Source organism: Adiantum capillus-veneris, chromosome 11 (assembly GCF_014529385.1).
Source record: "Adiantum capillus-veneris isolate H3 chromosome 11, ASM1452938v2, whole genome shotgun sequence".
In the NCBI taxonomy this organism is placed as follows: domain Eukaryota; kingdom Viridiplantae; phylum Streptophyta; class Polypodiopsida; order Polypodiales; family Pteridaceae; genus Adiantum; species Adiantum capillus-veneris.
In genome coordinates this window covers 7,078,000-7,222,178 of record NC_140941.1, presented here as the reverse complement: position 1 = coordinate 7,222,178, position 144,179 = coordinate 7,078,000, and the positions used below count along the sequence as shown (strand labels likewise).

Genomic DNA, 144,179 nt, shown 5'->3' with positions numbered 1-144,179 from the left:
TCTCCTCCTCTTGGATTTCAACCAAGGAAGCTCTAGGAGGATCTTGGTGGTTTTTCTTTTGGGGACAAGCGCGGTACGCATGCCCTTGTTCGCCGCACTTGAAACACCGGTTATCCTTACGATAACGCTCAAGCTCTTCAGGAGAGAGTTTATTCTTACCTTTGTAAACTCCCTTCTCTTTAGCTTTGTTGGAGTTGCCCTTAGGAGACTTTTGGACATTGTCCTTCCCCTTAGGCTCATTGGAACCCTTGTTTTCCGGGGACTTATTATTTCTTTTTGCCCCCGTTTGGAAATTGATTCGAGAGGCGACCATAGTGTGGTGTATTACCGCCGATATGGTACGTGGTCTTTGGGAGTTGACATACTCCGCCATTTCTTCGGTTAAGCCCGCACAAAATTGTTGCTTTTGCTCTCCAAAATCCAACTTTTTGAAGACAGTGGCTTTGAGTTGTAGGTCCCAAAACTTGTCTACATATTTGTGGATAGATTCATTGGGAGAGAGCTTTAAGCTTCGCCATTCGGTGAGTACTTTGTCTTTGGCATCGGTGGCCAAAAACTGCTTCATAATGGAAGCTCTTAAAGCTTTCCATGTTCGTGGAGCTTCACCGTTGGCTCGTAGGCTAGACCACCATTGTCTGGCGGACTTTTGAAAGTGCATAGCTACATGGCGTAGCTTAGAGGACTCCGTGAAGCCCTCATCTCCAAACGCCGCATCGAATTGTTGGATAAAGGCCAAGACTTTGTCCGTAGCACCAAAGGTACCATCATAGGTAAGGAAAGAGATGCTCTTCCCTCCCTCTTTGAATTTCTTCAACTTGGACAACCTCTTCCATGCGGCATAGGATTTCCTATGGCCTCTTCTTTTTGATGGTTCAAAGGTTGCACCATCACTTTCTTCAGAAGGTGAAGAATTTGAAGAAGGTGGAGAAGAGGGTGACCTCTTTCTCGCCTTTTCCTTGTCTTGATCTTTATCGTCTTCACCATAGCTTTCATAAGAGGAAGAGGATGAAGAAGATGGAGAAGAGGGTGTCCTCTTTCTCGCCTTTTTCTTCTCTTGCTTTTTATCATCCCTCTTTGAATTATGGCGTGTAGAAGAGTGTGATGTGATTCGGAATTAAACAAGGAATGTTTATGTTGAACAACCTTTGTGGTAGTAATTAGGTCACGCATGAAAGTGTGAGTGTGGGGGTGGAAAGTGGGGGCTTGGCTCGGGTTGCCAATGCCTACGAGATGGGTGTTCCCAATTGGTCGGGAACTCTCTCTCCCCATAGTGCTTACTCGATATTAGTAATTACTCATTGCCCCTAGAGCGGTGAAATCTCGAGGGTATGTGCCTCTGAAACATGGGGAAAAAGGCACTCGGGGATTCTCTCCTCTTGGAAAGTGGGTCTTAAGATCGCTAGATAGTTCAAGTACGCTTCCCCTGCGAGGTGGAGCTAGATCTCCCTGCTAGTAGGCTCGAACTCGACTCACTTTGTGATGAGAGATCGTCCGCTAGTCGAACCCTGAACCATTTTGTTTGCTTCCGCAATAGATCTAGTGGCCATCGGGTTCACCATCAGATCCGCCATTGGAGACGGCGGGGTGGGGACCTCACAGTAGCAGGGGACTTTTTGATCTTCCCTCAATTACCTCAAAAGGTGATTTTCTCGTGGAAGTATGTTTAGTGTTATTGTAGGCATACTCCACTAAGGGTAAGTACTTCTCCCATTGGGATCTTTGATCTACTTCCGTTACATAAACTTTTAGTAGATCGAGGATTGTTAGGTTAGCTATTTCACTTTGGCCATCCGTTTGCGGGTGATAGGTCGAAGAGAAATTTAGCTTTGTTCCTAAATTCTCGAAGAGACCCTTCCAGAAATTATTGGTCATTCTAGGATCTCTATCCGACACTATAGACATTGGCAATCCATGGTACTTGAAGATTTGTGAAATGAAGACGGTTGCCATTTGATGGGCTTTGATAGTCTTTTTGACAGGTATAAAATGATCTTGTTCACTGAACCTGTCTACTATCGTCCATATTCCCGTATTCCCATGGATAGACTTAGGCAATCCAAAGATAAAATCCATGGATATGCTCTCCCATGGTGAATTAGGGATTGGCAAAGGATGAAGCAATCCAGGTTTCTTCCCTCTATCAAACTTCGTCTTTTGGCATACCACACATTTAGAAACATACTCTTGTATGCTTTTTTTCCTGGTAGGCCAATAGAAATATGTTTCAATCCCCTTTAGGGAAGACTGAATCCCTCTATGCCCCACATAAGGAGGAGCATGAGATTCATACATTACTTTCTCATGAAGTGAGTTAGTAACGCATAGTCTATTTCCATAGAGAAGATAACCATCTTGTAAAGTAAATGGTTCCTCTTTCTTCCCTAGTGCAAGGGCTGAAATCACATCTCTAAAATCGGGATGAATAGCATACTTTTCTATCATAGAAGATAGATCATTGTGAGTTGCTATGGAAACCTCATTCACTCTTGGCCGTCTTGAGAGTGCATCGGCTACTTGATTATGCTTGCCAGCAATGTGAGCAATATGAAAATGAAATTGCAAAAGGAAATTTTCCCACCTCATTTTTTTGTCGAAGAGCTTGGTCTGCGTCATGAAGTACTTAGGACTTTGGTGATCCTCTTGCAGAATAAAAGGAGTCCCCAATAAATAGTGCTTCCATGAGTCTAAGGCATGTAGAACTGCGAGGAGTTCCTTTTCATATATGCCTAGAGCTTGCTCAATTGGGTCGAGCCTTCAACGTTCATAGCCTATGGCGTGCCCTTCTTGGAGCAAAACAGCTCCAAGGCAATCACCACAAGCATCACCGCTTGCAGAATGAAAGGAGTCCCCAATAAATAGTGCTTCCATGAGTCTAAGGCATGTAGAAGTGCGAGGAGTTCCTTTTCATATATGCCTAGAGCTTGCTCAACTGGGTCGAGCCTTCAACTTTTATAGCATATGGTGTTCCCTTTATGGAGCAAAACAGCTCCAAGGCAATCACCACAAGCATCACATTGGATCTCAAATGGGTTTGAGAGATCCGGTAGTATAAGCACATATTGAGAGATAAGCTTTTTGAAAGCATTGTTCTCCTTGGCAGACCATGTGTACCTAACATTTTCCTTTGTTAGGTCATGTAATGGTCTTGCTATTAGTGAGAACTTTTCTATGAAGCGTCTATAGTATGCACACATACCTATAAAGCTTCTTAGTTCATGAAGATTCCTTGGTTTAGGCCATCCTTTTATGACCTCTAACTTTGATGGATCCATTTGGATGCCATCTTGAGAGATAACGTGACCTAAATATTGAATCTCTTGTAAGAAAACTTCACTTTTCTTTCAATTAACATAAATTTTATTCTCTCTTAGAACTTGCAATATTACCTGGAGGTGTTTGTTAACCCTCACGGCACACGGACACCTGATCACCTACGATGGACGTGTATTATGTATTTGGTAGAGTCAGGTACCGGGCTTGTCGGACCAATAGGGAAAGGTAGAGTGATCGCCGATGAGAGGCGCACTTTAACTTGGACATTCAAGGGATTAGTTGGTTAAGCATGGGCGCCCAAGTGTGAATGGGGTGAGCTCCTATAAAAGCCAACTAAACCTAATTTTTACTCATTCTCTCATTTGTGCAATTGAAGAGTGCTCTTGCTCCATCTCCATCTTCTTCTTCTTCTTCACCTCCTTGTGTGTGTGTGTGTGAGAGAGAGAGAGAGAGGGAGAGTGTGTGTGCGATCGAGCATTACGAAGGCACGACGGCGGCGAAGCGGTTGAGCGCGGCACGACTGCAGCTTCTTCTTCATCGCGGCGAGGAATCCACCACGAAGGCGAGCGTAGAGCGGTGAGTGACACACCCTTTGTTTTCTTGAGCTTGCTAGTTTAGGCTTGTTGTGTGCTTGGAGCCGTTTGTGGCTCGCATACGGTGTATTGGCAAGTCCCTTGCTTCGACAGTGCGGCAAGGAGCGCACATTTTTGGCGCCGCTGCCGGGGATATGCCTTACACTAAGCTCGGTTAGCACTTTACGCTTCCTTGTGGTGCAATTTCTATCATAGGAAAGGCAGGGAAGGGGTGTGTGGAGATTTCTGTTTTTTGCGTTTTCTGCATTTGCTGTCAAGTTTCAATTTCTGCTATTGTCTGCGTTTTTCAATTTCTGCAATTTCAAGTTCGGCGTTTTCAATTTCTGTCAAGTTCTGCAAGTTCTGCGATTTTTCTGCATTTTCTGCGTTTTTTTGCATTTTCTGCATTGTCAGCAATTTCTGTGCATTTTCTGCATTTTTTTGCGGTTTTTCTGCATTTTCTGCTTTTTCTGCGTTTTTCTGCAATTTCTGTTTTTTTGCATTTTTCTGCATTTTTTTAATTGCTGCGTTTTTTCGAAATAAATAAATAAATAAATTAATTCGAAAATAAAAAACGCGAGTGAGTGGGCGGCGAAATTTTTCGAAAATAAAAAACGTGACTCTTAAAACGGACGGGTTGGTTTGTATAAAAGATAGATCGGGATCGGGATCATTTGCCCAAGCCCAAGCCCAAGCCCAAGCCCAAGCCCAAGCCCAAGCCCAAGCCTCAGTCCTCAGTCTTATGATATATACTAGACTCACTCTTATATATATACCCTACTCCCTCAAGAGAGAATGAGAGCATGTGGGACAAGTCCTCCACTCTCCTCCTTTCTCTTCCCACTTGCACCCTTAGACTTTCTAGTTTGGGCCTAGTTCCCTACTGGAAATTGACAGTTTTAGGGATTCCGAGAGCATAGAGTGACCAAACGGAGGGCTGTAAAGCACGGCACGACCCTCTGACCGATACGCTCGTTTTGAGCTATCACACGGCCCATTCCACGACACGCTCAAAAAAATCTAGCAAAAAAACAAACAAAAGACACGCTAAAAACTAGTCACAAGGCCTCCTAGAGCAGCTTTTTGACACCTTAGGGTATCAAAAGCACATGCACTTACGCTCTGGGCGAGTGCTAGAACACGAGCATATTGAGGGTGCCTCTGTTCATACGGACACCCATTACCCATCCACGATAAGCTCTAGACCCTCAGCGGGGACACAAGGTAGCACCACCCAAGACCCTAAAATAGCCGCTAGTGATTCCTCCTCCGACTCAGAAATCATGGAAGCATACCCTAATCAAAACACTGAGAGAGAAGGCCATGCACCTCCCGAAGCTCCACAGCCTAGTACTAGTATGTTTAGCCGTTTCATGGAAACATTAGGTAGAGCTACTCGCTCGGAACCTGATGCAAATGAAGCACACGAAGGGGGTGGGGAAGTGGAATCTCCTTTCACATCGCATGTGGACCCCACACCCCCAAAGAGTGTCCATGTGGATATCCTACCAACTTCTTACCAAGAAGGCCCTGTTGAGCTGCCTCCTTCAGAAGTTCCCTCTAGAGTACCGTTGGTGACAAGTAAAACCACGGGAAGCAACATTGCTTCTACCTCACAAGAAACCGTTAACACGTCGACTCTAGAAGGATTGTTCATTAATGATCATTGGACATACGACCTCCACACTGAGGTGTTGACGGATCTACACTCTGGCCACGCCTACCATGTAGGATGGATAGAGATTGTACAATCCACCTCTAGTGCCACGAGCATCGAAGATCAACAGAAAATGATCTGTAATGTTATCCATGGCATTATTCAATCAGAAAGGCAAAACCGAGGGGTAAATATACTCTCAATTGGCCCCATGAGATTTCTGGATACGAGCAAGGCTCAACAGCCTACTCTATCTCAAATGGAGACTCCTCTAATGAGCCCCATGGACCCATCTTACATCATTTCACCTGGGGTCTCTATGCAATCTGAGCCTCCGAGCGACAACTTTAGCTTCCCTAACTTGGCTCAACCCTCTATTAAGGAAAACACAGTGCTCACTCCAGGGATAAGCCTGACAGAGAATGTACCGATGACATCTACGGTTAGCGCAGTGCCACTACCTAGTGTCATAGTACCTAATATGGGGCCTCGACCATATGTGCCTCTAGCCCCTTATGCACACATGGCCCCCACACCTCCAATTGTACCACTTGCTTATGCTCCTCGAGTGCCGCTCCCTAGCTCTTATCCGAGTGGACCTATGCCCGGTTATGTTCCATATCCTGCATCATCTACACATATGCCAAGACCGATACCCGTTCCTCTCCCACATATGATTCCAAGAGTACCTCCACCGGCCCTGCCTCCTCACATAGGTGACTTGGCAGCGTTTGCTCAAACCATAGGTCGATCTATCGCGGAAAATATGCGTCATGCTTCTGATAGAGAGCCTAGAAGTAAGGCAGTACAAATTGCCAAACTCACGCAAAAATTCAATGGGGACGAAGATGCAAGGAAACACATTGAAGTGTTTGAACAAGTATGTGATTCCTTAGGGGAACGCAACGAACTACATAAGTGCAATGCCTTAAGCTTGACATTAAGTGGGAAGGCTGGAGATTGGTATAGGACCCTAAGGGTGGACGAGAAAACAATCTACCCTACCCTTCGAAGGTTGTTTCTAAAGGAGTACATACGAGAAGGTGTGCTTTGGGGTGTAGCATCTCAGCTACAGAAGGCCGAACGTAAGGAAGGAGAGTCAGTAAGGGACTTCATTAGTCGTCTAAAGCACTTAAACTCTCGCTGCCCTGTAAATGAGCGCTTCAACAATAACCAACTGCTTGATCGATTCATTCGAGGGTTGAGGAATGAAGGAATCTATAATGGACTAGTGATTAGAGGTATCACAACCTGGGAAGATGTCACTGCCAATGCAATCCAATTAGAGGACAACTTGATGATAGCAGGCATGAGGGTGTCTACTAACACGAGATCCACTAGCTCACAAGCCATTGAGTATGAACCCATGACTGCAAAGCCCATTTCCAATGAGCCAAAGGTATTTGAGACATTCTTGACAGACCTCACCAAGGCAATCCAAGAGTCTCTTAAGGATAATCGACCCCCTCAAAATAGTCACATGTATCCAAGAAGGGAGCAACAATGGTGTTCCGTTTGCTTAGGTCCACATAGCACTAGTGAGTGCCCTACGTTTAGAGTAAAATTTAATGGAACTTGCAACGCATGTGGTAGGTATGGTCACCAAGCTAAGGATTGTTTAATGATCAAACGTATGATGGCAAATAGACCACCTGTAGCCTGGACGGATGCGCCTCGAGCTCCTGTATTGATGCCTACTCCACCTGTTGAGCAACTACCGCAACACATGGTCCCTAGATCTCAAAATGTTGTACAAGCTACACCGTTACCACCTCCTGTGCTAGGACCGCAGCCCCCGCATCCAAGAGTCGCCCCTATGAACCAAGTGGGTTGCGAGCCATCAAACGCTTATGCAGATGGTTGTGAGGAGGAAATAGACACTAGTATTGCCTACGGACTTGATACATTGGAAGAGTGTCCTATATACTACATGGAAGATTGTTGGGGACAAGTCAAGCCGGTTTATCAAGCTGCTGCTCTCGCATCCAGAGGTCAAAATATCAACACCCAGGCTAGGAGGCCACCTCTTCAATGCTACGAGTGTGGTGGACCACATCGAGTAGCGGAATGCCCTATTAGGCTGCAAAAGAATGCTGCACAGATGCAAGTGAATCAAGGGAGCACGTCTGCAATGCCAATACTCACATGTAATCGTTGTGGCATAGATCACTTGATTGCCCAATGCCCCTATAACCCAAATGCGCCTAAAATCACACCCCTGAATTTGGTCGAAATTGCTAGTGTGACGTCGCCAATACCACCCGTCGCACCCGCTTATGCGATTACACGGTCCATGCTTCAAGGGCCAAGACATATCCTCGAAGAGAGAGATACCGCGTCAATTATCCAAGCAAAGAAAAAGAAGACACGAAGGAAGAAGTCGCAGAATACGGAAAATTCAAAGCCAAGTTCCAAAACAAACATAGGAACAGGAGATGACCCCGTGTATATGAATGACCTCGAAGATGATTCAGATTCAGTCGAGACAATGGAGACTAGAACCAATACCACAAAGGGAAAGACCGACAAAGAAAACCGTAACATGGAACCAAATGAAAACCGAATGAGAGAAAACCATAAAGAGCCTCTGAAAACACCACAAGTGTTTCCAAATCCAATCCAAGACCCCCAAGATAAACCGCAGGCGCAAAAAGGGAAGAATTGTAAAAAGAAGATTGGGACGTACCCAAACCCAGTAGATGAGATTAAGCAGGTGAAACATCTAAGAGGTTTAGTGGAGGAGACTCAAAGGAAACTAGAACCAGAACCCATGCATATCAAAATTCATGACACAGTGTTTCCCACGCAAGTTCATCCACCCCACATGAACCATAGACCGTTAGCCATATCTAGTATCATCCAAGAAGGGAGTAAGGACGGGACATCAGAAAGTGAGCATACACCCTTCTTATTGGAAAGGATGTTTAACGAAGGAATACCTGATCCCATTGAGGAATATGAGATTCCATCCTCACCAGTTCCTAGTCAAGGACCTACACCCTGCAAAACGCCAATGAATGTTGCCAAACTAGTGGACTTCATGTCTTCTGAGGTCCGAACCACGATCATAGCAAAGCTGTATGGAGATCCTGAGTTATTCCTTGCACTTCGAGCATTCCTTAACGGAGAGCTACGAACGGGATTACCGCAGTTTGCGCAACCAAATAGGCCTGACTCGATTATGATTGATGAGGAAAATCATGTGCAATCACTTGACTTAGATGGACACGAGTCTGTGATCGAGGTACCCATTAACGAATTAGGGCAGTATTTTGAAGGCGACGAGTCTAATGCGACCCTACCCATCACTACCAAGGGATTAACTATAAAGGGAATTCTTGATGGTGGTGCGGGAGTTAGCATCGTTACAAAAGATTGTTGGGAATCCATGGGAAAACCCCGCCTCAGTGTTACTAACATTGTGGTAAAGATGGCAAATGGTACCATAGCCAAACCTATGGGGATGCTCAAGGATCTTAAGATCAAAGTTCTAGGATACAAGGTGAGACATACGTTCATTGTAATGGATTTCTCTAAACACCTTATGTCATATGAAATGATTTTAGGACGACCATTCATGAGGGAAGCACAAATGGTTCACGATTGGTCTAAAAATCATGTCTATTTGCAATTCCAAGACTCTGTCCTTAGAGTGGATTTGGTGACTGGTAAGGTACACCCCATAGGGAGTAAAACCATTATTGATCATCGCTCTGACACCACAGTTCACTCGGCCCCACTACAATATTGTTACACTTGTAAGAAGGATACAGACATTGGCCAAGATTCTCCTTACATGGATGTGTTACCGGGTATGACGGAATCAGACAATGTAGATTGGGTCCACCTAGCATCAACCATAGACACTTGGGGAAATAGGGGGACGACCTGGGTAACACCTGAGGGGGATGAAATGCCTATACCCTTAAATATGCTACAAGCAATGCATATCGCTTCCGACAAGACTCATCCTAAGGTAACAAAGAAAACATACAAGTGGGTCCCTAAAACCTCTGTAGCGACCATAGCTAGTGCTAAAAAACAGAAGCCTTGTAAGAAACGTACCACTCGCTCCAAGAAATGTAAAGACACGCTGCGTTGGATTCCTAAACGACTATTGGAAGCCCAAGGCTACTATCAAGGAAATGATCAAATCTGGGTGCCAAAACGTAGATTGTGCTCTTACCTGTCACCTGGCCCATGTAAACCCAATCCTGTGGCTCCAAAACAAATTGAAAATCGCGGAAAGGAAAAAATCATGGAATGTTACACACCCGCTCCCGAGCTAGTTTGGGTACCAAAGAAAGAACGATTTGTTCCACCTAGCTCAGGAAGGGGGGAGTCCCATGAAGATTCTAGCTCATCATGTAATACATCCATGGAGGTAAAAGCTTCTACACAGCCTCCATCTATAGTAGTGGACCTCCATGAAGCTAAAAAAGAATCCACACCTCCCAGTGTTCAAGAATCACCTAATGAACCACTTCAAGTTCAATCCTGGGAGAGTACCTTACCACCCTTGCAGCTTGACAAGGCACCTAGGGTAATAGCAAACTACTGGCAAAAATCCTCACCTATTACCAACTGGAACAATTGGTTTCAAAGGGTGACAAGCTCATTTCAAACGGTATGATCTACCCAAGGAAGGGGGGAGTGTTTGCTGACAGTCATCATTCATTTGTTTCCCTCTCAACCTTTTTCCCTGACCTCTCAATCTCCAATCTTAGGGAATGTACATATAAAGCTTTATACTCAAAAAAAAAAAAAAAAGAGCAAGAGCAATTAGCAAACGAGTATGCACAATTAAAGTCAAAACATTGACTCAGACCTACACATGTCACATCTCGTACAGTGAAACAGAAACCTATGCCATAAAACACCTTTGATCCTCATCACTTGAGTGATGGAGGGTAGGTAAGATTAGTACGATAGGAGTGTTTCTGTTTTAGAGTTGAGAGATTAGCGAAGTTCTCTTTTCCCACTGATGTGCCTCCTAGAGGTATTGTTTGTGTTTCATAGTGTGTACAGGAGCGTGTTGCTATTGATAGGAATTGGATCTTCATGGAACCTTCAAATCAAGCGCGACCATCAACACAAACAGGTGTTTTTTGTCCATTAGCATTGCCCTTATCTTTTTTGCATCCATGTTTGTCTGCTTTGATTGTGATTGGTAGCATACTATTCAGCGCATTTGCTTAGTATCCAACATTTAATTCAATGCAATCTTTTGTCATGGTCACTTGTCTAGGTTTAAAAATCAAGCAGTCCGACTAAGCTAGTTTGACCAAGCTAGGTATTAGAAATCTTCTCTTAATACCATGGGGAATGCCTTCCTAATAAGCAATGGTTACTTAGGTTCTTAATCCGATTTAGGCAGCATTGTGTGAAATGTACTAGGGCTTTCTAGTGGGCTTAACCCTAGTGACCTTTAGCTTAAGTATTATAAAGGGAGTTTACTAATGTGATGAGCCTGGGGAGTGTAACAGTGTTATATGACCCCCCAAAGTTACAAAATTAAAATGCTGAAAATGAACAAACAAAAAATCAAAGTGCCACAATGTAAAATTTTAAGCTGGAAGAGAAATCTCAGCTTGATTTGGTACTTCACTCACATGTATCGCCTATGGTACTAGAGCCCTAGAGGTTCCCAGCGTGGGCGCTTTTCCTTGAAAAGCAAAAAACCCAAGGCATACAAAATAAGCACACACATCAAAATTGAATCAATGTGAAAAGACTTTGGGGGGTCAAAGAAAAAGTAATCAGTCAGGCGATGATTTCATGAGAAATTCCTTTTATGGTAGCTTAACTACAAGGTTTTCTAGATATAGCCTCTAGTCAGCCCTTGAACATGAATACTTGGCTCTCGCGATTAAACAACTTAATTGACCACAGAAAGTTAAGGAGCTTACCCATGGTATTAATATTCGATCTCTAGTGCTTTTCGACCGTCGAATTAGCGACCCCAGACTTGTTTAATTTTTTACCTTTACATCTGTTTATGCATTTGATTACATTGCAATTTAATGTTCATTGCTAACAAATTGTTTGAAATTCTTTGACCAATCAATGTGTCTACCTAAAACTGCATATGCTTTTTAAGAGAATGCAATTACTGTGCCAATGTTGTTTGATTTTGCAGTGACTGAAGAAGGCTAAGGACATTCATCTCAAATGCTCTTCCACCTCGACGACCCAGCTTCAACTCAATAGCTTCCGAGGACGGAATCTACATCAGGAAGGGGGGCATGTTAACCCTCACGGCACACGGACACCTGATCACCTACGATGGACGTGTATTATGTATTTGGTAGAGTCAGGTACCGGGCTTGTCGGACCAATAGGGAAAGGTAGAGTGATCGCCGATGAGAGGCGCACTTTAACTTGGACATTCAAGGGATTAGTTGGTTAAGCATGGGCGCCCAAGTGTGAATGGGGTGAGCTCCTATAAAAGCCAACTAAACCTAATTTTTACTCATTCTCTCATTTGTGCAATTGAAGAGTGCTCTTGCTCCATCTCCATCTTCTTCTTCTTCTTCACCTCCTTGTGTGTGTGTGTGTGAGAGAGAGAGAGAGAGGGAGAGTGTGTGTGCGATCGAGCATTACGAAGGCACGACGGCGGCGAAGCGGTTGAGCGCGGCACGACTGCAGCTTCTTCTTCATCGCGGCGAGGAATCCACCACGAAGGCGAGCGTAGAGCGGTGAGTGACACACCCTTTGTTTTCTTGATCTTGCTAGTTTAGGCTTGTTGTGTGCTTGGAGCCGTTTGTGGCTCGCATACGGTGTATTGGCAAGTCCCTTGCTTCGACAGTGCGGCAAGGAGCGCACAGTGTTGCTTGTGTTCATCTAATGAATTAGATTAGATTATGAACACTCAAGTAAAGGTTCCGTGAGGCCTGAATAGCATCTCCATCAAGTGGTTGAATGTGTCTTGTGCCTTAGTCAATCCAAAAGGCATGACAATGTATTCGTAAAGACCAAACGTAGTGTGAAATGTGGTCTTTACAATGTCTTGATCAACTATCCTTATATCACAAAGGCATGTCCTCTCAAGAGAACTCGACCCACACCATAGACTCTGCCTACCAAGCTTGGCGTGACACAACAGATAAAGACTCAAGGTGCATAGGTTGGCACCTTTTTAGAGATGCACACCCAATCAAGTGATGGCTAGCAAATAGGTGCATGGTCACTGCTATCAGAGATAGGTTTTCCATAGAGGTCTCCCTAGTGGCCATCGACCTATGATAGGCCAGAAACATTTGGTTCCTATAGGTAGTTCTTTTGAGCTTCTAGAGGAAGGTGTTCCCTAGGAGACTCCTTGTAATTCAACCTGGCCACCACCAACTCCCTTGTCAGCAGACTCCCCACCACCTGTCTCCACCTCCCCCCCCCCCCACCCCCATGCCATCTCACTCATTAGACCCTCAACCTTGTCTCCTAGCCCGTCTCAAACTCCACCACCGGCTCAAGGGGTAATGACTGATATAGATTGAAACTAATTTGATCTATAATTTTGATAAATAGTTTTGTTGATGTTGAGAGATCCCTTTACAATATGGTGAAAGTATATGAGTGGAGCTACATAGATGAGTTGATAGTAGAAAGACCTCATCAAAGTTGATGTGTAAATCTGGCCATACATTTAGTGGGAATGCACACAGGATAAAAGACCACGTGTTCAAAATTCCTGGAAATGTGATAGATTGCAAAAATCCTCCCAAAGGTATTCAAGAGGAATTTCTTGAATGGGCTCTCAAGGCAAACATAATACTTGCTAAAGGGAAAAAAAAAAGGCAGATCCAAAAGTGATGAATTCACTGATTGAGAGAGATGTGGAGATGAATTCTGAAGATGAAGTAAGACAGCTCGCATGTGCATAAGGATGTGAATAATGCTCCCCCTCTATTACTGCATACAATCAAGGGTCTGAGTAGCTAAACCCCACACCTTCCACTTATCATTTAAAAGGATGCGGTGTAGTGTCAGTTGGTGGTCAACAGATGCATAGTGCTTCTGCTTTTCAATGAGAATTTGACAAGCAATGCTTGCTTGATCTACATCTTAAGTGGACCCAAGATTTTGTTGCATGCGGAATCCCCTTTAATTTTATCCGTAATCCTACCTTCAAGGATGCTTTGATGATCATAGCGAAGAACAAAATTCTGGAAATTGATTACAAGATGCATACAAAATATCTAGATAAAGTGAAAGATTCATCAAGTAGTATTTTGAAGTGTACATTTGTTTACGTGCCACAATATGGATGTAGAATTTCTCTTGATGGATGGAATAATTGTCAAAAAACAAACTTGATAAATGTGATGCTCATTTGTTTGAGAGGGTCCATCTTTATTAAAGCAATTGATACATATTTGAAAGAAAAAAAAAGTAAATTTCTAGCAAGCATATAGCATCCAATTCAAAAAGAAATGTAACTGGTATGGTTGCATACAATGCATCTAACTGCAAAGGTACATAGCGTGCAATCAAAATCAAGTCTCATGAGCTTACCTACATTCCATGTGTTGTCCACACTTTGAATTTGGCTTACAGACTTTGGGAAAGTGTCTTCAGAATGTAATGTACAGGAGTGTACAAGATCAGCATGAGTGAGTGATATATTATGTAAAAGTTTGTTATTCAATTGATCCCTATGTAAGGTCTGGTACACAATGTTTCTTCGCTGATTGTGTCCTACTTTAGCATGGTTGATGAATGCATATATCATCTATTTTTTGGTAGCATGAGTTCCTCCAACTTTTGTTGGAATCCGGCATAAACTTGCTGGAGTTGTTCACTATAAATTAATAAATGCAGAACCATTCAAAATTTGTTTGAGAACAATTGTGTCGATTGGAATTACAATACTAGTTTTGCCCAAAACTAAATGTCTATTGATACTAGGAAGACTCAAAGTATAAGCTAACTACGCAGATGAGTTCTGTTGTTGATCCTATTAAGAGGGCACATATCAGGGCTTGACTTAAAGCAACAAGGGCTAACTATGTGGACTTCATTGCGGCTAAGAATCTGGCGATTACTAGGCAAAGAACCTATCTAAAAAGAATCTGCAAGAATAAGGAGATTATAGTCTGGCGATTATAAAGAACTTCATCACAGGGATATCTCTCGTGATGATCTGGGTCGATTAATATGTAGCTAATCAGCAATAAGTGTCAACTGAGCTTTTGGTTAGTTTTGGTTGAAATGTTCGCCATTTTCTCATGTAATTTGTCTTTTAATGACTATTTACTTTCACCAAAAAGTTGTAGCTTTGTGACATGGATAATAACTAGGATGCCCATGCATCACCTGCATAAAGAGCCAATGCTAACTGAATGTTGTGTTGTTTCTATGGATGCAGGTGATGGCTACTTTCTTTAGTTCAACTTTTTGATTACTATACTTATTGGAAGATTAGCTGCAAGTTTGAGATTTGAGAAGAAATTTGTTTTTTTTTAGGATGGTGACTTTTACCAACTTGATAATATTCATTTGTACAAAATTTGCAATCTAAGTGTATTTTGTACAAGAAACCTCGTTTTTAGCTGGGTTCCTTGGTCTTTGAACATATAAATGTTTGTTTGTGAGTAGTATATGTAGATAACAAAAACACACACAATAGCACTTAGAACTAGTCTTACAATTGGTTCAAGACTAGGATCCTAGGATTTCTCTAGGTCAGGTTTGCTTTGCTGGAGTAGTTAGAGTAAATCTGAGCTAGAAGGGGCTAGCTTTGCACGATCCTTATGATAGATTTATGATCGATTGAAGGATGAGGCGGCCACCAAAATACTGCATCGTTACACTGCTACTACCCCTTGGGTTTTTTTAGCATGCATTCCTCACCTAGGAAAAATCTTAGACATCAGCCTTTTGTAAACTATCTCTTCTAGAATTTTAATTTTGGAGACTATCTAACTATGTCTCTGTCAGGCTGTTTCCTTGTACAAGGGTTTGGATTTACCAATGGAGCCTCTTTTAAGGGCATCTCTTTTGGTGCTAAGATGCATACAAGATTCTAAAGCATCAAATCTTATTGTGGCCTCCTCTAATAACCCTAATGCCTCCCTAATTCACACAATTTCATTTGACAAATGGGTCAAAACATTGGCTATTATGGTTAAAAGCAATAAGGAAGGTATCTCGGTTATTACGACATTATTGCTAATATCCCGACTATCTTAAAAGCTCATAAATAAGATTTGGCCAAGTTCTCTTCGGATGGTGCTGAACTTTCTAATCTCCTTAGGAACCAATGTGGGCTCAGCCCGAGATTTGTCACGACCTTGACTGTTCCAATTCTCCCTTCTACCAACAATCTATCTAGTAGAGATGTTTCTGCTGCTGAAGCCATTTTCAAAAATATTTATGCTCTTTTAGTGAGACATCACTCTTGGAATTGGTACTTAAGGTGTCTAGAATATTTCCCTTTCTAGCCGTACAACAGATGGAGGTTGAATCTTTGGGGGTGAAATGCTAGGAAAGGCCTCCTTTTATAGGCCAAAAGGGCTGACCTCTCTCATGAGGCATCCATGTGTAGCCACCCTTGTGTGCTTCATTTTCCATGGTTGCAGGCTTCTTTGCAAGACTGCCTAGTGGCAAATAGAGATCCTTCTGGTAGAGATAGTCTTCAATCTGCATCTTCCAATGTTGATAGTTCTTGCCGTTGAACTTATCGATCTTGAGCTTCTCTTCCTTCGCCATTACTACCACTCAATTCAAGGAATCCTTTCCTCGAGATACTTTAACTACGAGCAAACCTTGCTTTGATACCAGTTGTTGGGAAATATGATGTAGCTAAGTAGATACTTGAGTAGTTTACTTAATGGAGAGAGATAATTTTCACACATGAGAGATAATAGAGTAGAGAGAGAGAGAGAGAGCACAATATACGTGGTTCACCCAATGTGGGCTATGTCCATGGGAAACAACCACTCAATGGCTTTAGTACTTCAAAACAAGAAGTAGATTACAAAGCGATTATACCCTTTTGGAGCTCCCACCTTGCTTCACTCTCACCACCTGACATGAACTTCACAATGCACTACAATGCTTCATGAGATTCTGTTTTTGTGTGTAGAAATGGCCTCTTTTTATAGGCCAAAAGGGCTACCCTCTCTCATGAGAGGCAATCGTGTGTAGCGGTCCTTGTGTAGACAAGTCCAATTTGAATTCTCTCATGCACCCATGTGCGGCCGCTCTTGAGAAGACAAGTCCAATTTGACATTGGACACTGGCCATTGAATTCGGCCATCGGCCAACCAACCAACCAATTGGCCGTTTTTCGACCACTTTTCGACCGTCATCCGGTCATAATATTCCAGCAAAAAGAAATATTTTGGGTGAAAATTTTGGTTTTCTGCGAGTGATTTTTCTTCATGTAGGATAGCTTCTCCTCATAATGGGGGCTTTACAAATGTGCATTTTTATTACAAAAAAAATAGAAGGGGTAAATCAGGCTCCATACTTAACAATCTCCTACTTGGAGACTAATCTTCACACCAAACTTGTAACTGCTTTCCATCCTAGATTCTTATCCTTGAATGCCAATTGAAGATGAGAAAAATCACAACTTCTCCTTGTTGACCACTTTCGTAAACATGTTTACAGGATTTTCACTTGTATGCACCTATCCTAACTTTAGCTGTCCCTCTTCCAAAAGTGTGCGTATGAAGTGATTCTCACCTCAATGTGCTTTGTCCTTGAGTGAAAGCTTGAGTTCTTTGCAAGATGGATAGCACTTTGGCTATCACTGTACAAGACAAAATTGTCTTGTTTGAATCTAAGCTCTTCTAAGAATCTGTAAGCCAAAGAATTTATTTGCTTGCCTCTGTCATTGCTACATACTCTGCTTCCGTGGTATAAAGTGAAACCACTTTTTGCAACTTTGAAGAGCCTAGCTTATTGTTGTGCCTCTAGATGTGAAGACATAGCCAGTAGTGCTCCTTCGAGTATCTTTGTCACCTGCCATATCTGCATCAGCATACCCTTGAAGAAAAATATAATTTCCTCCAAAATATAAAGCATTTGTTGTTGTCCCTTTCAGATACCTAAGTATCCACTTCACAACTTGCTAGTGCTCTTTACCTAGGTTGTCCATGAACCTACTTACAACTCCCATTGCATGCGCAATGTCTGGCCTTGTCTAGACCATAGCGTACATAAGGGAATCTACCACTACAGCATACAAAACTTTATACATATAGGTTATCACCTCTTGTGTCTTTGGACACATATCCTTGGTTAATTTGAAGTGGCGAGTCAAAGGTGTAGAAACTATTTTTCCATTTTGCATTGCAACCTTTCTAGTACCTTCATTAGGAAGAGGATGGGGTCTAGGAGGGTCTCTTTTTTTGCCATGAGCTTATGGAAGTGATGAACATTTTGATGAATAGGTGTATGCCATGTGTGCAAGAATGGTGTGTGTGTAAGAGATGTGTAAGAGTGGTCAAAGGATGCACTTTTCTCTTCAGAAAGAAGGTGCACAATTTATCATTTTTGGTATTCCATAACTCCTAAATATGATTTTCAATGTAAGCAAAGATTATAGATCTGCAATCTATGCGTCGAGATCTTTCCATAGATATGCTACATGATAGGGTTTTACCCGTTAGAGTATAAATCCCATTTTGGGGGGAGAATTTGAATTCAAATAAACTAGTTGTTTTGCCTGTTTGAATTCAAGATCTATCCTTTGATTACTTTCTTAATACTAAAGGTTTGACTTCCTTAAACTGCCAAATAAAGAGGCCCTGTTAGACCCCATTCTGTTCCTAATGTCTTGATGTAATCCTCTTGAGATAGCTTTATTGTCTTCTTCATCTTGTCCCTTACTATCTTCATACCAAGTATCCTCTTTGCAGCACCTAAATCTTTCATTGAAGAAAATTTAGATAGCTCCTCTTTTAGATATTTGATGTCCTGCATGTTAGCACTTGCACTCAGCATGTCATCAACATACAACATTAAAATGATGAACTTTCTGTCTCCCAAATTGTTCATGTAGACGTAATGATTTGAGTTGCATATTCTAAATCCTTGATCCATCTTGCTATAAACCATACAGGATCTTCTTTAATCTACAAACCATTTTCTCCTTACCCTTTACTTCATACCCCTTTGGTTGAAGCATGTAAACTTTCTCCTTTAAGTCACCGTGAGGGAATGTTGTATTTACATCCATTTTCTCGAGATTTAAATCATGCGCAGCCACACAAGGCTTAAGACAAGCCTATTTTAGTTCAGTTTTACAGTATAAGAAAATATTACATTGAAGTCAATACCTTTCATTTGAGAAAACACTTTTACCACAAGCCTGGATTGTACCTTTTCTTCCTACCTTCTTCTTACTTCAGCTTATACATCCATTTGTTCTACAGTGCCTGTTTACCTTTAGGCAAATCAACCAACTCCCATGTCTGGTTGCAATGTAATGAGTCCATCTCCACTTGCATGCTCTTCATCCATTCTTCTTTGGATTTCTGATGCATAGCTTCTTTGTATGATTCCGACTCTCAAGAATCTGAGATTAAGAGATGGTTGAAGGAAGGAACAAACCTTTCTGGAGGTTTACTTGCTCTTGTAGATCTTTGGGGAATAGGTTGAGTCCCCTCATTTGGTTGACGTTATTGTACGTTGTTTGCACTCCTTGAGTCTTCACCGTCCTCAAGCTCCATGTACTCATTGCCTGTTTCTTTTGTTTGTTTTCTTTCCAAGTAATCTTTGTACATATTTTGTTTGTTGAAAATTACATCCCTACTTGTAAATAGTTTACCATCTTCAGGATTCCATAGGTGATACCCAAAGTCATCTTCTCATAGCCAAATAAAGAAACACTTTTTAGACTTTGCATCTAGCTTTGACCTTAGGATTCTATCTATGTGCATGAAAGACTCGAACCCAAACACTTTGAGTAATGCATAATCCACTGGTTTACCTGTCCATGCCTGTTTTGGAACTCCCCATCCAATGCCATTGAGGTTGATCGGTTGATTAAGTACACAAACGTACTTACTACTTCTACCCAAATCTCAAGCAGTAGGCTTGTATGTAGCCGCATGCTTTGTGATTGCTCCATGACCGTTTTGTTCATCCTTCAAAAATGCCATTTTGTTGAGGTGTCCTTGGGGTTGTTCTTTGCCTCCAAATACCATTGCTAGCACAAAATCTTTCAAAAGCTTGGCTGCAATATTTGCCTCCATTGTCGGATGTGAGGATTTAAGCTTGGTACCTGCTTCATTATTCACAAAGGCTTTCCACCTTTGAAATATGGAAAGCACATTGGACTTATTCTTCATTACATAAACCCATGTTTTTGTAGTCGCATTACATAATACAATAAGCCACCAAGTGATGGTGTACTTGCAGAACCCCAAACATCATAATGAACTAACTCAAGTTTTATATTTTTTCTTTATTTTCTTGTTTTTTGAAATTTTACCCTCTTTTGTTTACCATAAACACAATCTTCACAAAACTCTAAGTCCACTTCTTTCAAATCTGGTAGAAGCTTCTTTGATTGAAGTATTTGCATTCTTTTGGCACTCATATGCCCAAACCGGTAGTGCCACACCTCTCTATCGACTTCTATAGCCGTTGCACATGTTGAAGGTTGCATGCTAAGAGTGCAAAGCGTACCAACCTTTTCTCCTTTGGCAATCACCAAAGATCCCTTTGAGATCTTCCAACGTTTGTTTTCGAATGAAATGTTGTGAACTTCATCGTTTAATTGTCCTGTAGAGATCAAAATTCTTGCAAAGACAAGCAACATGCCTAACATCTTTAAGCTTCCATTCATTTTGGTCAGCAGATTTGATACAAATTGTACCTTTGCTGACAATTTCACAAGTTTCATCATCTCCCAAGTATACATACCCATAATTACCTTTGGTGTGATCCTGGAAATGCTGCTTGTGTGGTGTTGCATGGAATGAAGCCCCATAATCTACTATCTAGGAATTAGACACATTGTCTAATGAGAGAATTAGAGCATTTTGCTCTACTTTTCATGCCACATTGGCCTCCGATGTTGGGCTTGATGTCTTGAAATTCCAACTACTTCTTCTTCTTGTACCATCAATCCTTCTTGACGTGGCCCTTCTTATTGTAGTTCCAACATTTAAGAACTGACTATGTGCGTGACTTGCTCCGCCTTGACCGATTACGATCCTTTTAGTTTTTGAACCTCTCCTTAGGCCTTGCTCTTGTTTCCACTAACAATGCAACACTTGAAGATCACATGTACTTCTCCATTACATTTCCTCATTTAGAAGAACACCCACAATATCATCAAACTAACAAGTATGTGTGCCAGAGAGAGAGTTAATTACAACCATCACTACACTATCCCAACTATCTGGTAGAGATGATAGTATAAGGAGAGCTCGCACTTCGTCATTGAAATTGACTTTCATGGATGCAAGTTGACTTATGTTGGTGTTAACGTCATTTTGATACCAGTTGTTAGAAAATATTACGTAGCTAAGTAGATAATTGAGTAGTGTACTTAATGGAGAGAGATAATTTTCACACATGAGAGAGAGAGAGAGCAATATAGGTGGTTCACCCAATATTCCGACAAAAAGGAATATTTTGGGTGAAAATTTTGGTTTTTGATGAGTGATTTTTCTTCACGCACAATGGCTTCTCCTCATAACAAGGTCCTTACAAATGTGTGTTTTTAATACAAAAAATTACAAGGGGTAAATTAGGCTCCATACATAACAATCTTCTACTTGGAGACTGATCTCCACACCAAATCTGTGACCGCTTTCCATCCTTGCTTCTTATCCTTGAATGGAAATTGAGGATGAGCAAAAGCTCAGCTCCTCCTTGTTGACCACCTTTGTAAACACGTCTGCATGATTTTCACTTGTATGCACCTTACCTAGCTTTAGCTGTCCCTCTTCCAAAAGTGTGCATATAAAGTGATATCTCACATCAATGTGCTTTGTCCTTGAATGAAAGGTTGAGTTCTTTGCAAGATGGATAGCGCTTTGGCTATCACTGCACAAGACACAATTGTCTTGTCTGAATCCAATCTCTTCTAAGAATGTGTGAAGCCACAAAATTTCTTTGCTTGCCTCTGTCATTGCTACATACTCTGCTTTCGTGGTAGAAAGTGAGACCACTTTTTGCAGCTTTGAAGCCCAACTTATTGATGTGCCTCCAATCATGAAGACATAGCCCGTAGTCCTCCTTCGAGTAGCTTTGTCACCTGCCATATCTGCATCAGCATACCCTCAAAGAAAAATATCAGTTCCTCCAAAATACAAAGCATTTATTATTGTCCCTTTTAGATACCTAAGTATCCACTTCACAACTTGCCATTGCTCTTCACCTACGTTGTCCATGAACCTACTTACAACTCTTACTGCATGTGCAATGTAGGGCCTTGTCCAAACCATACATAAGAGAACCTATCGCTGCAACATATGGAACTTTAGAAATATAGGCTATCTCCTTTTATGTCTTTGGACACATATCCTTGGTTAGTTTAAAGTGAACATCCAAAGGTGTAGAAATCGTTTTTGCATTTTGCATTGCAAACCTTTCTAGTACCTTCTTGATGTAATCCTCTTGAGATAGCTTTATTGTCTTATTTGTCTTGACAATGTCCATTGATATCTTCATAGCAAGTATCCTCTTTGCAACACCTAAGTCTTTCATTGAAAAAGATTTAGATAGCTCCTCTTTTAGGTCTTCCATGTCCTGCATGTTAGCACTTGCAATCATCATGTCATCAATATACAACATTAGAATGATGAACTTCCCATGTCCCAAATTCTTTGTGGTAGACGCAGTGGTTTGAGTTGCATCTTTTGAATCCATGATCCAACATCAATTCTCCACAAAGGCTTTCCACCTTTGAAATATGGAAAACACATTGAACTTATTCTTCATTACATAAACCCATGTTTTCCTAGTGTCATTGTCATAATAATCAATATCTAATTCTCCTAAATGATTTTTTATGTTAAACTGATCATTTAATATGGGGAAGTGCCAGGGGAGAAAAAGCTAGAATATTGGTTAAGCTAGTAGACCGGCCAGAGTAGGGATCCAAAGGAGGGAAAATAGGGATCCAAAGGGGGGGCCATCTGCAAAAGATTAATGTGCAAAAACAGGGTTAAAAGACCCTAAGGTTCAGACCATTAAGACTTCCAAAATGCTAAGGTTCCAAAATTCATAGGTTGTGTCCTAAGGTCAAAAGCCTAGGGAAATTGGATGCTTTGTGTGTGTCTGAAAAGTCTTTCTCAAGGCCTACAAAGGAGGGGGCGAGCTCAAGAAGTAGGGGATGAGAGAGAAACTCACACACACATACACAAGCTTCCTTTGTACACAACGGGAAAGAGGGACACATGTCAACTCCCTAGCCCAAATGCCCACCAGGTGTACTCAAATCCTATTGGATGGCCTTGGAGGTGGACCAATGAGAATTAGGCTAGAGTAAGTCTAGTTTAATTAACTTAAAAACACTTAATAAAATAACCGATAGGAATTAAGCTCTCTAGAAGACTATTGGACAATCTCCCAAGGGGTCCAATGAGCATTCAACAGCCCAATGGCTTGCCTGATTACTATTGCCACGAGACAAAGGGGTCCAATGAGAGTTTAGTTGCATTAATTAATTAGAAAAAGCTCTCACAAAAAGGGAAAGGGGGACACATGTCAAAAGGCTATCACTTATGCTCTTGAAATCCTATTGGCTAAGCCTAGGGAGGTCCAATGGGGTGTCTGCATGAGCAAACAGCAAGAGGGGTCGACCAAGAGAGAGAGGGGGCTGATTTTTCAAAGGCATTATTGAATTACACACTCACACAATCTATGTGTGAAGAAAGAAGACTCTCTCTCTCCTTCTCAAGCTTTAATGGAAAGCTTATCACCTACTCCAAGCTTGTGAGAAGGGAGGCCTACACCAACAACTCTTGGCTTTGTGATGCAAATCCAACCAAGCACCAAGCTTCAATGCATGCTCTTCTCCTCTACCATGCTAATTACTAAGGTAAGATATGCTAGTATGAGTGATTATGTGAGGAGATGTACATCTTTCTCATAAGACTACTCCTTCTTCCTCTCAATCTGCTCTCATATCCCGCTAGCTCTCACCATCTTTGAAGGTGTGTGAGGTCTTGGGTTTGAGACCATGAGGGAATTCATGTTGTGTTTGATAAGTATTGTGCTTAGTACTTGAAGTTTCCATCTTCATTGCACTAGCTAGTATTGAAGGAACATAAAGAATTGTATTGTAAATTGTCTCTCTTGATGGAAGTGATCCGAGCCTATCACAAATTTTTTGGTTACTATATTTTGTTGGTTTTCCCTGCTTCTAGAGGTTTACAATAAAAGAAAGAGTGAGAAAAACCTTTTGGAAAAATTCAAAAAATGACTTGATGGGAATTTTTGCTTGACTAGTTCATAGGAGGTGAAAGGTAGAACCTAGTGGTAAAGGGAAGGGAAAATATGTAAATGTGAAAAGAAAAGATATGATGTGTTTGTGGAGCCATTCACCCATGATTTAAGGGTCATGAGGGGCTCATATCATCATGGCTTTGGACCCATATGATGATTCAAACAGATGGGACCCAGGTGGAAGACTTGGTGAAGGAAGGAAACAGACACATGATTTTGCTGGATTTTTTAAAAATATGTCCACTCCGATCCAAGAAAAGTTGTCTTCATCAAAGTTGTAGCTTATGAGCTGGAGATTCTGACCATATTTTTTTATAATTTTTGTAGCTACGGTCTAGGAGATACGGTAAAAATAGTGGATGCCAGTTTTTTCAACTGTGGTGGAGACCATCCCCTCTACCTTTACACACACACCCTTCCTTTTCCACATTGAGTCCTTCTCTAAAAATCAGCCATTAGTCTCCTCACCCTCCCCTCCTTCCTCCTCTCTCTCAAGCTCATAAAACCATCACAAATTCCTCTTCTAATCACCTCTCAAATCATGCTTTATCTTGTTGTAATTCATATTTTTTCATTCAACCCCCTTCTATTATTACTAGATATGCATTGATTTTATGTAGATTCTTTAAATTTTAAAATAAAGAAGCTCTTGGACTCAAGCTATGGAGGAAGGAGTGAAGACAGCACAAGTGATGATGGAGCCAAGTTAGTTGCAAATTGGTCAACAAATCACTTGGAAGGAGCTTCTTCATTGGTGGAATGTCCCTAATCAAGATTCATTTGTACAAATTGCACTTGGATCTTAACCTCACTCCTAATCACTCTCTTGCCTATATAAAGAGGCCCCCCCCTTTGTAATTTCAAGTCTCCCTCAGCCTCATTGAATCTTTGTATCACTCATCATGAGCCCATAAAGCTCATTCATTGACTCTATTCTTTGCACATTCTAGAGTGCAAATTGTTTTGTGCTAGTAACCTCCCCTCCTCTTACTTATGTTAATTAAGAGAGATCTTTTATGTGTGTGTGAGAGTGCTTGATGTGATTTTGGCTAAATCTTGAGTTGTTGTTTAGTAATCTACATGCTATTTGTGTTGGGAGTGCTTGAAGTTATCCATTCCTTGTACACACATTGAGGTTAATGGTTCATTCATAGTGATAGCTCTCTCTCTCTCTCTCTCTCTCTCTCTCTCTCTCTCTCTCTCTCTCTCTCTCTCTCTCTCTCTCTCTCTCTCTCTCTCTCTCTCTCTCTCTCTCTCTCTCTCTCTCTCTCTCTCTTTGCGTTGCGGTCCTAGTCCACGCTTCCAAGACTAGGTGGTGCCCTCATCTCATTTCCCTTGTGGCGCAATGGAGTTTGTTTTGGTGTAGAGGCCGCCATTCCAAATTTCCTTCGTCATAAATTGGTGCCCCCACGGAGGAGTTCTCAAGCAACGCTCTGCCAATCCTATGAAGGAAGGTCCATCAACTTCTCCAAGACTTCCACTATGGTCTTCCCAAGAAGCTCAAGAGAAGAAGCGTCTTTATCGACAAACGGCACGTATGCGGGTAAAGAGAGTTAACTACATACACCCTTATTTGCTTCAAGGAAAATCTTGTAGTCATGAAGTCCCTAGGTCAAAGCATTGTGTTGAGTGCTTTGTGGCTAGTGTGAAGACACTTCCTTTGAAGCCTCGACTTCAGGTGGTGAAAGCACTCTCAAACTTGGGTATTAACAAGTTTTTGGAGGGGGATCTACACATCAATGGTGTGCGGTATTGGCAAAAGGCTACATATGGTGATGCACTCCAACTACTACTAGCAAGAAGGCTCAGGTGATTGAGAAGGTAGCCATTGAACCCTATGAACTCTACAAAGCTGAAGATGGTCACACCAAAGCTAGGCTAATCACTGGTGAGCAAATTCTTCGCATCTCTCAAATGGTGGGATCCAAGAGAGCTGAACTTCAATGATGTGCTTCATGGAAGTTTTTAGTTAATGCACAAATGAATATTCCCATTTTCTACAACTTTCAATCAGTTCAGAATATTAGGGTGAATGTGCGCATTGATAGAAAGATTTTCTTCCAACAAAGATTGGTCTTCTATTTTGGAGCTGAGAGGTTGAGAGAGATATTGTTGTCCCCTCACCCTATAATATTTCCTATTTTGGAGTATAATGTATCTTTTGATGTTCACATCTTCATCTTGCTTTAAGCACACTCCATGAATCATAGGGATTTATATGGACCTATCCAACCTCTTGCTAGACAAACTGTGCATATAATAGCTAGCACAAAGCTTAGGTTCCAAAACATCATAAGGAACTTACTAGGCCCTCGTCGTCTAGCTGAGATTAATGCATCTATCAATCCATTTATTCTACCCTTAATAAGATATGATTTGGGCCTAGACGTTTTCATCTTTGTGCTGTATTGAGAGGAAGGCAACCCATCCTATCATGGCTTTCCCTAATTTTTTTGGGAGTAGTGGGGAAAATGCTGGGGATTTTTTGGATAACTTGGAGATGGCTTTTCTTGTCTCTGGGAGGGATGACGAAGGATTGAAATTGAGAGCTTTTCCTTTGGTGCTCAAAGAAGAAGCTAGGGTATGGTTCCAGGCTCTAGATCCAACCCAAAGAGCTGAATGGGAGGGATTGAAGGCGGCTTTCCTATGAAGATTTCATCTAGCCAATTCGGCAGAAGAACTATGGCAACTGCTTCTGGCCCTTCATCAAGTTGACCCTCATGGTTATGCAACCTATGAGGAAGGTTTTTTGAAACTTTGGGGGCAATGGTCAAACTCACTAAACCCTGGTGAGCGAGCTCCCAATTGCCTCCAAAAGGATCAATTTATCTCAGGTTTGTACCCCTTGCTAAGGGAGAAGGTAAAGAGCAAATTTCCAAATACTTTTGAAGATGCCTTAAGAATTGCTAGGGAAAAGAATCAAAAGATTCTCTATCAAGCCCAAGCTGGCCAGCTAGCTTTGGGAGGCAATATCACAACTATGGAAGCTTCTCATGTACCTCCAAATGTGCCTAATGCACCAGGCCTCAATAGAGGTCAACAAGAAGATATGCTCCAACAAATAAACAATCTCACAAACCAGCTAGAGGGTTTGAGAGTAAATCTTGTGCAGGGTGCAAGAAGGCCTATTGAGGGGAATGGTGGGAATCAGCCACCAATGCGACGTCAAGCAAGGGAAATTTTGTGTTACAATTGTGGGGAAAATGGCCACGGCATGTATAATTTCCCTCATCCCAGAAGATATGACTACCCTATCAAAGGTCCTCGACAACAAGTAAGTCCTCCCCGAGCTAGAGCTCAAGCACAAGAGCAACCGCAACCTCAAATTTTGCAGCCACCTCGTGCTCAAGCTCAAGCCCCTGCTACTCAACCAAATGTGAGCATCATAAGGATGGAGGAGGTCGTCAAGGGCAGAAGCAACCAGGAAGAAATAGCTAAAGGGAAGATGAAGATAGATGAAGTGGCTACAATGCCTATCAAGCGTGTGCGTGTCCAAGATGAAGTAAGTAAAGAAACAAGCAAGGATGCAAGCAATGAAGCAAGTACATCTCGGACAACTAAAGATGAAGCCAAGAAGAGAAATACCCGTAATAGGTCTCAAATTGACATCTCTGATTTCCCTATGGGATCTCGGACACAACCTTATGACTTGACAGCTGATGTGAGTTCTCAAGGACCAAAGATTACTTGGCCACAACTACTTCATATCTCCCCAAAGCTGCGACGACAGTGGTCAAAAATGGTGAGCATGAGGGCAAAGCGAAGTAAACTAGTAAGTGTAATCAAAGCCTATGGTCTCAAGGATATAGTGCCTTTGGTGGAGGCTCAAATCAAGGGAGAACGGATTCCAAAAACTTACATTGATAGTGGAGCAGAGGTTTGTGTCATGACAGAAAAGCTAATGCATCAATTGGGTTTAGAGGTAATGGAATCATCAGACTTTAGGGCAAAAATGGCCAATAATGTCTCTGTCACTTGTGTGGGTGTAGTGAAATCTTTGAGAGTTTATGTTTTTGGAATCACTACAGAGGTTGATGCTTATGTGATGCCAGTGAAGGGAGAAGGATACCTCCTTATTTTAGGACGACCTTGGCTCATGGGTATAGGAGCTAGGCAAGATTGGGCAACAGGAGACTTGGAGTTGAGGCCTCGTGTGGGTGGCCATAGTCGGAAGGTGGTTTATAACTTAAAGAATGGGCGACAAGAGAACCTTGAACTAGAGACGTCAGCTGATGAGTGGAGCTCAAGTGGATGCTCCTCATCCATGGACGAGGAAGAGAGTTCAAGTGAAGAGAGTGATAGCACTCTCGAAGTCATGGGCGTCACCATAAAGGAAACTACCTCATCAGAAGACGACCCAAGTGGATGCTCCTCATCCATGGACGAGGAAGAGAGTTCAAGTGAAGAGAGTGATAGCACTCTCGAAGTCATGGGCGTCACCATAAAGGAAACTACCTCATCAGAAGACAACCCAAGGATCCAAATGGAGAATGTGTGGGATGCCAGCCTAGAGAAGATGTTATCCAAGGATATAAAGGAAGAAGAAAGGGAGGGTTATGTAAATGTTCTCAAGAAGCATGCATCATTGTTTATTTCTGATTGAAGCAGGATTCATATACCCAGTAGAAGATTCAAAATGGGTCTCCCCAGTAGTGGTGAGGCCAAAGAAGAATGGTAAATGGCGAGTGTGCGTGGATTACAAGCCACTAAATGTTGCAACAAAGAGGGACCACTTCCCTCTCCCATTTCAAGATGAGATTCTAAATGAAGTAGCAGGCCACGAGCGATACACAGTGTGTGATTGCTACTTCGGCTACTTTCAAATACGCATTGCAGAGGAGGACCAGAAAAAGACTACTTTCATCACACCATGGGGTTGTTTTGCATTTCGAGTCATGCCTTTTGGTCTCACCAACACTCCAACCACCTTTCAACGATTCATGAATATGGTCTTCCAACCTTACTTTGGTAAGTCCATAAGGGTTTTCATAGATGACTTTTGTATTTACAGCTCCAAAAGTATGCATCTCGGCAATATTGATGAAGGATTTACTCGTTTAGCTAAGCTGGGTGGACAACTAAACAAGGACAAATGTCACATTGGGGAAAGCAAGGTTACACTATTGGGGCATGTAGTGTCCATTGATGGAATCGAGGTAGATCCTGAAAAGATAGAAACATTGCTAAATCTACCTTCCCCAACTTCCATCAAACAATTAATCTCTTTCTTGCAAAAGCTAAGATATTTGATTAGATTCATACACTTACTCTCCCAAGTGATATTTCCTCTACAACAACTGACTCGTCAAGAGACGCTTGTTTGGAGTGAAGAAATTGATGGGCATTTTAGAGAGATAAAAAAATGTTAGGGTCACTCCCTGTAATCCTCCAACCTTGTTGGGAAGAAACATTCTTTGTAAACCCTAGTGTGGGAGAAAAGGCCATTGGTGCTGCCCTCCTACAAAAAGATACAAAAACATCCTTTATGAGGCCTGTGTATTTTGCTAGCCGCCTCATGGAAAACACAGAGAAGGCCTACACCCTGATGGAACAGCTAGTGTTAGCCCTCATGGTTGCGGTAACCAAATTTCGGCCATACTTGCTTCCAAAGAGGTTTGTAATTATCATTGTGGAGGATATGTTTCCCTATGCACTACAACATATGGAAATCTCTGACAAAATAGCAAAGTGGGTGGTGCGACTTCAAGAGTTTGATTATACAATACAGGTTGAAAGAACAACTCGAGCATGCTTAGCCAACATTTTAACAAACAAGTGCTATGAAAAAGTTTTCCATTTGAAGAGAAAGGAACTTTCACCACCTCGAGCTCTAGAGGCTCTGGTCAATGCTTATAGCCTCTACTTTGATGGAGCATACAAGAGAACCAAGGATAAGGCAGTTGTCTGCAGGCATCGTGGTCTTATCTCCATTGGTAGAGAGGATCCATGGTGAAGGGATCGCTCGAGAAGATGTCCACTCCAACAATGAAGCAGAATATCAAGCTCTTATTCATGGCCTTTGTTGGTGTCTGGATAATTCAATTGAGAGATTGAATGCTTTCGGTGACTCCATGCTTTTGGGAAGGCAAATGCAAGGTACATGGGCTTGCAAAAATGCCAGTCACTCTACTAAAATGAGAGAAGCCAAAGCTCTTATGAGGAGATTTAGGGAGGCACAAGTACATCATGTGCCAAGAGACCAGAACAAGGATGCAGACCACCTAGCATCATCGCAGTTAAATGAGTCAATAGTGGGAGCAGTGGCCATCAAACTTCCACTTCAGCAAGGCAAGGAGGACTTAGAAGATATTATGCACATTTTGGAGCAAGGAGAGGCTCCTAAACACTTGAATGAAGGGGAAAGGCGATGGTTAGCTAGGAAGGCTACCAGGTATCGCATAGTAAATGATAATTTGTATTGTCTTGGTAAGGATGGTGTGCTTAGGAGAGTGCCTTTGAAGAGTGAAATTGAAGAGATTTTAAAAGCTTGTCACGATGATGTGTGCGGAGGACACTTTGCACACGACATCACTAGTAGAAAGGTTCTACAAGCTGGGTTTACTTGGCCAAGTCTTCATCGTGATGTCAAATACTGGTGTCAAACATGTGATGAATGTCAGAAAGTAGGACCACGACGGCTCATAGCTGAACCTAGAAACCCAATAAAGGTATATGGGCCCTTTGAGAAGTGGGGAATTGATGCCATAGGGCCTCTACCACGCACTCAGTCAGGTAAAGAGTACATCATTATGGGAGTAGACTACATGACTAGATGGGCTGAGGCTATGTCAACCAATAGAATTACTGTTAAGGATGTGAGTCAGTTCATCTTTGACCACATCTGTTGCCGGTTTGGCACCCTTCTTGAAATACTATCTGATAGAGGACCAGGGTTTAGAGCAGACTTGGTAGGAGAACTCATGCAGAAGCTAAATATTCAGCATCAACACTCTACTCCTTACTACCCTCAGTAAATGGAATCATTTGCAAAATTCTCACCAAACAGTATATGCCAGGCGCCAAGATTGGGACAAACACCTGAATGGAGCTCTATGGGCCTATAGAACCTCCTTCAAAACCGCATTAGGGTACACACCCTTTCATTTGGTTTATGGAAAGGAGGCGCTTTTGCCCATTGAAGTGAAGTTAACAAGTCTTCGAATATTGGGTAGCCAGGTAGGCTCTCAAAAGGAGAAAGTACATGTGCGCTCCTTGCCGCACTATCAAAGCAAGGGACTTGCCTAACACTGTGTGCGAGCCACAGACAGCTCCAAGCACACAACTAGCTTAACTAGTAAGCTCAAAGAAAGCGATGGTGTGTCACTCACCGCTCTACGCTTGCTTCGTGGAGGATCCCTCGCCGCGAAGAAGAAAAAGCCGCCGCTTTGCCGCCGCCGTGCCGTCGTCGCAATGCTCGATCGCACTCTCTCTCTCTCTCTCTCTCTCTCTCTCTCTCTCTCTCTCTCTCTCTCTCTCTCTCTCTCTCTCTCTCTCTCTCTCTCTCTCTCTCTCTCACATACACACACACACAAGGAGGTGAAGAAGAAGAAGATGAAGATGGAGATGGAGCAAGAGCACTCTTCTATTGCACAAATGAGAGAATGAATGAATTTTAGGTTTAGTTGGCTTTTATATGAGCTCACCCCATTCACACTTGGGCGCCCATGCTTAGCCAACTAATCCCTTGAATGTCCCAATTAGAGTGCGCCTCTCATCGACGATCACTCTTACCCTTTTCCTATTGGTCCGACAAGCCCGGTACCTGACTCTACCAAATACGTAATACACGTCCATCGTAGGTGATGGGGTGTCCGTGAGCCGCGAGGGTTAACATGCCCCCCTTCCTGATGTAGATTCCGTCCTCAGAAGCTATGAGTTGAAGCTCGTTCGTCGAGGTGGAAGAGCATTTGAGATGAATGTCCTTAGCCTTCTTCAGTCACTGCAAAATCAAACAACATTGGCACAGTAATTGCATTCTCTTAAGTGATTAAAAAGCATATGCAATTTCAGGTAGACAAATTGATTGGTAAAAGAATTTCAAACAATTTGTCAGCAATGAACATTAAATTGCAATGTAATCAAATGCATAAACAGATGTAAAGGTAAAAAATTAAACAAGTCTGGGGTCGCTAATTTGACGGTCGAAAGGCACTAGAGATTGAATATTAATACCATGGGTAAGCTTCTTAATTTTCTGTGGTCAATTAAGTTGTTTAATCGCGAGAGCCAAGTATTCATGTTCGAGGACTGACTAGAGGCTATATCTACAAGACCTTGTAGTTAAGCTACCATAAAAGGAATTTCTCATGAAATCATCGCCTGACTGATTACTTTTTCTTTGACCCCCCAAATTCTTTTCACAGTGATTCAATTTTGATGTGTGTGCTTATTTTGTATGCCTTGGGTTTTTTGCTTTTCAAGAAAAAGCGCCCATACTGGGAACCTCTAGGGCTCTAGTACCATAGGCGATACATGTGAGTGAAGTACCCAATCAAGCTGAGATTTCTCTTCCAGCTTAAGATTTTACAATGTGGCACTTTGATTTTTTGTTTTTTCATTTTCATCATTTTAATTTTGTAACTTTGGGGGGTCATATAACACTGATACACCTCCCCAAGCTCATCACACTAGTAAACTCCCTTTATAATACTTAAGCTAAAGGTCAATAGGGTCAAGCCCACTAGAAAGCCCTAGTACATTTCACACAATGCTGCCTAAATCGGATTAAGAACCTAAGTAACCATTAATTATTAGGAAGGCATTCCCCATGGTATTAAGAGAAGATCTCTAACACCTAACTTGGTCAAACTAGCTTAGTCGGACTTGCTTGATGTTTAAACCTAGACAAGGGATTATGACAAAAAAGACATTGAATTAAATGTTTGATACTAAGCAAATGTGCTGGATATTATGCTACCAATCACAATCAAAGAAGACAATCATAGATGCAAAAAAGATAAGGGACAATGCTAATGGACAAGAAACACCTGTTTGTGTTGATGGTGGCGCTTGATCTGAAGTGTGAACGAGAGAAAGGTTCCATGAAGGTCCAAATCCTATCAATAGCAACACGCTCCTGTACACACTAGGAAACAAAAGGAATACCTCCAGGAGGCACATTAGTGGGAAAAGGTACCAACACTTATTGAACACAACAAAAAACATAAGGAACCCTAACCTAATTAGTTGCACTCCTCCTAGAGAGTCAAGGGAATAGGATATTGTAGAGGTTGGGCGGAAACCCTAAGGCTAAACCCCTATCCTCGTCGTCGAGATAAACAAAGTCATCATCCATGAGACCATATGTGCCATCTGTGTAGTCCTGTAAATTTTCTTCTTCATCATAGGTGCCCATGTTTACTAAGAAGGTCACTAGACGCCTATAGTCATCTTGGTCAAAAGGGTAGTCTTGTGCAATGGGAGAAACGCTCTCTACTAAGTATGGATCAGACGTGGTCAAGAGACGTACCAGCCATTCTAACTCCTCAAAATTCCTCTCACATGCTAGCGTACCTATCAAATCCCATTCACATGCAAGCACTGGAAAGACCATGTGAATGGTGAAAAGTAACGAGGGTACCTCTCACCCAAGGCAGGAGTGGATGACTCTAGCGTACTAGCCATATCTGTACACGCAAATAGATGATGGTTAGAGTGCAAATATTACAAGGGTCGTGTTCTTGTGCATAATTTGTTTTTATGATTTTGTGTTATGGCTCTTGCTCTTTTACTTTTTTATCTTGTTTTTGTGAGTATAAGGCTTTATATATACATTCCTTAATATTGGAGATTAAGGGGTCAGGGGGAAAGGTTGAGAGGAAAGTGAGTGAGTGATGATTGTCAGCAAACACTCCCCCCTTCCTTGGGTAGATCATACCGTTTGAAATGAGCTCGTCACCCTTTGAAACCAATTGTTCCAGTTGGTAATAGGTGAGGATTTTTGCCAGTAGTTTTCTATTACCCTAGGTGCCTCGTCAAGTTGCAAGGGTGGTAAGGTACTCTCCCAGGATCGAACTTGAAGTGGTTCATCAGGTGATTCTTGAACACTAGGAGGTGTGGATTCTTTTGTAGCTTCATGGAGGTCCACTACTATAGATGGAGGCTGTGTAGAAGCTTTTACCTCTATGGATGTATTACATGAGGAGCTAGAAGCTTCATGAAACTCCCCCCTTCCTGAGCTAGGTGGAATAAATTGGTTTTGCCTTGGAGCCCAAACTAGCTCTGGACTAGGTGTGTAGCATTCTGTGATCTTTCCCTTCCCACGGTCTGCCATTGGCTTTAGCGTTACACTTTTTGACTCATATGGGTTTTTTTTCGATAGGGAAGGACACATTTTACGTTTAGGTACCCAAATTTGCTCATTTCCATCATAGTAGCCGTGGGCTTCTAATAGTCGTTTTGGAATCCATCGTGATTTGGTCTTGAATCTCCTAGAGCGCGCTCTTGGTTCTCCAGGGAATTTTTTCTTGAAATGGATGGGAGGGTTGAGGTAGTTGGGAGTAAGGCTTTGGGGACCCATTGATATGTACTCTTAGGTAGTGCAGGTTGAGTACTTGCAATATTACTGCTTGCTGCAACTACAAGTGTTGAAGTGCTAGGTTCATGGGTAGCCGGCAAAGACGAGTTAACCACCTTGGCTTGTGAATGTTGGCTATCCTTCAACTTTGCTAGAGTTTGCAACGTAGGTGACTTTGCTTGAATGATAGGGGTAAGAGTCTATGGTCGCGTCGTGACACTACCAGTTTCCCAATCAATAGTGCATTTGGTTGCCAACATCCACGTGCGTCCCAGGTTTACGTTGCCTTCCATAGCTCCCGCGGGCATGACTAGAAACCTCTGCACTATGCTTCCATTGTCATAGACAACAGGGGTCTGAAGGACTCCAAGAATAGCAGTTTTCTTTTTATTAATGACCTTGACTTGCATCGTACTCGGGGATAGGGTCGGTTTCCCTAATTGACACCAAACTCCATAGGATAACAAATTGTGTTTAGCTCCCGTATCTAATAAGGCATTGTATAGTACTTTCCCATAGGGGCTATTTAGCTCAATTGGGTATCGTAGCGGTGGCTCAGATTCTAATGAGTCGTCATCTGTGTCCTCAAAAAATGCTTGCGTGATTCCTAGACTAGCCTCTCGTTGGCGTCTAAGATGTTGTTGTCGTTCTCGAGCCTCAACTCTTGCTTGGATTTTTCTAAGCTCTGCTTGTTCCTTGGCAGCTTTCTTTTGATGGATAGCTTGCAACTCTTCTTGGCTTAGAGGATCATAATATCTTTTGAATTTACTCCCATTAAGGAATCCAATGGTTTCAACTCCATCTAGAGTCTCCATACGAATGGTACATTGCGGGGTAATTTCACACACTCGATATGGTCCCTTACCAACGTATTTTAATTTCTTCTTTTCATTACGTACCCCGTACATAAGAACTTTATCACCAACCTTGATGTCTTTATCCTTTAAATGGCTATCAAACCACTTCTTTCTCCTATCCTTCTCCACTAGAGCATTTCGCACAGCTAATTGCCTCTCTTCATCTAGCCTTTCCAGGATATATAATCGCTCAACTAAGGGTTTACCATCCCAACCTTCTTGAGAAGCTACTCGAAGACTAGGAATGACAAACTCCCATGGCATAACTGCTTCTTGGCCATACACCATCTTAAACGGTGTGCAATTAATAGCAACTTTATACGCAATACGATAAGCCCATAAAGCTGATGTAAGCTTTAGGTCCCAATCAGTGCGATTAGCCTCAACTGTCTTTGTCAAAATGGAGATGAGAGTTTTGTTGGTACTTTCAGCTTGGCCATTTGCTTGGGGATAATAGGGTGTAGACTTGTGGTGAGATATCATGAAGTTTGATGTGAGTTCTTTTATTCCTTCATTTATAAAATGAGTTCCATTGTCACTCACAAGTTCAAAGGGGCATCCAAAACGTGTGATAATGTTCTCAAAGAGGAACTTAGCTATTGTTTTTGCATCCGCCTTCCGTGTTGCTTTTGCTTCAGCCCATTTGGTTACATAGTCAGTAGCCACAATGATATATCGTGATTGTGTGTTACGTGCAACCGGACTAATCGCTCCTACAAAGTCTAAGCCCCACTTTTCAAATGGTTGGGTTACCTTGATGGGATGTAGAGGCATCCTATCACTTCTTTGTGGCTTCTTGAAGCGTTGGCACTCATCACATCCCTTTGCAAAAAGTGATGCATCCTTAAACAGAGTGGGCCACCAATAGCCTGACTGTAAGATCTTTCGGGCAGTCAACTTTCCTCAAAAGTGACCACCAGCTACGCCCATGTGTGCCTCTTGTAGAATATATAAATACTCATCCTCGCGGGGACAACGTCTAAGAACATCATCTTTTCCTCTCTTATAGGGAGTTCCCGCCAGTAAGCAATAGGGTTCGCATTCCTTGATTAATTTTCGAGCTATATCTTTTCGTAGCTCTTTGGGTGGAAAACCATTAACTAAGAAGTTCACAATCTTTTCACTCCATTCACGCATTGTCTCAACAATGAACAAAGGAGTATCAGGCAATTCATCATTAACCCCCGTAGGAGCTTCGCCATTAGGGATACGAGATAAATGATCCGCCATGACATGTTTTCTCCCAGGCCTCACAACAACGGTGAAGTCAAACTCAAGAAGAATTAACAACCATAGTGTAATTCGACCTGTGGAACACGGCTTGTTTACCAAATATAGCAATGCTTGATGATCAACATAAAACACAAACTTGGTAGCAAGAAGGTAATAGCGAAATTTCTTTACTGCATAAATCATAGCTAGACCTTCGCGCTTTGTAGTAGTGTAGTTCATCTCGGCATCATTTAATTGGCGACTTGCAAAGCTAATAGGGTAGTCCAATTTATGTTCTCCTGGTTGAGTTAGAACACACCCAATAGCAAATTTTGATGCATCAATATGCACATGAAAAGGTACATTCCAATCAGGTGTTTGCAGGATTGGAGCACTTGTTAGGGCCTTCTTTAATAACTCATAAGATTGATGACATTCTTCTGTCCAGTGAAACTCGATAAGAAGCTTGTACAATGGACACGCTATCTCGGTAAAGTTTAAAATAAACCTTCGATAATAACCAACATGGCCCATAAATCTTTGAACTCCTTTATAGTTCGTAGGTGGTGGCAAATCGGCAATGGCTTTAATCTTACTCTCATCTGTGGATATCCCGTTCTTGGACACTATATGCCCTAGAATGACTCCATGCTTAACCCAAAATTGGCATTTGAAAGGGTTCAATGAGATGCGATAAAATCTGCACCTTTCAAATATTTTTCGTAGATATAACAAATGCTTCTCCCAAGAAGAATAAACACAAAGGTCGTCTAGGAAAGCTTCACAAAACTCCCTTAGAAATTCTTTAAACGCAGTGTTTATTAATCGTTGGAATGTAGCAGGGGCATTTGTTAAGCCAAAATCCATAACACGAAATGCAAACACTCCAAACTCTGTGATAAAAGCAGTTTTAGCTTGGTCCTCTAATGCAATTGTGATTTGATTGTAACCAGAGTACCCATCTAAAAAGCTATAAGCTTCCTTGCCCGCAACTCTTTCAAGCACATGTTCTGAATATGGCAAGGGATAATGATCTCTCCTAGTGGCTGCATTAACTTTCTTGAGGTCCACGCACACTCTTAGTTTCCCATTCTTTTTTGGCACAATCACTATTGGAGAAACCCATTCTAAGTGCTCAATAGGGTATATGAATCCACATTGGATAAGTTTTTCAATCTCCTCTTGTACAATTTTGGCATACTTAGGATTCATTGGATAGGGTCGTTGCTGGACGGGTTTAGCAGTGTTGATCATGGGAATTGTATGTTGCACCACAGAAGGTGGAACGCCCTTCATGTCATGATATGTCCAAGCAAAGATATCCTTGTATTCCTTGAGGAGCTCCTTAAGTACAGCCTCTTCAGTTTCGGTAAGGTCTTGAGCAATAAAGACTGGTTTAGACTCCTCACCTGGTTCTGCTAATTCTATCTCTTTAACTACCGCCGGACCATCATAGACTCCCCTGCTTCCATTGATAGGTATTCGTTGGGCTTTGCCATACACAACCTTTCGCTCCCCCGTGGTATAAGATTTAAAATGTTCAGGAGCCGTATGTAAGTCAGTAGGCTCTTGTCCTGACAGAGACCTTTCTTTTAGTTCTGTCTCCTTTTGTTGTTGAGCTAACTCTCGGTTTTGACGTCTTCTTATAGTTCGACTCAATTTCGGCTCTGTAACCTCCAATTGAGCAAGGTCCATGGGTCGCGGGCTGCACCACATGACACTCTGGAGATGTTCACCCCAATTGTCTACTGGCTTTCGATGAGCATCACATGCCCCTAGATAGCTAAGCCATTCTGCAGTAGATCTTTCCTTGTTTATCCTAGCTCTCACATTTGCTCGATATCGTTGTCTCTTATATGACCTTTGTTTCTTGTTAAGGTTTTGATTTTGGTAAATGTTTGAACTCGACTCGCTTGATAGGTCTTCGCTTGTATCTTCTTCACTCTCATATAAATTACCATAGATGGTCGTACTAGGCCTTGAGTGTTCAGTTTCTATACTTGGCTCACTCGATATTTGCTCAGGTTCTGAATCCATTTCTTCCCGAGATTCCGTTTCCGATGTGTATTGGCCTGAAGCCTTTGAGGAATCATTAGTTTCACTCTCAGGTAGGTGTGCATATTTCTTATCATCGGATGTTACATGCGCTACACCTAACATGTTTACTGGTGCAATGTGTGGTATCTCTTCCCCATCTGGTGTTACCCAAGTTGTTCCTCTAGCTCCCCATGTATCTATAGTTGCCGCTAGGTGCACCCAATCAACATTGTCTGACTCAGCCATTCCGGGTAGGATATCCATATAAGAAGAGTTCTCCCCAATATCCGTGTCTTCGTTACATGTGTAACAATACTGTAATGGATCTGAGTGAATTGTTGTGTCTGATTGATTATCAATGATGAATTTATTTCCTAGAGGATGCGTTCGACCACTTAAAAGATCAACTCGAATGACAGAGTCTTGGAACTGTAAGTAGACGTGGTTTTTGGACCAGTCATGCACCATTTTTGCTTCCCTCATGAATGGACTCCCTAAGATCATCTCAAATGACATAGGATGCTTGGAAAAATCCATAACAATGAAATTCTGTCTTACCTTGTGTCCCAAGACCTTGATCCTGAGATCCTTTAGCATTCCAATAGGCGTAACAATAGATCCATTAGCCATTTTTACCACTACGCTTGTGGCTTCAAGGTGAGGTCGCCCCATAGACTCCCAACAACTCTTTGTCACCATGCTGACTCCCGCACCACCGTCAAGGACCCCCTTTATAGTTAATCCTTTAGTAGTGATTGGTAGAGTAGCATTAGATTCATCACCTTCAAAGTATTGCCCCAACTTGTTAACGGGTACTTCAATTACAGATTCATGTCCCGCTAGGTCAGATGGTGGTGCTAAATGTTCCTCATCATTCATTACCGAGTCAGGTTTGTTCATATGTGAAAACTGTGGTAATCCGGCCTGTAATTCTCCATTGAGGAAGGCTCGAAGAGCTGAGACTAGCTCGGGGTCTTTATATAGTTTGGACATGATGGTGGTTCTAACTTCCGAAGACATGAAATCCATCAATTTGGCAACATTTAATGGCATCTTGTGGGACATAGGACCCTGACAAGAGAATGGTGAAGATGGAATCTCCACTTCCTCAAGGGGGTCGGGCATTCTCTCACCAAACATTCTATCTAGTAGGAAAGGTGTGTGTCCACTTTTAGATGTCCTACTCTCACTCTCTTCCCGAATGATACTGGGTATAGCTAACAGCCTATAGTTCTTGTGAGGTTGAACTTGTGTGGGAAACACTGTGTCCGACATCTGGATATGTTTGGGTTCAAGTTCTAATGTTCGTTGAGTTTCTTCCACCAAACCCCTCAGTTGTTGGACTCGTTCAATTTCCATTGTTGGGTTTGGATAGGTTCCAATCTTTCTCTTGCAATCCTCATTTTTTGTCTCTCGTGGCTTATCTTGGGGGCTCGCAACTGGGTGGTTTAACTTTGAATACTCTTTTGGTGTTCGTCGTAATTCCCTCTCGTGATCCTCCTCATTGGCTTTTTCCTTTGTAGTAACAATTTTGGTCTCCGTGGTCTCTATTGAATCTGAGTCATCCTCAGGGTCATTCATATACACGGGATCCTCTCCTGTCCCTATGTTAGTCTTTGAACTAGGTTTTGAGCTAGAAGCATTAAGGGATTTCTTTCTTCGTGTTTTCTTCTTTCTCGCTCGGCCAATGGATGCAGCATCTCTCTCTTCGAGGATGTAATTTTTCTTTTGGAGCATCGACCGTGTGAGTGCATTCATTGGTGCTATGTTTATAGTTGGTGGTGTCCCATCAACAATCTCTATTAAGTTCAATGGTGTGATTTTCGGCACGTTTGGATTGTTAGGACACTGTGCGATCAAATGATCTATGCCACAACGATTACAAATGAGTATTGGCATTGCCAATGCACTCCCTTGACTTGTTTGCATTAGTGTAGCATTCTTATGCATTCTAATGGGGCACTCAGCTACTCGATGTGGTCCACCACATTTGTAGCACTGAAGAGGTGGTCTCCAGGAAAAACTATTAATGTTTTGGCCTCTTACTGCTAGCGCAGTAGCTTGATATACCGGTTTGATTTGTCCCCAATGATCTTCCATATAGTACATTGGACACTCCTCAAGCATGTCAACTCCATAGGTGATACTAGAGTCTATGTCCTCTTCGCAATCTACATAAGTACTAGATGACTCGCAACCTATTTGGTTCATAGGTGTAACTCTTGGATGAGGGGGTTGCGGTCCTAGCACTGGAGGTGGCAACGGTGTGGTTTGGACCACATTTTGGGTTCTAGGGACCATGTGATGTAATGGCAACTGTTGCTCCATGGGTGGGGTAGGCATCAATGCAGGAACTCGAGGTGAGTCTACCCAAGCTATAGGCGGTCTATTTTCCATGATGCGTTTAAGCATTAGGCAATCCTTCGCGTGATGGCCATACCTACCACACGCGTTACAAGTCCCGTTAAACTTTACTCTGAAAGTAGGGCATTCACTCGTAGTATGTGGGCCCAAGCAAATTGAGCACCATTGTTGCTCCCTTCTTGGATACATATGAGTGTTTTGTGGAGCACGATTACCCCTAAGGCTTTCTTGGATGGCCTTGGTGAGATCTGCCAAAGTCATCTCAGATATCATTTGCTCTGTCACGATTGGCTTTATCTTCATTGGCTCATGCCCTGACGCTTGCGAGCTACTAGACTTCGGCTCGGCAGACACTCTTTCTCCTGCAATCATTAAATTATCCTCCAATTGGATTGCATTCATGGTGACTGCTTCCCAAGTAGTGATACCTCTAATGACTAGGCCATTATAGATACTTTCATGTCGTAGTCCCCTAATGAATCTATCGAGCAATTGGTTGTTGTTGAATCGCTCGTTTGGATTGCATCGAGAATTCAAATTCTTTAGGCGACTAATGAAGTCTCTCACAGATTCACCTTCTTCTCGTTGGGCTTTCTGGAGCTGAGAGGCTACACCCCAAAGTACTCCCTCTCGTATGTGATCTTTCAAGAACAATCTCCTAAGAGTAGAGTAGATCGTTTTCTCTTCTACTCTTAAGGTTCTATACCAATCTCCAGCCTTTCTGCTTAGGGTCAAACTCAAAGCCTTACACTTATGTAGCTCATTGTGCTCTTCCAAGGAATCGCACACATGTTCAAAGACTTCCATATGCTTTCTAGCATCTCCGTCTCCACTGAATTTCTGTGTGAGCTTAGCTACTTGAACTGCCTTGCTCCTAGGCTCTCTATCAGGCGCACTACGCATGTTTTCTGCAATAGAGCGACCGATAGTTTGAGCAAATGTTGCCAAATCTCCTATTTGAGCGGGTATAATGGGTGTATGTGCTCCTGGAACCACATGTGAGATGGGAGTTGGCCTTGGCCTTGGCATCCGCGGCTCTTGGGTCCCATATTTCGTATGGTGGTGTACCAGACGGTGGTCCAAAGTTTACAGGCGTGGCCCTAGGCATAGGGGGTGCCTGATATGGCATGTTATTATTAAATGGCATGGCTTCACTTGTATAAGAGCTTGGATAATACCATTGTGGATTGTAAGCTCTTGGAATAATCGGAGGTGTAGGAGCTACATGAGGCTGAGGTACGACAGGTGCACATGATTGATACATACATGTAGGTATAGTTGGGGGCATTGTGCTACTAGGCATCGGCACAGTATTAACAAATGAACTCCATGGTGTACTTCTTGTCATGCTCACCATTGGGATATGCATGGTAGCCGTAGTGTCATTAAGAGAAAGATGAGCTAGATCTGGGAAGGTAAAGCTGCCACTTGTGGGCTCAGTTTGTAATGAGGCTCCTGGCAAAACAACATATGGAGGATCAATGGGGCTCACTGAGGGAGTCTCCATTTGTGATAGGGTTGGTTGGTTGGCCTTTCCCGTATCCAAGAATCTCATTAGGTCTGTTGAAGGCATGTTGATCCCTGTGTTCTGTCTTTCTAACTCGACAATCCTATGGAGGACATCACAGACTTTCTGTTGTTGCTCATCTATGCTAGCAGCACCCGATGTGGATTGTAGAACATCTAACCAACCCACATGATAGGTGTGTCCTGTGTACCGATCAGTTAAAGCTTCTACTTGTAGGTCATACTCCCAATTTTCGTTTAGGAATATCCCATCTAGGCCTAGCGTGCTGGAGGTTTCCCTCGAAGTGGAAGCATTATTGCTCCCCATCGCTTGCCCCTCCGTGACTGCTACCTTGGGAGCACTCGGTTGCTCGGCTGGCATGATTGTTGTCATAGGAGCCTTTGCTTTCAGGGCTCGACTTTGTTCTAGCCTTCGTAGGTTCTCAATTTCCCTCTCCCTTGTTGCTTGCATATAGCGTTTGATCTCTTGCACTTCGGCAAGACTCCTACCATCGAGTAGTAGAACCTCAGAGGGAGATAGTCCTAAAGGATCAGGAGGTGCAGTGGATGGAACATTCACATGCACACTCTCAAGAAGCATAGGGTCTATTTTAGGCATGAATGACGAATTTACTTCCCCACTCCCTTCATTTATTTCATTAACCGCATGTTCGGAGCGAGTAGCTCTACTAAGGGTCTCTTTTAAGCGGCTAAACACGCTGGACCCAGGCCGTGGGCCCATGGCATGCATGTCTTGACTTAAACTATCAGGTTTTGGTGTAGGATACCCCTCCATGACTTCGTAGTTAGAGGAAGAATCACTAGACGCGATATGAGGATCTTGGTTCGCGCTACCTTGAGTCCCGGCCGAAGGTCCAGGGTGGAGGAATAATGGGTGCCCGCGTAAATGGAGGCACTACCAATATGCTCGTGCTATAACACTCGTCCAGAGCGTAGGTACATGTGACCTCCACACTCTAAATGCGTTGGTGAGTGCCCGTGAAGGCCGCTCACTTAGTTTTTTTTTTTTTTGTTTATAACCCAATTTTTTCATTATTCTTGGTTATTTTTTGTAACCAAGCCACAAAATATAGCATGTAATAGCTCAAGACGAGCGTTTTGGCTAAAGGAACGTGCCGTGCTTTACAGCTCCCTATTCGGCTACGTGAAGCCCTCGAAATCCTAAAAATAGTCTTTATAGTCCTCGAAATCCTAAAAATAGTTTTTAAATATAAAAAGGTGTATAAACTATATTTTAAAACTGAGGACTGAGGTCTGGGTTTGAGCTTGGGCTTGGGGAATGATCCCCAGCCCGATCCTTCTTTTAAAAATATTTTTTTTTTTTAAGTTTTTTTTTCTAAAAAAGTCACCGCGGCCGCGCCACGCACGCACGCACACACACACACTTAACCTACACCTAACTTATCTACTTACAGCTAATAGAGATACTGCCACACACACTCTAACATTGTTTACACAGTACTACAGTAGCTAACATATCTACAAAACTAACCTTACAGAACTAACATTGAACCTTACAGAACTAACATTCCATAGCTAATACCTTAATTCTAACAATACATTGCAAAAAAATTGTAACTCCTTCTTTACAGAAAACAAAAAAGACAGTACAATGTAACAAAAATCTTCTCCACACAACCACACACCTTCCTTCTTCACAAATCCTTCAATTGAAATTGCATCACAAGAAAGCGTAAGGTGCTTAACCGAGCTTAGTGTAGGGCATTTCCCCGGCAACGGCGCCAAAAATGTGCGCTCCTTGCCGCACTGTCGAAGCAAGGGACTTGCCTAACACTGTGTGCGAGCCACAGACGGCTCCAAGCACACAACTAGCTTAACTAATAAGGTCAAAGAAAGCGATGGTGTGTCACTCACCGCTCTACGCATGCTTTGTGGAGGATTCCTCGCCGCGAAGAAGAAGGAGCCGCCGCTTCGCCGTGCTCAACCGCTTCGCCGCCGCCGTGCCGTCGTCGCAATGCTCGATCGCACTCTCTCTCTCTCTCACACACATACACACACACACACACACACACACACACACACACACACACACAAGGAGGTGAAGAAGAAGAAGATGGAGATGGAGATGGAGCAAGAGCACTCTTCTATTGCACAAATGAGAGAATGAATGAATTTTAGGTTTAGTTGGCTTTTATATGAGCTCACCCCATTCACACTTGGGCGCCCATGCTTAGCCAACTAATCCCTTGAATGTCCCAGTTAGAGTGCGTCTCTCATCGGCGATCACTCTTACCCTTTTCCTATTGGTCCGACAAGCCCGGTACCTGACTCTACCAAATACATAATACACATCCGTCGTAGGTGATGGGGTGTCCGTGAGCCGTGAGAGTTAACAGTACATCAAACGATCATGGATCTAGAGAGGCTGCAATTGGATCGTGAAGAAGCCATCAACCACTACTCTCAAGAAGCAGAGAAGCGCAGAGAAAAGTTCAATAAAAAGCTAGCATCTAAAGACATCAAAAAGGGATCTCTAGTGCTTCGATATGACAATCGCTTCAACACTCATAAGGATGGAAAGTTTCTTTTTCGATGGGAAGGCCCGTTCTTGGTCACCAAAAAGTTCAAAAATGGCTCTTACAGACTTCAAGACATTGATGGTAAAGTGCACAAGACCAGGACAAATGGATGGTGTCTAAAGCCTTATCACATCAGAATAAGGTCAGCCCAAGATCAAAGAAAGTAGGCTAGAGGCATAAATACCTCTAGCCAGGTTTGGGGGGGCTATGATCCGAGCCTATCACAAATTTTTTGGTTACTATATTTTGTTGGTTTTTCCTGCTTCTAGAGGTTTACAATAAAAGAAAGAGTGAGAACAACCTCTTGGAAAAATTCAAAAAATGACTTGATGGGAATTTTTCCTTGACTAGTTCACAGGAGGTGAAAGGTAGAACCTAGTGGTAAAAGGAAGGGAAAATATGTAAATGTGAAAAGAAAAGATATGATGTGTTTGTGGAGCCATGCACCCATGATTCAAGGGTCATGAGGGGCTCATATCATCATGGCTTTGGAGCCATATGATGATTCAAACAGATGGGACCCAGGTGGAAGACTTGGTGAAGGAAGGAAACAGACACATGATTTTGCTGGATTTTTTAAAAATATGTCCACTCCGATCCAAGAAAAGTTGTCTTCATCAAAGTTGTAGCTTATGAGCTGGAAATTCTGACCATATTTTTTTTATAATTTTTTCAGCTACGGTCTAGGAGAGATGGTAAACATAGTGGACGCCAATTTTTTCAACTGTGGTGGAGACCACCCCCTCTACCTTTACACACACACCCTTCCTTTTCCACATTGAGTCCTTCTCTAAAAATCAGCCATTAGTCTCCTCACCCTCCCCTCCTTCCTCCTCTCTCTAAAGCTCATAAAACCATCACAAATTCCTCTTCTAATCACCTCTCAAATCATGCTTAATCTTGTTGTAATTCATATTTTTTCATTCAACCCCTTTCTATTATTACTAGATATGCATTGATTTTATGTAGATTCTTTACATTTGAAAATAAGGAAGCTCTTGGACTCAAGCTATGGAGGAAGGAGTGAAGACAGCACAAGTGATGATGGAGCCAAGTTAGTTGCAAATTGGTCAAAAAATCACTTGGAAGGAGCTTCTTCATTGGTGGAATGTCCCTAATCAAGCTTCATTTGTACAAATTGCACTTGGATCTTAACCTCACTCCTAATCACTCTCTTGCCTATATAAAGAGGGCCCCCCCTTTGTAATTTCAAGTCTCCCTCAGCCTCATTGAGTCTTTGTATCACTCATCATGAGCCCATAAAGCTCATTCATTGACTCTATTCTTTGCACATTCTAGAGTGCAAATTGTTTTGTGCTAGTAACCTCCCCTCCTCTTACTTATGTTAATTAAGAGAGATCTTTTATCTGTGTGTGAGAGTGCTTGATGTGATTTTGGCTAAATCTTAAGTTGTTGTTTAGTAATCTACATGCTATTTGTGTTGGGAGTGCTTGAAGTTATCCATTCCTTGTACACACATTGAGGTTAATGCTTCATTCATAGTGATAGCTCTCTCTCTCTCTCTCTCTCTCTCTCTCTCTCTCTCTCTCTCTCTCTCTCTCTCTCTCTCTCTGTGTGTGCGTAGCGGTCCTAGTCCACACTTCCAAGACTAGGTGGTGCCCTCATCTCATTTCCCTTGTGGCGCAATGGAGTTTGTTTTGGTGTAGAGGCCGCCAATCCAAATTTCCTTCGTCAGAAGAAACGATAATACAAAGCCTTTTGGAGGGGGGACGGGCTCCATGCAAATCTGGTCCGCAATTGTTGTCAATTGCTTGATTTCTCTCTTTTGAAGTATTGTTCATGCTATCTAACTAGGTGTTATGTTTTTTGTTGCTCTCTCCACTCAAGCACTCCTGTTATTCTCATTAGGAATCTATTCAAATGAATTGCTCACTATGCTCATGCTATTTACCGCTACACAGAAGTTACTACGCCAATTTGGTATCAGAGCACTAGGTTTCTCTTTTCTTGCTCAAGAAGGGAGGTCCTCAAGCTCGCTATACATGGTTGGTATTATTAATTGCCGGTGAGTAAGTAGAATAGGGATTTTTCAGCCTTGCATTGTGCCTAACTTTGTATAGTTAACCGGGAATCACCGTTAAGAGCTATTAATAGTAGAGTCCTACGGGGCTTTCCTACGGCTTAACCACTATTGAGATATTAGAAGCTTGACAGGAGCCGATGCTGTTTTGTTTTTGAACGACCCTCTCTTCTATTCCTTGCAATTAATGGTATTTGAGCCACGGGTACTGTAGCTTGAGTGCTTTTTCTAAAGGGGTAAAGAGGAGTAGCAACTAGGGCTTGAACTGCCAAAGTACACCTAAAAAGTTTACACCTAAACGTTGTTAGAATGATTGAAAATAGTAAAGAGAGTGAAACTAATGTTGATAACTTTGATTTTGCTAATGAGCAGGCTACTAACGATGCCCTGATGCTTGTTAACTATCTTGTGTCTAGGCTTCAACAAGCCATGGGCAATCCATCCCTCCAAAGTGAAGTGCAACGGCAGCTTCATGCTCATGGGATTCTCTAAGCTTCCCACCATGACGAGAGAGCACCTAGGAAACCTCCTTGTGAGACTTCCAAAAGAGGTCTCTCTCCGATTTGGGAAGAAGAAGAGGATCCATATGAAGGGCTCAAAAATTTGCTCCTTGATGATGCATCTCCTTCTCAAAGGAGAATTCAAGAGCCCCCACCGAAGGAACGAGAAATAAGTGAGTCTTCTGCCACCTCGGTGGAGATGGCTCCACAAAGACGGCGGGCTAAACGCTCTCCATCACCTCCAAAACGGGAAAGACCATCACATACTTCTCCACACCCTACTTCAAAGAGGGATGACAAAAAGCAAGAGAAGAAAAAGACAAGAAAGAGGACACCCTCTTCTCCATCTTCTTCATCCTCTTCCTCTTATGAAATTGACGGTGAAGACAAAGAAGATCAAGGCAAGAAAGAGGTAACCCTCTTCTCCATCTTCCACAAATTATTCACCTTCTGAAGAAAGTGATGGTGCAACCTTTGAACCATCAAAAAGAAGAGGCCATAGGAAATCCTATGCCGCATGGAAGAGTTCGTCCAAGCTCAAGAAGTTCAAAGAGGGAGGGAAGAGAATCTCTTTCCTTACCTGCGATGACACCTTTGGTGCTATGGACAAAGTCTTGGCCTTTATCCAACAATTTGATGCGGCGTTTGGAGATGAGGGCTTCACGGAGTCCTCTAAGCTATACCATGTAGCTATGCACTTTCAAAAGTTCGCCAGACAATGATGGTCTAGCCTACGGGCCAACAATGAAGCTCCACAAACATGGAAAGCTTTAAGAGCTTCCATTATGAAGCAGTTTTTGGCCACCGATGCCAAAAACAAAGTACTCACCGAATGGCGAAGCTTGAAGCTCTCTCCCTACGAATCCATTCACAAATATGTAGACAAGTTTTGGGACTTACAACTCAAAGCCACTGTCTTTAAGAAGTTGGATTTTGGAGAGCAAAAGAAAAAAATTTGTGCGGGCTTAATTGAAGAAATGGTGGAGTATGTCAACTCCCAAAGGCCATGCACCATATCAGCGGTTATACACCATACTATGGTGGCTTCTTGAATCAATTTCCAAATGGAGGCTAAAAGAAATTTTAAGCCCACGGAAAACAAGGGTTCCAATGAGCCTAAGACGAAGGACAATGTCCAAAAGTCTCCTGAGGGCAATTCCAACAAAGCTAAAGAGAAGGGAGTTTACAAAGGCAAAAATAAACTCTCTCCTGAAGAGCTTGAGCGTTATCGCAAGGATAACCGTTATTTCAAGTGCGGCGAGCAAGGGCATGCGTACCGCGCTAGTCCCCAAAAGAACACCCGCCGAGATAGACCAATAATTTAAACCTAAACCCTCCTTGTAGTGTGACACAATGGTCTGCATAGCTAAAGATGAGGAATCTAACACTCCCTATACTCTCCCTACACTGCAACACAATGGTCTCCACAGCCAAGGACAAAGTGTTTAGTTTTCTAAACCCCATGTAGTGTGACATGAAGATCTACACAACTAGGAAAGAGTATCTAAGCTATAAACCGTCCCTGTAGTGTGACGTTGTGGTTTACATAATGAGGGACATGGTACTAACCTGCAAACTAGCCCCAAAGTGTAAGACTATGCTCTACAACAATAGGATTAGCAAAAGAAAAAGTTAATTGTAAACAATAAACAAATATAAAAAGTTTATTAATTACCTCAATTAGGAGACGAGGGGTCTAACAAGATGATAAGTGCTCTAGAAGTACTCTATCACGTTGAAAAATGAGGGCCTCTGATAGTTTGTTCAAACTGTCAGTGCCTTTTTTTATATAAAAATATGGTTTCAATCAAAATATAGTTTGATCAAAACATACTTTATACAGATATACATGTGTAATACGGGTATACAGTGTTTGATTGCGTTGTATACGTACAAAAAGGAATATACATGTGTATAAATGCAACTTAGGCCAGCGAAAGACAGTGGCTTTCAAGGTTGGTCATGCTCCCACATCTGATTGGTCTCTTGGAGAGGGCTTTAGGTTTCATCCTCCCAAGGACACCAATTCAATACTTGGGTTGTCAGGTTGGTTTGGATCTGTCACCAGAGCAAAGATTGCTCCTCTCCTCCTATCCATCACGAGAAAACTGCTCCATTGGAGTTCGACACGGATTTCTCTTGTTGTTAGCAAGGTGAGACCAAGCAGGTGCTTTTGGCTTCTATGTGGTACATCATGTCTTGCTCAATTTTCTCAAGTTCTTGCATCATCCACTTGGAGACGTTGATCAGGAACTTTTTGTGGTCGGGGCAAAATACACAATCTACTCGGACCAAAGTTTCTTGGCAGCCATTACTTTACCTTGCTCTTAGGGAGGGTTGGGGATCATCCACCCAACACACCAAAAGAGAGCCTTCCTTGAGAGGCTCATTTTCAAAGGTCTCCTTTCATAGGAGGAGCCCTAGAAGGAGTTACTGCTTCACTAGATTTGTGCTCGGATCTTACAAATGGGCGACCCTTGGAGCCCTTACACCGAATGGATTTGTTTAAAGATGCGCACAATGGGCCTGAAAGAGATGGAAGGGCCATTTTTCTTTGAGTCTACTTTGGTCTTAAGAGTAGTTGCAGTGTGGCCGTCAGCAACACACCAACCCACATACACTAGGGAGCGCTTGCAACATCCACTTTTATGACACCCCTTATTTAGTACACACATCAAAGTCACATGGTTGGTAGGTGACCTCATGTCTCTTGGGGTCCCATGGAAAGAGGGTTCAACCCAAACTTTTGGAGACTAGCTGCATTTTACAACACTTCTTGAAAAGATTTAGAGCCTTCCATTACGGGACATGAGGGGGTGCAAAGTATGTGTCAGGATATTGTAGAGACTATACGAATAGAGTGGCACACCTCTCTTGAGCCAAGGGATCCCTGCTAGATGGGAGCTTTCACTCAACTAGAGGTCCTCATTGCAATTAGGGCATGCTCAAACACAAGTTTCTACATGTCTTTGAGGTTCAGAGAGAGGGCTTCCTCCATAGAGTCACTATCGAGACACCATAGGTGATCGAGTGTTGGTTCCAATCGATCTGACTTGTGGGCATTAGTGGGAGTCGTCGTGTGATAGACTGTGAACCGTTAGCTCTTGAGTCAAGATAGCCACCCTCTCGTGCAAGTGTAGTGGGACCCATGGGAGTGGTTTCGGAGGGATTCCTTTACTCCACCCGATCACCGGAGGACCCCTTTTTCAGTACACATCACGGTTGGGACTGACATACTTATAATGTGGAGAGAGGCTCGTCTTGCTGTAGCGCTTCATTGACAGGGGGAGGGTCTCATGACCAAGCTCTTGGCAGATTTATGGGGGTGCTTGTGGGACATGAAGCAAGCTTAAATGCCTCAGATCTGACAATGGAGGCGAATATTGCAGCCAATCTTTTGAAAGATTTTGTCCTAGCAATGGCATTCGGAGGCAAAGAACAACCCCAAGGACACCTCAACAAAATGGTATTTTCGAAAGGATGAACAAAACGATCATGGAGCAAGCACAAATAATACGGCTACATGCAGACCTCGCTTGAGCTTTGGGTGGAAGCAGTAAGTACGTATGTGTACTTTATCAACCAGTCACCCTCAACGGCATTGGATGGGGGAATTCCAAAACATGCATGGACAGGTAAACCGGTGGATTATGCATTTCTCAAAGTGTTTGAGTGCAAAGCTTTCATGCACATAGATAGAAGCCTAAGGTCAAAGCTAGATGCAAATTCCAAAAAGTGTTTCTTCATTGGCTATGGAGAAACTGACTTTGGGTATCGCCTATGGAATCCTGAAAATGGTAAAATATTTAGAAGTAGGGATGTAAATTTCAACGAATAATATATGTACAGATATTACTTGGAAGAAAACAAACAAAAGAAATGGGCGATGATTACATGGAGCTTGAGGACGGTGAAGACTCAAGGAGTGCAAACGGTGACAATATACAACAACATCAACCAAATGAGGAGCTTCAAACTATTCCCCAAAGATCTACAAGAGCAAGAAAGGTTCGTTCCTTCCTTCAACCATATCTTGATCTCAGATTCTAGAGAGCCGGAATCACAATGGTCAATGTACGATCCCTCATTTCTCACTTGAGACCAAGAGATTTTTGTAGTTGGAGTTCTTAAAGGGCCACCTATATTTTAGTGTTGATCTTCTTCGTGATGCCATATGTTACCTTGTGAATTCTCCTTTGAACAGCTGTTGTGATAGACTCGGTGAGGGTGGCTTCAACCTCTCATGCTTTTGTGAGTAATGTTTGACTCTCTACTTCCTCGAGCTTGTGTAACCGTTGCTTGAGGGTTGCATCCTATGATCTCTTGGATTTGGGCCTCAAGAATTGAGATTATTGTTTCTTGGTGGGCGGAGGGGTGGGTCCTTTGGAGGACGGTTGCCACAACAAGGAAGCTCTGTGGGTGAGGTACATGTGTGTAGGGGGTTGGACATGTTGCCCTTGAGCGTATGGAAATATCGAGGCTTGTCACGGCTTTGTTGAGGCCATTGAATTGGGCTTACGAATGCTAGCCTAGTAAGGCAGGGTTGAGAGTGGTGGCGCGGGCTGAGCTGAAGAGATGGGATGATGACAATGGTGTAGACTACAGCGAGGGGAAGGCAAGGTTGTGGGCTATAACCCCCCAACCACGCACTTCCAGGTAGGGAGTAAGGGAGGAATTTGGCACAAATCGGGGGGGGGGGGGGGGGGGGGGGGGTTGCTTTCTTTCCACACCCTTCCTCCGGTGTGTTGTCACATGTAAGTGCTATTGGACAGGTCGTCGCCGACTCGCAGGCTGCTTCACCAATTCACATTCCTGCGACCATTAGGAGCCCCCTCTAGATGCTACAAATTATCCCTCAAGAAACCTGGTCAACCCATTGATATACGGGACCCATTTATATATGAGAAATCAGGTTTGGCAACAATGGAATAATGGGATAGTGTATGTACCTGAGCGATGGAATTGAACTGGTGCAAATCATCTTCTCTAGAAAACAAAGGTTCTTTGTTGAAGAGCTCCATGAGAATGCATCCAACCTACCACATGTCAATAGCAGCAATGTAGCCTCTGGCATTCAGAAGTAACTCAACAGATTTGTACCACTTTGTCACCACATGCTCGGTCATGAAGTCTTATTGTGAAAAAGTCCTCACAAGCCCCAAATCCCCTATCTTCAAATTACAGTCCTTGCTAGATAGCAACTCGCTTAACATCTCTGTAAAGCACATTTGTTGTGAGTGCATGTACTTAAATCCCTAAAGTAGTTGTTATAAAAAATAATGAAAATACCAATCAACATTAAGCCATCCATTGTGATTATAAAGTGGATAAACACTGCTAGCCAAATAAGGAGAAAAGGCTATCTAATGAAGACACAAGGAGTGAACAAACACTGCAAGCCAAATAAGGAGAACAAGGCTATCTTGAAAAGACACAAGGACTTCCTATTGTGGAGAAACGCTCTTTATTTAGATGAAATGTGCATTAATTCTACCTTCTAAATAGTGTGAAGCATGTATTTTGCATCAAATAGTAGTAGCGCAAATCAACTTCCCAATACCAAAGTAGCACTCTCCTTAAAAGCAAAAGTAGAAGCTATAAATATGACGGAAGGATTAACAGATGAGGAAGAAGCCGAATTCTTGCAAGCAAATGAAGACTTGATGGTTATTTGTACGATGGATGACGAAGCCATTCGAAGTCATTATGCAGAGAATGTCTCGACCAGACCATGGTGGGCTAAAGCGAAGTTAAGTTTTGATAGTGATGTTCCATGCTTGGCAGAGGAGAGTACATTCGAATCCAAAGTGATGGATTCGAAAGAGTTATTGCAATAGGAATGCAATTTGAGAAGCAGATGAATAAGGTCACAAGTCAAAGAAGATGCAATCCAAGAATTCAATTTGGAGACACCAGAAAACCCTTAACCTATCAAGATTTGTGCGAATCTGGATAAATCCTTCCAACCTCAAGCTTTTGACGGAGTTCATGGATGTGTTTGCATGGGATTATTTGGATATGAGGTGTGCACTTGGAGAAAAGAGTATCTCTATGCAATAACGTCTATTAGCATAAGTAAAAAACGACAACACTTGCAAGAGTGTCAGAGATAATCACAATAGAAGTTCTTAAGCTAAAACCCAAAATAGATCTTCTTCTTGCATTCTCTAGTACAGTATAGATCTGCAAAACAGATAAGATGTGATAAACGCACAACTTGTAGAATTGATATTACATAGCTGGATTAGCAAACAAAGTCAACACTTGTAAAACAAATTCTCTTCCTACATTCTCTAGCAGAATATCGATCTACAAAACAAACAAAATGTGATGAAGGAAAAACTTGCAAACCTAATATTCAATGGTTGATCAACAAACAAAGACAACGCAATCAACATTTGTTGCTAGACATTATAGAAAAAGAATAGCGACAAAAAGTCACATTTACGCATGTGGATCTCTTTTCTTTAAATTCCTAAAGTTTCAACCACATAATCTTCGGCTCTTTTGATCTTTTCTTACAAGAGTTTTACTTTTTTTTCTTTCTATTAGCCATGAGGAAACTTGGTAGCACTTTGTTTTACCTCCAAGAAAATAGGTTAGAGTCTACCACTTACTCCAAATCAACATGTTTGTGAAAGTGATGGAGGAAGGTGATTGTAGTCTTTGATACACCCCTCCCAAGAGCTCTATATACATTAGAGATGCTCTATCAATGTCCTTTAAATTCATTGGCTTTATAATAGGAGAGAGGACAAAAAGTGGAAACATGTGCAATAAACATCATGTGCACCCAATGATGCCTGATTTTTTCAAATCATTGAAGCTATTATATAAGTTTGTTTAGCTTGTGAGAGAGTTTTAATTGCAACGTGGAATGATAATTGTGGATGAAGATTGCATGAGAAGAGGGATAATCGACTCGCTTTCTTTTAAGAACATCGGCAACGTGCGCAGCTTGATCGACGTTCTGAACGAGTCAATTATCTCTCTTTTCATACAATCTCCATCCCCACAATAATATTTTTTACATTGCAATTGGGCATATGTCAAGATAAATAAATGTATATAATAGCCTCGATGATTATGAGAACTTGAGGTTGGTTGAGAGCACATAATGTCCATTGTACAAGCTCCCACTTCTTGTACCTAATCATGAGCAATACAAAACAAATTAGTGATGTGAAATTCATCAAAAGGGTAAATATTAGGCAACAAATTATAAGATAAGATGGGGGAACTTGCACCTTTCCTTACATGTGTTATCAAAGTCTTAGAATTGCACTAATAAATCCATGATGTTGTTGATGCACTAGTCAAAAAATAAAATTTTGACTATTACATGTTAAATTGTGAGACACTGCTAGATGCTTTCACAAAATCATGCATTATGGTGCAAAAAGGGTTATAATGGGTTGTGCAATAGCTGTAGGTAGCGCCTCAAAGAAATTCAACTGCATAAGCTACCTAAAGTACACAAAAGGTCTTTATTATAGGGGACTCTATTATCCTAATAGTACAGAAGTGCATGTGTAAAGGTTCATCATCCCAAGTAAAGCTTCACCGTCTCCACTAGACTTGCTAATTAGAATCTCACTTCTATGCTTGTAGTCCTCTCATATATATTGAATGACACAACTTACATCTTCTTACCTCCCATGAAAGCTCAAAGCACATCAAAGGGAAGACCATAAATAAACACGGGACTAACAATTAATTGCCAACTACACGAATCTTGAATTTTAAGCTCACATGACATTTTGCATTTGGTATGACATTGGACTTGATGGCTTTAGTGAGGATGAAATACATAATTTCTTATTTTTTATCAATGCTAGTAATCCATTGTTGCATTTGGTGGGGTTATGTAAGTACATCATATAAAATTGATATAGAGTTGAACTTGTTAAACTGATTTGCAAGCTATTACTGCACCCAAACATGTATTAACTATGACCACTAGAAGTTAAAGGAGAGGCTTCCTGTAGAGAGTGAAGGTGTGCTACCATGATTTGGCGGGGATGTGTTTGAGCACGCGTAGGACCATACAACACGTTGTTTCCTTTCAAGAAAGAGGTTTTACTCCCCCTCCATGTAGATATACCCATAGACCTAGCACATTTGTTATCTTTGTGAGAGCACACACCCTACTTCTCTTTCTTCTTCAACATGCTTTGTGTAAGATACTCCTTAAGAGATGACTGTGCAACATACTATGCAAATCCTTAATGCTCTTGTATAGGGTGGAACGCGAGACAATGACACCATGCGTGATTACATCAGATATGTTGCAAAGAAGGATAAAGGGAAGGGGGGGGGTTAGAGAAATAAAAAACGCCCTAGGTATTGCACACAAAACTCTTTTCAGCTCCTATTTGACTACCAAAATCTTTGTAAACCTTCCATTCCTACCTTTTGCACACTGTTTTATCAAGCCAAGTTTCAGAAGAATAATTTGTGAAGTTTCTTTCTCCTTGATTTCGAACCTTCGACTACCACATTTTGAGCCTGCAATGAACTGCAGGTCCCTCGTGCTGGCTGCGTCTGTGAGAAGGTAGCCTCCGTGTAGGCACCGAGCTCAGGCAAATGAGCCCACATTTTCAAAAAAACGCATGACCCTACTTCTGCATGGCTAAGAACACGAGTTATACCAAACAATTAGAGTTGAAGTAAACAAGTAGAAAAAGAACACGATTCAATATTGTGGACACCTTTTAAATATTGTGGATAATACTTCTTTTAAAAACACTGCTACACACGCCATGAGCGACACGAGAAAGGTTTGTTCTTTACAATTACAAATTCTTAGATACAACCCACATGTAGGAAGATCATACACAATTTTGGCTTGCACATACCTAGAGCCATTGCAAGTCTCTAGACTCCTTATTACAAGACCCAATGAATGTGGTAGGAAGATCTCACTCACAAAAGCTTCTAAGTGCAAACAAATGTGTGGCGAAACTTTCTGATTGCGCCTTTTCCCTCAGAGGAGAAAAGGTGTCTGGGTAGCATGTTGCCATGCGAATATATATGGGGAAACAATGCATGAATTGCCAAAATTGGTAGACAAGAAAATTGGATCTATTGATGATGTGAGGGTCTCCTGCTGTGAGCAAAGGCTTCCTGATATATTTGTTCCCTGACGTCATCCTCCGATAAGCATTGCTCATCCATGTTGAAGTTGAATGGTCTAGGGCATACTGCCTCATCAGTTTCATCATGCAAGCCTGACAGATACGGATGCGCCAGAGCTTCCTCCGCTGTTCAACAAAAGGCAGTTAAATCAAACCCATTATACAAACAAGTAAGCGCCCAAAGATTGCAAGTCTTCATACATGTTAAATACCTGTGATTCTTCCTGCTGGGTTATATGTGAGCATCCTCTCAATAAGATCAACAGCGAGAGGTGGTAAGTGAGGAAATCTCGCTGCCAATGGCTGCTTTGTATGCCTCGGTAGCTGGTGGAGATATCGAAGAGCGTTCTCACTCCTAACATAACCAAGATCAGCATCGCTTGGAGAACCCATCAACTACATCACACCAACACCAAGACCTCTGTAAGAACTTTGGGCTATAATGAACGCTAGAGATTCCAGAATGCTCAACAAAAGCTACCACAGTGCTAAAACCATAAATAACAAGCAGCTTTAATTATTAATTACTAATCAATTGCACCTGGTGAATCTAATACTTATCGACTGCACCAATGATCCACGCCCGCAGCCTCGCACATGCAGCACGCACACACACACACAAAGAAAGAGAGAGAGAGAGAGAGAGAGAGAGAGAGAGAGAGAGAGAGAGAGAGAGAGAGATGAAATGATATATTAACGTCTTCAAAAGGCCAAAATGACCTATGAGACCATCAGATACAAAGTGGTGAATCTAATACAATGTCTGAAGTACAAGTACAAAAAGTACTGAATGTAAAAAATGAAAACTGAAAATGAAGTGTGAAATGTGAAATGTGAAAATGTAGGATAGGCCCTCAATGACAATCTGGGTGTCATGCGAGAATGCCTCTGATCCTCTGCTGGAGTCTCCGTCGATGGAGTGTGCTCCTGTGTCTCGGTCATGGTCGTCTCGATCTCCCGAGCTCAGTCGCCCTGCCAATGAGGGTGCCTCTGGTATGAATGCGGGTACAACCCTGTGCTGGTGGTTGATCTCCTGGCTCCCTCGATTCAAAGAAGTCTGTGATCTGTCTCTGTGACTGTCGTACTCCATGTCTCCTCAGCAGACTATCTCTATGTCGGTGTAGCTCAAGTAGATATAAGCCAAGGCATCTCTGATCCTGATACCTCATGACTCTATCTAGGGGTCCAAAACCCTCCCTGAATAAGCAATGGAAGCGCCCTCGTATCTCATAATACACAGTGCAATGGCATATGTAGTGTAGCTCTGTCTCTGTCTCTCTACCACATAGTTGGCATATCCTAGACTCCGGTGGTATCCCTCTGAATCTACCCGTCTCAATCTCCAGCTGGTGTGAGAATGTGCGAATCTGACCAATAGCACATCGCAGACCATGAGACAAATGAGTGTCCATGTAGCTCGGACGAGTCACAAACCCATCTCCCGAAAGTTGGAGAAGATTCTCTTTGTAGAAAGCCATCTTCGTGCCCAACTCCTGCATCGGCTCTACCCATGTCCTCCTTGTGTCCAACTGTATAAGATCCTGACGAATGAGTCTAGTGATCTTCGTCCGTGTGACTGGCAAGGAGGGTGCATCCAGGGAATACTGAAAAGGAGGCAATCTATCCATGCTGAGACCATGCCTCTGAAACCATGAGGTCATCTGCGCATACCAACATGATGCGTCTCCCTGCATCGCTAACAGTCTAGAGGACTCAAGAGCCAATCTAGTATATCTGCCTCTATGTGTATCCTATAGACTGTGCATAAAGGACATTGATCTGGTAAGAGCCTCAATCTCTATAGGAGGGGTGGCTACCTCCGCTCGAATAATCGCATGTGGTACGGAGGCCTTGGCTCTAATCATCCGGGATATCATACATACCAAGGGTCTCTCCGTGTTCCTCCAACTGTCATGATTCACAGATGGTCCCCAAACCTCGACCCCATAAAGCATAGCTGAAGCAACCGAAGTATCAAAGAGCCATAGCTTTGTTCGTGGTTCTTGAAACTGAACCTGCGAACACATCCTCTCTAGCCCTCCCAATGCCGCATAGGCTCTGGACACTCTAGTCTCTACTGTTCTCCTCAGAGTAAACCTCGGTCCCGTGAATACCACCCCCAGATATGTATTTTCATCTATTTACTCCACAGTGTCCTGACCATATACGAGTGTAGGTGCCAATCTCTTGACCCACTGTGGTGTGGTGTTAAACACCATAACCTTGGTTTTACCAAGGTTCACAGACAGTCCACTATCCTCTGCAAAGTTGTGCAATGCATCCAACTGTCTCTGCATGCCCTCTGGCAACTCTGATATCAACACAATATCATCAGCATATAATAATAAAGGGATCCATGTCCCTGCTAGCTGAGCGCCTCTGTCACCCTCTCTGTCAATGTAGTCAGAGACCTCATCTACATACATACCAAAAAGTGTAGGGGACAAAGGACACCCCTGTTTCACTCCAATAGTGGAATGAACAATGTCAGAAATCCCCTCAAGAGTGCGTACCTGGCCAGTCACTGAGCCGTATAAAACCATGATCCCCCATATGATCTCTGTGGGTACTCCCAACTTCAATAGCCTGTGCATCAATCTAGCCCTCGGCACTGTGTCAAATGCTTTGCGGAAGTCCACAAAGCAACAATACATCCGTCTCCCATGTGCCCGACCCTCCTCAATAATGGCTCTGAGTGTAAGAATATAGTCCAAAGTGGAGAAACCCCTTCTGAAGCCTGTCCTGCTGCTCGTATACCCTCATTTTCTACCCATTTACTTGGTTGCTGTTCAAGAATGGATGCATACAACCGTGCCAATGTGTGCCAATGAGAGAGAGAGAGAGAGAGAGAGAGAGAGAGAGAGAGAGAGAGAGAGAGATCTTTTCACGTCTATTAGAGGACTCGGCCTATGAGACGAGTCAAATATACAGGACCCGCGCTGCCCACGCCTTGCCCATCCTGCCCCCGCCTCTCCCCTGCTCCAACAGGCATTTTTAGCCTTCTGCCCCGCCCACCAAGCCTGCCTCCTCTGCATGCTAGCCTCCACCTCGCTTGGCCTTTATCCCTTCAGCATTTTCCTTTTTTCTTCAAGCTTACAAGCCCAGTAACTCAACTGCCCCCACACATCCACACATTTAAGAGTGCATGTTGGGGCACACTCCCACACGCACACTCTCACACGGGGGCTGAGGAGGATACTCACAATGACACATTCACATGCATTTTGGTTAGGGAGGGGTGAAGTTGGGTTTGGGGAAGGCATTGGATCAATTTGTTTCTTGGAATTTCGTTCCCTCTCTTGAGTATTATGGGGTCATCTCTAATCATATCCGAGGATCTTCAGCAGTCTAAAGAAAATCGGGGATTGTGTTGAGGTTCTCTCTCTTAGAGGCGTTACGCGTCAACGACTAGTTGTGTCAACATTCGAAAGTGGCTGAATTGTACTCTAGCCGCTTCGGACAAAGGCACCGTGGAGGACATCATCCTACGGGGTAGAGACACTTTCATGGCTATTTTATCGTCACACAAGCTTGCCTCTTGGACCATCAGCCGCACTCCTCTCAGCTTTAGGGACATAATGGTTTTTCTGCATCCATGGCACAAGGATCTTACATTAGCTGCTTTTGAGGACAGATGTCAGGTTCCAAAGTATCCTATAAAAATAGCTTTTCCAGAGTTGCCTGCACAATTTTGGTGGCCAGACATGTTGAGGCAGATGGGTTCTATCTTTGGCATACCATTCATGTGTTCAATCAGATGTGCCATCTATAAAGGTGGCTACCATCCATTGCACAATCTTTCCACAACCATCATTTTTGAGTGTGGAAAGGGGTGTTACACTCGCGGAGGATTGTGGTTATGGGCAGACGGAAACAGTGCCTTATATGTCATAAGATGGATTTGGTGAGTGATTGCCCTAGAGGGCGATGGTAGAGACAAACTGGACATAGGAGGAGACATCCCTCACAACCACAGCACGTGCTGGCCCCAAAGATTGTACCCCTTTCAATATTTCTTTCTTGATTGATGATTGCGAAGTACAACTACCGGGAGGTGTGTCTGTGTTAGGCTTCCAAGCTGATCTATCAAGCACCCCCAAAAGTACCATATGTTAAAAAGAGGGATTCCAAAAGCTATAGGTCCAAACACTCAAACAAATCCGTGATACATATGTCATGTCATGAGTCCGCAGATCACTGCGCGCTTTACGAAAGGCCACGTCATCAGTTTTTGCCTCAAGATTCTAGTATGGCCTTTTGGTCCCTTCAGAGATCCACTTATTGGACCATCCACTCGTGAGTTATGCCGTGCCCAAAAGCAGAGTCCCAAAAGCAATCAATTTTAAAAGCTTAAAGGCTTTAAAAAAATAAAGCAATTCTTCCAAAAAGCTGCCACTTCAGCCTACGTAGGTTTCAGCCAGCGCAAAAGCAAGAGATTCCGTACTATTGTCTGTATGCCTGCCATGTCAGCATGTCAGCCGAATCTGCGCCGTGATTTTTGGGATTTCCGTACTAAGTGCCACGTCAGCCTGTCAGCAGGTTTTCCGGGATTGTCTACCACGTGTCATGCTAGCCATCAGGGCGTGTCCGTGCCCCACTCGGCGAGTGTGTCCAGGGCCATGCCACGTCACCCATTTGTGACATACCCCCCGGCTGAAATCTGCATTTTCCGGACTGAATCCGTAAACTTCGTGGGATCTGATTGTGCGACGAGGAGCTGCTGCGGGAAGGTGAGATCTGCGAGGTTCGAGACTTGTTCTGCTAGGTCTAAAGGCTGAAAACTGAAAATGCCGATCCTACGGCTGATTCTGTTGCGATGATATGCAAAAACGCTGAGTTGTCCTGCAGATCAAGAACGCTAGGGCTGTTTCCTGTCCTGCTGCAAAAACGCTAGGGAATCTGCAGAGTTTGAGGCCGCCAGGTTGGTCTGCAATGCAAAACGTTGGGGCTGATCTGCAATGGAGAAAAACGCTGGCTGTTCTTGGCTGAAAACGCTAAGTCATCCGCTCGGGGGGCTCTTGCTAAAAAGGTGCACTGTGGATGTCACGTCCCTGCTGCCTCTTCTGCCACAAAGTGCTAGCGCTAAGTTTCTATTTATACAAACTTAGCAAAATTGGCCCACCTACTTTCCAACAAAAGTCACTTAAAAATGATAAGTGAAAAATGTCAAAAATAGGGAAAATAGGTCTGATGCACTGAAAATTTCCCCTGATGGATTCTGATGGGAATGCTTATGATCATGTTGTGTGCAACCGGAGGATATGCATCTAATCTAAGTGACTGGTCATGCACGGTCTGCGAACAGACTCACAAAAGTGCCAGATCACTGCCTATTCTAGACTGACTTGACTGACTGAACCCTGGTCATGCTATAGCTTGTCCACGAACACATAGGGTTGGATGTGTCACGTGACATCCCCTCCTTTTCAAAGTGAGGTACTGGTACCGAACTGTATGGCGTCGAGGGAGATCGCCAATAGCATCCGGAATCCTGGAAGAGACTCTTCGCCGAACCAACCTGATGTGTGGGTCGTGCGATACTTGAACTTCATAAAGGTCTGCAACACTTGCTTCTTTGGGGCCACGCCAAAAGCGACACAAAGTCTTTTGTGGCTCCTTCAATGCTTCAACTTCGTCTAGAGTCATGCTTCTTTCTTCTTCAAGAATCTCCATGGTTGAAAATTCTTGAAACCACTTTCAACACAAAAACATGAACATACCTATTCCATGTAAAGTGATTGGAAAAAATCTTGTCTTCCTCAAAGACTGTGCATGCAATGTAGATGAACAAAGATACAGAGTGCCAAACCGTTCACCACACACATGCAAACAATGAGATCTAATCTTGTCTTGCTGATCTAAATTAATCAACTGTGGCAATTCACAACGGAAATGCCAACGCTGGGTGCTCATACTTTCATGTGCTCTTTCTATGAATGTGTCGTGCCAAGGAGGAGACATGGAATGTGACTTCCTTGAAAGCATACTTTTCAGCTTTTCATGAACAATCCGCATACATTTGTGCTCATTCATGAGTGAAACGTGCTCAACGTACAATATGTCAAGCTTGTGGAAAGGGATCACATAAGGACGGTGACTAAAATACAAGAAACGATCACGAATGAAACACTCGATCAATGCGTGCTGACTAATCATGCGAACACATAATACCTCCTGTGAGGGTTAGTTGGACCTAGGCTCGAGAGCCAAGATCGCTTCTTCCTGAGGGGGTGCTTGGGACCTAAGCTCGAGAGCCAAGATCGCTTCTTTCTGAGGGGGTTCTTTGGACCTTGACTCGAGAGCCAAGATCGGTTCTTCGTGGTGATCGAATCTGCAATGAGGTTAGCTTCACTAGAAACAGTATCAACTACCACATCATTCTTGTGAACAATCACCTAGTGGTCATGCAAATCATCATGCTCGTGAGAAATCACTTATTTATATAGACGATTATGAACAGAGGATCCGAGGAGACCTCTAGAGGAGCTCACTTACATATTGACAAAGACACTACAAGATGTAGCAACAAAGGCACACCCACACGCTGAGCCTCACTAGCGACAACGTTCTGGGAGCATACCCCAGAATAGCTGGTATGATGAGGAGTGCAGAGAGACAAGGACCCGACTTCAGAGGGAGGTACTTCTAGGAGTCAGCACTCAAAGACAATCACGGATTGCTTCTCGACGTTTGGCGCGACAGAAGTAGAGGGCGTTTCTAGCTCGATTAGAGCAGGATTTATACTAGCTGTTTTTGAGCCACCATTCAGGCAAGGCATGGCGACTCTTCCATGGACATTCACCCCCACCAATCATCACTTCTACGGAGGTATAAGGTTAGTATGCATCATCTCTCTACACAGTCTCGGGGCAACCACCTCTTCTAGATCCACACATATGTGCTTTCTTTACGGCCGAGATGGTCAAGAAGGATATTGAAAGGATGAGACCAAGAGAGCATATGATCACGATGGCCTAGAAGCAGAGCATTTTATACATGCCAGAGATTTGATTGCAGAGCTTCTAGCAGTAATGTTCAACCGTGCCATGTGCGAGGGCCTACCTAATACTTGGAGTTTGTCTACTATCGTACCTATCTTCAAATCAGGGAACCCTATGGAGCCTAGCAACTACCGCACTATCATGATTGGAAACACATTGGCAAGGTTGTACGCATCCATCCTTGAGCAGCAGTTGAGTAAATGGGCACAGAGAGAGAGAGAGTGTACGGGCAAAAGGACAAGCGGGTTTCAAGAGAGGTTTGTCTACTCTTGATCATATTCTGACACTCGGAGCCATTATTGCGGAGGGAAGATCACATGGGAGACGGCTCTATTGTTGCTTTGTGGATTTCCGCAAAGCCTTCAATACGGTGTCCAAAGCTAGATTGATGCGCAGACTGCAAGAGATGGGGGTACCCATAGCGTTGATTTGGGGGATCATGGCTCTATACAGGTCAGCAGTGGGGCATGTACGCACTTCAAAGGAGATTTCTAATTTGGTTCACTCCCCTATCAGGGTGAAACAGGGCTGCCCGCTATCTCCTACACTATTTGGCATGTATGTGGATGAGGTTTGTGACTTTATTGAGAGGGATGGTGTTAGAGGAGCACAGTTGGCAGGGACATGGATCCCACTATTGTCATATACTGATGATATTGTGTTGATTTATAACTCCCCATAGGGGATGCACCGTCACTTAGATGCTTTGTACACATTTGTTCATGATAGTGGATTGTATGTTAACCTAGGGAAAACCAAGGTTATGGTGTTTAACACCACACCGCAATGGGTCACGAGGTCAGCTGTAACAAACTTGGACACCCCAAGTCAAGATTCTACTGCGACACAACAGAAATTCACTTTAAAACATTTCACAAAAGGCGAGACTGCCTGGCGTAGTTCCGTGCCAAGAGGTATTGGCCCCAAAGACTGGCGCCCCTTTCGGTATTTCTTTTTGTTGTGTGCAAAGTACAAGAGAGTCCACCGGAACTCACACTCAGACTCTGCATCAAGATGCCCTTAGTAATGAGGCCCTTGGACTTATTTATTCTTACAAGGGATGCCCAAAAGCAGAGCCCCAAAAGTTTAAACTCAAAAGCAACTATAACCAAAAGCTGCCCCAAATTCAGCCAATGTAATTTGCGGAGATCCATGCGTACTGCCACGTCAGCAGCCCAATGCGTTTTACGGAAATCTGCCACATCAATAGGCAGCTCAGATTTCGAGCATCCGTACAATTTGCCACGTCAGCCTGTTGACGCATTTCACGGACCTGCGAGCAGTGGGTGTGTCCGGGGTCCTACCACGTCACCAGTTTGGGACATACCCCCCTCTTGAAAGAATTGTAATCGCCCTCAATTACGCCTGCAAAACAGACAGAGGCCATAAATTGTCTTAGTAGACACTGATTGTTAGTACCGACGCACTAGACACAACACATCTAGTACTTGTACAAGACGACAATCACATCACTAGACATCACAGGACATCACTTGACATCACAGAACATCACATGAAAAATCACAGACAAATTCATTCCAAATCTCAAACCATGACGGATCCCGCCTTCTAGTCATATACAGATCGGTGTCACCACTAGCTTCAGCCAGAGAGAGGCTTGTGAGTGGCAGAGGGGGGCACACAATGCTCCCTATGATTGATTTGGACCCTTGTGTAGGAGTTCAAGTTATTGGTGTTTGGACCCGTAGGTCGAAGTTCAAGGCACATGCATCTGGCAGGGAACCAATCAGGCGTATCAAAGACACTATGGATGGGAGCGCCAATTCATTGTTATTGGTCGGATCATGGACAGGATGTGTTCCAGAGTTCATTATCTTGGAGTGTTATATTTTGCACGTGATATGTTCACAGTTCACGAATGGGGATTATTGGATGTAGTCTTGTCTACAGTTCAGATTTTCTACAGAGGCACTTGATGCTCAAGATGGCATTTCTTGAGGTACAGAGTTGAGGAGAGCAACACCGAGTTGTATCCAGCTGTCTGCATCTGTTGGGGTGTCCATGGTAGCTTCTTCATCGACTTGGTTTCACTATTGATGTCCACTATGAGCTGCAAAGAGGGTGTTAAAGTTTAGGTACCTCTAGTGAACTGCCCAATGTGAACACAGTATTTATTTTGGCTTTTAGGGATTTATTTCACTTATTTATCAAAGTCTGGGTAGGGCAATTTACTGAGGTTTCTATATAAGAAACCCTCAACCCCCATTGTATTATCATATGTTATCTCATTGCCTTAGTTGATTGGTTCAGTGCACATCTCTCTCTCTCTCTCTCTCTCTCTCTCTCTCTCTCTCTCTCTCTCTCTCTCTCTCTCTCTCTCTCTCTCTCTCTCTCTCTCTTTTTTTGAAAAAGTCAAGGCTGTATATTACTGAGTACAATATAATCCCCAACGGATGCCAAAATAGCCTATCACGTGAGGTGTACAAGCTGAATGTAAGGAGTAGAGCCACTATAGTGACTACTCGACTAGAACAATCTCATGGTGGTCGGTGTGATGAGTGGAGGAGAAACCACCGAGGAGGGGCATAATGCCACGTAATCTGTCCACCTGTCAGTGTGAAGAAGAGTGGGGATCGAGCCCAACACCGAAGGAAGGCAAATCGGCGAGCCTCGGCTGCTCGAGATGTACCTGAGGAAGAATCCCACTGCCAAATCAGGGTGTGAATGATGTCCAGCCAAATGCCAATGAGGGTATCCTGAAGGAGCTGTGGAGCCGCACTTAGAATGTGAAGACAACGAGCTCTCCAAACATTCCATAGTGTAATACTAGTGATGACAGAAAAAACTTCATCACGTGTCTGAGAATCCCCCTGCCAAGCAATCTGTGGTATCATAGCCAAAGTCCCTCGCCGATAACCAGTCGAGGTAAGCATGAAGGCTGGATCTGTGTCTGAGCCCTCGTAGAAAAGATGCGGGTCGGGCATCGGCATCAACCATGAGACAGATCCCCAAGTGAGAAATCCATACTGAACACCTGCTCTGCTGAGTAGAAAGCAAACTGCAAGCCACACTACATGGGAAGCTGAGCATGACCAAAGACAGTGTGCAGGTGACTCAAGTAGTCGCAAAGGACAATGAGTACATAACGGATCATGACCCATGGTAGCTAGCCAAGTCCCAACTGGAAGTCCCGCATGTGCAATCATCCAATGAAAAAAGAAATACGACGAGCCGCATGTAAATCCCAGATGGTGGACCAAAACTACTGCAGATAGGCATGGGAGAGGCCTGAATGTAACCAGAAACGCATACGAGTGGGCTGCTCCGGTTGCTGTCTCATCAATGCTAACCTTCCAATCCTGACAGTGCACTCAAAGAATGATACAGGTGCACCAGTGGGGTCAGAGTGAGGCCAATGCCACTCTCCTGGGTCCTGATAAAAATGAGATAGGGCAGGACCCTCCCACACCCAAAGCCTCCAAAGTGCAGCATCAGCGGAAGCGAAACGGGGGTCAACACAAGGACGCTTCCCGCGTGAGCCAACTACTCGTATGGCCTCCCATCGAGCGCCGGGGGAGACAAGTTGTGGAGAGGTGACATCATATGTCAATCTAGCATGAATCCCCGGAGAGTAATCAGTATCAACTGTGAACAGCATGGTGTCTAAACGAACTAATAAGACAGTGCTCTGAGCAAAGAGGCCTTCCCAGCCACAATGGGGAGGCATCTGAACCGTGCCTCGCATGACTGCATCCCACTGTGAAGGAACGGCAGAATCAATCTCAAGCAGTCGGTCTGTCACCCCGCAACCAATGTCATAATGTTCTGCCACAAAATCTGCATCCAGCATACGTGTCTCATGAAACAACCGCATAGAGGCAGCAGGGCCAGTGTCCCAAGCAGCCCAATCAATGTGAGCCCTCTCTCCAAGCTGACGGGGTGGATTAACCGAAGAATCAAGAACTACAGCATTCCAAATGAGAGGTTGGCGCTCAATCTCCTCACGACATGAGGGAGGTGAGCGTATGATAGCCCGTCGCATGGAAACCCAAATCTGAAGGAGCGATCGGATGAAGGGTGAGAGGGTGGTGGTGGACAAGGGAGCATCCGTAAAGAGAAAACGATACCCTGTATGCCAAGTATGACCCTCTCTAGTGTCGAGTCGTGGAGTCACTGTGCAAAGAGCGGCCTGAAGAAGCATCTTCCAAGATTCTTGACCGGGAAAAAGACCCCGAACAATAAGCTTGGTAAGAAGGGCGCGGCTCTGTAACTCTGGATCAATAATGCCAAGGCCTCCCTCTGACCTAGGACGAATAATCGTGGACCAGCGAACTCGAGCACGAGTATCAATAGTCCCATCTGTGCCACTCCATAAAATGTTCCACACTAGTCGGCGGAGCTGAGCTATCACACCGGAATGTAACATCCAACAAGAGGCCGTATACCATACTGTAGCCAGAATCACCTAGTTGGCGACCAATGCACGGCCAGCCAACGACAGATGACATGAAGACCAATGGCATAGCTTCCTGCGAATAGACTGTAGTACGGGTGCAAACTGCTGTTGTGAGGAAACATCAAATCCAACCTGAAAGCCCAGATATCTGCATGTCTGACTCGGCTGCAGCCATGTGAAACCATCAGCTACCCCCCAAGTAGGTATGTCATCACTGCCAATCAGTAACCCATAGGATTTATGCCAGTTAATGCGTGCACCACTGGCAATGCAAAAAACCTGTAGGGCCTCCCGCATGGCGTCAAGAGCAGCTAGCAAATAGCGCAACATGAGCATAGTGTCATCAGCAAGCAAACTCCTGATCGATAAGGTCAGGAGTTGTAGGTACTGGCATGGTCAAGCCACGAAATGCATGACTCTGAGCACGAAGAAAGTCGAACATAGTCTCTCCCACAAACAGATACAGATATGCTGCTAGAGGACATCCCTAACAAACAGATCGAGAAAGCTCAAAACTGCGACTGACACGGCCACCAATAGTAATAGCACTGCTGGCAGTTCTGAAGAGAGCGGAAATGCCTGAGATCCATCTCAAAGGGAAACCCATCCAGGCTAAAGATCCTTTGAGAAAGTCCCACTCAACACGATCGTAGGCTTTCTCGAAGTCAAGGATGAAAAAAGCGAGAGGTTCAGAAGATGATATAGCCCACTCTACTGCCTCATAAAAAGTGAAGATATTATCCAGGATGCATCGATCCATGACAAAGCCTGTCTGAGAAGTATAAATAATATCTGGTAAGAACGGCCGCAAGCGATGGCTGATCAGTAACGCTAGTATCTTATAGCCGAAGGGAGTAGGGTAATAGGTCTCCACTGTCGGAGCTGAGTGGTGTCACCCCCCTTCGGAATAAGAGATATGAGACCTGAACAAAGATCCGGATGCATATATCCTGATGCAAAGATGTCCTGACAACCGCGAAGCAGTGGTATATGCAATACGTCCCAATATGTCAAAAAGAAAGCTCTAGTGAGGCCATCCTCCCCTGGACAGGAGGATGGATCAAGACTCTCTATAGCAGCATGGAGTTCTGCAAGTGTGAAGGGTGCCAACAAGATCTCTGCCATAGTGTCAGTACAACGGTGTCAAGTGTGCTGCCAGATCTGCTCACGGGCAAGTAAAACCTCAATAGTGCATACATCAGCAGTGAACAATGTCTCAAAATAATCTGCAGACATATCAAGAATAACATCAGGATGCATATGTAGTGTCCCCTGAGCATCGCACAAAGTCCGAAGGGTGGTGCCAGGAGGACGCTCTTTATGCGCAGCGAAGAAGTCTTTATTCATTCGATCAGCTTTAGCTATCCAATGAGATACTGAAGCATGATGAGTGAACTCAGACCTAGCCTCCTGTACGCGACGAATCTCTTCTGTGAGCTCTGTCTGTCTAGCAGCGAGATAAGCATCCTGAGGCCACTCCTCAAGCAAGCGCTGAGTGGAACCAAGAGGGATGTGAAGATCAGACTCACATACTCTCAACTGACGATGAATACTAGCAGTCTGGTCACGGCAGTAAATGCTAGATTGATTAATGCAATGAGCAAGAAACTCTCCAGGTGGTCCACAATAAGAAGCATCCGTGGACCATAAGTCACGAATCTGCTCCTGCAATACTTGAGTGGTGAGAACACTGTCAAGGATGCGACAGCCTCGTCTCTGTGCAGAGAATCTAGTGAAGGAGATAAACAATGAGATGGGTAAATGATCTGAGAGGCTGGTCCCTCTCCATATAGTAGTAAATCCGCCTAGAGCTGCTGCCCAAGGGCCAATGTAAAAACGATCAAGTCGCTCTAATAATCTCCCCTGCTGTCTCTGAAACCCCCAAGAGTAATGAAGTGTAGCAGGGTGGTGACCAAAAGAGGGTATGTGTCAGGCGTCAACACCTTGAATAGCTAGAAGAAATCGATCCCAAGCTGGCTTCTCATCGGGAGAAAGGGATGATAGAACTGGAGGTGTGATGACTCGTCAATCAGAGTCGCTCTCAACGTTGTTGAAGTCACCCCCAACAACCCAAGAGTCTACAGCAGGTAGAACAGCAGCCAAGGAGGACCAAAAAGTAGCCCTTTCCCAAGGGGTAGTGGGTGCATAGACTGACATAAAACCAATGATAGATTCCCGAATTTGAATAGAAACATAAACTGCTCTGCCAGCGACAAGTGTGCCATGTTGTTGAACTGAGGCCAAGTAGCATGGCCCCCCTGAGATGCATACACCGCAACTCTGTCCATGAAGGCCCAGAGCAGGCTCCCAAAAAGTGTGGGCGCCCGAGGGCATGAGATTGCCAAAAGGAGTGGCAATCTTATGCTCCTGTACTGGTAATATATCCACAGTGCCCACTACATGAGCGTGTAAATCTCTGCGAAATAAAAGCTTACGGGAACCTTTTACCCGAGAAGTCTGTAAACCATTAGCATTCCAAGAAACTACATGTAAATCCATAGACTGCATGAAAGAGTTTGTATAGCATCTGACTAATTGCGCATCTTCTTGGAGGCAGCTGGGCCATCCAAGGGGTGAGCTTCAAGCGGTAGGAAAGCAACCCGCAAGCCCTCTCTAAGATATGGTGTCTCATTGCACCAACTGCGGATCTCAACTTGTTTACATTGCATTACCGATGCTGCAGCTTTTGTTGGGGTATAAAGCCCAATGTGGTCGCCCAAGTAAGTGGGCAGGCCGCCAGGTATGTACACATATTCTTTTATAAAACCTAATAAGAACTCACTATGCTCTACACATTACAGTAGAGCGAGTTCACCATATCGTCGTGCTCTTCTTCTCGCACTCTCTCTCGCGTCGCACTTCTGCTCGTACTCCTTCAACTTGTATCAGAGCTCAGATCGAGGCTCGAGGCAGCATTTGTAGGTAGCCAGAGTCACCTGCTCAGATTGGAGTGAGATTCGACAGGCGAAGACACGGCCACCGTTCGGCTTCGACAAAGTTGTGCGCAGGCCATTTTCGACTACGTGGTCTCAGCGGGTGCAGATCCGACTTTGCAAATTTGGGGTTTCGGCCTACGACTGCAGGTGCTAAGGATATCGACACTCCCAAAGTGTTGATTTGTGGTTGTCTACACATCGAAGGACGGTTCACAGTTCTTGGAGGCGTGTCACATACGACACGGGCGCATCTACACACAGACTGTAGGCGACATTCACTAGTTCATCAGGTAGCTTGTATTTGCTGCTTGATATTCTAGATTTCATCCTGACATTGCAGGTACTTCCACATGGGATGTATTGTCAGAGATGATGTATGTCTGTTGAGGGTTGGTTGGCTGTGAGTCACGCAGCAAACAACCGCCGCAGCGGTTACAGCATATAGTGGGAAATTTGTGGATGTATGACTTTGTGGGAAGTCTATGTACTGTCAGATTTACTGCAGCCTTTGTTGAGGGTCCAATGAGGTTTTATTGAGCTAGGGGATTCTCGAATGTTGAGATCCTTTCGGTGATACAGGTCTTGGAGCGATCCCTCGAGCACCCTTAGATAGGCAGCTAGGATGTATTGACTGTGAGTTAGACAGTTGGGATTGCATCTTTGCTTTACTGCCGTTGAGGCATTGTCGCAGTCTATGCTTACAGAACAGTGACAGGACAGTGAGAGATAGTACAAGTGCAGGACAGGTTTACCCACAGCTTACAGTGTTAGAGAGACAGTGGTTTTTTTAGCTGTTTTTTGGTCTGTTTTTGAGTACACCAGAGCCATTTTACAAAGGAGACACTGCCAAAATTTATACAGAATCTGAAGCTTTCTTGGTTCCTTTGACAGGTTGATATTGGTTCAGAGGTCAGTTTACAGGGGAAACTCTGCCGAATTTTTCCTAGCAAAGTAAACTACTGTGAAGCGTAGCTATGGCTGGATCACAGGACACTGCTCTTTACAATATCAAGAAGCTGGATGGAGCCAATTTCCCATTGTGGAAGAAGCAGATTTGGCACGTGTTGGTACAAAAGAAGCAGATAAAACCTATAAAGCTCAAGGAGATAAAACCAGAAGATATGGACGAAGATAAATGGAGCGAAATGGATGAATTGGCACTTTCTACCATTATGCTGACTTTGGCAGAAAGCGTTTACTTCAATGTAGTAGACGAGATGTCGGCTTATCAAGCATGGTTAAAGCTGAGTGATCTTTATGAGAAGCAGAGTGCAGCTTCACAGGTATACTGGCTTAAGAAGCTTGTTGACTTGAAGATCAAAGAAGGGAGACCTATGTCCAATCATGAATGAATTCAACACAATCTGCAGTCAATTGTCAGCTCAAGGTGTCAAGTTTGACGAACCTGTTAGAGCTATGTTCCTGTTGATCACATTGCCGGAAAGTTGGGACACTTTTCGCACAGCTTTGAGTAATTTTGCACCTCCAGATGGTTTGAACATAGCAGGTGTAGAAGGAAGTCTGCTTACTGAAGAAACCAATAGAAAGACAATGGACAAAGGCAAAGGAACAGCCTTAGTTGTCAGGGGACGGACCAAAGAAAAGTACAAAGGTGGAAAGAGGAATCAGTCTCGTAGCAAGTCCCGCACTGCAAAAGGCAAGAGTAACATAGAATGCTACCATTGTGGCAAGAAGGGTCACATGAAAAGAGACTGCAGAGAATGGAAAGCAGAAAAAGGCAAAGAGAAAGCTGAAGACCATGGTGAGAAGAACAAGTCCTCAGTGAAGATTCAAGAAATAAATGTGACAAGCACTGTTGCAGAGGATGACAGTCTAGTGTCAGGAGACATCTACTTCTTGAAGAATACAATGGACTCAGCTCTTCTTACAGCATCTGATGGAAATGCACTGAGTGACTGGATTATAGACTCAGGGGCATCACTTCATGTGTCTCCAAACAAGGAGTGGTTTACCTCTTATGTGACCACTAAAGATCATGTTCGGCTAGGCAATGGGCAGACATGTGAGATCTTAGGTGTTGGAGATGTTCAATTGAAGTTTTAGAATCGCTCTTCTTTCACGCTGAAGAATGTGAGACATGTTCCCGCAATTACAAAGAGCTTGATCAGCACAGGTTTACTTGATGATGCTGGCTACGTCACCACTTTTGGACAGAACATGTGGAAGATATCCAAGGGTTCTATGACAGTAGCACATAGAGTAAAGTCTGGAGGACTTTACATGATTTATGTATCAAATGTCTCTAAAAATGTAATCAATGTAACCGAGCAGCCGAACCTTTCTTTGTGGCATAGCCGGTTAGGACATATGTCCAAGAAGGGAATGGAAATCTTGTCTCGTTCTGGTTATTTGCCTGGCTTTTCATTTAATGATTTTGAATTCTGTGAACATTCTCTGTATGGTAAGCAAACGCAGCAGCCACATAAGCATAGAAGCAGTAGAAGAGATACACAGTTGGCACTTGTTCATAGTGATTTGTGTGGACCTATGCCTAACCTATCTCTAGGGGGAGCTTCTTACTTTATGACATTTATAGATGATTACTCGAGGAAAGTATGGGTTTACTTTCTCAAGCACAAGGATGAAGCATTTAGTGTTTTCAAAACGTTTGTGACACTTGTGGAGAATCAGAGTGGCAAGAAGCTTAAATGCTTACGCACTGACAATGATGGAGAGTATGTTTCAAAGGCCTTTCAGGACTTTTGTGAGTCAAAAGGTATAAAACGTGAACTTACTGCTCCTTACAATCCTCCTCAAAATGGTGTTGCTGAGAGGATGAATAGGACCATACAAGCGAAGGTCAGAAGTATGTTGTCTAATGCACAGCTGCCAAAAGGGTTTTGGGCTGAAGCTGTATCAACACCTGTTCATCTTGTAAATAGATCTCCTAGCAAGGTTTTGCAGAAGGATTCAGTGCCAGAGATGGTATGGTCAAGCAAAATGCCCTCATACAAGCATCTCAGAGTCTTTGGCTGTGAGGCATATACTCACGTTCCAAAGGAATTTAGGAACAAACTTGAGCCAAAGAGTAGAAAGTGCATCTTTCTAGGCTATGGTAATTCTGGTGAGATGGGGTACAGACTTTGGGATCCCGAATCCAGAAAGGTTGTCCGCAGCAATGATGTTCACTTTAATGAATCCAAATATCATTCTAAACCAAAGAGGGTTGAGGAGATTCGAAGAGTTGTCTTCCAAGAAGATGGACCTGCACGTGCAAGACAAAATGTCAGGGCTCAAGAGGAGCAAGGACAGGATAGATTGGAACCACAGGTTGTGGTTGAGCCTGAGCCACCTATTGTGCGTAGATCTGGACGTATCACGCGACCTCCTGATAGGTTTGTTCCATCTATGAACTATCTTATGTTGACTGATTGCAATGAGCCTTCATGTTACAAGGAAGCAGTGCAAATGAAGGACTCCGGGAATTGGCAATTGGCCATGCAGTCAGAGATGACAGCTCTGCATAAAAACCAGACATGGAAGCTAGTTAAATTACCACAGGGCAAAAAGGCTCTACCTTGTAAATGGGTTTCACAGGTATAAGATCACCGCTCATGATAGTCAGCCAAAGTACAAAGCAAGGCTTGTTGCCAAGGGCTTTAAGCAAGAACAAGGCATTGACTTCGATGAAGTCTTCTCTCCGGTGGTCAAGATGACTACATTGAGATGCTTTCTTGCATTGGTTGCCATAATAGATTTGGTGTTGCACCAAATGGATGTGAAGACAGCGTTCTTGCATGGTGATTTAGATGTGGAAATTTACATGCAGCAGCCAGAAGGGTTTGTTGAGAAAGGCAAGGAAGATTTGGTATGCCAGTTATTAAAGAGTCTTTATGGCTTAAAACAATCATCGAGGGCATGGTACCATAAGTTCCACAAGTTTATGCTTTCTCAAGGCTACAAACGTAGTGAGTTCGATCACTGTCTATATACAAAGAAGGCTAAGGAGGGCAGTTGGCTGATCCTTATTTTGTATGTGGATAACATGTTGATTGCTGGCAAGCACTTGGAAGAAATTTCAGCTTTGAAGTCAAAGATGGCAAAATCGTTTGACATGAAAGACATGGGTGAGGCAAGTCATATACTTGGTATGCGCATTGAGAGAGACAGATCAAAGAAGTTGATTTGGTTATCTCAAACAGAGTATATTGACAAGGTTTTGCAACGTTTCAATATGGAGAAGGGAAAGGCATTGAGTGTTCCATTGCCACCATATGTGAAACTTAGCAAACAAGATTGTCCTGTGTCTGAGGAAGAACAGGCTGAAATGGATAAGATTCCATATGCGTCTGCAGTGGGTAATTTAATGTATGCAATGATTGCTACTCGCCCAAACATTGCATTTGCAGTGGGAGTAGTAAGCCGATACATGTCAAACCCAAGCAAGAAACATTGGGAGGCAGTGAAAGGAATATTGAGATACCTGAAAGCTACAAAGAGTATGCGCATATGCTATGGGAGTCAGGAGCTAAGTGTAAAGGGTTTTACAGACTCACATTATGCAGGTGACTTAGACAACCGAAGGTCTACGTCAGGGTATGTCTTTACATTGGCTGGTGGAGCAGTATCATGGCGTTCTAGATTACAAGATTGTGTTACTCAGTCTACTACAGAGGCTGAATATGTTGCAGCATCAGAGGCATGCAAAGAATCAATTTGGCTTAATCGACTAGTAACAGATTTGGGAATCAAAGAAGAGATGCCTGTGTTATATTGTGATAGTCAAAGTGCTATACAATTGGCTCGCAATCCAGTTTATCACTCGAAGACAAAGCATGTGGATGTGAAGTATCATTTCATCAGGGAAATGCTCGAGGATAAGCAACTTCAGCTTGTCAAAGTTCACACCACAGAAAATCCTGTTGATCTACTTACAAAAGGACTTCCCTCGGAGAGCTTTGCGCATTTTCGCAAGCTGTTAGGTGTAGGGTAGTACATCACTTCTCTACATCTCTTGTATATTAGCTTGTAAAGTAGCTTCTCTCACACTTAAAGTACCACATTGGACTTTAAGTGGGAGGTTGTTGGGGTATAAAGCCCAATGTGGTCGCCCAGGTAAGTGGGCAGGCCGCCAGGTATGTACACATATTCTTTTGTAAAACCTAATAAGAACTCACTATGCTCTACACATTACAGTAGAGCGAGTTCACCATATCGTCGTGCTCTTCTTCTCGCACTCTCTCTCGCGTCGCACTTCCGCTCGTACTCCTTCAGCTTTGACACCCCAAATGCGCATAGACATACAAAGCACCACATCTGAGGATACATGAATGACCATAGGCAATGAATAGCAAGCATAAACATCACTCCACTCCATAGCACCAATACATGAAGGGTAGTGAGGAGACAAAACATCAGGAGCGGAAGTAGACAACCATAAATGAAGCTGAGCCATAGTCTGTGCGTGCACAAAATGTAGAACTTGATCCTCGGACCATTCCTGAGCAGCGTGGAATGGAAGGAAAAAGGAATGGGTAGGCTGAGAGCGACAGCCTATTAAAGAGGGAACACAACCTGTCTTGTGATGCATAAGGTAGAGCTGCACCCACAATGGCCCTTCTGAGTCACCGCACATCTCAGCCCGGTGAGTGCCCCAGGAAAGAGGGCAAGAGCTAAGAAAACTGCGTGGGACGTAAGTATGAGCTGCTGAGGGAGGGGGAGGACCAGAAGGTGGAGGGGGGAGAGTAAGGGCGAGAGGAAGAGGAGGAGAAGGGAGAGGTAGTAGCGGTGAATGATCCATCTGCATGGGAACATGGACCTCGGGAAGAGGGGAAGGAGCGGGCGGGGGAACTGCAGGTGAAGGAGGAGCTGGTAGCAGAGGTAAGTGATCCTGTGGCGAAGAAGAAGAATGGCGAGGAGATGCAGGGGGTAAGGGGGTGGTGGAAACTTGAGAGGGAGCAGGAGAGGTAACACTGGGGGCTGGCTGCGTTGTCGGTTGCTTACGAGGACGGAAGGAATGATTACGGCCCACTGTCTGCCATGCTGCCTTAGTGGGAGCTGAAGCAGAGGGAGGAACATGGAGGGTCAGAGCTCGAGGAGCACCTGTAGGCTGCTGAGGTGCTTTACTAGTAGAAGGAGGAACCGGCTGTTGACGCTGACCACGTGGCTGAGCATGACTGCCACGAGCCGGCTGTTGTTACCGCCGATGACGTGGCAGGGTGGGGCAATCTCGCGCCAAGTGTCCCATCTCGTGATAGCGTAAGCACTGTCCTGGGCGGCCAGTGACTACCATTCGGAGAGAGTAGTCTCGATCGCGCACAGCCACAGTAACTGTATCTGGTAATGAAGTATCCCCAAACACCAAGACTTGAATGCGAGGTGGGCCAGATGAGATGATGCAGGATCCTGGAACTACCGTGCCAAAATGAGCAGCAATCATCTGAAGGAGATGTTCATCAATAAAATGGAGAGGCATATCCGGGAAGGAGAGCATCAGAGGGAATCTGGGAATAAGGTGTCGACTGTCAAACTCCTCAGTGGAAAACTCGGGATACCACCTCGTCAAGTATATCATCCTGCGATCAGAGAGTATCGGAGAGCGAGCCAGGAGAGTTGAAGCCTGAGGCAGTGGCGGGATCTGAAAGACGTACCATGAAGATGCCCCTGCCAAGGAATGTAAGCTCCGAGATCCGTCCCTGAGTAGTGCCAAATGCAGTCTGACACCAATCACGTATAGAAGATCGAGGTGGAGACTGTCCAATCATCCGGTCAACCAAGGCATGCTGAGCCAAGTGTTGTACTTTGGAGTCAATGCGTGTCAACACGTCGCCACTGCAGTCCACGCGATAGGCAAGTGGTGATGGAGCACCGTGTGTAGCACTCGAGACCGGCAAAGCCGCCGTGAAGAATGGGCGAGACTGGCAAACGGTAAAAGCAAGACTCGAAGTGAAGCTTGGACTCTCTCTCTCTCTCTCTCTCTCTCTCTCTCTCTCTCTCTCTCTCTCTCTCTCTCTCTCTCTCTCTCTCTCTCTCTCTCTCTCTCTCTCTCTCTCTCTCTCTCTCTCTCTCTCTCTCTCTCTCTCTCTCTCTCACTCTCTCTCTCTCTCTCTCTCTCTCTCTCTCTCTCTCTCTCTCTCTCTCTCTCTCTCTCTCTCTCTCTCTCGCGTGCAGACAGTAGATAGATGCGCGCAAAGCACAGTTGGGGTTTCGCACAGTTAGGGTTTCGGACAGTTAGGGTTCGGGCAGTTAGGGTTTCGGACTGTTAGGGTTTCGCTGTGTTCAGTTTTCGGGCTGTTAGGGTTTCGCGCAGGCAACAGCAGGCACGTGCACGCTGCAGGCGACATTTAGGATTCGCGCAGGCAGGCAGGCGCAGTGGCAGCAGGGCAGAATCGCGCAGCAGAGGGCAGAGGCTGTTTCGCGCGCAGGCAGGGCAGATGCAAGTCGCGGCAGGGCAGGGCTGTTTCGCGCGCAGGCAGGGCAGGTGCAAATCTCTCTCTCTCTCTCTCTCTCTCTCTCTCTCTCTCTCTCTCTCTCTCTCTCTCTCTCTCTCTCTCTCTCTCTCTCTTTTTTTGGAAAAATCAGGGCTGTATATTACTGAGTACAATAGAATCCCCAACGGATGCCAAAATAGCCTGTCACGTGGGGTGTACAAGCTGAATGTAAGGATGAGAGCCACTATAGTGACAACTCGACTAGTACAATCTCATGGTGGTCTGTGTGATGAGTGGAGGAGAAACCACTAAGGAGGCGCATAATGCCATGTAATCTGTCCACCTGTAAGTGTGAAGAAGAGTGGAGATCTTGCCCAACGCCGAAGGAAATCAAATCGACGAGCCTCGGCTGCTCTAGATGTGCCTGAGGAAGAATCCCACTGCCAATTGAGGGTGTGAATGATGTCCAGCCAAATGACAGTGAGGGTATCCTAAAGGAGCTGCGGTGCCGCACTGAGAATATGAAGACAACGGGCTCTCCAAACATTCCAGAGTGCAATGCTGGTGATTACTGAGAAGATTGCATCACGTGTTTGAGGATCTCCTTGCCAAGCAATCTGTGGTAACATAGCCAAAGTTCCTCGTCTGTAACCAATCGCGGTAAGCATAAGAGCTCGATCTGTGTCTGAGCCCTCGTAGAAAAGATGCGGTCCGGGCATCGGCATCAACCAGGAAACAGATCCCCAAGTGAGAAATCCATGCTGAACTCCAGCTCTGCTAAGTAAAAAACCAACTGCTAGCCAAAGTGCATGAGAAGACGAGCATGACCAAAGGCAATGCGCAGGTGACTCAGGTAGGCGCAAAGAACATCGAGTACATAACGGATCGTGACCCATAGAAGCTAACCAAGTCCCAACTGGAAGTCCTGCATGTGCAATCATCCAAAGGAAAAAGGAAATACGACGAGCCACATGTAAATCCCAGATGGCTGACCAAAATTGCCGTAGATAGGCGTGTGAGAGACCTGAATGTAACCAGAAACGCATACAAGTGGGCTGCTCTGGGTGCTGTCTCATCAATGCGAATCTTCCAATTCTGACTGTATACTCAAAGAATGATACATGTGCGCCGGTAGGGTGAGAGTGAGGCCAATGCCACTCTCCTGGGTCCCAATAAAGCTGAGATAGGGCACGACCCTCCCACACCCAAAGCCTCCAAAGTGCAGCATCAGCGGAAGCGAAACGGGGGTCAACACAACGACGCTTCCCGCGGGAGCCAACTACTCGTATGGACTCCCAGCGAGCATCGGGGTAGACAAGGTGCGGAGAGGTAGTAGCATAAGTCAGTCTAGCATGCATCCCCGAAGAGTAGTCAGTATCAACTGTGAACAGCTTAGTGTCGAAACGAACTAGTAAGAGAGTGCTCTGATAGAAGAGGCCTTCCCAGCCACAATGTGGAGGCATCTGAACTGTACCGCGCATGACTGTGTCCCAGTGTGAAGGAATGGCGGAGCCAATCTCAAGCAGTCTGTCTGTTACCCCGCGACCAATGTCATAATGTTCTGCCACAAAATCTGCATCCAGCATACGCGTCTCATGAAACAACCGCATAGAGGCAGCAGGTCCAGTGTCCCAAGCAACCCAGTCAATGTGAGTCCTCTCTCCAAGCTGACGAGGTGGATTAACCGAAGAATCAAGAACTGCATCATTCCAAATGAGAGGTTGGCGCTCAATCTCCTCACGGCATGAGGGAGGTGAGCGTTTGATAGCGCGTCGCATGGATACCCAAATCTGAAGGAGCGAACGAATGAAGGGTGAGAGACTGCTGGTGCACAAGGGGGCATCCGTGAAGAGAAAACGATACCCTGTTTGCCAAGTATGGCCATCTCTAGTTCCGAGGCGCGGAGTCGCTGTGGAAAGAGCGGCCTGAAGAAGCATCTTCCAAGGTTCTTGGCCGGGAAAAAGACGCAGAACAATAAGCTTGGTAAGAAGGGCGCGACTCTGTAATTCTGGATCAATAATGCCAAGGCCCCCCTATGATCTAGGACGAATAATCGTGGACCAGCGAACTCGAGCACGAGTATCAGTAGTCCCATCTGTGCCACTCCATAAAAAGTTCCGCACGAGTCTGCGTAGCTGAGCTATCACACCAGAATGTAGCATCCAACAGGAGGCCGTATACCATACTGTAGCCAGAATGACCTGGTTGGCGACCAATGCGCGGCCAGCCAACGACAGATGACGTGAAGACCAATGACAAAGCTTCCTGCGAATAGACTGTAGCACAGGTGCAAACTGCTGCTGAGAGGAAACGTCAAATCCAACCTGGAAGCCCAGATATCTCTCTCTCTCTCTCTCTCTCTCTCTCTCTCTCTCTCTCTCTCTCTCTCTCTCTCTCTCTCTCTCTCTCTCTCTCTCTCTCTCTCTCTCTCTCTCTCTCTCTCTCTCTCTCTCTCTCACCTTGGTCTACACCCTTCCGCATCGCCGACTTTTACATTAATCACTTTACCTTTTATCTTTCTGTCTTTGTGTGCCAATATCTGTTCTGGAACAAGTATCTCCTCGCTTTCCTCCACTTCGGGTTGCTCATCTGGCTCCCCATCATCGAGCACGTCTCCTTTAAAAGGCGTCAATAGACTCACATGAAATACATTGTGAATCTTCCAAGTATCGGGCACCTTCAGTCTAAAGGAGACATCATTTATCTCTTCTTTTATCTAGAAAGGGCCATAATACCTCATGCTAAGCTTTGGAAAAAGCCGCTCCTTTCCCTTTTTCTTTCTTAGGCGTGCCTTCTCAAAACGTAAGAGCACCCAATCGTCTTCCTTTAATTTCAAATCTCGTCGATGTCGATCTGCTGCCTTTTTGTGTCGTTCCTGAGATTTTGCTAAAGCCTCCTGAACCTTGGCAAATGAAGTGTCCAAGTCCTTCGCGTACTGGTCAGCTTCAAAAATCTTATCTTTCGTGCTAAGGAAGGGTGGAACCTTCAGAGTACCTTCAATGATCTCAAATGGCGCCTTCCCCGTCGAAGAGTGAACCGCGTTGTTGTCGGCAAATTCCACCAAAGGCAAATATTTTTCCCATTGAGTCTTTTGATCAGAGATGTAAGACTTCAATAAATCCAGAACAACTGAATTTGCAATCTCACATTGCCAATATGTCTGCGGGTAGAAAGATGATGAGAACTGCAACCGTTTGCCAACGTTCTCCCAAATAGCCTTCCAAAACAAACTCATGTCTCTCTCTCTCTCTCTCTCTCTCTCTCTCTCTCTCTCTCTCTCTCTCTCTCTCTCTCTCTCTCTCTCTCTCTCTCTCTCTCTCTCTCTCTCTCTCTCTCTCTCTCTCTCTCTCTCTCTCTCTCTCTCTCTCTCTCTCTCTCTCTCTCTCTCTCTCTCTCTCTCTCTCTCTCTCTCTCTCTCTCTCTCTCTCTCTCTCTCTCTCTCTCTCTCTCAGACACAGAGAGAGCCTGATGAATGGCGAGGCTAACCAGTCTCAAAGACGGATTACAGACTTCTTCAGAGCAGACACGGGACAGCCACAAGAGCCACTCCCACAGCAGAGCTCCCCCCCCGTCTCGCACCAGAGGCACACTGATTGACCAAGCGATTGAACTAGGGAAATCCAGGCGTCCACGACTGCGCAGAACTACACAGCATCGACGGAGGCTACGTCAAAAGATTCAGAACACGCTGGCCAGGCATGCACGACGCCCGGTCAGACTACTAACCATGGAGAGAATTGATGAGATTCGCCAACGACCGATGCTAGATCTTTTGTGATTCAGCTATCCCAACTAGCCGCCCATTTTTGCTTAGTTTTCGGCTTTAGCTCACATCGACCAATCTAGAATCCCATAATATATATCTTTGTTTTGTACTGTTGATTAGGTTATTTTGTTACTCTGACGTTGTATCAGATCCACCACCTTGTAACTTTCTGGTCTCATAGGTCACTATGGCCTTTTGAAGACGTTAATATAACATTTCATTTCATTTCATCTCTCTCTCTCTCTCTCTCTCTCTCTCTCTCTCTCTCTCTCTCTCTCTCTCTCTCTCTCTCTCTCTCTCTCTCTCTCTCTCTCTCTCTCTCAACTTGCACGGTCATGGATCCCTTTGTTGTTGTATGCAGATGATATTGTATTGATAGCAGAATCACCAGATGGAATACAGAGGCAGTTAGATGCATTACATAAATTCGCGGAAGACAGCGGACTGTCGGTAAACTCGGGTAAAACCAAAGTTATGGTGTTTAACACCACACCGCAGTGGGTTAGGAGATCGGCACCTACATTTGCATATGGCTAGGATACAGTAGAGTACACAGATGCATACACATACCTTGGTGTGGTATTTACAGGACCGAAGTTTACTCTTAAGAAAGCAGCGGATGCTAGATTGTCCAGAGCCTCTGCGGCCTTGGGAGGGTTGGAGAGGATGTGTTCACAAGTGCAGTTTCAGGAACCACGAACAAAACTTTGGCTCTTTGATGCTGTAGTGGCTTCGGCTATGCTTTATGGGGTCCATATTTGGGGACCATCTGTGGATCAGGATAATTGGAAGTCAATGGAGAGACCTTTGGTATCTATGATTTCCCGAATGATTAGAGCCAAGGCCTCCGTACCACACGCGATTACTTGAGCGGAACTAGCTGCCCCTCCGATAGAAATTGAAGCTCTTACCAAATCAGTGTCCTTTATACATGGTTTGTGGGATACAAATAATTGCCGATATACTAGATTGGCCCTCGAATCCTCTCGACAATTAGCAATGAAAGGAGATACATCATGCTGGTATGCACAACTATCCTCGTGGTTTCAGAGACACGGGTTCAGTATGGAAAGATTACCCCCCTTCCAATACTCTCTTGAGGCTCCATCACTGGCAATCACACGAACGGAGATTAATAAAATCATCCGCCGTGATCTTATACAGTTGGACACCAAGAGGACATGGGTAGACCCTACACAAGAATTGGGCACGAAGACGGCCGACTACAAAGAAAACTTCCTACAGCTATCTGAAGATGGTTTTGTGATTCGCCCGAGCTACATGGATACCCACCTGTCTCATGGTTTGAGATGTGCTATTGGTCAGATTCGTACATCCTCACACCAGCTGGAAATTGAATTTGGCAGATTTAGGGGAATCCCACCTGAGAGCAGAATTTGCAAGTTATGCGGAATGGAGCCGGAGACAGAATTACACTACATATGTCATTGCACCGTATACTATGAGATACGTGGGCGTTTCCATTGCCTATTTAAAGAAGGCTTTGGACCTCTAGATAGAGTCATGCAATACCAAGATCAAAGGTGCCTAGGCCTGTACCTACTGGAACTACATCGGCACAGGGATAATCTAATGAGAAGACAAAGAGCACTACAATCTCAGAGGCAGATCACAAATTTCTTCGGATCAAGAGAAGCAGGAATGGAAGGAGAATCAAGAGGCCAGCAACGAGCACAAAGGAGTACCCACATTCATACCAAAGGCACCCTCATTGACAGGGCGATCGAGCTTAGGAAATTGAGACGACCACGACCGAGATGCAGAAGCACACTTCACCGGAGGAGACTACAACAAAGGATTAGAAGCATTCTAGCCAGACACCCAGAATGCTCCTAAGAAGTTTATCTAATACTTTGTACTTAGTTTTTCGCATTTATTTTCACACTTTCACACTTTTCAGACATTGTAACAAATTCACCACTTTTGTATCAGTTTGGTCTCAGAGGTCACTCTGGCTTTTTGAAGACGTTAATACAACATTTCATTTCATTTCATCTCTCTCTCTCTCTCTCTCTCTCTCTCTCTCTCTCTCTCTCTCTCTCTCTCTCTCTCTCTCTCTCTCTCTCTCCTGCATGTGGCAAGTTTTGGCAAAATCTAAAAGGCAAGCGCGTTGAGAGCTTTGGTGACTTGACTCTTGAGGATATGTATATGCATTGTAAGAATCTCTATGAGCAACCCAATGTTGATAAGATAGAGTGGTGTAGCTCCCTTCCGTTTATGTCTCCCTTCTTTACCATTGAAGATGTATGCCGCGCGCTTGAGAAACTTGCTACTCGTAAGGCAGGTGACCTTCAAGGTGTCAAGGCTGAAATGATTAAATGGACGAGCAAGAAAACACGATATTGGATATGCGATATGTTTAACCTTGCACTTCAGTATGGCATGCCTCATGATTGGAGTGCAAATTGGATCAAACCTTTGCACAAAGGAGGAGATGTAAACAATGTGAACAACTATCGCATTATAATAGTTGGTTCTTTAATGGCAAAGTTATTTGGATGTATCATGGAGATGAAGATAAGTAAATGGGCTGAAAAGAATGGCAAACGTGCACTTGGCCAAGCAGGTTTTCGAAAGCATCATAGCACTATTGATCACCTTGTCACTCTTCGAGTTCTTATGGAAGCGTCTCGATTGAAAGGAAAAAAGTTGTATTGTTGCTTTGTGGATTTCAAGAAAGCTTTTGACATGGTACCGCGAGGAAATCTTTTGAGACGTATGCAAAGCTTTCAAGTGCCAAGAGAATTTATGCATGCAGTCTTTCGCATCTACCAAAAAGTAATATGTCGATTACGTATGGGAGATGGAATTTCAGAATTTTTTGCAAGCACTATTGGTGTCAAACAAGGATGCCCACTTTCCCCAACCCTCTTTGGGCTACTCATTGATGAATTGGAATGCATGGTTCTTGACTTTATGCAGCAAGAAGGCATAGAAGAGGTTAAGATTGGAAATGCGGTGATCATGCTTTTGCTTTATGCCGATGATGTAGTGCTCTTGGCACATACCTTAGAAGATGCACAAAAGCTTATGAGTGTCTTGGAACGCTTTTGCCTACATAGCGGGCTGATCGTGAATGGATCCAAAACCAAGGTTATGCTTGTAAAGACCCTCAATGATGAAAATCCATGCATTGTATACAACAATGAGAAACTTGAAGTGGTAGATCACTTCAAGTACCTTGGCCTTGAGGTTCCATCCAATCATAAATGGAAGGATTGTGCAATGCGTCGCTTGGAAGCCGGAAAGAGGGCCTATTATGCATTTGAGAACATGTGCAATGCAGGAGAGATCAAGTGTTGGGCTCTCAAAAAGTACCTCTTTGACACATTGGTGACACTGGTGCTTCTTTATGGAGTGGAGGTGTGGGGTGGAAGCATCGGGAAGTCTACTTGGAAAGAGTTTGAGAATGTCCAAAAGCGTTTTCTCACCAACTTTCTCCAAGTCAAGACACAAACACCCTACATGCTCTTACTTCTTGAGTCCGGATTGCTTCCCATTGAGGTCTTGGGCATGCAAAGGGTTGTGGAGTACATGCGTAAGACACAACGTAGCCCTTTGCATCGACTTCCTAAAATCGCATATGAAGCAAGTCAAATGGTTCAAAAGACATGCAAGAGCAAAATACTAAGTTCGGGGTGGATGCTTGATATCAAGAAATGGTTTGGAAGATGGGATGCATGTCACTTGGTCAAGGATGCGTCGATCGACTCCCAAGTTAATGAGGCCTTCTTACAACGCCAGTGTATCACGGCTTGGGAGAAATCCGGAGGTTCTCGCTTCAACCATTACACCACACACGTTGCCCCAAACTACAAATCTCTCTTCTTCTCGGAACGAGGTAACCGAACCCATTCCTACATCCTTGAGCCCATCCCGTTGAGTGCGATCCGCACCATTGCCTCCATTCGTCTTAGCTCCCATTCTCTACGCTGCGAGACGGGACGTTGGGGCACTGGCGAGGAGTGTCATCGACTTTGCACCTTATGCCCTCATCAAGTGCGAGAGAGTGAGTACCACACACTACTTGAGTGCTCAGCTTTTGACCACATTAGGTCCTCTTTCCCCCATATATTGAGCCATGATCTCTCCCTACATACCTTCCTCTCCCAACCACGATGTGGACTCACTATTGCGACGCTCATTTCAGCCATTTTTGAGCATCGAGAGTCACTTATGAACTCCACTCACACCACGTAACATGTTCATTTGGTCCCATAGGTCATATTTGACCTCCCAGGACGATAATAGAACTATCTATCTATCTATCTCTCTCTCTCTCTCTGGCTGAGATATGGGGACCTTCATTGGATCACCACGGGAGGCCGGGTCGCACAGACGGATGGGGGAACATGGAGAAGCCTCTCGTCTCTATGATCTCGCGGCTCATTAGAGCCAATGCATCAGTACCACGGGCCATTATCCGAGCAGAGCTGGCGGCCCCCCCACTAGTGGTAGAGGCGCTCATCAGATCAGTCTCCTTCATAAACTGCACATGGGAACTTCCCAGAGACAGATACGCTCGCATTGCACTTGAGTCCTCCCGACAGTTAGCCATACAAGGAGATACAACATGCTGGTATGGGGAGATGACATCATGGTTTCAGGCGTATGGGTTCAGCATAGACAGGCTGCCACCATTCCAGTACTCATTGGACGCATCATCTCTCATTCTTACACAGTCGGAGATCACCAAGCTCATCCGCCAAGACATGACCCAGCTAGACACCAGGAGGACATGGATACAACCAGCACAAGAACTGGGCACGAAGATGGATTTCTACAGAGACCACCTTCTCCAGCTTACGGAAGATGGTTTTGTGATGAGACCCAGATACATGGATACCCACCTGTCCCATGGGATACGGTGTGCTATTGGCCAGTTACGCACATCGTCTCACCAGCTGCGGATTGAAACAGGGAGATATAGCGGAGTACCAACAGAGGCCAGGACATGCCCCTTGTGTGACATGGAACCTGAGACAGAGCAGCATTATACATGCCGCTGCCCCGTCTACTACGAGATACGAGGCCGCTTCCATTGCTTGTTCAGAGAGGGTTTTGGACCACTCTCAAGAGTAATGAGATACGAAGATCAAAGATGCCTAGGTTTGTTCTTGCTCGAGTTGCGCAGACACAGAGAGAGCCTGATGAATGGCGAGGCTAACCAGTCTCAAAGACGGATTACAGACTTCTTCAGAGCAGACACGGGACAGCCGCAAGAGCCACTCCCACAGCAGAGCTCCCCCCCATCTCACACCAGAGGCACATTGATTGAAATGGAGACCATTGGGGTTCCCATACACTTGAGGGTTGCGGTGGCACGCCCATACCATGCAGTTCGATGTAAACTGAAAATGCAAACAGGCTTCTCCAAAGAGTTCTTTAGCACAATAAGGGTCAAACAAGGATGCCCTTTGTCCCCAACATTATTTGGGCTATGCATAGATGAGCTTGAGGACTTTATCTGCCAAACGACGCAAGAGAATGGAGATGCACCAAACATAGGTCTCATTACTTTGCTACTCCTCATTTATGTTGATGATGTGGTTCTTTTAGCGCATAGCATGTCTCTCTTGCAAAAACTTTTGGATGCGGTACATACTTTCTGCGAAGCCACAGGACTTTCAGTGAATGTCACGAAAACAAAATGTATGGCGATTTGTACACACAAATCAAAGGATCAGCCCGCCCTTATGTATGATGGGCAAGAGATTCAAGCAGTGGACAGCTTTAAATACTTGGGCATCATTATACCCTCGAATCATAGATGGGGGCACTGTACAAAAACAAGAATTGAAGCAGGACAAGCAAGGTATTACGAGTTTGAAAACATGTGCAAACAAAGCGTCACTAGAAGGTGGGAAATAAAGTTCATGGCTTTCAATGCGTGTGTGGTCCAAACGCTATTGTATGGGGTAGAGGTATGGGGACCAAGTATTCCGGCCAGCACATGGAATGACATTGAGAAAATTCAGAAAAAGTTCTTATGTAGACATATGGGGATAAAAACCACAACACCATACTCAGTGATGCTATTGGAGACTAGACAAAGACCATTGGAAATGCTTGCCTTGCAAAGAATGCATAGATATCTCTTGAAGGTGAAGCTGATGCCTCATAACCGTTTGCCTCACATAGCATGGGAGGTAGGATGTAAACCGCAAAAGAACCACAAAAGCAAGTTTCTCACCTCTAGCCTTGTTGAGGACATCAGGAAATGGTTCTCTAAATGGAATGTGGGAGCACATGTGGACATGCATGTAGAGGCAGGTACCGAGCATGAGCACGAGCTGAATTTTGAACTACAATTACTTGAGGCCCTCCACAGCAAATGGAAGAATGCAATGCACAGGTCCAAGTTTGAATACTATTGCAAGCACATAAACACGAGATACTGGGAAGAGTACAAGACCGGGGAAACCCAAAAACATATCAGGACACCCATGTCTTACCGTGCGAGACGGGCCATCACCTTGATGCGGACAAGATCACACATGCTCAAAAGTGAAACGGGAGGATGGCTGAATATTGATGCAAACATGAGGAGATGCACTCAATGCAACTTGAACTCATTGGAAAATGAGGCACATGTAACCCTTGAATGTCCAGCATATGCACACATTCGGGTCGACTTTCCCCAACTTATTCAAGGATGTACTACATTTGAGGAGCTTCTCTCAAGAACACATCCCTCTCCAGTAACACTAGGCATCTATCTTGCCAAAGTGCTAGAACATCACACCACACTCACAAACAAAATCACCACAGAATCATGACACGTCCCCTCCTTCACATGGGAAGGGGGGAGTCTCATATATGAGATTTTGGGTCCCATGGGTCATTTTGGCCCCCCGAGGACATAAATACACCATCATCATCATCATCATCATCTCTCTCTCTCTCTCTCTCTCTCTCTCTCTCTCTCTCTCTCTCTCTCTCTCTCTCTCTCTCTCTCTCTCTCTCCTACCTAGTGTTCCCTTGTCACCACGCCTTCTGATGCGCTTTGACACAATATCAACTCCTCCAAACCACCTCCCATGTGCCCATTACACGGACCCACTTACAACTGATTTTGATTTGTTTTGTTCCTATGAGGCTACTGACAGTTTTTTATGATCTTGTCTCGTAAGCAGGTTATTTTTTGGCATTTACAAAACGTTGACATGATTTTTCCATTGTGCGCATGCACGCACTCGCACACACACAATATTAGAATGGTGGATTAGCACATAAGCACTAAAGTATCAACATTTGCATGTGTTCCTGGTGATACTCACTTATGCGCGTTGCATGGTGGATTAGCCCATAAGCACTGAAGTATCAACCTTTGCATGTGTTCCTGGTGGTACTCACTTATGCGCGTTGTGTGACTTATAAGTAAGGTTGAAAAAGAAACCTGATCTTATTTTTTAAACTTTGCAGCCAGCCCATTGATATATCAGCAATCAAGCTTGGGAACGATGGAATGATGGGATAGTGTATCTACCTCAGTGATCGAGCTAAACTGGTGAACATAATCTTTTCCAGGAAACAGAGGTTCTTTGTTGAATAGCTCCATAAGGATGCAGCCAACCGACCACATGTCAACAGCAGCACTGTAGCCTTTGGCATTCAGAAGTAACTCAGGGGATCTGTACCACCTTGTTACCACATACTCGGTCATCAAGTCTGATTCTGAAAAAGTCCTTGCAAGCCCAAAATCTGCTATCTTCAAGTCACAGTCCTCGCTAACTAGCAGGTTGCTTGGCTTGAGGTCTCTATGAAGCACATTTGCTGAGTGTATGTACTTTAACCCCCGCAGCAGTTGGTATAAAAAATACTGAAAACACCAATCAACATTCAGCCGTCGATTGTGATTATAAAGTAGAAAACATACAAAATAGGTCTCAGTAAACCCCGTGTTTAAAGGGGGAGCAGTTTCAGATTGCATGTGGGTTGCTTGCTTGATGATGGACACCCTTTCATGCAGCTCAAAAGAATCCATACCCTGTGTATTCTGGTTGCTAACAATTTAATCATGTAACTCTCACATTTAAGTTAGATAGGACGAGCCCTGTCACCACTGCCACAAATAACAGTGCAATTCCAAATTGTAGGTGGATAAGATCCTTAAAAGTAAAACATTAAAAAAAAACTTGAAACTTCAATTTAAAGAATTGTACAGGTCGTTGAGTCCATCATGCCCCAAATGAATTTTGCAATGAGCTGCAAGAAACTCCCTCATAATAGTCATCCACAAAGCGAAAAAGAAAAGTAAAAATGAAGTTCTTAAAAGGTGACATATTCTTTACTGTCATCACTGAACAAAATTGGCTGTTGATCTGAATGCTCTCCCATCACCAACATAGCACCCCCCTCGCATGCACACCACTAGCATACATTTATGCCTTACACAAAAGCCTGCATACCGAACCTTTGGCCCAGGCTCCACAGTGCATGACTTGAATAGAAAGAGTCAAAGATCTAGCACAAAAGAAAAGAAAGATGCCAGACACTGATGAAATGAAGTGTATAAAAAGCAAAAGCGCTCTTCAGCATATGATATATCAAAACAAAAACTCATCCCCAAAGCAGCTATGGCAAGTTTGACAATGGGTTACCTTACAGATATCACACATGCTACCTGGAATTCAACTTCGTTGATAAACCATCAAAATTCTAAGGTTAAGAACGAGTGCTACGACCTACCTGATAGTGGTCCTCTGTGAGTTCTTGACTTGTTTTGATAATGTGGTGAAGATCAGCATCCATAAGCTCAGTCACAATATACACATCTTTATAATCTTCTCTTTCTGGCGGTAGAATGACTTCTCTCAAAGCAAGAATCTGCATGAAGACACAGGGGGAAAAGCCACTTTCTGAGCAAGTAAATTTAACTGGTAAAGACACATTAGAAGAGTTCATTATCATGCACCCTCTCATTTGTAGCTTAGGTGGTGCAGCACCGAACTATCAACCTTCTGTGACTTTGATTGTGTCTCAATGCATGGGTAGTAAGATCCTCTCTAACAAGGATGCAGATGAGCAACGTTGCACACACCTTCATAATTCACTCTTTTCACCACCCCATGGGGTGCGTGTGGTGTCTGATCCATAGACAGAGGGGAAGAACAGATATAATACTGAAAATCCACACGGCTAATTTTGGCTTTTCCTTCCTACTTCAACATTTCCGTAGATACTTTGGCTGTGTCCCAAAATTGTCTCGATATGGTAGACCACTTTGCCATGTGACTTAGTTTTTGTCTCGTGCAAATTGACCAACTTTTGCTAAAAAGGGTAAAACACGCTTGTGACACTTCCCATATGTGGGAAAAAAACCTATGCTCCAGGAAAAGCAAAAAGGGGGAATCCACAAACTACCTTACCAAGCAGAAGTCATTCAACAACTCACATTTTCATGTTCCATGTGGTCTAAGATCTTAATTTCACGCAAAGTCCGCTTCGCCACAATCATGTTGTCAAAAGCATTTGGGATCTTTTTGATTGCTACCTCCTCATTGGTTTCCACATTGAAGGCAGAACTACAAAAAAAGAAACGTCCATGTCAATAGTCACACTTAGAACTAGAAACTATGGCACACCAGCTGAAGATGCAAATCCTTGACACTTTTCAGAACCAGAAGATTCGTTTCTTTGTTGTCTAGCCTGTTTCAAGGTTTATGTAAGTTCCAAACTTACCAGTCAAAATTGTGAGAATGGTTAGAGCATCAATATCTTTCAACTGCCGTGTATATAGAGCGTGCACCTATGTGAAACACGCAACCACATTGCTAAAACCCTTAACCAATGACATAGTCATTCATACATATCCAAGTAGTTTGCAAATCAACAACCGTGGACAAGGAGAGAAAAAGAGAGATAAAGAGAGAGAGAGAGAGAGAGAGAGAGAGAGAGAGAGAGAGAGAGAGAGAGAGAGAGAGAGAGAGAGAGAGAGAGAGAGAAGCCTAAGCTTCAAGCTTCTGTGGTGAAGTGAACAAGTTTACATCACATGCTTTGTCTGAACTGCAGCATGTAGGTGACAGAAGATAGAATTGAATGGTCACATTGGAGATGTAGTAGCAGCACTAGCCAGCTTCAGTGTTTGAAGAGGCCACTATACTCTAGAGTTACCCGACAAGCAAAGAGAGTTGCAACACAACAAGATCCCAACAACCCCAGCAGGTCAGCCGGCCAAAAACACCTTGTTGCAGTCTCATCCAGTTATTTTTTGCTGCCCACCACTAGGAGGGAGGATAGTGCCTAGAATTTGTCCCTTACATGAGGCCGCAGAAGAAGACTAAACTGCAAGACCAGGTGGTGTGTGCAACAATCAGCCAATCCAATGGCCGACGCCATGCAAGTTTTGCGAGCCATCCATGTGAAAATTTTATCTATACGTCAAAAATAGCATGGATGCGAAGCTCTGAACCTCTCTAAGCTAACTTTTAGACGCGTTTTGCATACAGCCATCCCTTTATGTTGTTTCTTGCACAATGTACTTTATCAGAGCTTCTTACCAAGGCACGCGCCTAGGAAGCAATTCTTATTTTGTGTTGTAGATTCTTATCATAATCATCCACAATTTCTTTTTTTCTTGTCTACAAAGTTAAATCCATGTGTTGGAGGACTTTGGTATGAACCTCAAAAGCTTGAGATGTGGCATGCTTTCAAAATGATGAGTTCATGAGCCAAAGTTGGTGCTTGGATGTGGTGGGTTCATGGAGCCTATATGCCCATGGAATAACCAAAACCCAAGGACTAAACTAGGCTAGGAAACACCAACTTATGGAGCTCGCTGCTGCTCCCGCATCATCGCTCGCTACCCGCGCTGTCCAGCCCACCCCCCCCTCCCCACACCCTCGCGCCTACCCCCCCCCCCCCCCCAACTCCTTAGTCCCCTTTCCTCCAGCCCTGCCCCGTGCTCCTGTTTCCGCTAGTGTGCTGACCTCAGTGCGCAGGTTTTTTTCGTCGACGTCTTCGCCTTCCTCTCCAGAGCATCAGACACAAAATGGCAGCCCCTGTTCCATCCCAAAGGGACTCCACAGAAGCCCCCTCGTCCGACACAATGGAGCCAACCCTTTGACTTGCTCTTTCATCAAAAGAGCAAGCGAGCTTGATGGCCGAGGTGGAACGGCTTCAAGCCACCTCGGTCATTTGCAAGATTGTTGGCACACGGCCCAGCAGAGGCAAGGTTCGGGACTTGCTCCAGGCCCAATTCCTCACCGAAATGGGCAAGATCATCGATGTGCATAATCTCGGGAGAGGCTACTATCAGATAGAGTGCGAGTCTCCAGAGATGGCAGCCAAAGTGATCTCCATGAGCCAGTAGGCATTCGGGGGCTCGGGCTTTTCAGACATCGACACCACTGCTTTGACCCAACTACACATGTGCTTCAGGAGGAGGCAGATCTTCCCATCTCAATTTGCTTTCCATGACTGAGGCGGGACAGTCCTGGAGACCCCGTGTAACACACATGGGCACCCCAAGCAGATAATCTACCACAACACGTGAGAAAAATGAAAGAACTGAATAAAACTGAGAGAGAGACCACACGGCACGGCGAAGTTCCGCGCCCAGAGGGACTGGCGCCCCTTTCGATATTTCTTTATTATTAATGCTTCCAAAGTACAATGTCCGAGGGTCCTCGTCTCACGAGCGCTCCCAAGCTAATATGCCTGAAACTAAGGCCCTGGCACCCAACTTATAGGCCCTCGGCCTTCCAAAAGCAGTACACATGAAAAGCTTCAAGTCTAAAAGCAGCTCAGCCCAAAAGCTAGCGCTAAGATCTGTCAGCGCGATTTGCAGAAATCCGTACGGTTTGCCATATCAGCAACGTCAAATGCGGGCATCCGTACAGTTGCCACGTCAACAGTGTGATTCGCGGGCGTCCGTACAACTGCCACATCATCAGCCTTCCACGCAGATTTTTAAGCCTGTGTCTCCCTTAGGCCCCATCGGATATGGTCCCATAAGTTGGTAGGAATTGAACTTTTAAAATTGGGCCACTCGGAAAGACTTGAAAGTTGGTAAAACCTCTTCTGCATTTTTCACCAAGGATTTGATCCCTCTCTGTTCGGATTCCGTCCTTTAGGTCATGCCACGTCATCACTTTGTGACACCCCGCGCACTTCATCACTTTGCTAGGATTAAACATTGAAGAGTCATTGAGGAGGTGCATGGCCCGCTTCATTTGTCCTTGTTAAAGTATCATATCTAAAGAAGGTTGACGTATTTTATTTTTGATTCTCAAAAATACGTCTCGTATGCGTATTGTACACAACGTATTAAACGTCCCGTACCATACCGTGGCTGCTATGTTTGCAATTTATCATTGTACATGGTGGTTGATGCAATTCTTTGGTTCTTCGTCATCGAAGAGTTTATTCCTTAGTAACCTCGGTTATCCCATTCTTTGGACTTCTCGTAGCAGCTTGGAGTTTCTGGCATGTGGTATATGACACGAGGTGCAGATTTCCGACTCTTTCCTCAAGGGTGGAGTACTTTAGAGTTGGGAAATGATCCGGATACCATTAGTTTATGCCTTTACCCTCAGTATTGATGCACTCTCTTGGAGCGATCAGCAGCAGTGCCTTCTGCAGATAATGGTTGTGCGACTTGTGAGTCAGTTGAGTTGAGGAGATTCTTGATAGAGTTGGATTTACTCTCAGCGAACAACATAATATTTCCCGGACGTCTTTCGGGGGTAGTAGTTGGATGATACAATGGCCGTGTATTCGACCTCATAGTTCAGTAGTAGATATCCTCGTCCACGAAACCCTCTCTTTACAGTTGCAGAATGCTCACTTCAACTCCATGGTCCAACTTCCTCTCCGGGAGCTGAGAGGGGGTGTTAGTTTACGCATCTCTTTGGATTTGTCTAGTCAATCCTAGTTTCTCCCAGGGACAGGTGTTAGGGAGTGAGGGTTGTTTTGTGGCTATGCCCGGCCAGTGTGAGGTAGGTTTCTTATGTCGGGTTGTGTCTATTTTTCCCCTGTGCCCCATAGGCATCTGGTGCCCCTTTCCACTCTCTCCCTAGTTTTCCCATTTATGTATGGTCGAGGGGGCTGAGGGCTAGGTCAGGCAGCCAGCCTAGGGACCTTTATAACCACCACAAGAGGGGGGGGGGGGGGGGGGGGGGGGGGGGGGGGGGGGGGGGGGGGGGGGGGTCACCCCAGAGAAACAGCAATTGAGCCCACAGGAGAGGGCAGCCCTTGGGGTAGATCTAGACTTGGCTAGCAGTCAATGGAGGCCTTTCACCTTTTTGGCCAGCTGATCAGCGTTTTCTCAAATCAGCCCTGGGGTTCTTGGTGGGCAGCAGGTGAAGTGTCACGACATCCACTCTACGGTGCAGTACCTCCTCTGGCAGCCTTTCGTAGGCCTTGTGACCATGCAATGGCAGGTTTCCTCATCCGAGATCTAGATCCACATCTAGATCTAGGCAAGAGAAGATGCACCAAATCTATGCTCTCATGAGCATGTTGTGTATACACCACTCTGCTGCTTCACTCAGGTCTAGGGCATATATGTACGGCCGTTGGCTAGTATGTCTCCGGGCTGGCCACCCCCTACAATGTCCAACCACCCACTTCTGGGCCTGGGCGCCCTATATATCTTTTTCCTCTTGCTGGGTCGTGAGGTTTTCTATGCATTGCCCTACCTCCCCCTTGGGCACATCTGATCTCAGTTGTTTAGGTCTTCTGCTCTGGTAGTCATGGGGGGTTGATCGGCCCCTCTTCCCTACACTAGCGTTTGTGTCTACATCCTCTTCTCTCCTCTCTCACGTTTCCGCACACGCGCACTCACACGGTATCAGAGCACAGGCTCTGTCACAAATTGCTAACATGTCAAGCCACTGAAGAACGGAGCCAACCTGCAGATCCCAGTCGAGGGGCCTAAACCCTAGAAGAAGTAGAAGCAGTAGAAGAAGAAGAAGCGGAAGAAGTTCCCACCACACGGTATCAGAACACGCGCACTCACACGGTATCAGAGCACAGGCTCTGTCACAAATTGCTAACATGCCAAGCCACTGAAGAACGGAGCCAACCTGCAGATCCCAGTCGAGGGGCCTAAACCCTAGAAGAAGTAGAAGCAGTAGAAGAAGAAGTTCCCACCAACTTATGGGGCCCCGTCCGATGGGGGCCAAGTGACATAAAGGCATTAAAATAAAGCACGCACACACGCGCAGGCGGAGAAAACATGACGTGGCAGAGCTCTACGCATTTCCGTGTTTTACGCTAGCAGTGCCACGTGGCACCTATACGGATTTCCGCGTTTTGCGGGAGGCAGCTTTTGGACAAGATGCTTTTGGGCCAGTTGCTTTTGAGTTTGAAGGCTTTTCATGTAAACTGCTTTTGAGGCCAAGGGCCTTTAAATATGTGCAGAGGGCTCATTCTTTGGCATGCTTCACTTCGAAGGTGCAAAGGGTGAAGTACCTGTAACCGGCCTGTAGGGCAGTGGACTTTGGCTTTCACCCAAAACCTTACTTAAGACTTTAGGACACATAGAAGCTTTGCAGATAAAACCTGTAACGGGAATTGACACTTCAAACACACACAGTTTGAAAACTAGAATGCTCCAAGCAGACGCCGACAACCTGTTGGCCCCAAAGACTGGCATCCCTTACGGTATTTCTTTATTCTTTAAGAGGATAAAAAGTTACAAAACTAAGTCCTATGGATCTTCACCTGTATCCAGCTAGATAGCACCTGTTCTACCAAAATTCTGGTAACATAATGGCTCCAAAACTAGCCCTGAACAAACCCCCATGCCAGGACCCGCTTCCAATGGCGTAAACCCTCTGTTTTCAGCTCAAAAACAGTAATTACAGCTCTTTGTAATTACTGGTTTTTCACATGTTTTCAGCCCTAAACACCCCCCTTACTGCCCTCTAACAATGGGGCACTGTTCCCAATGCTTCTAGCATCTGTATGACTGAAAAACAGTCTAAAGACAGCACATATCCAACGCTGAAAATGCACTTGTATGGGGAGGTTATTACCCTCACCGGTGCCTGCTTTTGGAGTAGCAATTAGCTACTCCTATACGTGCTCAAAGAGGCTCTTGCCTCTGTCACGTGACACATCCAACCCTATGTGTCCGTGGACAAGCTACAGCATGACCAGGGTTCAGTTCAGTCAAGTCAATCTAGAATAGGAAGTGATCTGGCACTTTAGTGAGTCTGTTCGCAGACCGTGCATGACCAGTCACTTAGATTAGATGCATATTCTCTGGTTGCACACAGCATGATCGTATGAGAATTCCCATCAGAATCCATCAAAATCAATCAGGGGAATTTTCAAGCGCATTAAACCTATTTTCCCTATTTTTGACATTTTTCACTTATTATTTTAAGTGACTTTTGTTGGGAACTAGGTAGGGCAAGTTTGCTAAGATAATATATAAGCAAACCAGAGCTAGCACTTTCTGGCAGAAGAGGTAACAGGAGCATCTTGCTCAACAGGCAACTTCTCAGCAAGACCGACCCTCGCGACAACTCTAGCGTTTTCAGCATTCCAGAAGGCCTAGCGTTTTTGCATCAGATCAGCCAGCGTTTTTGCACTTGCAAATTCATGGCAACAGCAGACAGCAGATCAGCCCTAGCGTTAGCAGATTTCCACCACGGAACCCCAAATCAGCCTAGCGTTTTTGGATCAACCAGAGACCTAACGTTTTTGCAGATCTTCGCGACAAAAGTAGCACTAGCACCAGCGTTTTCAGTTTTCAGCAGTCGGACTCCGCAGTAGAACCCCCAAACCTCGCAGATCTCACCTTCCCGCAACAGATCCTCGCCGCACGGTCAGATCCCGCATAGTTTGCAGATTCAGCCCGGAAAACGCAGATTTCAGCATCTGCGTTTCCAGCCCGTCGTCGTCGCATTGTCGTCATCGACATCATCACCGACATAGAGTCAGAATTCAGCAGATAAAGATTTGCAGATTTCAACCATTAGCATTTTTAGATTTCAGCCCGTCTTGTCATCGTCCTCACCGTCGTCGACATCGTCGGCAAGTCCAAAGCATTGTAGAGACTTGTGCAATCAATAGTAGACCGCTCTCACCATAGAGAGTGGGGCCTTCGGAGGAGGGTTTGACAACATTCTGGTGTCGTATTGTTCTCTCTCTATCTCTCAGTCTCAGCACCTTCATTCACAGTGTTTACCACTTTGTTTGTGATCATTTGCACTCTCTCACTAAAGGAACGGAAGGCTCTCGTTTCTGTAAGTAAAAGGAACCTTGAGCACAGTTAGGAGCACTCATCTTGAGCAAAGTTCAACATTCATTCCGCCGCACCTTACATTGGTATGAGAGCTTTGGCAGTGTTCTGTATCACTCAAGGAAAGAACCACAAGAACCACATGACTTTTTTGTGCTTGTTGCAGTTGCATGTAACCCAAGTCCTCTTGGGCGTGTCGATTCCTAATCGTGTTTTTGAAGAGTGACGGGAAACCCAAGAAAGAAGGGCTTGTCCAACCTCCCCTTGTTTCTCTTTTCACTCATTGAGAGCGGACCATGTACTTAGCGGCCGGCCAATCGACGTGAGGTGGGAAAAAGCAACCTTGGTGTGAGCGCAAGGCCGCCGAGGGGTGCGCCTGCAGAAAAGAGTAGAACTCGGGTGAAGAGAAGATCCTTCTCTAGCACAGATTGCAAGCGAAAGAAGAACCGAAGGAACACAAGAACTTCAAGAACCTCAAGAACCTCAATACCTCACGACCCTCAAGAACTTCAAGAACCCAAGAACCAAGACCCCCAAGAACCCAAGTTCCTTGTGAACTTCAGAACCCAAGACCACAAGAACCTACAAGAACCCACAAGAACCCAAGACTTCAGTGGATGGTCATCACTCGAAGCAGAATGGATACTTCGCTTAGAAATGATGAGCATGAGAGAGGCGAAGAAGAATTTTCCCCACCAAGAGGTCTTTCCGACCCTCTCCCTTCCCCATTTACGCAAAGGATTGCACTACCTCCTATGGAGGCTTTCGACATGATGATGATGGACAGGAAGTTAGAACGCGATGCAAGAAGAGCAGAAAGAATGGCAGAATTTGATCGTGAATGCGCAGAAAGAAAAGCAGAAATGGATCGCAAGAACAAAGCAAGAAAAGCCATGAACGACTGACACATAAAAGAGATGTTGCGACTCTTTTCTCAAGTTCAGTCACAGATGCAAGAGATTCGAGAAAAGGAGACTCTCTCAGTCTCGTCTTCTCCAAAGCATGACACACAGAATTTGCATGATGATAAGTGTCACCAAGAGGTGTATTTTTCCTGTTGCCTTCAATAAATAAGTACTAGGTATTTTTATTTATTTTTGTTTTTACTTGTTACCCGAGACCCTTGAAAAGGTGCAAGTGGACATTGCATGGCCAGTGTGAAACGGTTGCGGCCAAATAGGTTTCTCACATCGGGAGTCTGGGTCGGTCGGTCTGGGACTGGTCGGACCAGTTAGCATTGAATTCTGATGAGTATGGAAGTCAGTGCCCGCCAAACGAAGTCTGGGCCTCTCGGAAAGTCACAACTTTATAAGTCAGTGGGAACTAGAGAATTAACTCAAAGTGGCAAACTGGACACTTGGCAGGAGGAGAGCTGCCTGCAGGACACCTCAGCTAGATGAGGCGCCCAAGAGAGAGAGGGGGCTGATTTTTTACACACAAGTGACCTACAGTGTGTGTGAGTAGTGGGTGCAGGTCTACACCTTTAATGGAAAGCTTGACTTCTCCTCTGTCTCATGTAGCGCGATGACTTGCTCTCGTGCATCTCTCTTTCCCCTTTGGCACATATGGTAATGCCCCACTAGTTGGGCTACTCAGATGAACATGTACAATTCTGGGGTTTATGCGCGTTTGCCAGTCTTTGGGGCCTACAGGGTGTCGGTCTCGTGTGCGCAGTGACATTCTAGTCGCTGGACGCAACTGTGTTCTCTTCCCTTCTCAGTGCTCTGTGTAAAGTTAACATGTAATTGAAATAGAACCGCCCTCTACGTTGTACAGGCCGGTTATATGGTTCCATCGACACGATAGTCACTTTTTCTTCAAAAAGTGCAGCGTGGATTGTTGTGGGTGAAAGCAACACAGAGCTTGTCGTTATGGCAGAGAAGAGAGACCAAGTACCTGAAGAGGGATCTTCCTCACATGGCACAGAGAAAATTCCTTCAACTCTTCAAGAAGAGGACAGGCTGTTTAGAACTCAATTGCGTTGCTGCATGGACATGTTTCAGCAGTTGGCTAACAACCCAAGGATGCAGGAGTTCTTACAGGCTCCGACACAGGGTTTTCAGCCTCCTACATAGGGCATGACTGAGCCGTTGCAGGAAAAGGAGATTTCCAATGCGCAGAGGACTCGTGATGCTCGAGGGAAAGCCCATGTGGTTGAGCAACTAGCGGTGTCCAATGATCCAAAGCAACTTGCTTTAGCTGGACAGGCACCGTTTGTGAATGGTCAAGGGAGTAATGAGCACGCTATGCGTCAGACCCTTCCATTACCTTATACTTATCCTGGTTATTTTGGAGGTGGTTCAGTATTTCAAGCCATGGCTGGACCTTCCACAGGTTATATGCCAGGGAATGTGTTCGGGACAATGCAAACAGGCATGGGTAACCCTATGTACGCAAACATGGGTGTCCAACCAGGTTTTCAGGGTGCCTACGGCCAGTTTCGAGTGCCTGGAACACAATTTGGTATGGCTGGTTTTTCGCAGACATACGTACAAAATGCAGATATGATAGGTAAAACAGTTGAAACGAGTGTTGGAATGAACAATCATGGAGCACCACTGTTACAGCCACCTGTTTATGATAATGTGGCTTTGAGTCAGCTGAAGGATTATAAGGAAGGTGGGCAGGGAGTGAAGTTTGAAACTTTAAGAGGAAATGAGGATCAATTGAAGGCTTTGACCTTCATACAGCAGTTCGATGCAGCTTATGCTGGAGGAAACTTCACGGAATCTTCAAAGATACGCAAGGCTGCCACTTTCTTGAAAGGGAATGCGCTTCAATGGTGGACCGCATTGTTGAACCAGGGTCAAGCCCCAACAACGTGGGTCCAATTCAAACAGCTTTTTGCGCCTGCATGGTTGACAAACACTTTTGAAGTGGATGTGATGACAGAATGGCACGAGTTGAATGCTAAACAGTGTGCAAATCTGGAAGAGTACAATAAACAGTTTTGGGCCGCACTGTTGCCAGTCACCTCTTACAGGTTTGTGCCATTGTCAGTGGATGTGATGATAGAATGGCACGAGTTGAATGCTAAATAGTGTGCGAATCTGGAAGAGTACAATAAACAGTTTTGGGCCACACTGTTGCCAGTCACCTCTTACAGGTTTGTGCCATTGTCAGAACAGATTGAGAAGTGTTGTTGCGGATTGCCCAAGAAAATCGGGGACTACTGCACAAAGACTACTGTCATGAATATGTTTCACTTGATAGAGAATGCAAGAGTGGCCAGCAATCTGTCGAAGGGAGATTCCGATGGATTTAATAGCCACAAGAAAGGGTCCCAGGGCAAACAATTTTCAGCCAAGGGCAATGTTGCAGCAAAGCCTTCTGAGCCTCCCACAAAGAAGCCCTCCACTGAAGAAGGTGATATGTCCAAGAAGCAGTCTAAGTCTTCTTTAGGACGAGGACAAGAACAAAAAAGGCATTTTTTTGGCAAAACTTTTGAACAAAGGAAAGCTCTTAGGGAGGCCAAGAAATGCTATATTTGTGAACAGGAAGGACATTTTGCAAATGAATGCCTACAGAAGAAGTCACAGGATAAGGATGACAAGTCAGACCATAAAGGGAAGAAGCCACAGCCAAGTGCGGGACTTGTTCCAGATTTGGTTGGAGACCAGCCAAACACAGATGCCACGGAGATGTGCAGAGCTTGGGGCAAAGTTAGAGACCAGACAATGCTGGTTTTCTTTAATCCAGGAGCCTGTGCAAATTTCATATCACCAGAATCGGCATCAAGGTGGGCATTCGTGCAGAGGAGATGGGTATGACAAGGGAAGCAAGTTTGGCATGCCCAGGTCATTCAGAGCCCGTTACTCCCATTTTGGGGAAGATTCGTCTGTACATTCAGAGCTATGTGGATGCGGAAGAATGTCATATTATGCCACTTGAGGGCTATGATGTGTTACTAGGTATCCCATGGTGTTACAGGTTGCATGCTATGGTGGATACTTACAACAAAAAGATTACCCTTGTACATAGAGGAAAGACTCATGTCCTTGATGTAAAGCTTAAAGGTGAGTCTGTTCCAGTTGTTTCTGCCTCTGCTATTTCATCTGTAATAAAGAATCATCTTTCTACGTACTTGATCTTTGCAAAAGAAGTACCTCAAGTTGTATCTAATTTGTCTACCTTAGATAAAGACAGGTCAACTTTTTTGAGTGGTTTCAGTGATTGTTTTTCAGAGTCTTTGCCACGGGAGTTACCTCTTGAGAGACTTGAGGATCATACTATAGATCTTGTGCCAGGTTCTAGTCCACCGAATAGACCACCATACAGGGTTAGTGCAGCCCAGCAAAAAGAGATTATGAGTCAGGTCAACGAGCTTTTAGAGAAGGGGCTGATTCAGCCCAGTTCATCCCCTTTTTCTTTGCCTGTACTCTTAGTGCAGAAGAAGGATGGTTGATGGCGCATGTGCATTGACTATCGCGCCTTGAATAAGAATACCATCAACAACAGGTTCCCCATACCGAGGATAGATGACATTCTTGATCAGCTTGAGGGAGCGTCATTGTTTACAAGGATAGACCTAAAGAGTGGCTACCATCAGATACGCATTAGGCCAGAAGATGGACGCCATAAGACTGCGTTCAGGACAACATTTGGTCTCTATGAGTTTCTTGTCATGCCATTTGGTCTCACAAATGCTCCTGCCACGTTTAATAGAATGATGGACACAATTTTTAGACCGCATAGAAACTTCGTGGGTACCTTCTTTGATGACATGATTGTCTTTTCGAAGTCTGAAAAGGAACATAGGGATCACTTGATTGCAGTTTTCAATGAGTTACGTAAGAACAGGCTACACATTAATGCGAAGAAGAGTGAATTCTTTTTGCAAGAAATTCACTTCCTTGACACATTGTTTCAAAGGATGGGGTACGCATGGATCCCGCTTAAGTGGAAGCAAAATTCACTTCCTTGACACATTGTTTCAAAGGATGGGGTACGCATGGATCCCGCTTAAGTGAAGTCCGTACATGACATTCGAAGCTTTCTAGGCTTATGTTCCTACTACAGGAGGTTCATCCGAAATTTTGCTGAGATTGCTTGTCCACTCCATGCACTACAAGGAAAAAGAGTTACTTTCAAGTGGACACCCAAGGAAATTTTAGCGTTCAAACACTTGAAAGAGAAGCTTACTTCAGACCCGGTAATCATTTTGCCAGATCTTTCGAAACCTTTTGTGGTTCAATGTGATGCGTGTGGCCATAGTCTTGGTGCAGTTCTAATGCAGAATGGCCGAGGCCGAGTAATCGCATATGAGAGCAGAATTCTTTTGAAGACTGAAAGAAACTTGCAAGTCTATGAGAAAGAATTGTTGGCAGTAATTCATGCTCTCACTAGTTGGAAACACTATCTGCTAGGGGCTGATTTTGTTGTCCAAACAGATCATCAAACCTTGCGATATTTTCTCACACAGACGAAGTTGTCTGAGAAGTACATGCGATGGGCAAACATCTTGTCAATGTTCCATTTTCAAATTGTGCATGTGCAAGGGAAAAAGAACGTGGTGGCTGATGCGTTGTCACGAAAACCCCAAATTTCAGCAGTGTCAATTCCGTACCATTGTGAACTAGACGAAATGAAGACACAATATGCTGAAGATTCAGATTTTGCAAGGATCTATGACCAGCTTGTTGATGGGCAACATCATGAGCACTATATACTTAAGAATGACTTTCTCATGATGCATGGAAAGTTATGCGTTACTAAACAGTTACGGCCAAAGATTTTGATGGAAAGTCATGCTCCACCTTATGCTGGGCATCGTGGAATTGATGCGACAGTGAAGGGGGTTGAGGCATTCTTCTATTGGCCAGCTTTGCGTCAAGATGTTGACACATTTGTAAGATCATGCTTAGTATGCAAAAAAGTCAAATTTGACAGACAAAAGCAACCCGGATTGTTGCAGCCATTGCCGATCCCAAATAGGCCATGGGAAAGCATAGCAATGGACTTTATCTTTGATCTTCCAAGCACGCAAACAGGCAACGATGGGATTTAGACTATCATTTGTAGGTTGAGTAAGCAGGCCCGTTTCATTCCTGTGAGGAAGAAGATAAAGCCAAAACACATGGTCAAGATATTCATGAGCAATATCCTTAAATATCACGGGATGCCTCAGTCAATTGCCAGTGAACAGGAATCCACGTATGACCAATCTTTTCTGGAAGATATTGTTTGAGAACATGGGCACTACGCTAAAGTTCTCTTCTTCGTTTCATCCCCAAACTGATGGACAGCCAGAAGAGGCAAATTCTACTGTCCTGGACCTGCTCAAATGTTATGTGTCAGAGCACAAGGCAACTTGGGAACACCATCTTCCATTGGTTGAATATGCTTACAATAACACTGTGCATACGTCAACAGGTAAGGCACCATTTGAGATAGTGGAAGGAGGAAAGAAAGTCCCCCCCATTTTGCAGACTAAGGACAAGATATTTGAGGCAGACAAGTATGTGCAAGATATGGATGAAACATACAGGAAGATAAAGATTGCTCTTGAGAAGACTCGGGCTAAGCAAAATAAAGCTGTTGATCGTCACCGTCGTGAACTTGTATTTTCACTTGGTGATTAGGTGCTTTTGCGCTTTGAAAAGGCGAGGTTAAGGAAGAGGAAAGGCAAGGAACGCTTGTTTCCTAACCTCAGTATGCGATACTATGGTCCTTTTCAGATTTCAGAAAAGATCAGCGATGCAGGTTACAAGTTAAAGCTACGAGAAGGCTGGAAAATACATAATGATTTTCATGTCAGCCTTGTAAGACCCTTTGTTGGTAATGTGCCAGAGAATATGCTCGATGAGGAACCACCCGAAGTGGAAGAATTGGATGAGATCCTTGTTCCTAAACAGATATTGGCACATAAGGAAAGAAAGGTTAGAGAAAAAGTTGAAAGACGCTATTTGGTGAAGTTCAAGAACTATCCATCGTTCGATGCCAAATGGATGGAAGAGTCTGAATTGCTAGATTCACCTCAGCTATTGCAATTGTATCTTGAAGCCTTTCAGATGAAACCCACAGTGACTTCATGTAGCCTTTTGGGAGCAAGGCAAGAGCATGGTTCATGATGCTCAAGAGAGTAGTTAAGCAATTGTATCTACTCTTTCCATACAGAATTTAGCTAGAAAAGTTTGTGCTTCAGAGTACACTAGAAGGCTTCTATGCTTGACATATGTGTCGTAGCCAGGTTGGTGGGATTGTTTAATCATCCAATGCTACATTTCCGGAAGCATGTAGATCTTGGACTCTCATCATATAGAATATATGTAATATCAGGAGATACCGCATGTATTATTGGCATGAAAGCGAGGTCGCTTGCAGTATTTCAAGGGTGGGGTGTGTCACTAGGAGGTGTATTTTTCCTGTTGCCTTAAAAAACAAAGTACTAGATATTTTTATTTATTTTTATTTTTACTTGTTTCCCGGGACCCTTGAAAAGGTGCAAGTGGACATTGCATGGCCAGTGTGAAACGGTTGCGGTCGAATAGGTTTCTCACATCGAGAGTCTCGGTCGGTCGGTCTGGGACAGGTCGGGCCAGTTAGTACTAAATTCTGATGAGTATGGAAGCCTGTGCCCGCCAAACAGAGTCTGGGCCACTCGGAAAGTCACTTACAACTTTATAAGTCAGTGTGAACTAGAGAATTAACTCGAACGGGAAAACTAGACACTTGGCAGGAGGAGAGCTGCCTGCAGGACACCTCAGCTAGAGGAGGCGCCCAAGAGAGAGAGGGGGCTGGTTTTTTACACACAAGTGACCTACAGTATGTGTGTGAGTAGTGGGTGTAGGACTACAGCTTTAATGGAAAGCTTGCCTTATCCTCTATCTCATGTAGCGTGATGACTTGCTCTCGTGCATCCCTCTCCCCTTTGGCACATATAGTAATGCCCCACTAGTTGGGCTACTCAGATGAACATGTACAGTTCTGGGGGTTTATGCGCATTTGCGAAGGCAGAGCCTTTTGAACGAGAACCGAATTAGCTAATTGCTAATCCCCCTCAGGTACGCACAATTCCATCGCGAAAGATTGCGAGTTCGGAGAGTCTTCTCGCGTGAAAACTCGTCCAATTCACAGGGGAACTGTCCCATTACGTGCGGGAGCCCTTGGGACACGCGTAGGCGTGTTCGCTCCGCTAAAAACGATCTGAAACAGCAAATTACAGCCTGCTGTGTTTTTCTGCAAGTTCAAGGTTTCGCACCTAAACTGCAAGGGAACCCCGGGGGAGCCTCGTGAGAGCCTTGGGATGCGTGTACAGGCTTTTGGGCACCTGGCAGTGAAAAACAGGGAACTACAACCCGCTGAACTTCTGTGACAACTCACCAAAAAGTTTCCAGATAGCGAGGGAATCCGTCCTAGACAGGTGCTTTGGACCTACAGGGGTTTTTGCGCCATTATGTTGTCAAAATCAGGTCGAAACCCTGCGTTTTCAGCCCTGGCCAGGTTTGGACAGCTTTGTGAAAGCTTGTGCTAAGTGGTCGGATTGTCTACCTTAATTTGAATAAAGAAATACCGAAAGGGGCGCCAATCTTTGGGGCCTACAGGGTGTCGGTCTCGTGTGCGCAGTGACATTCTAGTCGCTGGACGCAACTGTGTTATCTTCCCTTCTCAGTGCTCTGTGTAAAGTTAACAGGTAATTGAAATAGTACCGCCCTCTACGTTGTACAGGCCGGTTATATGGTTCCATTGAATGTGCATTGACTATCGCGCCTTGAATAAGAATACCATCAAGAACAGGTTCCCCATAACGAGGATAGATGACATTCTTGATCGGCTTGAGGGAGCGTCATTGTTTACAAGGATAGACCTAAAGAGTGGTTACCATCAGTTACGCATTAGGCCAGAAGATGTCCATAAGACTGCGTTCAGGACAACATTTGGTCTCTCCGAGTTTCTTGTCATGCCATTTGGTCTCACAAATGCTCTTGCCACGTTTAATAGAATGATGGACATAATTTTTAGACCACATAGAAACTTCGTGGGTACCTTCTTTGATGACATGATTGTCTACTCGAAGTCTGAAGAGGACCATAGGGATCATTTCACTGCAGTTTTCAGTGAGTTATGTAAGAACATGCTACTCATTAATGCGAAGAAGAGTGAATTCTTTTTGCAAGAAATTCACTTCCTTGGGCACATTGTTTCAAAGGATGGGGTACGCATGGATCCCGCTAAAGTGGAAGCAATTAGGTCATGGCTAGACTTGAAGTCCGTACATGACATTCGAAGCTTTCTAGGCTTATGTTCCTACTACAGGAGGTTCGTCCGAAATTTTGCTGAGATTGCTTCTCCACTCCATGCACTACAAGGAAAAGGAGTTACTTTCAAGTGGATAGATAAGGAAATTTTAGCGTTCAAACACTTGAAAGAGAAGCTGACTTCAGACCTGGTAATCATTCTGCCAGATCTTTCGAAACCTTTTGTGGTTCAATGTGATGCGTGTGGCCATAGTCTTGGTGCAGTTCTAATGCAGAATGGCCGAGTAGTCGCATATCAGAGCAGAATTCTTTTGAAGACTGAAAGAAACTTGCAAGTCTATGAGAAAGAATTGTTGGCAGTAATTCACGCTCTCACTAGTTGGAAACACTATCTGCTAGGGGCTGATTTTGTTGTCCAAACAGATCATCAAACCTTGCGATATTTTCTCACACAGACGAAGTTGTCTGAGAAGCACATGCGATGGGCAAACATCTTGTCAATGTTCCATTTTCAAATTGTGCATGTGCAAGGGAAAAAGAACGTGGTGGCTGATGCGTTGTCACGAAAGCCCCAAATTTCAGCAGTGTCAATTCCGTACCATTGTGAACTAGACAAAATGAAGACACAATATGCTGAAGATTCAGATTTTGCAAGGATCTATGACCAGCTTGTTGATGGGCAACATCATGAGCACTATATGCTTAAGAATGACTTTCTCATGATGCATGGAAAGTTATGCGTTACTAAACAGTTACGGCCAAAGATTTTGATGGAAAGTCGTCCTCCACCTTATGCTGGGCATCGTGGAATTGATTGCGACAGTGAAAGGGGTTGAGGCATTCTTCTATTGGCCAGTTGTGCGTCAAGATGTTGACACATTTGCAAGATCATGCTTAGTATGCCAAAAAGTCAAATTTGATAGACAAAAGCAACCGGGATTGTTGGTAGCCATTGCCAATCACAAATAAGCCATGGGAAAGCATAGCAATGGACTTTATCTTTGATCTTCCAAGGACACAAACATTTGGACTATCATTTGTAGGTTCAGTAAGCAGGCCCATTTCATTCCTGTGAGGAAGAAGATAAAGCCAGAACACATGGTCAAGATATTCATGAGCAATATCTTTAAATATCACAGGATGCCTCAGTCAATTGTAAGTGACAGGGATCCACGTATGACGAGTCTTTTCTAGAAGGCATTGTTTGAGAATATGGGCACTACGCTAAAGTTCTCTTCTTTGTTTCATCCGCAAACTGATGGACAGTCAGAAGAGGCAAATTCTAATGTTCTGGACCTGCTCAAATGTTCTGTGTCAGAGCACAAGGCAACTTGGGAACACCATCTTCCATTGGTTGAATATGCTTACAATAACACTGTGCATACGTCAACAGGTAAGGCACCATTTGAGATAGTGGAAGGAGGAAAGAAAGTCCCGCCCATTTTCCAGACTAAGGACAAGATTTTTGAGGCGCCAGATCGCCTGTACAACGGTCCCCTTGCGTCCCCGAACCTCCTGGGGGTATTAGGGTCCGTTTAGGGCCAAAACCCTAAACCTGCAAAAATACACAGCAGGTTGTAATTTACTGTTTCGGGCTCCGTTTCGCGTGCCGGTCGCATCCGTAGCAAGTCCTCGAGCTCCCGCACCTGTAGGGCTACTTGCCCTTTGAATCAGACGAGATTTCTGGCGTGAAACCTCTCCGAATTCACCTATACCTGCGGGGGGATTAGCCGCTAGCTAATCCAGTACCTGTGCAAGAGGCTCTTGCCTCGGCAATCGCGCATGAACCCACACAACTGTACATTGGTCAAATGAAGAGCCCACTAGTGGGGCATAACATACTGCCATAGGGGAGAGAGAGGACAGTGCGTAGCGTGCAGGGCATCACTCCTGGCACCGCACTGTACATAGGAGGGAAAGCAAGCACTCCATAGCTCTTAACCTGTGACAGAGACTTGCAAAATGAGCCTCCCAGCTATAAATCACGTTTTTGCCTTCTCTATAAGTAGTAAACTGGCCTCAAAGTGCCAAGTGTCACTCATTTGTGCATTTTCCCGCTTTAGACCCTCGGGTCTAAAAATATCTCACCTGCAACCTCTGTTGACTTGGCCACAGAGTAACAAAATGATCCCCATGTCAAACTGCACGTAATGACGCGAAGACATTTTCAGGTCCCAAAATAGCAGTTCCCTAAATTTTAGGAGATGCTGCCATTGTATCTTTCTAGGTCATCCGACCCTCTTTGTACACTGCGGCCACATCCAGAACTGAAATGTAGCCTCTGTAGCAAAGGATTCCACTTTGGCTAGTCAATGACCCCACTTTGGCTAACCATAGTCTTTGTCCAACCTTAGTGCTCTCTTGCCCTCAGGCCTGGTCTCCCTCTGGACAGTTCCACAATAGCTATGCAATGCAGGGCAGTTAGATTTCCCGAGGGGTGTTTCCAAAAAGTGAAAGTAAATAGATAATAAGAAAGAAATCAACAAAAAGGATAGATAGTAGTCACACGCTGGTGACATATCCCCCGACCTAGACAATAGGCCACTCCCAACTCATTCACATTGAGAGCCACAGCGAGATACGGTTTGGTGGCATTGTTGGCACGGATTCTGCTTTGGTTGACACCGGAGAACTGGAGGCAAGAGATACAAGCAAGACGGCACAGACAAATTGGTCTGGCCTTCCCTCTTCTCAGAGGATCTTCACAGTGCAGACTGCTCAGTCTGGCTTCCCTACTTCTAAAGAATGATTACGGTGCAGACAGCTTGGTCTGACCACACCTCTTCTCAGAGGCCCTTCACATTGTCACAGTGCAAATTGTTGACTCTAGCTTTCCCCTCATCTTGGATTACCCTACCTATTGACAGGACACCATCCAGTGGTGGTCCGTGCGGTCTATCGGTGACTGCTACAACTTACGATAGCTTCTACAGTGCAGATTGTTTAGTCTAGCTTTCCTTGTTTTGGAGGACGATTACGACACATATTGCTACATCTGGCCTTCCTGGAGTTTTTCACAACTTAGCCACCTGGCCACACTGGGTTGCAAGTTCATGCATTGATAGGCTTACAGTCATTCTCATGACGATTCCTGGGCTTCCCCATTCTCTCCACACATTTTGACTACAGACACCACAGATCCTATTGGGCATGACACTTGCAGGTCTATTGGTACTTCTTTCATGACAATAAGTTGTTTTCACACTCAGTTCGGGACCTTCACGCAGTATCTTCACACTGCATCGACGGAGTACAGCAGTTTGCTACACTGCTCGTGACGACACTTTACCACGAAGACCTCTCGAAGGTTGGGACACCCCAGACTGCTGCTACATTCATGGAGTATCCTTCAGTGGACATTGCAGCAGACATCTTCATCATTTGCCTCACATCTTCGACTTCACGCGGTTTGTTCAGCATCCTATGCTGAGAGGGGGTGTTAGATTTACACCATTTTGCTGCTTCACTCAGCTCTAGGGCATACATGTACGGCTAGTATGTCTCCACGCTGGCCACCCACTGCACTGTCCGGCCGCCCACTTCTGGGCGGCCGCCCACCTTGTACTCGGCGCCCTATATATCTTTTTCCTCTTGCTGGGTCGTGGGGTTTTCTATGCATTGCCCTACCTCCCCCTTGGGCACCTATATATGGGGGAGGGGGGGTACCCACTTACATAGTCCGATAGATCATATGATCTCAGTTGTATAGGTCTTCTGCTCCGGTAGTCATGGGGGACTAATCGCCCCCTCTTCCCTACACCAACGTTTTGTGTCTACTGTCTCTCTCTCTCCTCTCCTCTCTCACACTTCTGCACGCGCACTCACATGTTGGAAGTGATGCCCATGTGGAGACTATGTCAGTGGTCTCGTGTGCTGGAGCAGTTGGCAGTGTCAGTAGAGCAGTCACAGTTGTGTGCACCTTGGGTCTATCCAATCGGCATGTCAATTCTATGCCGGACCACCCTTGGTCACTTGTATGAGCAGATTGTTATCCGCATGGAGAGCCTTTCCCAGATCTCTCTCTCTCTCTCTCTCTCTCTCTCTCTCTCTCTCTCTCTCTCTCTCTCTCTCTCTCTCTCTCTCTCTCTCTCACACACAGATGTCCTATCTCTTTCTACCTCTCTTCTCCACAGGTGTGCCTTGTTCATGTGTTTGGCATTGCAGGTGTTCTAAAGAGTCGAGGTACACACTGGATCACGAGCCAGTTCTTGTCTTCATTGCATCTTCCGCTCCCACCTTTGACACCTGCTAGCGTAAAACACGGATGTCCATACAGTGATGCCAAATCATCACACCTCTGCGAATTGCGGGTCAATCCATACAGGAGGTCCACACCATCACTTTTTGTCACAAAATGATGACGTGGCACTACTGCCCAGGTGTTGGCGTGGACAGATAGTACGGCTTTCCGAGACCTGCGTTGATTGGTGATGATGTGGACAGACGGTATGGATTTTCCGCAAAAAGCGCTGATATGTTGACATGGCTGATGTACGGATTTCCCCAATTGCGCTGGCTGCTTTTTGGGCAGTTTTTTAGGCCAGATGTTTTTGGGATTTGACTGCTATTGAGTTTACTGCTTTTGGGGCATCCCTTGTAAGAATAAATAGACCCCCTTGGGGCCTCACTCTGCAGAGCATCTGGACATAGAGTCTGAGAGCAGAGGTCCCGGGGTGTTGTACTTTGCTCAAGCGTTAGTATGAAAATAAATACCAAAAGGGGCGCCAAATTTTGGGGCCAATCCCTCTGGGCACGGAGTCGAGGTACCCACCGGATCACGGACCAGTTCTTGTCTTCATTGCATCTTCCGCTACCACCTTCGACACCTGCTAGTGTAAAACACGGACGTCCATACAGTGATGCCACTTCATCACACCTCCGCAAATTGTGGGTCAGTCTGTCTAGGAGGTACACACCATCACTTTCTGTCACAAAATGATGACGTGGCACTATTGCCCAAGTGCTGGCGTGGACACAGTACGGATTTCCGCGACCTGCGCTGATTGGTGATGATGTGGACAGACAATATGGATTTTCCGCAAAAAGCGTTGATATACTGACGTGGCTGTTGTACAGATTTCCCCCAATTGCGCTGGCTGCTTTTTGGGCAGTTTTTAGGCCATATGCTTTTGGGATTTGACTGCTTTTGGGGCTCTGCTTTTGGGACATCCCTTGTAAAAATAAAAAGACCCTCGGGGCCTCACTCTGCAAAGTATCTGGAGAGTCTGAGAGCAGACGTCCCAGGGTGTTGTACTTTGCTCAAGCGTTTATATAAAAATAAATACCGAAAGGGGTGCCAAATTTTGGGTCCAATACCTCTGGGCACGGAACTACGCCGGGCCGTGTCGACTCCAATTACTGAAGTGTGAAAGTTGTGAAGTATTTTAAGTGATTCTCTCGTGTGTCATGTCAGATTTCCGACTTGGGGTGCCCAAGTCTGTACTTGGGGTGCCCAAGTCTGTAACAGTGGAATCTGAGCACAGCCGATTTTTCTTCTGCCAGGAAATCTGATCCTCTTACCGCGACACACATGGATTCAAACGAAGCATCCCGCAAGAATCAGACGAACCCACTTGACCACTCTGGATCGGATGAAAGTACGGAGAATCTGACAAGCACTAGTCTCGTATCTCTTTGGGCAGTCCACAACAAAAAGGCACAAGAATGAGAATGAATGACAGATTGAAAAATAGAACTGGGCGAGAAGATACTCACTCCAGAAAAGATACTAGATAGAAAATTATAGATGAGCTGGCAATATTTTGCTTTGTGAACTTATGAATGAATAATTTTTAGGACTTTTATTTACGTATGGAACTAATGTTTTATGGAAGATCCTGCTATTTGTGAACAAATAACAAGTGAAAATCGAGAATGAGATGATGCCAAATTCGAAGCAATAACACGTCCAAAATGAACCGGATCACGATCATGAATCTTGAAAGATGATGATCACTCAATGATTGAATGAAACCATGGTGAGCGCATCAAGAGTTCCCGAGGGATGAGATGGCCACACAACGAAAAGATGACTAGAACTGGATGATTGAAACACTCTCTTCAGTATGAACTCAAGGTCTGATTGATTGATTGAAATTCCCGGAAATGATTACTCACACATGATTATGTTTGAGTGCAAGATTGAAAGATGGAATAATTGACAAAATGACTGCAACATTTCGGTCTTGAGAAATCTATGGATATGATAACAATAAGAATTAGTTAATCCGACATCAGTGAGGTCCTGGGTGGATCTAGATGCGATTGCTAAATACGTTGCCAGGAATCATGGTCCCAAATCAGAATGGATTCTATGTGATATGATCTGAATGTCATGTGAACATGATGTGACTGTCGTCTTTGTACAAGTGCTGGATTTGGGTCATCTATTGCATCGGTACTTAAGAGTCAATGTCCACTAAACTGGTTTATGGCTTATGTCTGATTTTGCAGGCATAATCGAGTGCGATTACAATTCTTTCAAGAGGGGGGTATGTCACAAAATGATGACATTACACTACTACCCGGGTGCTCACGTGGACAGACAGTACGGATTTCCGTGACCTGTGTTGATAAGTGCTGACGTGGATAGACAGTACGGATTTTCCGCAAAAAGCGCTGACGTGGCTGCTGTACGGATTTCCGCCAATTGCATTGGCTGATTTTTGGGCAATATTTAGGCCAGATGCTTTTGGGATTTGACTGCTTTTGAGTTTACTGCTTTTGGGGCTTTGCTTTTCGGGCATCCCTTGTAAGAATAAATAGACCCTTGGGGCCTCACTCTGCAGAGCATCTGGACGCAGAGTTTGAGAGCAGAGGTCCCGGGGTGTTGTACTTTGCTCAAGCGTTGATATAAAAATAAATACCGAAAGGGGCGCCAGATTTTGGGGCCAAAACCTCTAGGCACGGAACTACGTCGGGCCATGTCGAATCCAATTATTAAAGTGTGACAAAGTTGTGAAGTATTTTAAGTGATTCTCTCATGTCGTGTCAGATTTCCAACTTGGGGTGCCACGTCTGTAACACTTTCGTGTTTTTAGGGTTGAGTGAGTCTTTGGTCGGGTAGTCCATCAGTTGGGAGCCATTAGTGACCCTAACCCCTAGGGGTTGCCATATCACCGAACTTGTGACATCCTCCCTCAACATGTTAAGGGAGAGAGTAAGAGAGATCTCTACGGTGATTCTTCCTGCACGTCGTAGTTGAAGGCGTTCACTAGAGCTCATGCAACTCTTCCTGAGCCCCCCCCCCCCCCCAAAAGGGAAGGTCTTTGCAATGGTTTGCACGATTGCAACAAAGTGGGGTTACCCCCACTTTGTTGCAATCATGCATGATTTGTTGCAAACCCTCAGTGCCATATGAGCAAAGTTTGATGCGCTACTTATGTCAATGGAGGCTCTCTTCCAGGCTGTATGCTTCCTTCACCGATCTTCACCGATCATGAGCGTGAGACCAGACAGATTGTTGAGCCTCCCTTATGAGGCCTCCCAATAGCTCATAGAGTTAAGAGGCTAGAGGGTATGTTATGCTTCATGGACGACATGGGCACAGAAATACGGATAAACCATGGATAGATTACCACCCACTTAGTATAATGTGAGTGCCCCACATGTGTCCCTCTCTTGTAGTGAGAGGAACAGGGTGGCACCTGCACAACCCACCAAGATGGCATTTTATATAGATCAGTTTCTCCTGCTGACACGACAACTTTATCCAGCAACCAATAATACATGGATCTATATCTACCACATATTTGAGGGTAGTGATTGGACAGTTGGAGCCTCGTCTCACTCCCTCGAAATTGAGGCAGGTAGAGCAGCTCACATCCCTCATCAAGGCCTAGTATTGCAAGCTCCAACAGAGACTCATAGAGAGGACATGGGTAGCACCTGCACAGCCCACCAAGATGGCATTTTATAGAGATCAGTTTCTCCTGCTGACACAACAACTTTATCCAGCAAGCAATAATACATGGATCTATATCTACCACATATTTGAGGGTAGTGATGGGACAGTTGGAACCTCGTCTCACTCCCTCCAAATTGAGGCAGGTAGAGCAGCTCACATCCCTCATCAAGGCCTAGTATTGCAAGCTCACCTTAAACTTGAGATGACACAAGAGAAAACAAGTCGGCTGAAAAGTTAAGCATTATTCCTGCTGGGGATTAGTAACATCCCTTCTCCATTGAACTATGACCAGTGGTTTCAAGTTTACTTTGGATGGAGAGAACCGACAACAAAAGAGAGCTATTTTCTTACAGTATTTGACTAAAAAATACCATACCAACATGCTTATACATTACATGACAAAAAGAACCCAAATTTGAGTAAGGGGCATTTTGAAGAATGAGAATGATGCAGTTCTTTCACATATACAGAAATAAACTATCTACACGTAAATGTGGTGCTCGCGCGCACAAGTTCACATATCTGCTGCATTCAACATACAACTGCAAGTAAATTCAACATACAACTGCAAGTAAATTTGGATTATGGTGTTCTGAAACAAAATTAAAACCTCTTTTCAGCCTGCTACAAATCCTAAGAATGGAATGTGGTTAAAAAATAATGGACAGGTGGACTTACCAGACAACACCGTATGCACCACGGCTGATCGGTTTGATGGGTGGTCTATATTTGGCAGTGACATCGAAGAGATGACCAAAGACATTGTACTGCAAAAGTTCGCCTCCATGTGTGAACACTCCATGAATCCCATTGGGTTCTGCAGCAAGCACCCTGAAGCCCTCCCTCCCGCACCAATTGGGTATCGGTGCCCCCCCTCCATCATTTTGCTGCATTCTTCTTCAACCCTTGTTTTCTCTTTCTGATAAATACAGAGGTGAGTTCAACCAATCTGGCCAATAGATTGGTTGTGTTTCAACACCAACCTGGCTGATAACTGGGCCACACTGACGTCCTAACAGAGTTGGTTATGCAGAGTACACAACGAGCACACTAGCTATGTCTATGTGCATAATAAGAAAGCAGCTTGATAGAACAGCTCCTCCTAATGAAGATGTCTTGTACACAGATCCGATGAGCTACCAACAGTTGAAGCTTGCCTCGAACTCCTTGGGTAGCTCGAAACTAAGCTAAGCTACTTTTAATAATTCCGTTTTAAGTCAAGCAGGAAGGAAGCAATGAAGCTCGATCAAGGCAAGGAATCAAGGTTTGCGGTGTGATGAATAGAAATGCAAAAAGGGGGAAATTGAATCAGATGGGCATCATGGATCCATGGGCGTATGCTGAACAAAAAACAGCTGGATGATGTGATTAACGTGCGCGTGTGTGTGTGTGTGTGGCCACTCACTGAAACCGGCTCTCATATGTCATGATTGAAGAAGGGTCTCTCTCCTCTGACAATGCACGGCGGCTCTTTGACACCTTTGGAAATTCGCGCATCCCATAAGCACGTGCTTTGAACTTTCATCCTCTTTCACACGTGGTCTTTTTCCAAATGATTCTAATTTCTTAGTTGACTGTTTGAAATAGAACAATCGCTCTAAACTAGTGAGTTTCGACGAAAGGGCTTTTTTTTTTTTTTTTTTTTTTTTTTTTTTTTGGGGGACATTTACCCTTCCGCTTACTACCCCACGATTTGATTTCTAATGTTTTGTGTGTGTGTGTGTGTAAGAGAGAGAGAGAGAGAGAGAGAATTCATTAAAGGTCAAATATGACCTACCGGACCATAAGAAACATATCTTGTGGGGTGTGTAGAGTTTATAAGTGACTTTGAGTCTCTGAGTGCTCAAGGATTGTGGAAATGAGTGTTGCATTTGAGAGTCCACATCCTGATTGGAAGAGGAATATTTGTAAGGAGGGCTCATGGCTAATGTTGGGGTAAAGGCCAATTGGTCGTCCATCCATGATTAACCATGCACCAATGTTCACAAAAAATCGTCTTTCGGTGTATTTTTTCAAGGCCAATAAATAAAATCAAGGACTAACTCTCAATTCTCTCTATTTTTGCCTGCCCAAAGGGCAAAGGCTATAGAGATGCTTTCTCTTTTTGACTAAAATAGGAAAAAACCTGAGTTGTACTTCCAAGCATTTTTTGATAGATCAAAAATGTTGATTGGTTGAAGTAAGAAAGTGGGCACTCATTTAGATGACTTGTACTCATTTCTAAGAGTAGGAGGGCAGTGGGCTACAAAATTGAGGGATTGATTTTTTAAGGTAATTGCATGGATCGGGTTGTAAAGAGAATGATTGGAAGAGGTCTCAAATCATAATTCATAACTCATCACTAGGAGTGGATTTATTGGATCTAGCTACGAGCAAAATTATTACATGCGCATTGCAACGAAATTGTGATCTCTAATGATCCCAGTCTCCCACAATGCTTGCTGCCCCCTCCACATGTTGCTCTCGAACGGTCTTGCACTTTGCCATGACGCAACCACCATTCTGCATGCCTTGATCTACGCTAACTTTTGCATGCCGACCTCCATCTATTGGTGTTTGGTCTGCAGGCTGTCATTGTTTTCAGTATATGTTTTGTACCTTGCACCATTATCTCGCCCTCAAGCCTCGTACTCGCGCATTGTAAATGCAACCTACATGATCTACCTTAGATTGCCCATATCTATTATTTGACCCTGCATGTGAAGCTTGGATCCGCCTTATTCTAAGTCTTCTTTAGATCCAAGCAAGAGCTCCGATTTCGGCCACCAGCTCTCGTTGAGTTGACTGTGCTATTGGCCATTGGAGCATAGTGCTCTTGGTTATTTGGTTCTTGGCTATTGAGATGCATAGCTTGGGACACTCATGGACTTGCATTGCAAACAAGGCTAGTGGGCAGGTGATCAGTAGCAAGAGGAGCATTGAGGTGAAGGCAGCTTGTGGTCGAGGGAAGAGGTAGGCTTGATCCTTGATGGTTTGGTGGAGTATGTCACATCAAGGCTAGTGATTGTTATGATGGTGGAGAAATGGAGTAGTTCTAACAGGGCGCAAGATCCTTGTGGCTAAGATGCTTGCCGGCCCAGTTACAAGCACCATCATGGGTGATTTTACTGTTGGTGTTGGAAGGAATGCCACTCATGAAAGTGACCTAGTCAAGAGTGCCCAGAGGGAGAGTGCTTTGTGGTTTCCTGAGGAAATAACCCAACGGTGCAAAAACTTTCATAGCTGGATTGATTGGGAAAGCGATATTAGCAATTAAATCGACCCAAATCCTCAAATAGCCTATCAAGGAGTGCTTTCATTCCTTGTCACTACATCTCTCTCTCTCTCTCTCTCTCTCTCTCTCTCTCTCTCTCTCTCTCTCTCTCTCTCTCTCTCTCTCTCTCTCTCTCTCTCTCTCTCTCTCTCTCTCTCTCTCTCTCTCACACACACACACACACACACACACACACACACACACACACACAGAGGTGTGGATACTGCTTGTGTCCAAAAACTCAGTTTGATTACTATTTTACTGGCTGAAAATAGAACATTTGTATGATAAGTTTGTTGGATCCTTATTGGACCCTTATTTTCAAGGTTGTGTTGTGTTGTGCAGAACACTGCATGTGGAGTGGAGCCTCAAGTGCCCAAGACGCAGTGTAAACTGTTGTGGCAAACATAGCAGTTGGCGATAAAGGTGTAAGGAATGGTTAAGGTGTTCTTATTGATTTAAGCATGTGTTTTCTTAACTTGATTGACTTGATAAACAAATTTGGTTGCATTAGCACCCCTAATCATGCCCTGCAAGATGCTCGCCAAGATTTTTATCGTCAGAGGGCAACCAAAGGTGGTTTGCTCATTCCCGAGGCATGGGAAAGCTCAAGATTCTAGGCTAATGGGAAGGGTTGGAGGTTAGGGCAGTACTTCAAGGGAAATGGAGGATGATGGAGCAGAGCCAAGTCATTGGGGCTTCAACCACATGGGCACGCCTCAAGGCCCAAATCATAGGCCTTGTCCATGCCATGGATTACTTGCATCTCCCCCTCATCTTTGTCGACCTTATGTTTCCATCTCCATGCACATATGTGATTGTAATCAAAATTGGGGTTTTTCTTCCTTCTTATGTTCTCTCTCCACGTGTCTGCTTTGCGTTTCAGCCTGCGTTTTTGCTTTTGACTCTACTTGTGTGCCATCTTTGCAAGGCTAATGGTCATATCCGTTTGATTTGCATTCAAGCCCATATACACAACCTACCCTCACAGCAGCTACAAACTCCAAACCCTGCACTTTTGTAAGTCTTATGCAAATGGTACCTATGAGCCGTAGCGCTAATGAGGTCACTTTGTAAAATGAATTGTGTGTTATAATATGCTCCTTGGGACGCTAAACATGTAGATACCTTGGGATTGTATCATTAAGGGCTCTCTCTCTCTCTCTCTCTCTCTCTCTCTCTCTCTCTCTCTCTCTCTCTCTCTCTCTCTCTCTCTCTCTCTCTCTCTCTCTCTCTCTCTCTCTCTCTCTCTCTCATCAATGGAATTACTACTTGGGAGGAATATGATGGGTCACACCATACATTTCTAGACCCGCGGAGTCGCCCTAGCTACGACACTATGTTCTTCCGCGAAACGGGAATCTGCACCCTTGCAAATTGGATTCTATTCTCCCTTCTCAATGATACTCTTTACATAATATCACAACCTGGGCTAGTACTCATTGTCTTTGTTCAAGATGGACAAGAGAACCATTGACTATTTAGATTACGATCATTTTAAGTTGAGTGTTTGAGTGCCATGCACCATTAGAGTGCTCAACTTTTTCTCAACTCCAAACCTGCTTCCCTCACATTTTCATCCACAACTTAAGACCTTCACATGTTGCTTTCCAAGCCACAATGTCTGTTCTCTGTTACAATTCACTTGATCGTGACCCTTGACATCAAGGATCATTTATCACCCCACATAGTACATCACATGTACCTTTGGCTTCATAGGTCATATTTGACCTTAAGAAAATACCTCTCTCTATATGTATGTATGTGTGTGTTGGTCTCTCTTCTAAAATCTCATATTGATGTGAAATCAATGTGCATGCACGACGGGTTGACTGAGAAAAGAGGAGCACTGATTACTCTATGGCAAAAGATTGATGTCAAGTTGCTTGTGGGCAAGGCTACTGCACACCAAGAGGTGATAGGCAACTACTATTGCAATGTTGTCTTAGGGTTGCAGAATGGTACATGGACAACAATATCATGAAACTGCATATAGAAGGCTTCCCTAAGGTTTGTAGGGGAAGGAATATTTAAAGTATTAGGAGCTGTTTTTAAAGTCATACCGCATCCTACCCTCTTATAGGCAGGCCTTGTGAAAGAAAGTGAAGGAAAGGAAATAAAGCAGTTTTTCTTTTGTGCAATCTATTGCCCTATTTAATATGCTAACTTTTTCCAAAAACTTATGAAACCTATGTATGAGAAACTTTAGAGGTAAATTAACTAAATTTAAAAATTTTACACAAATTCTTTAAAGTTTTGTAGATTTTTTAGTTTTCAAATATAAAAATTAAAGATAAATAACAAAATTTGTAGGTGGGATTACACTAAAACTAGGTTTTTTGTGAGCTTTGGAATCACTACCATCCCTTTTCTCTCATGTTCTTCACGTGACAGCCTCTGACAACTACCACAACCCCTTCCTACTCTTTTTCTTGCTGCTAGGTCACCCTCTTCACCGCTTTTCTTCTCCCACGTTCACACAACATGCCTTCCTACTCTTTAGAGATGAAAATATCGCAATTTTGAGATGCAAATGCATTTTTGAAATAATAAGCTCTGAATTTTGAGATGTAAAGACATTTTAAGATTTAATTGCCCCAAATTTGGCAATAAAGCCATTGCTATTGCAATTTTTGTAACATTTTTTTCATCTTTTTTTAAAAGATTGCAATGGTGTTCTTTACCTTCCCTTGCTCTTCTCAAGGGCATGCATTGTGATTTCATCACTTGTTTTTTTAAAGAAGGATTGAATAGAGCATTATGGGCGGGGTGGCGAGCCCTGAGGGAGGTGAACATGCAACAAGCGCGCGCGCACGGACACACACACACGCACAATATTTCATTCTATCAATTGTGGCAACCATTGCACCAGTTTGACTAGAGAGAGGGAAAGAAAGGGAGACGCCATTGCTTCTCCCACAAATCAGAGACAGAGAGAGAGAGAGAGAGAGAGAGAGAGAGAGAGAGAGAGAGAGAGAGAGAGAGAGAGAGAGAGAGAGAGATGGCCCTGCCTGGCCTAGAATCTCCTATCAAGCGCGAAGGATCACGTGCAGTCGACTTTGGTAACAGGGGAATAGCTAACACACACACACACACACACACACACACACACACACATGTGTGTGTGTGTGCAAGAGCTTTAGGGCATTTTCGTATATTGTAGTGGCGATGGAGGAGAGAGGTTTGCTTTTGAGTATGTGATTCTGATCTTGTTTAAAGCTCGAGGGGTTCATCGTTTGGTACCCCCCCTATATAACGCGCATTCACGGAGTATTAAAAAAATCCCTCTTTTAACATGTCTGAATGAATAAAATGACCCCTTATTTTAGGATTTTTTTTTTCCAAAATTGAATATGAAAACCCCTTATTTTAATGCATCTTTGTTAAATTACCTAATTTTTTAACATTTTAAAACCCCTCCTTTTGAACCCACATTATACATTAACATGATTACTTTGTGCAACCCCCGAGGTTCAAAGCAACACAGGCGTGCAAATTGCGATTGTGCGGCAGTTTATCTAAGAGAGAGGGCAATGAGAAACAAAGAAGCATTTTTGGTGTTGTTTTTGCCTGCACACCATGTCCACCCCTTCTTGCAAGTGCTTGATGCGTGACTTCAAGCGGCTTCAGCAGGATCCTCTTGCGGGCATCAACAGTGCACTCCAAGACAACAACATCATGGTCTGGAATGTTGTCATCTTCGGGCCTAGTTGTGACACCCCCTAGGATGGAGGTACGTTCAAGCTCATTTTTCAATTCACATAAGATTATCCCAACAAGTGCAGGATGTTTCATCCCAATTTCTATGTAGATGGAAAGCATTTTCCTGGAGATACTGCAAAATCAGTGGAGGCCTATTTATGATGTTGTTGTGCAATTCTGACATCAATTCAGTCTCTACTTTGTCATCCAAATCCATTCTCTCTAGAAAATTCCAAAGCTTCTCGCATGTACATAAAAAATCATGGAGAATATAACAAAAAGGTTCGTCAAATTGTTGAGGAGAGTTGACAACGGAGTAGACAGGTTGAATGATGATTGTTGAGCAGAGTTGGGCATCGGAGTAGACATGTTGAATGATCTGGTTTCATGTTTGGGCAAGAGTGTTTCAGACCAATTGTTGTGAGGCCAAGGACGGTTTCTTGTTTTCTTTCAGCTTCTATTTACGTTTAAAAGGCTATTGCTCTTATGTCAAGCAAGTTGTGTAATGGATTGGCTTAGACTTCTTGTCTATTAGTTGAAGGCACAAAAACTGAAATCAATAAGACTTTGTATCATAGGAAACATCATATCTTGATGCAAAGTACATAGTTGGTGCTTATTTTATTAGCAAAGGGCCTGAACCTTGAACTTCCAAAAGGAAAGAGAGAGACAACCACCCCCAAGTAGTTGATATTTGTTGTGACACTAGCAACAATGGAAAGGAATGGGTAGCTGTTGGAGCAGGTGCGACATTGCCTCTTTGCATATTGCTATGGAAGCACAATACTAGTAGTATCCAATTTTGGCTACCTCCAATAACCCTTATCACACCACATGCGACATGAGTCTTTGACTGGAAAATGCCAAGCATCTCACCATATTCGTAACTTTTAGTGGGGAGGTGTTTTCAACAGGGCAATTCAATGAATTTGCATTGGAAAACTGTAACTCTCTCTCTCTCTCTCTCTCTCTCTCTCTCTCTCTCTCTCTCTCTCTCTCCATTGCAGACAGATGGAGGAGATTCGAACCCGAGCGCGTTGAGCTACTGAGGAGAGACGAGCCCTGATGATGGCTCACCTAGCTCTGTCCATTCGAGCAGCTCTTGCTTACGATTCTCCCATGTACTATATTGTACAACCTCCTATGGAGCTAGCTAGCTTGATGCATCTACATGGTTGTACTACCTGAGCATATAGACATGCAACCCCTCGTACTAGAGCTTGTGCGTGTATGTCGCACGTGTCAATGCAAAGAACTTGCCGATACACCGCGTGCGACCCACAAATGGCTTCAAGCACACAACAAGCCTAAACTAGTAAGTTCAAAGATGACGATGGTGTGTCACTCACCGCTCTACGCTTGCTTCGTGGAGGATTCCTCACCGCGAAGAAGAGGGAGATGCCGCTACGCTGCGCTCAACTGCCTCGCCGTTGTCATGCCACCGCAATGCTCAATCGTACACTCTCTCTCTCTCTCTCTCTCTCTCTCTCTCTCACGCATACACACACACACACACACACACAAGGAGATGAAGAAGGAGAAGATGGAGATGGAGCAAGAGCACTCTTCAATTGCACAAATGAGAGAATGAGTGAATTTTAGGTTTAGTTGACTTTTATATGAGCTCGCCCCATTCACACTTAGGCGCCCATGCTTAGCCAACTAATCCCTTGAATGTTCTAGTTAGAGTGCGCCTCTCATCGGCGATCACTCTTACCCTTTTCCTATTGGACCGACAAGCCCGGTACCCGACTCTACCAAATAGATAATACAATGTCCGTCGTAGGTGATTGGAATGTGCGTGAGGGTTAACATGCCCCCCTTCCTGATGTAGATTCCGTCCTCGGAAGCTATTGAGTTGAAGCTAGTTCGTCGAGGTGGAAGAGCTTTTGAGATGAATGTCCTTAGCCTCCTCAGTCACTGCAAAATCAAACAACATCGGCACAGTAATTGCATTCACATAAGCAATTAAAAAGCATATGCAGTTGTAGGCAGACAATTTGATTGGTAACAGAATTTTAAACCATTTGTCAACAATAAACATTAAATTGCAATATAATCAAATGCATAAATAGATGTAAAGGTAAAAAATTAAACAAGTATGGGGTCGCTAATTTAACGATCGAAAGGCACTAAAGATCGACTATTAATACCATGGGTAAGCTTCTTAATTTTCTATGGTCAATTAAGTTGTTTAATCGCGAGAGCCAAGTATTTCATGTTCGAGGGCTGACTAGAAGCTATACCTAGAAGACCTTGTAGTTAAGCTACGATAAAAGGAATTTCTCATGAAATCATCGCCTGACTGATTACCTTTCCTTTGACCCCCCAAAGTCTTTTCACAGTGATTCAATTTTGAAGTGTGTGCTTATTTTGTATGCCTTGGGTTTTTTGCTTTTCAAGGAAAAGCACCCACACTGGGAACCTCTAGGGCTCTAGTACCATAGGCGATACATGTGAGTGAAGTACCAAATCAAGCTGAGATTTCTCTTCCAGTTTAAGATTTTACATTGTGGCACTTTGATTTTTTGTTTGTTCATTTTCAGCATTTTAATTTTGTAACTTTGGGGGGTCATATGACACTGTTACACCTCCCAAGGCTCATCACACTAGTAAACTCCCTTTATATTACTTAAGCTAAAGGTCAATAGGGACTAAGCCCACTAGAAAGCCCTAGTACATTTCACACAATGCTGCCTAAATCGGATTAAGAACCTAAGTAACCATTGATTATTAGGAAGGAACCATTGATTATTAGGAAGGCATTCCCCATGGTATTAAGAGAAGATCTCTAACACCTAGCTTGGTCAAACTAGCTTAGTCGGACTGCTTGATTTTTAAACCTAGACAAGTGATTATGACAAAAAATTACATTGAATTTAATGTTTGATACTAAACAAATGCACAGAATATTATGCTACCAATCACAATTAAAGCAGACAAACATGGATGCAAAAAGATAAGGGGTAATGCTAATGGACAAGAAACACCTGTTTGTGTTGATGGTCGCGCTTGATTTGAAGTGTGAACGAGAGAAAGATTCCACCAAATCCTAATAACAGCAATACATTCCTTTACACACTAGGAAACACAAAGAATACCTCTAGGAGGCACATAAGTGAAAAAAAGAACTTTGCTAATCACTAAACTCTAAAACAGAAACACTCCTCTCATACTAATCTTACCTACCCCCCATCACTCGAGTGATGAGGATCAAAGGTGTTTGATGACATAGGTTTCTGTTTCAGTGTACCGGATGTGAATGTGTAGGTCTGGGTCAATGTTTTGACTTTTGTTGTGCATACTTGTCGTTGTAGTATAGTGGTAAGTATTCCCGCCTGTCACGCGGGTGACCCAGGTTCGATCCCCGGCAACGGCGCCAAAAATGTGCGCGTATGTCGCACATGTCAATGCAAGGAACTTGCCGATACACTGCGTGCGAGCCTCAAATGGCTCCAAGCACACAACAAGCCTAAACTAGCAAGCTCAAAGATGGTGTTGGTGTGTCACTCACCGCTCTACGCTTCCTGTTGTGGAGGATTCCTCGCCGTGAAGAAGAGGGAGACGCCGCTACGCCGCGCTCAACCGCCTCGCCACCATCGTGCCACCGCAATGCTCGATTGCAAACTCTCTCTCTCTCTCTCTCTCTCTCTCTCTCTCTCTCTCTCTCTCTCTCTCTCTCTCACGCGCGCGCACACACACACACACACACAAGGAGATGAAGAAGAAGAAGATGGAGATGGAGCAAGAGCACTCTTCAATTGCACAAATGAGAGAATGAGTGAATTTGAGGTTTAGTTGACTTTTATATGAGCTTGCCCCATTCACACTTGGGTGCCCATGCTTAGCCAACTAATCCCTTGAATGTTCCAGTTAGAGTGCGCCTCTCATTGGCGATCACTCTCACCCTTTTCCTATTGGACCGACAAGCCCGGTACCTGACTCTACCAAATAAATAATACACTGTCCATCGTAGGTGATAGGAATGTGCGTGAGGGTTAACATGCCCCCCTTCCTGATGTAGATTCCGTCCTCGGAAGCTATTGAGTTGAAGCTCGTTCATCGAGGTGGAAGAGCATTTGAGATGAATGTCCTTAGCCTTCTTCAGTCATTGCAAAATCAAACAACATGGGCACAATAATTGCATTCTCATATAGAATTAAAAAGCATATGCAGTTGTAGGCAGACAATGTGATTAGTAGCAGAATTTTAAACCATTTGTCAGCAATAAAGATTAAATTGCAATATAATCAAATGTATAAACATATGTAAAGGTAAAAAATTAAACAAGACTGGGGTCGCTAATTTAACGGTCGCAAGGCACTAGAGATCGACTATTAATACCATGGGTAAGCTGCTTAATTTTCTCTGTCAATTAAGTTGTTTAATTGCGAGAGCCAAGTATTTCATGTTCGAGGCCTGACTAGAGGCTATACCTAGAAGACCTTGTAGTTAAGCTACGATAAAAGGAATTTCTCATGAAATCATCGCCTAACTGATTACCTTTTCTTTGACCCCCCAAAGTCTTTTCACAGTGATTCAATTTTGATGCGTGTGCTTATTTCGTGTGCCTTGGGTTTTTTGCTTTTCAAGGAAAAGCGCCCACACTGGGAACCTCTAGGGCTCTAGTACCATAGGCGATACATGTGAGTAAAGTACCCAATCAAGCTGAGATTTCTCTTCTAGCTTAAGATTTTACATTGTGGCACTTTGATTTTTTGTTTGTTCATTTTCAGCATTTTAATTTTGTAACTTTGGGGGGTCATATAGCACTGTTACACCTCCCTAGGCTCATCACACTAGTAAACTCCCTTTATAATACTTAAGCTAAAGGTCAATAGGGACTAAGCCCACTAGAAAGCCCTAGTACATTTCACACAATGCTGCTTAAATCGGATTAAGAACCTAAGTAACCATTGATTATTAGGAAGGCATCCCCCATGGTATTAAGAGACTAACCTTGATGGTGGCGTTGGGGTTAGCATTGTGCCACCCTTGCAAGGATAGTCACAATGCTAACCCTAGCGCCACCATCAAGGATTCGCTTCACAATTAATCCCTTAGTAGTGATTGGTATGGTCGCATTGGATTCACCACCCTCAAAGTATTGTCCCAACTTATTAACATGTATTTCTATAACAAGGTTCTCATCTAGGTTGGGTTGTGGATCTAAGTGTTCCTCCTCTATTGGCATCTCCCCAGCTCCATCCATTTGTGCAAATTGTGGTAGCCCAAAATTTAGTTCTCCATTGAGGAAGGCTCGAAGAGCTGAGACTAGCTAAGGGTCTTTATATAGTTTGGACATGATGGTGGTTCTAACTTCTGAAGACATGAAATCCATCAATTTGGCAAAGTTTAACGACACCTTTTGGCCTTGAGTCCCTTGACATGGGGAAGATGGGATCTCCATTTCTTCGATAGGATCAAGTAGTCCCTTTGTAAACATTCTTTCCATCAAGAAGTGAGTACGCCCACTTTCCCATGACTTTAAGTCACTTTCTTCTTCGATGACACTAGGTATGGCTAAGGGTCTATGGACTTGGTGAGGTTGTTGCTGCGTAGGGAACACGGTGTCAGTAATCTGGATCTGCCTAGGCGTTGGTTCTAGACCCCTTTGGGTATCTTCTACCAAACTCCTTTATTGCTTGACTCGCTCAATCTCCTCTGTAGGGTTTGGATAAGTTCCTATCTTCTTCTTGGATCCTGGCCATTGTGCCTCATGAAGATCTTCCTTGTTGGTTTCTATCTTAGTGGTCGTTTTGGTCTCCATGATTTCACATGAATCAGAATTTTCTTCAGCGTCGTTCATATATATGGGTCGTCACCAGTCTCTATGTTGGTCTTTGAACTAGGGTCTGACTTCGCTGCTTTTGCGATCTCTTTCTTCGTGTTTTCTTCTTTTTTTGAGATTGGGCAATTGATGCCGTGTCTCTTTCCTCAAGAATATAATTTTGTTTTTGGAGCATCGATCATGTGAGTACGTTTATTGGTACCACAGGTGTACTTTGTGATGGCTCCTCGGTAACTTCAATCAACTTTAATGGCGCGATCTTCGGTGCATTTGGATTATTTGGACATTGGGCAATCAAATGATCTATGCCACATCTATTACACATGAGTATCGGCATTGTAGACGTGCTCGCTTGATTGGTTTACATTAGTGTGGCATTCTTTTGTAGCCTAATAGGACACTCCGCTACATGATGTGGATCTCCACTCTCATAGCATTGAAGAGGTGGTCTCTTAGCAGTGTAATTGATATTTTGGCCTCTTACCGCAAGAGCAGCTACTTGATATACAGGTTTGACTTGTCCCCAATAGTCCTCCATGTAGTATTGTGGACTTTCTTCAAGCACATCCATCCCATAGGAAATATTAGGATCCATATCTTCCTCACAGCCTTCCAAACAAGCAATAGATGACTCACAATCCACTTGATTCACTGAAGTGATTCTCGGATGTGGCGGTTGCGGTTCTAGCACTGGAGGTGGTAAAGGTGTTGTTTGAACAACATTTTGGGCCCTAGGGACCATGTGTTGTGCTGTTTGTTCAAGAGGTGGGGCCGGCATCAATGCAAGCAATCGAGGTGTGTCTGTCCATGCTAAGGTTGGTCTATTGGCCATTGCGCGCTTAAATATTATGCAATCCTTAGCTTGATGACCATACCTCCCACAGGCATTGCAATTCCCATTGAATTTCACTCTAAAAGTAGGGCATTCACTGGTACTATGCGGTCCATAGCATACTGAGCACCATTGTTGCTCCCTTCTTGGATACATATGATTGTTTTACGGAGCACGATTGTCTCTAAGACTCTCTTGAATAGCCTTGGTGAGATCTGCTAAAGTCATCTCAGATATCTTTGGATCCTTAGCAATAGGCTTTAGGGTCATTGGCTGATGCCCTGATGCTTGTGAGCTAATAGATTTAGACTCAACAGACACTTTTCTCCTTGAATCATTAAATTATCCTCCAATTCGATCGCATTGGTGGTGACTGCTTCCCAAGTGGTGATACCTCTAATGACTAGGCCATTGTAGATATCCTCATGTCGTAACCCCCTAATGAATCTATCAAGCAATTGGTTATTGTTGAAGCGCTCATTTGGATTACATCGAGAATTCAAATGCTTCAAGTGACTAATAAAGTCTCTCACCGACTCTCCTTCCTCTCGTTGGGCTTTTTGGAGCTGAGAGGCTACACCCCAAAGTACTCCCTCTCGTATGTATTCCTTTAAGAACAATCTCCTAAGAGTAGGGTAAACCGTTTTTTCTTCCACCCTTAGGGTTCTATACCAATCCCCAGCCTTTCCACTTAAGGTTAGGCTTAAAGCATTGCTCTTATGTAGGTCATTGTGTTCTCCTAGAGAATCGCATATTTGTTCAAACACTTCGATATGCTTTCTCACATCCCCGTCTCCACTAAATTTTTGTGTGAGCTTGGCTATTTGTACTTCCTTACTTCTATGCTCTCTATCAGGCGCGGTACGCATATTCTCAGCAATAGATCGACCGATAGCTTGAGCAAATGTTGCCAAGTCACCTAAGTGAGCAGGCACCGTGGGTGGAGGTGCTCTAGAGAATACATGTGGAGTAGGTATTGGCATTGGGCTTGGCGCATAGGAAGCCCTTGGGTTCCACGTTGGATACGATGTTGTGCCATGTGGTGGTCCAAAGTTCATATGTGTGGCCCTAGGCATAGCAGACGTCGGATGTGACATGCTAATGCTAGCCGGTATAGTCCCATGGAAATAAGAACTTGGGTGTTGTGGTTGTGGAGCATAGGTAGTTGAAACAATGGGAGGGTAGGGACTACATGAGTGCGATGACCCATAGGTGCATACGATTGGTACACACTTGTAGGTACTATTGCAGGCATTGAGCTACCATGTAGCGGTGCTTTACTAACAAATGAGGTCCATGGCATGTTTCTCGGCATGCCCATCATTGGGGTAGGCATGGTAGCCGTGGTGTCATCAAGGGAAAGATGAGCTAGACTTGGAAAGGTGAAGCTATCACTTGTGGGCTCAGATTGCATTGAGACCCCTGGCGAAACAACATATGGAGGATCCATCGGACTTACCGTAGGAGTCTCCATTTGCGATAAGGTCGGTTGTTTAGACTTTCCTGTATCCAAGAATCTCATGAGACCTGCTGAAGGCATGTTGATCCCCTTGTTCTGTCTCTCTAACTCAATGACCCTATGGATGACCTCACAAACTCTTTGTTGTTGATCCTCCACACTAGTAGCGCCCATTGTGGATTGTAGGACATCTAACCAACCCACGTGATAGGTGTGAGCTGTGTATAGGTTGGTCAGAGTTTTTGTTTGTAGTTCGTACTCCCAGTTCTCATTTAAGAACACTCCATCTAGGATTGAGGTGCTAGGGGTGTCCTTTGAGCTAGATGCAATGTTGCTTTCTAGGGGTTGGTCCTTAGTGGTTGCTAAGTCAAGAGCACTCAATTTCTCTCTTAGCAAGGATATTGACATAGGGGCTTTCGCTTTTAACTCTCTTCGTTGCTCCGCCTTACGTAAGCTCTCCACTTCCTTTTTCCTCGCTGCAAGGATATATCGCTCAACCTCTTGCACTTCGGCAAGGCTTCTACCATCGAGTAATATGACCTCGGAGGGAAATAACTCTGAAGAGTCAGGGGGTGCAGTGAATGAAGTATTCACGTGCACATTCTCTAACGGTATAGGGTCTACGTTGGTCATGAATGGAGAATTTACTTCCCCACCCCCCTCATTTACATCATTAGCTCCATGTTCGGAGTGAGTGGCTCTACTAAAGGTTTCCTTCAGGCGGCTAAGCACGCTCGGCCCGGACCGCGGGCCCATGGCATGCATGTCTTGGCTTGAGCTATTGGGATTAGGCATTGGGAAACCCTCCATGACGTCGTAGTCAGAGGAAGAGTCACTAGCCGCTATGTTCGGATCTTGGTTTGTACTACCTTGGGTCCCCGCTGAGGGCCCGGAACCTAAAGTAGGTGGATATTGAGAACTCGCGTAAGTCGAAATTCTCTCTAGTTGTTCCATCTCTAGCACACGACCAGAGCGCAGATGCATGTGCCTTTGGCACCCTACAAGCGTCGGCGAATAACCTCGAAGGTTAACCGCTTACCTTTTTTAAGCGTCTGTTTTCACTCGTGTTTTTTACATTTTTAATGTTTTTTTAAAATGTTTTTTAATGTTTGATTTTTTGATTAAAGTGTGTGATAGCTCGAAACAAGCGTATCACTTAGAGGGTCGCTGCATGTTTTACAACACAATTTCGGGAATCTGAAGTTCCGTTGGTCCTCAAAAAATCGATTTTTAGCTACGTGTGAAGCTAAAATTCATAATTTTAAAAGGCGACTGAGGCTTAGGCCTGAGCGTGAGCTTGGGCTTCGGTCTGGGAGAAATTCCCAGATCCTGGTCCTACCTTTAAATTTTAAAATTTTTTTTGTTAAATTTTAATTTTTTTTTTTAAAAAAAAGGATAAGGTCGCCGCGGCCTGCGCGAGAGCACACATACACACTCTATCTACCTACTTCTAACTAATACACCTACTGTTACACACTAACACACTCTATTAGCTCTCACGGATCTACTTCCTACTTACTGTACATTACATTACACAGAAAACTAACAACCTTAATACACAGAGAATAAACACAGTACCTTTGAAAACTCCATTAACAAAGAAAAATACACAGTATAACACAAAATCCTTCTTCTCAACACACACACCCTCCTTCCTTACCTTTCCTACAATTGAAATTGCACCACAAAAGAAGCACAGAGTGCCATTCAAGCTTAGTGTATAGCATTCCCCGGCAACGGCGCCAAAAATGTGCGCGTATGTCGCACGTGTCAATGCAAAGAACTTGCCGATACACCGCGTGCGAACCACAAATGGCTCCAAGCACACAACAATCCTAAACTAGTAAGCTCAAAGATGACGATGGTGTGTCACTCACCGCTCTACGCTTGCTTCGTGGAGGATTCCTCGCCGCGAAGAAGAGGGAGATGCCGCTACACCGCGCTCAACCGCCTCGTTGCTGTCGTGCTGCCACAATGCTCAATTACACACATACACTCTCTCTCTCTCTCACACATACACACACACACACACACAAGGAGATGAAGAAGAAGAAGATGGAGATGGAGCAAGAGCACTCTTCAATTGCACAAATGAGAGAATGAGTGAATTTTAGGTTTAGTTGACTTTTATATGAGCTCTCCCCATTCACACTTGGGCACCCATGCTTAGCCAACTAATCCCTTGAATGTTCCAGTTAGAGTGCGCCTCTCATAAACGATCACTCTTACCCTTTTCCTATTGGACTGACAAGCCCGACACCTGACTCTACCAAATAAATAATACAATGTCCATCGTAGGTGATATGAATGTGCGTGAGGGTTAACAGAGCTCCATTCCCTTCCAGAGATCCCAACACAAACCAAGTTTTTTATCCTTATCCTTATTTTGTACCAGTGTGGATTGTTTTGTCTTTTTCAATAGATGGAGGAGACACACATGTGTATATTTAATTTGTCCAAGGCAGACTTCGGCCTCACATAGATGTTAAAAATTCTCTCTCTCCATCAGCGGGGCTAGCATTTGTTTTCATTCAAAGAAAACCTCCAGAGGTTCAGAAAACCTAATCATGCTCTCAAAGCCCATTTTGCAAACGGCATGTGACATACGAGCTCACAAGAGCAAAAAAATTCAACATGAATGGGTAGTTAGAGGCTCTGTGTTGTTTATAAAGGATACCAAGTGAGGGCTTCTCTCATGATAATGTCACCTTGCTTGGGAACATGGGGAAAAACATTGTGATTGGGAATGCTCTGGTTACTTCATGATTGAACCCAATGATTGATTTTGGGATGAGGGGCGCATTGAAGCAAGGCACCTTGCAAAGAGACGTTAATTACGCATCTAGAAATAGAGATCCTTCACAAGAGTGGAAAGAGAAGAGGGTGTGGCCACAAGAGGAGAGAGAGTCTTAGATTGGGCTAGAAAAATGCATTTTCCCTAACCTAAGATGTGAAGATGAATTGCATTACTTTTAGACACAATTAACTTTTTCGAAGCATGCAAAAGCGGATCTCAATTGTAAAAGGAATAAAGATTAGAAAATCTTGAACAACCCAACCAAAATAGATATGAGAGTATTTTGGGAATTTTTGAAATTTGAGGGGTATTTTGTGAATTTTCACAAATAAAAGGGGTATTTTGGTAATTTTTCCAAGAAAGACCAACCGACCTTTGTTCTATCTTTTCTTTACCCTACAACATATGATGTTTAACCACTATATTCATTTGATGGCAAGCCTTGTGATTTTATCACTTGTTTTAATAGTTCTGTTTTTTAATAGTTATATATATATATATATATATATATATATATATATATATATATATATATATATATATATATATATATATATATATATATATGTGTGTGTGTGTGTGTATGTATCTATATAATATTCTAAAATTTTATATGTTTTTTTATTAAAAAAATTGTTTATAGTGAAGTAAAGCTTGTATAGTGTAGAGTCTCGACTGTTGGAACTTCCAACAGTCAAATTAGGATCCTAAGTTTGGTGGAAAATAAATTCATGAATCCTACTTGTGATAAGGCTAGTTGGAACTTGGAAATTGGTACCAGAAAGCTCTGAGTCTCTTGTGGTGCGCACATGTTGTGGTCATGCCTCACGTTCGATCAACGTTTATGACATTGGCCCACATATTTTTGGCATGGAGTTGAATGTTTGGCCAACGTCGCCAACGCAACAAAGCCCCCCCCTTCGATGTGTTTGTGAAGGCCAGCATTTGCAAAAGGCTATCTGCATGCGTTCGCGACCTTTTGCTGCTTCTCTTGCGGTGCTGCAATACCCTCCCACGGTGCTTCAATACCCTCCCAGCAAGGTAAGCGTTGCTACTTGTTGTTCACACACACACACACACACACACACACACACACACACACACACACACACACACACACATAAGCATTGCTATTTGGTGTTCTCTCTCTCTCTCTCTCTCTCTCTCTCTCTCAAAATGCTCTTGATAGTACTGACTGTAATCTGATAATCATGCTGTGTGCAACCAGAGGAAATGCAGAAAATGCTAGGTTGTCCTGTCGGGGGTCTTGTTGAGAAGGTGCATTGTCAGACACTTGGTTCCTGCTACCTGTGCTAGCGCTAGCTTTCTTGTAACTTGCCAAAGTTGCCCTACCCAGTTTTCCAACAAAGTCACTTAATAATAATAAGTAAAAAATGGCTAAAATAGGGAAAATGGGTTCTATGCACTGTAAAATGCTCTTGATAGTACTGACTATAATCTGATGATCATGTTGTGTGCAAACAAAGGAAATGCAACTACTCTAAGTGTCTGGACATGCATCGTTTGCGAATAGACTCACAAAGTTGCCAAAACACTTCCTAAGCTAAATGAACCCTAGTTATGAAGTAGCTTGTCCACATGCACATAGGGTTAGATGTGCACAACGTGACACTCCAACCGCGGATGTCATCGCAAGAAAGAAATTGCTTTCTTGTTTGGGATTTCTTCTTGATGGTCCACTACGTGTGAAGATATGATAGTGAGTGGAGAGGTTAAAAGAGAGGGAAAGATTAATATAAAAAAATAGAGAGGAAAGATAGAAGGCAACAATGAATGCTTGTGAGAGACAGAGAGCAAAAGTTATAATAAAGGGAGAGGGAAAGGGTAGTGGAAAAGGAAGAGCAAAGTTTTTTAGAGTTCAATAACGCTTTGGCTTTGAGGAGAAAGGTGGAGAGTGAGAATGAGGGAAAAAAGAAGTGGAAGAGGAGACCCCCTTTTATACGCAGGGGGCACGTGGAAGGCAGTCCACAGGTGCCCCATGTGGACTGTGGACGTCTTGCAATCCACACAAAATTTCCACGTGGATTGCCCTTGGTCCACGGGGTGGCCCTGTTGCGGAGCCCTCATCCCCATTCGCGGGCATTCCCATGTGGCTGTGCTACGTGGACCGCCAAGCAGTCCGCGGCTATCCGTGTGGCGAGTCGCCACGTAAACCATGGCGCCTTTGTGGCTTGCCACACAGATTTTTGCTGATTGCATGACGAGCCATGGGGGTGCCACATAAGCCATGGTGCCCTGTGGCCCGCCATGCAGATTGTCGCTACACGCATAGCAGCCACGTCATGCCATGTAAGCCGTGTCCATGTCATCACTGACTACGTGGCAGTCCATGTGGCATGGCCACATGGACATACCCACAAACGGGGGTGGTCTTGCAGGCTTTGCCATAGGCCCAGGACCCAAAAGGGGGGGGGGGGGAGAGAGAGAGAGAGAGAGAGAGAGAGAGAGAGAGAGAGAGAGAGATGAGAGAGAGAGATAGATAGATTTTATTATCGCCTCAGAGATCAAATATGACCTATGGGACCAAAGTTACATGTGATGTAGTATGTGTGTGACTAATGAATGACTCTCGATGCTCCAAAATATGGTGATGAGAGTCACAATGGAGAGCCCACACTGTGGTTGGGAGAGGAAAGTGTGTAGGTCTAAGTCATGGCTAAAAATGTGAGGGAAGGAAGTTCGGATGTGACCAAAAGCTGAGCACTCTAGTGGTGTGTGGTACTAAGACTCTCGAACTTGCAGTGAGCATAATGTGCACAATTGATTTGACTCTTCTCTATTGCCCCAATGCCCTGTCTCACATCGAAGGGAGTGGGAGATGGCTACGATAGTGCATATTGTTGACAAGGGGACTCAAGCATGTAAGTGTAAGTACGGTTCCCCCTTTCAACGAAGAACATGGTTTTGTAGTTGGGGGCAATATGGGTGGTGTAATGTATGAAATGTGACCCATGAGATTCCTCCCAAGCCGTAAGACATTGGCATTGTAGAAAAGCTTCATTCACTTGCGAGTCACTTGAGGCTCATGTAGCAAGTGTAATGCATCCCATCTCCCAAACCACTTCTTTAGACTCAAGAAGTAGGAGCATATATGGTGTTTGTGTCTTAACTTGGAGAAAGTTTGTAAGAAAATGCATTTGGACATTCTCAAACTCTTTTCAAGTAGACTTTGAGATGCTCCCACCCCACACTTCAACTGCATAAAGAAGAACCGGTGTCACCAATGTGTCAAAAAGTTACTTCCTTAGAACTCAACACTTGATGTTTTCCCCATTACACATGTTCTCAAATGCATAGTATGCTCTGTTTCTATCTTTTAAATGATGCATAGCACATTCATGCCAGTTCTGATTAACCAGAATATCAAGACTAAGGTACTTAAAGCTCTCAACAACTTTAAGTGTTTCATTGTTGTATACAATGCATGGCTTCTTCTTATGGTTGGTTTTCACAAGCATAACCTTTGTTTTGGATTCATTCACAATTAGACCACTATGCAAGGAAAAGTTCTCAAGGACAACCATAAGCTTTTGTGCATCTTCTAAAGGAGGAATCCCCATCCCTGAGCAAGTACTTCCGAGCAAACAAAAAACCGAGCAAGATAGGTTAGATAAGCGAACTTGCTGTATCTTACTTTGTTTATAAAAAAAGATCCATGATGTTAATTTGTTCGCAAACGTAGATGGAAAATTTAAGAGAGGCACTTCAACCTAGCCACCAAAAAACTGACAAAAGAAATTGAATGAAGAACATAACCCCAATCTTCAATAAGATTCTGTAGCAAACCCGTTGCATCTTACATTGTTTAAAACAAAATATTGTTCATTTTTTTCCAAACACATATGAAATTTACAAGAAACTATTAATAGAATGCACTCTCAAAACTTGTTCTGATCTCTCACAAACTAGGGCGTATCATAAGTAGACGAAATACCGCTAGGGCTTATCATAGGGCTGATCTCTCACAAACTAGGGCTTATCATAAGTAGAATAAACACCGCTGCATTTCAAACTACATACCACACAAAGCCTTTACATCTAGAGGCACTTTAACTATTGCTGCACATTTGGACGCAATCCTTCCAAAGCGTGAAACAGCTCCACCTTCGTTAGGGCTGCTTGGTGCATGAACTCATGGGCATGAGAGTCCAAACCCAAAATTTGGAGAAACACATAGTAAATATGCTTTCATGGCACATATGTCAACCTCTTGGACTCTCTCTTTTGGAAGTCCTCACATGTACATCTTGGAAAATCAGACAATGTCACAAAGTATGAAACTCCCTTTGCCCTTGACCCCTCTGTGCTAATGTAGAAAACATGTGTTTCATTGCACACAACAATAACCTCTTTAACTAATGTTGCTGCCATGCATTTTCCAATATCAATTCTGGTCTGAAATTCTTTTGTCAGCTTTGAGCGCCATTTAATAACCTTGCCATCCCTGTATTTGGGCCGAAAGGCACTTGTAACTCTATTTGCTGCTCGAATGCCCCCATTCACAGTTTCACATTCTACCCCATGTTGTTGTTGAAGTACAAATCCATTTGCTTGGAGCTGTTCTGCCTCATGTGGTAGTAGATTTGTACCCTCTGCGACCCTCCAAACCCCTGGTGCATGTCCGGGTGGCCCCACCACCATGTCATGAATCTTCCATGTGTGCATGTTACTAGCATTGCAGAACCATACATAACCCTCAACAATCCCCCCAGGCTTTGATCCTGACGAGGGATATTTTCTTCGACCCCAAAAGCACGGTGCAGCTACCCCAGAATTAATATTAGGCGAGCCTTGATTAATGAATCGTCCACATCTATCTGTTTGATATTGCAAAATTCCAAAACATGTCATTTTACGTCCAGGTTCAGTTCTCCTAATTGCCCACACCGTTTTTGCAACAGTCACCTCAGGCCAATACTTTGTTTCCCCATGTGCGCGTGCATACTTTGTTCTACCAATGGGTTTAGCGACCGTGACATACTCGGGCCTGTGGCTATCATCCTCTAGCACAACACCAGCATCCACAAAGATTGGTCTCTTTTTCTTTACACTCTTCTCCCTTATATTTGACCTATTCATCTATAGACTTTGCAAACCCATTTCGTCCATTGAGCAGTGTGTAAGATCGACCAACTTCTTTGCAGCAGAGGCAGTGGATGAATGATTTAAAAATCTTTGCGCAAGGTCTTGTATTCCGGGACCACTACATGTCTTTGCACCTTTAAGGTATGCATTGTACTTAACACTTTGTAGTACAGCCATTGCCATATCTGCCCCTGCGGCTTCATATAAACTAATTTTCTCTTTGAAACCAAAGCATGCCCGCATGCTAGCATGTTTACTCTTAGACAAGTTAGTGTTTGGCACAAAAATGCCAGACTCATCTTGCATAACAAATCTTCCTCCCCAATGTGAAACTTTGATATCCCACCAAGCCAACCATGTCTCCAAACATGAAACTTCACCATCAACAGCATGTCCTGCTCTCCAAAAGCGACGAAGCTCTCCTTTGCAAATATCTGCTTGATTCTCTGATGGTGCATTTCACCATTTTCGGCATTTAATTTTGTGTTCCTCTTGTGAGGAAGGTTTGATACATTTAGTAGTATGCTGGATCATGGATTGCTCCCAATGAAACACGCAAGACCTTTCCTTAGATGGTACAACCTTGTTGGGACGCCCAAAGTAAACTGTTCTGATTGCTATCCAATTTGCATTAGCCTCATCAGACATGAAACCTCTGAACTCAGGCTTATCAAATCCTTCATCTTGAACCACCTTATTGAGCATCTTCCAAAACTCTATCTGTGCAAACTTATTCTCCACAGTAAACTCACATGTTGCGATTGTCATTAGTTCACGCACAAACGGATCATAAGCACGTGCAGACATTGTGGGCCAGCCTTGCACACGATGCACATGATCAAAGTGTATCCACATCTGCTCAAGATTTCCACCCGGACGCATTCGATTAACCAGATCAACTCCACTTCCGGGCCCAATTATTGACATCTTGAACACATGTGGTTGCTGGGCATTTCCAAGTTGACCAGGGAAGAGAACATCATGTATATATGGATACCTACTCTTACTCTTCAAGTCAAGCACTGCTTCTAAGCCTTTTGCACTTATATTTTTTGATCTTTTGGCGCATTCCAAGCTTCGTTCAATCCTTCGTCTACTTGACAAAGGTGTGATTGTGTCGAGAAATTCAACAAACTCACGACCTTCAATATATTTGGTGTTGTCTACATTTTCCATTACAAGCTTTCCCATGATCATATCTTGAGCAGTCACGCGCTCGAGCTGTTTGGCTGTAGTGAATGGTTCTTGAGTAGCACGAGCTTGAAGCACTGATTCTACTTTTTTCTCATTTACTCTTGACCTCCCTTCCGCACAAGGATGTTGATGCTCACCTAGATGCAGCACACAACGGGTCCACTTTTGTTTCTCCCTTGGCATACAATAATAAATAATTGCAGGACAGGTTGCCACACAGTCTGGCATTTCAAAGCAATGATTGCATATCAAGGTGCCATATTCAGGTGTCAGCATGCCTTTTGGAGATGACTTTGAAAGCCGGCCTTGCCAATGAACCTCATTGTAGAGTCCTGTCCTCGAGTAATATGGACAATCAATGTTGACACAACATAAGTGACCCGAGCATCGACTGAACCTAACGACCCCTGGAAAGGTATCACTGCTACATGTGACATATTCAGTCCACATGTGGCTATCATGTCTCTGTTCCATCCCAATCATTCCATTAGTGTGACCTAGAGAGGGCAACTCAAATGCAACATATCCATCATAAAACACAGGAAGCTCTTGAACTTGAATGATATCTTTAGCTTGTTTCAGGGCCAAGTACAAGTTTCTCTGCAAAGGCATCGAGCGTATAATATCAAGTACGCTAGAGCAGCCACGTGACTCGGCATCTGATTCTAAATCGACAATTACTGGAGGAGCCTCAATTCCACTGTCAAGTTCAGGAACTGACAAGCGAACCTTGAAGAATTGACAGACATCATGATTCAGAAGGAAGACCTCTTCACCACTAATAGACTCAGTAACTTCCATTTTTACCTGTCCTCCACTTAGTGTAAGTGGATGTAAAGTAAACGCATTAATTAACTCAAAATGATGTTTCACAGAAATGAGAGAAAGCGCATATGTGCTGCCTTCAAAAATAAGGACAAGCTTTTGACCAACTTGTGGTCCGAATACTGTAATGTGTCTAGACATTGGAAGCAATCGTCTTAGAGAAGTTAAGGTGAGTGCAGAGTCTAAAGTGATAAATAACATCAGGTACAGATGGTAGTCGTTATTTTGGGCGTCATTCTCAAAAAGCGGTGCAGACGGCTTGCATTCATAAAAGATGATCACCGAACGTTAAGCAAATCCGGTTCAAAATCTAAAAAATTCTTTAAAATCTTGTCAATAATTAAAAATCTGTAAAATCTAGTATATTGGTCCTCTAAGTAGCACGACTTATGTCCAAAATCTTTTAAAATTTTTTACAATAGGGCCTCTTTCACGCAGTGCTCGAAAAAAACCTAGGTTTAAGTATAATCCAAACCTACAAATTTTGAAATTAACATTTAAATTTTTGGTGTTATTTGATGTAAAAACCTTCAAACTTTGTCAATTTAGCTATCTTGGTCCACATATGAAGGTTTGTCAAGTTTTGGAAAAAAGTTTTTACCGAGCCCTGCCTCTGTGTAACGTCCTACCTAAACCGGTTTCTCTGTTGCGCTTCTGCTTGAGAGCGTGCGTGTGAGGAGCGTGCTCTGTTGCGCGTGCGTGCGAGGAGCCGTACGCAACCTGCCCGTAGGAGCGCGCGCTGGCGCGCGGTAGTTCAGACATAGCAAAACGAGCAGGGCAGGCTGGTTCAGGCGTTCTGGCGCAGCAGTTCAGGCGTAACTTTTAGGCTCAGGCATTCACGCGCAGTTTTCAGGCTCAGGTGTTCACGCAGCATTCAACAGTACATGTTTTAACAGTTCAGGTGTTCGTGCAGCATTCAGTAGTACGGGCGTTCAGCTAGTTCAGAGCGTTCAGCTTTCAGCAGCTCAAGCGCAGTTCAGCAAGGCAAATTGTTCAGGCGATTCCTTGGCCGTAGGAGCGCGCGTCGGCGCATGGTGGTTCAGATAGCCGCAAATTGTTTAGCAAAGCAAATCGTTCAGCAAGGAAAATTGTTCTGCAAGTTCATTTAGCAGGTCCGTGGCATTTAGCAAATTGTTCCGCAAGGCAAATTGTTCTGCAAGTTCATTTAGCTTCCGGCTTTAGAAAGGTCTTTGAGAGGTGTCAATGGCTGGACGAAACTCCGCGTTGGCTCGAAGGGGTCGTCCACCTACAAGGTGCTCACTGATGCTCAATACAGCCTGAACTTAGCTTAACATTTCCCTTCTATATTAGCTTGGCTTTGAAGGGGAATATTGCTCAATTTAATATCAGCTTGTTCTGTATGCATTTGATGTATTGAGACCCTGGCTAATTAGGTAGTTTGTAAAACATCTTTTAATTGAGCTTAAATTAGAAAAAACCTATACATTTAAGATCTTTAAAAAAGATACATTATGTGTTGGGCTAAAGATACATTATGTTTAAGATCTTTAAAAAAGATACATTAGGTTGATTTGTGTTGGGCTAAAGATACACTATGTTTAAGGTCCTAAATTAATGCTTGGTTGATAGGTGTGTGGACCTTAATTTATGCTTCATGAATTATGTTTATGAAAGAATTTTAAACACTAAAATTTTTCAAGTGAGAAGCCATTATGGGCTATAGTATTTTTTGAAATAATGCTCTATGTACAAAGGTAGCTCTGTCCAAATTTTTTTAAGATTTCTGTTGTGTTTTATTTCAATATGGTGCCATATATAATTTGACTCTTTTGTAAAATTATTGTCTCCATGTTTCTTGTTGATGTTGAAACAGCCCAAAACCACGTGGAAGATCACGAAGGGGGAGGAGTAACAATGCTTCTCTTTATGGCCAGGTAGATGCTAGTGATCAAATATCTTCAGTCTCAGCTACTGACATGATAGAGGAAATTGAGACACAAGGTGAGGAGGTTCTTTCCATGGAAATGGGACAGAGCTCTCTACACGAAGTTGATGATACTTTAACCCCCGAGGAGAATGGTTTACAGATTTTTCCATCGGAGATAATGGATGAGGTTACCGCAGCGTCTGAGATGGAAGATGAGCAAAATATCTTTATGCATAGAGGTGCAGACATCCTTGAAATCACACGCGTTTTTAGTTGCTTTGATTGTCCCTCCATTCCTTTATGTAGATTGATTCCATATGCAAGAGTGAGAGGTTTGAGAGATGATCTCAGTGGATTGAAGGCGGCCTTTGCAAAAGAAGGTTATATGCCAGAGAAAGGAGCATTCATTGTCTCTTTGGTAACATGCAAAAGAGAGGAGAGTTTTGTGAATGGTATGTGTTAACACTTTTCATTTTTGTATTGATTTCCATGTGCTGTGAATGTTGTTTGAAGTTTGACTTTGTGAATGTTCTAGATGAGATAAAGGCTACATGGGATCCTCTTTGGAATGAAATCAATGAAGAATTTGAAGCTGAGTTAAAAAAACAAAGAAAGTTTCAAGATCTTACAAATCACATGTTCTATGTTTGGGAAGGGAATCATCGCACCGTGGCTTGGAGGGAAGCGATAAAAGAGAAGTTCTCCACTTCAAAGGAGAAACACTGTCGAGTCCTATGCACCATTATAGATCCCACTAAGGTGCCAGAGATTGCCTTGCTAAGCAGTTTACAACGAATGAACTTGTAAGTGTTGATGTTTCTTCTATCTTTGCTAACACTTGAATGTGAGTATCAACTGGTTTTTTGGTCTTTCAATGCAACATGAACACTCATGCTCTTGTTGTCACTCATCTTCGTGATGAGATTGTCAATACGACACATATTTGTACAGCGGACCATGAAATGTATCTAAAGGGTTTGTTAGATAGAGATCAAAAACTTATTGCTGCTGTACGGAAGAAGAATGCCAAAGGTACAGAACCTTGGTATCCACTTACTCGACGGTACCTTGGCAGATTGGTCTATGATGTATGTGTCAGACTAAATGATTTTTACTCTCATTTAAATGCATGATTTCAAAGCTTATTAACGTATATTTAATTTTAGATTCAAATGACAAAAGAAAAAGAAAAGCGAGTTGCTCTTATCAAACAAAGCTTGTCTGTGGAAGAGCATCAGAAAGAAGAAGAGAGAATTTGTGAGGAGATTACTCACAAATACCAGGATCGAATTGGAAAGGTATGTAGATAACATGAATTCATGGCATTCTCTTGAGAAAAACGTGCAAAAAGTTACTTAAGTACTTGTCATATGCATTATTGAATTTTTCACTTGCTTAACATTGTTGATCCCAATCTTGGGACGGATTGGCTGGCAAGAGTTTTGTCTTTGAAATGGGGTCTTGATAGTTGGGCTACGTTGGAGAAGCTGAACTTAATAGCACTTCAAGATGCCCCTGTGCAAACAAGATTCATTGGGTTTCATTATTAGAAGCAGACAAGATTACAAGGAGTGCATATGGTCTGAAAAAGGGAGATAACGTCTTTCGCATGTAAGTATAGCTAAGATTAAAAGTACTAAATATATTATGCATTTATATAAAAGTCTAACTTTGTCTCCTCTTTTTATTTGGGATTGTAGCTGGCTTCGTAGAGAGGGTTTTTTGGCTCGGGTTTTTTCAGAGGGCATTTCAGATTGTGTTAGATCTTTTGGATGTGCCAGCCGTGGTGCCTTTGCAGCATGACTGCACTCTTGCATTCTACTTTGAAGAAATTAAATTTGAGGCGAGGCCC

At 43.9% G+C, this 144,179-nt stretch overlaps 1 protein-coding gene and 2 pseudogenes across 1 annotated transcript; 2 read left to right on the top strand and 1 right to left on the bottom strand.

Annotated features, from left to right (window-relative positions):
* Window positions 1-56,278: 56,278 nt before the first annotated feature.
* Window positions 56,279-116,940, bottom strand: LOC147446853 (mitogen-activated protein kinase 4b-like). Its single transcript, XM_086522807.1, has 6 exons — window positions 116,159-116,940; window positions 91,577-91,706; window positions 90,871-91,008; window positions 89,669-90,001; window positions 56,860-57,043; window positions 56,279-56,773 (listed from the first exon to the last, which is right to left on the bottom strand). The coding sequence occupies exons 1-6, from the start codon at window positions 116,371-116,373 to the stop codon at window positions 56,595-56,597; spliced, it is 1,179 nt and encodes a 392-aa protein (XP_086378933.1). The 5' UTR covers window positions 116,374-116,940; the 3' UTR covers window positions 56,279-56,594.
* Window positions 116,941-122,312: 5,372 nt separating this feature from the next.
* LOC147446852 (ubiquitin-conjugating enzyme E2 2 pseudogene) lies at window positions 122,313-122,744 on the top strand (annotated as a pseudogene).
* A 17,822-nt stretch (window positions 122,745-140,566) lies between these two features.
* Window positions 140,567-144,179, top strand: part of LOC147446851 (uncharacterized) — a 5,445-nt pseudogene continuing 1,832 nt past the window's right edge.

Excerpts from the sequence above, each read along its gene's own strand:
- LOC147446853 (XM_086522807.1), bottom strand. The coding sequence starts at position 116,373 with ATGCAGCAAAATGATGGAGGGGGGGCACCGATACCCAATTGGTGCGGG. Across the intron at positions 91,707-116,158 it reads GGTGCATACGGTGTTGTCTG|TTCTGCCTTCAATGTGGAAA; the intron begins GTAAGTCCACCT and ends CTTTTTTTGTAG. Across the intron at positions 57,044-89,668 it reads AGTTTAGCTCGATCACTGAG|TTGATGGGTTCTCCAAGCGA; the intron begins GTAGATACACTA and ends GGTGTGATGTAG.